Source organism: Macrosteles quadrilineatus, unplaced genomic scaffold (assembly GCF_028750875.1).
Source record: "Macrosteles quadrilineatus isolate MER2022 unplaced genomic scaffold, UCM_ALF_1.0 Scaffold_4__1_contigs__length_99947679, whole genome shotgun sequence".
Taxonomy (NCBI): domain Eukaryota; kingdom Metazoa; phylum Arthropoda; class Insecta; order Hemiptera; family Cicadellidae; genus Macrosteles; species Macrosteles quadrilineatus.
In genome coordinates this window covers 48,726,105-48,867,043 of record NW_026542597.1, presented here as the reverse complement: position 1 = coordinate 48,867,043, position 140,939 = coordinate 48,726,105, and the positions used below count along the sequence as shown (strand labels likewise).

The 140,939-nt window shown below is 35.0% G+C and overlaps 2 protein-coding genes and 1 non-coding gene across 5 annotated transcripts in view; all 3 read right to left on the bottom strand.

Moving 5' to 3' along the window:
• Positions 1 to 17,051, bottom strand: part of LOC128992391 (inactive ubiquitin carboxyl-terminal hydrolase MINDY-4B-like) — an 18,600-nt gene extending 1,549 nt beyond the window's left edge. The window contains exons 1-9 of the mRNA XM_054415947.1: positions 16,974 to 17,051; positions 8,927 to 9,015; positions 7,760 to 7,974; positions 7,072 to 7,237; positions 6,144 to 6,209; positions 5,390 to 5,460; positions 4,884 to 5,031; positions 2,369 to 2,565; positions 1,413 to 1,562 (exon numbers count right to left, since the gene is read on the bottom strand). Of these exons, the coding sequence (XP_054271922.1) occupies positions 1,413 to 1,562; positions 2,369 to 2,565; positions 4,884 to 5,031; positions 5,390 to 5,460; positions 6,144 to 6,209; positions 7,072 to 7,237; positions 7,760 to 7,974; positions 8,927 to 9,015; positions 16,974 to 17,046 (1,175 nt within the window). The 5' untranslated portion in view covers positions 17,047 to 17,051. The remainder of the gene's footprint in view (positions 1 to 1,412; positions 1,563 to 2,368; positions 2,566 to 4,883; positions 5,032 to 5,389; positions 5,461 to 6,143; positions 6,210 to 7,071; positions 7,238 to 7,759; positions 7,975 to 8,926; positions 9,016 to 16,973) is intronic.
• On the bottom strand, positions 10,496 to 10,636 carry LOC128993668 (U4 spliceosomal RNA). The gene has a single exon (XR_008490797.1). It is a non-coding gene; the product is annotated as a U4 spliceosomal RNA (small nuclear RNA).
• A 38,777-nt stretch (positions 17,052 to 55,828) lies between the features above and the next one.
• LOC128991810 (bromodomain-containing protein 3-like) lies at positions 55,829 to 140,439 on the bottom strand. 3 transcript variants are annotated; one of them, XM_054415002.1, is made up of 24 exons: positions 140,384 to 140,439; positions 137,746 to 137,794; positions 131,649 to 131,954; positions 128,440 to 128,634; positions 127,202 to 127,495; positions 126,169 to 126,459; positions 123,423 to 123,491; positions 122,932 to 123,015; positions 122,243 to 122,344; positions 121,740 to 121,885; positions 119,001 to 119,160; positions 118,145 to 118,652; positions 116,308 to 116,478; positions 98,153 to 98,272; positions 93,894 to 94,031; positions 75,885 to 75,934; positions 74,531 to 74,669; positions 74,028 to 74,189; positions 73,720 to 73,917; positions 65,607 to 65,758; positions 64,695 to 64,853; positions 63,869 to 63,996; positions 63,245 to 63,392; positions 55,829 to 57,744 (listed from the first exon to the last, which is right to left on the bottom strand). In XM_054415002.1, the coding sequence occupies exons 2-24, from the start codon at positions 137,779 to 137,781 to the stop codon at positions 57,679 to 57,681; spliced, it is 3,822 nt and encodes a 1,273-aa protein (XP_054270977.1). In that variant the 5' UTR covers positions 137,782 to 137,794; positions 140,384 to 140,439; the 3' UTR covers positions 55,829 to 57,678. The 3 variants fall into 3 exon arrangements, with proteins under 3 accessions (XP_054270977.1, XP_054270979.1, XP_054270980.1); XM_054415004.1 differs by having other exon boundaries at positions 116,320 to 116,478; XM_054415005.1 differs by having other exon boundaries at positions 122,932 to 122,994.
• Positions 140,440 to 140,939: the final 500 nt, after the last annotated feature.

Genomic DNA, 140,939 nt, shown 5'->3' with positions numbered 1-140,939 from the left:
GAAATTCCCCGGAATTGGTGTTTACTGACTTTTTTAGTATTAATTAATAAAATAATTTAAAATGCCATATTTTATTGTATTTTTTTTTAAACTTATATTTTTTATACTTTTGCAGTTTCATTACAATGATTCAATTCATTTCATTTCATTTCAAGTTTTTCTTTGTTAATCCATAATTTTAGGAAGTGGTTTATTGGAAGGTTTTGTTTTATATTTGCAAGGTCAAAAACTAATTAACCAGGGTGTCTAGTATGCGGGGAAAACGGGAAAGTCAGGTATTAGTATTGAATTTCAAAATGGTCTTGAAAAGTTGGGATTTAGTCTTTATTTTTATATCAAAGTTGGGAAATTTCATGATTTTATCTCGATCGCACTAGACAACGATCACGTTTCCGTGACGGCGCAAAACGATGATGATGTCTACACGACCGCGGGAGATGTCCTTAAACCGCGACCGTGCTATTTATGCTATAATAGACGTCGTTTTCGAGACCGCGGGAAAAATGATCACGTCTTTTCTGCGATCGCGCAAGACGATAATGTCTACATGGCCGCTGAAGATGTTCACAATTTTGCCGCAATCGTCGACGACGATGACGTTTCGTGACCACGGCATTCAATGATGATGTCTACACAGAAGCGGAAGATGTTCATGATTTTGACGCGATTGCAGAAGACGACGCTAGCGATATAGTAATCATTTCGTTTGCAAGAGTGGTAGTGCTGGTAACAGCTGGCGAGTAGTCGCGGTCGACACCGAATCGAATACCGATAACCGATATCAAACAGCGATAACGCTCTAGCGGCAGATCGCAAAACCTTTCTTTGACAGTCTATATTTACTCTATTGTCTATGGTTCTATGATGTTCAATAGCATTAAAGTTACAAGGATTACCAACAGGGTGCAGCACTATTATTTCTTTTACATTTATGACAACAGCTAATTTGCAACCAAAAGGTGAGTGAGCGTAGCGAACGAACTTCAACCTGGAGGCGAGTTAGCGTAGCGAACGAGCTAACCTGAAGGCAAGTGAGCGCAGCGAACGAGCTCCAACCTAAAGGTGAGTGAGCGTAGCGAACGAGCTCCAACCTAAAGGTGAGTGAGCGTAGCGAACGAGCTCCAACCTAAAGGTGAGTGAGCGTAGCGAACAAACTTCAACCAGGACGTGATTGAGCCATGCGAACGAGATAATCTTGAAAATTAAGAAGTTAAACGGGGCAAAGCCCGCGGGTTACAGCTAGTTAATAATAATTGGTTGCAAATGGACAATTTGCTGTACGGTCCTAGTTGGAAATAGTTAACTGATTCTTCATCAGATGCCCCCAGTGGGAAGGCCTGTTGAGCCGTTAATAGAAATGTTCAGCAATTTTTTAAAGTTTTGACATAAACATCATGCCCCAGGGGACTCACTTGGTGTGGATGAGTTTCTCTATGTTACTGAAGGAGTTGATGGCTGCTTGTTCCTGTTCTGTGTGATGATTGACTTGAGGCTCTTCTTGACGAGTGTCCACAGTCATCTGACATTGACTGCCTCCACAGGTGTAGTAGTGCAGCTCAAACCTGCCACAGAAAATATATATGTTTATGCGTATGTCAGTCTGTGATCAAGAGAGATTACTCAAGTTGCGGCCTGGTGCACTGATCACAATATTATATCGAGACTGGGTGTGGTAACTGCCTATTCCTGAGGGTGGGAAAGGGGTGTCGTCAATTAATAGGTAGTCAGATTTTCCACATGCTATGAAAGTATGTTGTAGCTGAAGGCTTTGATGAGTAAATACTGTGTAGTAGTGTCAAAAAAACAATATGGCTGGCATATCTACCAGGCACACATATTCAGATCATGTTATGAAGTAAAGGATTGACTCTGTCAATCTAGAATCAGGATTTTATGAAAGTTATCTACAAGATTCAGGGATTTAAATTGTCTTAAAGGATACAAATAACAACCACTCCTGCTAGCTAGCATTTTACAATTTTATATACCTTAACCATCTTACAAAACTATTATATTTATAATTGTAGAACACTTATTAAAAAGTTAAATTTTTTTAATTGACACTCCTAGCTAGAATATGATTTTGGGATAACCCAAAACTAAGAGATTAGGAATTTGTAGGCTGTAAATTGTTTTAAGGCCCTGCGCAGATGGTTAATAGATGAACTTCAGAATATGCTATTATAGACAACTTGTTAGACTTTTTTAAAGTTTAAAGGAAAATCAAAGGCTTTCTTGAAGTTAAATATTATATTTAATTTAATACAATTCTGAAATATTGGCTGAACTCAAAAACCTGCTCTTTGCTATGCCACTGATCATAGACTAATTACAAGAGCTACAATCTCCTACATTGCTCATAACATACCTCCTCTCTGCATGGTAGTTCCTTAGTAGTTCTCTATTGGTGTTAAACATGACCCCGAAATGACCTTGACTACAAACCACCCAGATTGGTAGAGAAGGAGTCTTCAGTCGAGATCCTGGCATCCTCTCCTCTACTCCTTCTTCGTAGAACAGGAACCCGATCTCGCTTCGGGACAGTATACCGTACTGAGGGACTGCCTTGAAAGAAAAAAATTATGCAGATAATATTTAAAGAATATTCCAAAAGCTAGTCATAGAACTAATAATCATAGTACAGTACGGTACTGTAAGGATATTTTGCTACGTAAACATTCCTAAGCATTATCTCAATATTGGGGTTGTCAACCCAAAAACTATAACCTTATCATTGAATTTGAATTCTAATCGACGTCCCAAGGGTCCAAAGGGACCAGATGAAGGAAGACGTTTTATTTTCTCCTCAACAAGATCATAGTTGAATGACTCCTTAAAGCAGTGCTCGATTTGTAAAAAATAAGGCGTCGGAGCTGTCAAGAATCAAGAATCAAGAAACAAGAAGTTTATTGGCCATTAAATACAATGTACAAGAATACATTAGCGTACAATAGGCTTCGTCAAATAGTTTTAGTACAAAGAATCTTAATTTTCTAGTCTAAGTCTGAAATGTACATTTAAGGTATTCTTCAATGCTATAAAATGCTTTTTGTTTTAGCCAGTTTGAGATAGTTTCTTTGAATTTTACAAGAGGTAGATTTCTTACAACTAATGGTAACTTGTTAAATAACAGAAATTGCTGGTAACTGTGACTTCTAAATGATTTGTGAAGGCGAATGTAAGGTGTTACAAGATTATGTTTGTTTCTTGTGCTGTGTTCATGTTGATTACATTGTTCACTAAAATTAACTATATTTTCTTTATGTTACCTGTTTAATGTGATTAGTTCTTATTTTTGTACCTAATATTTATGCCAATATTTTCATCTTTCCAAAAGGGAGGTACCGTAACCCTGTTTTGCTGCGAATGGAGCACTGCCTAAAAGTATGTTAGTTTTAAAGCTCTATTCACTCTTTTTTGTTCAATGGGAGTTTATGGGAGGATAAAGATTCTATATATAGTTTACAATAAGCAGCCCTTTCAGTTGGTATACTGTACAAGAAATGAAACATTATTTCACAACAGCATAATCTGTCACTGTTATTAATTTAGTTATGTTTTTTACACTAAACCTGAGTGAAATAAACTTTAACATGAAATTGAGTTGTGACATCCAGGTGGGTATTAGAGTATAGTAGAGTTTTGATTATCTGATCTTTCTCTCACGACCCTCTCCTTGGGTAATCAGATTCTGTGAAATCGAAAGCTATTACGTGTGGTTTTACTAAACCTTAGGTTACGCCCATACAACACCTTTTGCGACTCCAGAAGATACACACCTAGTACCATTGACTATATAACACTACTATATAGTAGTGTTATATAGTCAATGCTAGTACTATGCTTCATACAATTGTCATACTACTCTACCCCCTCTCAATTTAGCAGTAGTGTGAACGGATACATACGTAGCTGAGAGAATGAATATTGCTTTATACTATATTGCTGAAGCAATGTAAACAAAAATATTTTTCATGTGATCCAACCTCGCCGTAGCAGGTGTAGAGGTGTAGGCTGGATACAAATCTCTAGAGTAGACAAAGTCTCTATGTGTCCTTTAATTATTGACCCGTATGGCATTATCATTCAATTATCAAAAGATGGAGACTTCATTAGATCAGACTTCTCTAGTACCTGGGGACTGTGACTCGGTATATTTTATTTATTTCCATTGTACCCCTATATCGAGTAATCTTCAGTGTAATCTTTGCTCAATAGTAACAACTGATGTTTTTCCTTTAGTACTGGATTTTTTAATTTACTAGTATACTGAGGATGACTTGTTATAAACACATCTAAGTCTTTTGTTTACCTTTTCCTTGTTTATTTCTTTCAACCAACATGGTTACTTGGTAACCCATAAGGCCAATGTTAAAAAAAGTTAACTTTAAATTTAATTTTGCACGTTAACGTACGATGATTAATCATTGTTAAAGAAAACGCCTCAAAAGATCTTTCTTATTTGTTTGGTAAAAGACTGTTTCCTGATATATGTAAATAAACAGTCACATGTTTTTCAATTGTTTTTGTTAAAAACAAATAATAGTTTTAGTGTGTTGTTGTGTGGAATGAAATAAAGAAGATGGTTTTTGTTCACATTTATTTTTGTCATTTCTGATATTTTATATTAACTGATCGTCCGTGATATCGAGTTGATCGAATCACGCATATTGAGGATGACAACGTATAAATAATTCAATTTTTGCTGACAGTTTTAACTGCATTAAACACGTTTTTAGGCCAGAAATAAATTATTTACAACATTTTTAGGAAATTGTCGAAGCCATTTTCGAGATCTTTGTGCAAGCATACAAGCATACATGCATATACGTACAAGTAAACATTGCTCATATAAGAGTATAGGATACCATCATTAAACTTACATAGTGCTCCTCATCACCAACGTAGACAACACCGTTGTGTAGGTAGGGAGTGGCTCGTCCAGTCAACAGTAAAGTCACAATACACATGGATCCTTCCTCCGCTCCTGTCACCAAATATGCCTTCTCCACCTCCATGTCCTTCTGACAACTGGCAACATTATTGAACGCCTTTTATTGATGACATATTTAACAAATTAAACACATTTCAATTTACATAGTCGTCACATAGTAAGTGTTGTATAGTATTGTATTGGGGGTATATTTGGTAGTGTTTTACCAATGAGCAGGTGAGCATGTGATTAGATCAAGAGTGTAAACTACTGAATTTATAATGTTAAATCTGAATCTGAGAAAGAGTGTGGACCAGGGCCAAGATAGACGAAATGTAAGAAAAGTCTGAAATAAGTTAGGGGTAACCTATCTGCTGATTTTAATTTTATTTCGTTAAGACAGCGACACAATTGTAGGAAATGGCTATTAATTCTATCAAGGTAATATCAACTTACTTGCTAGTTCCTCGAGTTGCCACTGCGCTGTACAGAAGCAGCAAGGCTCCTGGACCAGTCTCTTCTAGGAACTAAACAGAATGTCTACTGTATTTAAAATGAGAGACTAAACTAATATTGTTGGAAACATGATTAAAAGCACGACTTTGCATGGCATGTTCCACTTGGCCATACATAACTTGTCATTCCTGAAATTCGTGTACGGTATGTATTTTTACTAGTTAGTTGAACTTTATCTTTGTTGTTGTGTACGGTACCTATATATTTTTTCAGTCACCAAAAACTTACATTTTATAGTTTTAAGATACGGTAAGTTTAAAGATACACCACAATGCAATTAATTATATCTGTCCTGAATTTTTAGATAGGTTTAATTGTATACGATTTTACATAAATCATTTGTTTCTTTAAACATTTTCAATAAAACAATGTGTTACCCAGTTTTAAGGACTTTTTAATTAAGTTACCTTATGTGTTGTTATTTGAGTTGAGTTCTTACAATTCAATAAACACTCTGATATGTTGACACTGATACATATCTCGTCTTAGGGTATGGTACATTTGGAGTTGCACTTAAAATATAGTTTGTCTACTATAATTTTAGTGAAACTCCGAAGATGCCACACCCTCTGGCAAAATACGTATCAGTGTAATAAGAGTAATTGAACTTTAAAAACACAATACATAAACAACAATACATAAGGTAACTTAAAGTTTTTAATTTCATATTAATTAAATTAAAATACATACTTACAAAATGAATGTAGCGTTTAAGGAAAATCTGAAGATCTTCCAGATTAGTAATTTCAAACAGATGAAGCTGAAACATACATTAAGTAATTTTAGTTTACTGAAACCAGGCTCATCTTCTTGCAAAACAAGAACCCTTTTCATGTTGCAAGGGGAAGGGGCATTCATTTGTCCCCTGGCAGTATGAGGAATAATATGGCGTTGTTTTATAGTCTTAGAGTAAAAAATGCCAAATATATATCAATTATTAAGAGCTGCTCTGGGCTAGGAGTGTGTAAAGGCACCAAGAACTTTCCTATACCATCTATCTCGGAGAAGAAAGGATCAGAGGATACATTCCATGGTACTTAACTGGTGTGCCATCATGTACTACAACACTCTTGGTGGAGGAAGACCCTGTGCCTTGTGAGATAGGAATTTCCACACAGTGCTCGCCGTTTTGGCTCTTCCACAAGTATATTTCCGTCCCAACATACAGTTCGGCCAAAACTTCTGTGCGCGCGGATGTGTTGCTACTAGCCGAACTAAAACATACGGGTACGGTTATTGGCATACTGTGGGTAGGACAAGTGAGTAGCAAGATACAAAATGTTTTCACAAAAGCACTCCCGCCAGCCCCCTCACCTAGACCCGACCAGATCTGGTCGTGCACACAGAAACTTTGGTCGAACTGTACCAGAGCTGAAAGCACAAGGTTTTCCCACACTGCCCCCAACTTTTATATCAAGGGGTTAATGATACGTCATTTTAATCAAAAGAATAGCGAATCACCACTTGCTTTGCTTCATATATGCTCTAGCTAGACATTTGAGGCCCATGTTGATGGGCAAATGCAAAGGCAATATACAGTCCACCAAACTTCTTAAAGGATAAAGACAATTTATTTTAGTTTTCAACAGTTATTTATATATTTGTTGTGGGAATATATAAACCTTCTCTGTGAGTGTGTCCTGGAAGAAGTTGACAGAGTGAGGCACGAGTGCTGTGTCCTGGGGCAGACATATTATAGCCTTAGTCTTCTCTCCCACTCTCCATAGAATGTCGCTCATTGCCTTGATTAAAGCCTCCAGCTGTCTCGACCTGTTGGGCTTGAGAAACCTGCAATGCAGCGACAAACATATTTATAAAAATGATTGAAATGTTGTGTTTTGTTTTAGATCATTGTAATTTAGGATCAAAATTAAATACGGTCACTTAAAGCCTTGACTATATAGATACAGCTTCAGTTTCCAGTAGTCAATGCTTAAACAGTTGATGTACCGGTACCCTAAGTACTTTTGTACCACCACCAATCTATGATCATGACTTAAATTTGTCATTAATTTATGTTGCTAATCCCCCAGCCATGTTCAGGGTCATATACATACTACATACGTACATATATTTCATTTTAAAGAATAGTGTTTTTGGCTTTTAGGGACATCAAAATGAAAAAAGTAAAATGGTCCTGGGTCTAGGTCTTACCATGCCACTTAGGGTAATAACTTATCTACAAGGAAATTCACTAATTAAAGTTGCTATTAAAGAGTAAAAAACAGGGTTTAAACTGATTCCTAAAAATACTTTAAAATGGAATTGAAAAACACAGTTCATTTAAACTTTTTTGACATTTCAACATACATCTCAACAGAGTTTGCGTTCTCAATCCGCTTCTCAAAGAGTAGAATTTTGATTATCTCAGCTTGCACGGCGGACAGTAAGCCTCTGGTGCTGTTTCGAGATCCCTTTAGTCCGTAGGCCAGCTCCTTGTCAGGCTCCCTGAAGGAGAACCCAGTCCGAAGCCATTCTCCTCGTGGTGGAGCCACTGCTGTGCCAAACACCACGGTGCGTAGTGCCTGTGAGTATGTGAGATGATTAGAAATACAGACTACCATGTACTCATAGGGTCGGCAGTATCATTGTATAAAAAGGAAAAAGTCAAACACGTACTAAACTTTAACATTATCTCAACTTAAAACTTGTTAACACACAACTAAACCAAAATGCATGTCATACAAATAAAGTAAAAGTTAATTTAAAATTCCTTTGGTGTCATTTTATTATTATTATTTTTTTTAGTTCTTGATCAGTTCTAACACATTTCAAACACTGCTCGACAGACATCTGTTTAATACTCTTTATGACAAGATATGGTACAAAATTTCAAGTTTGGAACATTATGGGGACTGCATATCTGATCTGATTCTTTCTCTCAGATGAACTAAAGGTCGAGCCTATCTGAACAAACTATGGTTTTCGCCTCAGAAAGGAAAGTTACCGTACAGCAAAAGGTGAACCCTGCGATTCTGAAAGTCCACAGAGTTATCTCTGTCATTCCATTTTTTTTAATCTTGTTTAACATTAAGGAATGTAAACAAAACTCTTACTACCAGATGCAGTGATAGTAGTAAGAAATGGTTGACATTTTTCCTTTCATATTCTGAGTTCATTTATTTTATGAAGACAACCTCGACCCCTATACCTGTGATTTTGGCGCTGTGTCACTAGCACTAGATGCGAGGCATGGGGTAGTAGGGACAAGGAACATACTTTCTGTACCAGACTGTATTTTAAACTGCGCCCTCGTGTCAGAGTTCCAAACCCTCGCTCACATCGCTAATGAGGATCAACCCCTTGGAAAAACCCGTTGGACTGGAAATTAAAATCTGACCGTGTCAGATAACCAATGCGGCCCATTAAATCCTCTATATGATGAAAACTCTGTGTTTTACTTTTAACCCATGAAGTTGGCTGAATATTCTACAGTGTAAGGTCCATTCTACTGCCCAACTGATCTACTCAACTCACCACTGCCATCTCCTCATTTATAGGCTCTCCCCCCACCACCGCCACACGGCCGGACGACCTCTGCTGATTTCGGGCATACATAACCCGATCTGTAACAGACAGGTACAAATTAAAACAGTTTATTGCATTGAAAATTATTATTGTATTATTTTACATTCATTGGTGTCAGCTAGTAGTTTTTTTTCCAGAGGGGGGAGGGCAAACTGGTATCTTGTTCCATAGGTTAGAGGAAAGGCCCACTGGCTCCCAGAAACTACTGTAGTTAGATATAAGCTAAAGCATAATTTATGGCTGAAAAATGTTTACAACCTAGATACTACAACATAGGGTTTTTCAACGAATATCGCACGAAACAGTTCTTGAAGGTTCGTTATTTTATTTAAATATAAGTCTAGACATGTTTGAGTAGCCAACGACACTCACCAATTTAGTGAATTCTAGGATAAGGTTTTAATTTTGGTCGGTGCTCTGGTTTAATTTTATCCAACATACAACACGGACAGATATGTATTTATAGGGTTAGTTAGTGAAACAGGTTATTTTCTTAGAACGTAGGTGAGTATGGAGTATGTCCCTTTATCTGTGGTATAGGGGACGGTATGGTGGTCGAGTACAGGTGTAAGTAAACCCTGCGTTCCCAACCTCTGGAACGGAAGTTTAGTTGCCATGCAGCGTTGGACCGGACCACAGTGTGGTTTCGCCGTCAAGGCATTTTATCAAAGCACAAATAATTTAGTATATCAAAGTGTTTTTGTACGGCGATTGGCTACGGAGAAAATTCAAAATATTGTTAATTTGAAATTCCCATGTTATTATTATGAAGAATATTGTAAAATGTTGTAGTTGGCTATTTTATGGATATGTTTTGATCAAACTTGGCGCATTTATTGATATGTTAATAAAAAAAACTCACTTTATTAGTTTCCCTGTAGCAGCTAACCTAGGTACTCGTTAAATGTTAATTAATGTTTTTATGTTAATGTTTATTTATATATATATATATATATTTATTTTATATATATATATATATTTACGTTAATTAATAAATGTTAATAGATAATTTGAAAATCAATTCAGGCTAATGGAAATTTGCTTAGTCGGCTGATTTGCTGCAGCGGGGGTATTTATTTTCTCATCAAGATTGAAATATTCTAGTACCCTATTGTAAATCAATAAACTTTTAAAATTGAAAGTATTCGATTCCCTACTTCTTAACCATTAATCCAATTTGCATACCATCTGACTTAACACCATTTAACTTGAGAACACTGTGCATAATGTAAATCCAAACGTTAACAAAACATATTGTCTATTGTCTATAGTATAAAATCTTTCTTAATCGCATGGCAAGATAATAGAATTTTTTATTGAAACATAATAATATAGGAACTAAGAAAGCAATGTTGACATTGTAGCCATGTCACTATTATTATGTCATTATAGTGAGAGGACCACTTGATTTCTTTACTCAAAGGTCCTGTGGTAGAAGCTGTGTAACTTTAACCCTTGCCGACAGACCGCCACCGCCCGTAAGTAACTCACTTAACATTAGATTCAGAGTGTTATGAGCCCCCGTAAGGGCTGCCAAAAATTGCCGATGCGGGCGGTATTTCACGCCCCCATGGCGGGGTATTGGTAAAAGTTTTCAATTAGCAATAATCGCACCTCAGCTGAACTTCATTGGTTACGATATTGCCACTGCGCAAAGTTGAAAAGAAGGTGGATGCAAGAGAGACCCGACCAAATTTAGACCCCTATTACCTAGCGAGTGCTAAATGGTAAACTATAACTTTTTTCATAACCACCATGTGCAATCAACCAGTAGTTATTTTTAATTAATGAACATTTTATTTAATCTTGTTAATAAACTTTCTATAACAGTCTGTTACAGATCAAACTAATTAATAAATGCGAATAATATTGCTATCAAAGTACAATTGTATTAGGGAAATAGCTAGCGCTTCCCTGCGGACTGATTCTGCACTACATGAGTTTGGCACGTAGCTCTAGTTAACGCTGCCAGGAGCGCTAGCGCTCCTCTTTCATGAACATGAACAGCTGAACAGCTTGCTCTGTGAGGTGAGCGCCGAGCGGACACATTGCAGTGATTGCAACACGGAGTACGGACAATCAGCTACTTTTACCGTTTTACCTGGTTTGTTTTACAAACAACCTTCAACCTAACTTTTCACACACACAAATAAGCTTGGTCAATAATCGGTCCCGAGTATACAAGAGAATAAAATACCGCCCGATTATTATATACAGAGAATAGAAGGGTCCGGAAGTCTAAATTATTTAGTCTTCTTAAATTATCCAACCGCCCGGGAGGGAATAATTTATAATTTTTAAAACTACAACCCTCACAATTAGTCCAGTCAATGAATGATCCAAAAGTGGGTGTAGAGTGCGTGATCAGGTAACTAAGTGATTCCTTCAGAAACTTGTTCAGGGGGCTTAGGGTGTTAACATACCAAAAGTCCTGACTCCTAGGTGGTGAGCCAGGGGGGTGGAGGGCGTAAAGGGGGGTTGGTAAAGGTACGCATTTTTATATATATATTATATCTCGAAAATTATCAACTTTTTGTATTACTATACTAAATTATAAAATTGAAGAAGATTACATTTTCCACAAGAAAAGTATATAATGTGTTTATTTTGGTTAAGCAGGTTACGAGTTATTACTTATTTAATTAATATCTTATTAAAATACTCCTTCCATAAGAAATACATGCAAATTAGTATGCGAAATGGGGCGAATCCTATCCTATCCTATTCTAAAGGAAATATAACCGATATTCTGGAAATCTTGACAAAATTTCCAGTAGGCCTAATTTGACACTTTAATCATAAAAATTGATCCAAAATTAAGGCGAGTGCGAGGTAACAAAAATGTCGTGTTTTGGTGTTTTTTATTTAGAATTATAAAAAAAAAACCTCAAATCATCCCGTTTTTAAACGCGCACCTTCGCTTTAATTTTTGACCAAATTTTATGATTAAAGTGTCAAAATGCTGGAAATTTTACCAAGATTTCCAGAATATCGGTTATATTTCCTGTGGGCGGATAGGATTCGCCCCATTTCGCATACTAATTTACATGTATTTCTTGTACACGCGGTTGGTACCAAATGAAAGATATTTTCCTGTAGATGTACAGAATCCATTTAAAAATTAAAACAGGCTCAAACATAATGAATTTGAAATTTAAAAAAATTAACGTTTAACGTTTGCAATACTTATGACAGCTAGCCTGACCGTACTTCCGAACCGAATTGCACGCGGTTGGTACCAAATGAAAGATATTTTCAGGTAGATGTGCAGAACCCCATTATAAATATGGGCCTTATGGGTTGTCATGCTGGTGACAAAATAGAAACAAATTCCAATCACATGTTTTATTTACAGTGTGGGGTAAAAACAGAGAAGTTTGTACATTACATATTTTTTGTTGAGTTTTTGACCACTGGGCGATCTCTAGGAACCAATATCAAAATTAACTTTTCTTATGGATATTTTAACATGGGCCATAATTGAAAGCTTATGACAGCTAGCCTGACCATACTACTGGACCGAATTACACGCGGGTAGTACCTAAAGAAAGGTTATCGGTCCTATATGTGCAGGTTTTATTTGTATTTGGAAAATATTTATGTTAATTAGGTCAAAAATGGAAATTAAACATTTCTTAAGGAGATTTAACATGAGGCTAATTTTTAAGCTTACGGCAGCCACCCTGACCATACTACTGGACCGATTTGCACGCGGTTATTACCAAATGGAAGATAATTGTCTGTTTATTTGCCCATTTTGCTCCTATTTCAGATATTACTTGACTAAATGTTACAAAAACAGAAATTAAACTCTATTGACAATTCAACATGGGGTAAAATTTGTAGTCTATTAAAAGTGAGATCTGGAGTTCTATTGGACCGATTTACAAGCAGGTTGTGTTAAATGAAGAGTAATCTTGTATATTAAAAAAACTGTTGCAAAACTTATCACAGCTAGACTACCAAAAGAAAGGTTAACGCGGTCCTATATGTGCAGGTTTTATTTGTATTTTGAAAATATACATATATTCAAAATACAAATAAAATCATTTATAAAATAAACATAAATTTATGTTAATTGGGTCAAAAATTGAAATTAAACTTTTTTATGAATATTTAACATGGGGCCAATTTTTTAGCTTACGACAGCCAACCTGACTACTTATGGGTTGCTATGTTGTTGACGAAATAACAACAAAATATAGCCATAAAATCCAAACAAATGGAAGAAATTCCATTTACAGTTTTATTTACAGCGTGGGTGAAAAAAGAAAAGTTTGCACAATGGATACTTTTGGTCGAGCTCTAGTTAAACCAATCTTCTTAACTTAAACACTACACCATTATATGTTAAACTTCTAACCCTATCTGCATGGTAGTGCCAAGACGTAAAAAAACCAAAACATATAGATTGAGACAATTTTCCCCGGAGCCAACGAAACCCCAAAGTAGCACCTTACCTGTCGATGGAAGCGGAGCTTCTGGTGCTGTATTTCAGCAGCACAATTACAAAGTTTAAACTAGTTTTTTTGTCATATTCTACTTTTAACATATCGGAAGTGAAGCATCTTAGCACGCTACTTTGGTTGAGCACTTCGAGCAAAAACACGATATGCGCTCTTCCCCCCACAACACCATTCCTAAGTATGTGAAACTAAGGAGAGGCTTATAACTAAAGAATCACGTACTTAAAATTATGTGCTAAAACTTCGCAGTTTAATGACTTTTCCAACGAAATCACTGAGGGACGTTTTCGTTTTGTTAAAGTACTTCAAATTAACTTAATACCTTAATACCATACCTTAATACCATCTCTTCGTTTTTGACCAGGTTTACTGGATTAACTGCGTCAGTTTTCTTAATTTTAAATTAAAATAGCAAAATAAAATGTTCTTGTCAAATTTCAAATAATATTATGTACAAATAACTCACAAACTTGGCGGGTGGAATAGGGGTTTGAGTCAGTTACTCACTAGTTTATCCTCAAGAAAATCCTTGATGGAGAAATAGGCCGACTGAGTAAGTTGGTCTTTCATTTTTCCCTCAAACTTCTTGGTCTCAAGGTTTCTCAAGTCCTCCGGCAGCTTGTTAAACCTCTTGTAAATCCATTCAATAAGGGGTTTCTCTTCAACATTAATTTTTTCCGTCCTACTTAACCGATTGTCACGATTAAGGTGACATTTTAAAGGCTATGAAATAGGGTTATCTTTTGCCACCTATTTTGATTTGCACACGCTCAAAGGTCCAGCTGCTGCTGAACAGCTTGCTTTAAAAGGTTTTAATATTTAATATTTTGTAATTAATTTAACTAGGGTTAAATTTGTAACAGACAGTTTGTAAACAAGAGACAAAACTGTTTATGAATGTGGATTTAAAAATAGGTTTTTTTAATAATTGTAGCTTAATTCAGCTAGGCAAATCACTCCTTTAATATAGATTTGCAATATACTTTTTGGGTGTTGTTTTTTTTTCTTTTTTTTAAGAAAGGCTGGTGGTGTAACAATTGTCTTCAACAAACACTAATACTATATTATGCTTTTTTCTTGGATCTTAATTTTTAACTTCAAAGTATTCAAAGATTAAATGGTATTGCATTAATCTTGGAGACGAGTTTTGAGCCCAAATAAACGCAATTTGCGCACGTGGCCAGTTAAAAATACAGGCGTAATGAACATTTAGAATTGTTACACAATGCCATTGCAGGATTTAGTTATGCGTATTAACTTGTTGGTGAATATCGTTCATACTTTGAAACCATTAACTACCTATTCGGTCTTTTTTCGGCGGAGAAAGCAAAAAGTACTTAGGCCGTCTGACCTTACTACAACTTATTTCCACCCTAAACTCTATGTGCTAAAAGTATTAATGTCCTTATCATCTATATCTGTTTTTAAAAGAATACTAGCTGTTGACCCGTCCTACGTACGGGAATCAAGTAATTAGTCGATTAAAACTTAACTAAAAGTTGCCCAGTGGTCGAAAATTTGACCAAAAATATGTAATGTGTAGACTTCTCTATTTTCACCGCACACTGCAAATAAAACATGTGATTGGAATTTCTTGCATTTGTTTTGATTTTCTGTTTATATTTGGTTGTTGTTTTGTTACCAACATGGCAACCCATAAGACCCATGTTAAATTTTTCAAATTTTAAATTCATTTTTTGTGTTTATTTTTGAGCCTATTTTAATTTATAAAGGGATTCTGCACATCTACGGGAAAATATCTTTCCAACAGTATGCGTAGATTTTCTCTGCGATGCCTACGAGCTAAGAAAAAAGGTTTTAAAGAAACATGCTTGCTTATTAATATATTAAAATATTTAGTTGAGTAGCATACCAAGAAATAAACCACACTCATTGTATACATAAATAATCGTATTTTCAAGATTCTCTCTAAATAAATTGCATTGGAATTTGACTTAAAAGCGTTTAGCTTACTGATAGTTTTGACGTTTTGATGAAGTAAAACGCTACTTTTAGAGTATGTTACTGATTATCCCCACCCCACCAAAGAGCTAAATCTCATGTTTGCAATATCATATTTGATCGTTTGTGGATGTTCTAACGAAATGTATTTACAACTAGGGGAACTGGGGAAGAATAATATGGTTGTGATTTTAGAAATAGATAATTTTGGAGCTAACCCGGCCACACGAGGCGAATTTAAGCCGCGCGAAGTGCCTGGCCACACGGGGCGGATGCACCGCTACCTGTTGGGGTTTCCCAGTATCAGTACTCTATTAAAACATAGTTCAGTTCACTCTTTTTAGTCATGGACGAAACACTTATGTTAGTTTGTGCATTAGAAGCGTGTGGTGATCTGGAATGTCAACAGAAATCATTGGGTCCATCCCTTCATTTTAACCCACGCCTTTTCCCGGCACCTTCTGTCTGAGTGGTCATCACAGATAATATAAGGGGTTATATTATCCATAGTGGTCATTCAGTTTCTTGACTCAAAACATGGCTTATCTTTGACCAGTTCTATAAGCTTGTCTGTATCAAACATTGTTTGAACACCACACAACCGGTAACAAACACACAAAACAAACTAAAAAACCACTGGAAATGTCCAAAGAATAAATCCAATAAGCGCGGCTGCCGCGCGGTCGAACCGTATCGTGTGGCCTCTCTCATAAGACTGCGCGTGTCATTCCCTCCAACGCGGCTTAACTTCGCGCGGTCGAGGGACGACATGGCGCGGCTCAACCGTACATGCGGCTAAACTTCGCCTCGTGTGCCCACTCTCATTTGATTCAATGTGTTGTCGAACCCCTTAACTTCGCGCGGTTAAACCGCCTCGTGTGGCCGGGGCCTCAAATTTATTGGCGGACCAGTATCACAGCGAACGTTGAATGTAGTTGAATAAACTAATTTGGTCACTAAAAGTCCACTGGACTTATGGAGTTTTAGATTGGAGAATTACAGGAACAGGAATAGATTTCATTAACTTAAGCAATATCATAAAAGTGTATCTGTTTTTTGTTTACTTGCATAATTTTACATTAAAAAATTGTAATTATTTCAGCAATCAAATGTCTATGGATTGTATACATTTTTTTCTCGTAAATTATATAATGTGTTTACGATATTGTTTTAACGATTAAACCAAATGAACCAAAACCGAGTAAGGTTCGGTCCCCCGGTACTTGTAAATAATGTAACACGTTTAACACGTATTGTAACACAATAATGTGTAATGTAACACTATCAAAATATTATATCACTTAATTTACTGGTTTGGAATTATTGTAACCTAATCTTCCATGACTAAACTAAATAAATGTTAGCTACTTTACCACTAAGGCACCTTCCTATATATTATTGTACGATGTGTTTAAAAATTTGTTCAAACATCATTTGAACCATGTTTCGGTATGTAGAATCATTGCGAGGAGCAGCCTAGGGATAATTTAAAACCAGGCCACATTAGGCAACTAAAGATATTTAATTCCTTAATAAAATACACTTGATACAGTACTTACGTTCCTTACACGTATATCCATCATAGGATGAAAGATAACTGGTTTTTAGCAGGTTGAAGCTCTCTGCGGAACATGAGAGCATCACTGAGCAACTGTTATGGTTACTGGACTGTTATGATGAAGAGGTGTAAGATATAGATCGTGCGTGCAGCTGATCGGTGCAGAGTTTCACGTGGCACGCGTCACCGCGAGACAAGACATGTCTGAACATGTCTGGCGTTGACGGGAGCACGTGCGGAAGAAACTTGAGTTAGTTGAAGAGTTATCCTGCTCCTCAAGGTCAATAGACAAAGTAACTGATTAGTTATATCAAGATGAGTTGATGTTAAGGGTGGTTAGTAGGGTGTTGAGTTGACATTTGATGTTTTTAATTGATCCTTCGAATAAGACGCTGAATAGAAACCACTGTAATCGTGACACGTTTCTACACTAACATAATAATTAAATAAAACTGTATTTAACTTTTCAAAGGTATAGAGATTTTTGAGGTTGGTATAGACATTCGGAATGAACTGAAAGCTATACGTTGTTTAAAAAAATTACATCGCAGAGGCCAATTACTTACTATGGACCAATTAATTAGTTTATTGATTTTTATTTACAAGGCCCATGTACATGTGGCTAGTTTATTAGCAGCTAATGTTCGCCATTAGCACAAGCTGGGCACACTAGCGCAAACATTTCCATTTACGCGTGGCTAGTTATTTGAGCTGATTTTAGCGCTAGTCAGTTGTAGAATTGAAGTGTTCAGTTGTCATTTCAGTTTTTACAAAATGTCTTCTGCTCATTTAAATCGCAATGTTTTGAGACCAATTTTAATAATCGGTGTAAAGGAGTTGTGTGAAAGGAACACTGTAGGTGTTCTACATTACAGATCCCTCTTCTCAATTCAAAGATCTGCACATTTTCATTTTCTTATTTGGTGGACTTACAGCTTATTGAGAAAAGTTTTATACCACTCAACCAAGATAAGGCCAAGATACGAAGCCCTAAAAATGTCAATAGGGGAGGACCAGTCAAGATGAAAAAACGGTCAAGTATAAAACAGGAAAACCTTAAGACTCAGAGTAGAGCACCTAAAAATCTTAGAGTTGGAGTGTAAAACCCGAAACCGTTAAGAGACAGTGTGAGGGAGAAAAGGGCGGACCAGAGAAACACACAAAATGAAACCGGGACTTTTGGAAAGAAGTATATTACAAACACAGAGGACTTTGAAAGACGTGAAAGAGGGAAACATCCAAGTATTAGGCCGAGGAGCTGAACTATATATGAACTAAATATTTTGAGAAGTGCACTTCAAGAATGTATCTGGTGTAATTATTATACTATTATTTATTGAATTCTGATCAGTGTTACAAACCATTACTAACATAAAGTGTTTTTTTAGTTCAAAAGATTTTATTTTAGAATCACGTATAAACACTTATATAATATTGATCAGATTTTAATAAATACAGAGATAATATACTAAATTTATGGTTTAATGAACATCGTTGAGAACGAACTGACAAAATGTAAACAAAGAAATGAAAACAAATTACAACAATTATCTTTATTATTGTATTATATTATTATTGTAACATGTGATCCGGGGCTGTGGATTAGCAGGCGGTAGATGGTAGATGATAGCCATAGTACAGTACTTCTAACATTATAGCTTAAAACTCAAAATCCCCCATAACAGTTGTATCACTCGACTCCTCTATCACTGAGACGGAGACGTTTTCGTGCATAAAGACATTTGATTGAAGGATGATTAGAATTTTAAGAGCAATCAAGTCCAGTGTTTAAAGATTAAAGAGCAGCAGCTCAAGTAATTAAAGTCTGATTAGAGATATTTACACCGTCAGGGGAAGAAAATAAGCAACGCAAGTGCCAGTGTGTTAAAGCGCTGATAGTAGAGAGCAGTTATCCAAGTTTCACAAGAAGTCCGGATAACATGGCGCAGTTATCCGAAGTGGATAATTGCTTGGGTAACAATGATTGTAGTATGATGCATTGTTGGCGTGTGGTGAGCTCATCATATTGCACGCCACCCCCCTTAGATTAGCACCGATACATTTTTCCTGGTCATGTTCAGAATATAAAGTGCACTTTTTCAAGGATCAAATTATATATAGTTTCGTAGTGCATTCTTTAGACACATTTTTTTCCGACACTAGTTTCTCTATTAGTTGAGTTGTGAAAGTTGATGTGTTTATTCATTTCTTACTTTATCGACATTCAAGAGTGTCATAAACAAACATTAGTCAGGTCTTTATTTTACTAGAACTGCTTACTCTCGTGCAAAGCTATGTATTCAGAAATCTGTTTTGTCATTTTTTTAGTATCTACGCCGGTGGAAATTCGTATAGATGACTCTTTGAGCATCTAGAGCCGAAGAATAACCAACATATTAAACCAGGGTAAAAAATATTTTGATCACACAATTTTTTCACGTTCCTTCTTCTGACGAAGACGTACGTACTGAAAAATGCTGTACAGAATCGTTTTGAAAGAAATAATGATAACAATTTAACGAAAGTCAATAAGCTTGATTATAATATGATTCCACTAACGAACAGAGTACCTATACTAAGTTTTTGTTTTGTTTTTATAACTGAATAGTCCTTAAAAGCAAATAGAACACAAACAAAACAAATCCCATAATTTTAATAACCATTGTATTTACAGTCAAAGGATTCCTTCATCCGCTAAATATTATCACTACATATAATACCTCTACAGTATATAGGGTAGAAGTAGAACGTCATGCAGCAAGCCACACTAGAACACACGAGACACAATGCACACATCACACTCCGCAATAGTGACTCAAAATAGAGGGTAGTTGTATTCATGTAGGGAGTAAGTGTAGGTGTAAGCTAGTAAGTTATGTAAGTAGCTCACCATCATGGTGTTTCCCTAGCTTGCTGAGCCCCATGCTGTAGTGTGTGACACTGCATGTATGGGACCCCCTGCACAGTGAGTTATGACCTGTGCGCGCTCAGGTTTCCTCCCCAACAAAAACCACAGTAGCGTCTAGATTTCGCAGGTGAATTGTAAATTTATATCATTTACTTAAAATCAAAGTTATGTTCATGGTAGTTTTTTCCAAACAATTATTTTTAGCGGAGAGAGTTCTGTATTTTTTTTGTAAATACAAAGTAATTTCATTTTCAGTATCTCTGTGGGCCTAAAGCTTAACAGTGACTTTAAACCATGGGGACGGGGTCATAGATTTTACCTAACCCGCCATGTTAAACTTCCCTATCCCAAGCGTGATGTATACAACTTCTTTACTTCTCGAGTGATGTAAATTTGAAAAAAAAACTCACTCGGTGAGGTAATGAAACCCATTTAAATAACATTGAGTGCTTAACTTAAAAAATATACCTCTATGGAGCCAACGACGTTCAACACTAGAAATCAGCTGTGCACTTGAATTTTATTGTTATGTTTTGAAGAATTTTCCTAACCTAGCTTTTGTTTGTAAATGAACGTTACTGTTAGAAGATGAGTGAAATGAATAATGAAAAATATTGTTCGTAACCTCCTGTATATTGTCGGGTCAGGTAAAATCTTGTACGTTACACGTTACGCAAGAGCGTGTTTACATCACTTAGGTAAATTATGCAACTCGCTTCCACTCGTTGCACAACATTCACCTGCGTGATGTAAAAACGCTCTTACTACACTTAAAAGGTAAATAGCTATTACACTCCCTGTAACCATAGTTAAAAGGTGACATTCCTGCCCGAGTCACGAGGATTAAATGCCCGCGCTCTAATTACTTGAAGGGCCACACCCCTATATTGAAGGTAAAATACAGTTTATTTATATTTTACCACCGTTGCTCTAACGGCCACACGCGTTTGATCTGTCATAACATGGAGAGTTTGGTAATAGGGATCAAAGTTAGGTTAGTTTGTTTACTTGACTTTTTACGGGGCGTTAAGTCTTGTTACACTGAGCGTCAACTTAATAACTTGAAAATAAAATAACTGAGTTATCAATTCGTACACATTACACTGATTGTATGTGCATATTCCTCAATAAAAAAAAAGTTTTCACAAACAATTTTGGTGGAAATGCTGTTGGATATTCTTAGTTTTCTTTAGATTAGTATTCTTTCAAAATTTCACTGCTACAGAGCCCTACTGGATAACATTAGCAACAATTTGAGGCTAAAAATAAGCATTATAAAAACTGCTTTCATATAGCTCTTTAATATGATATAGCTTGCAGCGGAAGGTTAAAGCACTAAACTTATGTTCACGGTATGCACGAAATACCTGTGCATAAGTAATGTTCATGAAATTATAACGAACAATGAACCAATGAACACGCTAACCCAAAGTAAATAAATAAATTGTAGATCACGCATTTTTCCAACTGTTATACAATTCTATCAATTATGCATTTAGTACATGAGAACCTGGCCATAATCAAGATCTTTTAACTCATGCAACATGACTACGTTTTTGTATGTATTTGTCAAAGTCTACAGTCAGTTTGGTTCTCTGTGTAGTATGTCATAGTCACACTTTTCAGTTTCACCGCTTTAGAAGGTTAGAGTTTTTAAACCATTTATGCCATTCACTGTTTTTTAAAGAATATTATGTACAGTATGGAGAATCGTTATAACTATTGGAAAAACTAACAACTCACGGCCCAGGATTGTTGTGTGAACTTTTGTGAACGAACCAAAATGAATAAGCCATAGCAATATGCATGTATAATGACACTTTCTTCAATTGGGTTTGATATATAAAACTCTTTATAACTGCACTAAATAAAATTCTCTTAGCTACAACTAATTTATAATGACTGACTCAGATCTGCATATGCTAATTACTAGAGTAAATACTTTAGAGGTAAATGTAAGAGAGATAAAAGATTTAATTAAAACTAAACATTTAAATGGATGGGGGCAAGCAGATATTCAACTCAGGGTTCAAAATTCGCTCAAATCGGAATCCAAAACTAAAAAAAGTGTTGACAATCATACAAGATCACGTGTTCATGAAAATCGTTGCACGTGTGAAACCAACTCAATGTTAGCACGATTTCCAACAAAACAAAACAGTGTCAAGCCGTTGTTTAAGGTGTTGTCTCACAGTATCGCGAAAATCAAGGAAAACATTCTGTACAACATCCTTTGGATATTAGTGCACATACTAGCTATAATCGCTAGTTGTTATTACATAAGAACAGCTTTCGAAAGTTGGCAGTCTTCGCCAGTCGTACAAGCCACTACTAACAACCAAGTTCACGTGGAAAACATCTCTTTCCCAGCAGTTACAGTATGTCGTCCCTTCTACTTTAATGGAGAATACGATTTTCTCAACATGATTGACGATTGCATTGAATGCGAAAAGAATGTTTGCAGAGTAAAGAACGAAACCTGCAATGACACAGAAATGACAACTCTTGCCCTCGCTTACAGATTGTGTGATAGATATAAAACTAAACCGGAGCCACTGTATCTGTGGAGGAATGGATACATACGTAAATCAATAAATGGAGAAGAGTTCAAAACTATCATGAAAAGACTGATGCCCTTATGTGAACAGGACTCGGTGATCACCAGAAAATCAATTGGATACGAACCTTTCAGAAATTTTTCAAGATGTGACGGGGACGTGTTTCAACAGTTCTATTCTCATCCAAACAGAATATGCATTACCTTCAACAGTTTGCGACACAAAGACATTTTTGAGGACAATGTTGTTTCAACCATGCCCATGGCTGAAACAGTTCCAAGTGATAATCCCATATGGTCTTTTGATAACATGATGAGTTTCAGAGGCGGTTTGAACACCACACCCATATACGGCCTCACCGAATACATAGCACTAATGACTCAACCCGAGGAAAAAAATATGTGTAGCATCGTGAAAGAAGAACTATTTTCTATAATCGTTCACAGTCCAAACGAAGTACCAGTGGATACAACTTCCAACAGAGAAATAACTATTCCGAAGAACATCGGCGTTGAAATTTCCCTAGTTCCCAAGATAACTTTGGCGAGAGACTTGGAGGAACTTCCGCCGCAACAGCGCGGCTGTTATTTTTCTCACGAGAACAAACTGGTGATGTTTAAACACTACACGAAGAACAACTGCGATCTCGAGTGCCTTTTGAACGGTTACCTGAGCTCTTGCGGATGTGTCCCTCACCATTACCCGAGACAAAACAGTTCGGTGGAAGTTTGTCTCGTGTTCTGTCTGAAGCCCGTGGTAAAGTGTGAATGCCTCCCTGATTGTAATTCTTTTGACTACGACGTGAGAACGCAGGATTCGCCGATCACAGGGTTGAAGGTCTTCAACATAGACATCGTGAGGTCGTTAGAGGTCAGGTTCAAGGGGAACAAGTATTACACCAATGTTCGCTACAGCATCACCAGCAACGCCGAGTTCCTGGCCTACACCCTCGGCGTGCTGGGGGCGTTCCTAGGGGTTAGTGTCACTTGTGCATGGAACCTGGTGTACTTGGGCATCGCAAGACTGTGCAAATACGTCACAGGACCGTGGAAAAGAACTGTATCTCCCATTTGAGTTGCCAGAATAAAATAACAAGTTTATTTATTTTACATGTTTAAAATACTCTCTTTTCCTCTGTATTTCTTAATTATATATGAGGTTTAAAAAAAGATTTGATTTGAATATATTCTTATTATTTACAATGACCTGTAACTGAACCATTTAAACGCCGGCATCATCTATTTGACGAGAAAATATTTACAGAAATGGATTGGATGTCAGTTTTGGCGATGAAAAAGATTGTTTTGATCCCACGAGCAGTAAATGTTAACATTCGAAAAATACGTCCTTATAAAATGGAGTAAACCAGCATTGCAGGTATTGCTAGATGATATTCCTATTCTTTGAATTAAATGAGTGCTTTGAGTCAATACCTCATCATAGCGATTTTATTAGTTTCATAATATTAGTAGGCTAGTTGTTCATGTGTCAGTTTCGTAAGTCTTCAGTTGTTTGAATAAATATGTTTGTAGTAATCAAAAACCACGAAAGAAACAATTCACTATGAATGCATTTTGTTAAGCCTTTTATGGCAACTCTTCAACTAACTATTCTTTGTTTTAAAAATTTAACCCCACATGTTATATACCAAAATGTTCGTCTAGGTGTGTAGATGTGCAAACTGTCTTTAGATTTATTAAATATATCTTTTTAAGGGCGTTGGCTGCCCTCAAAGTTCCTTCCATAAGGATAACATTGTGATTGATTTGAATGTTATTATATTCTGAAACAGATGTCAGTACATTAGCTAGAAAATAAATAAATCCCAGCTGATTTATTTGGTTTCAAAATGTAAACAGTTTGCATGTTTTTAAAAATAATTAGAAACCCAGTAAAGAATAATGTTACCTATAGGACACGACGGGAGAAGATTTACATTTTATTTTTGTTGAAACATGCTAAAGACCCGACGACAAAGAAATTATTGCCGGTCGGACACGGCGAGTCAACATACGGCAAGCAATGCAAAACGTAAGGAGCCCAGACGAGGAGTTGGAATAGTTAATGGTAACGTGTACTTACAAAATTACACTGACAAATACAAGAACTCATCAGCATTCACTTGGCGAGATGGTATTAAAATGTCAGAAATGTGGTGCGCTACATTTTAAAGAAGAACAAATAGCACGAGGCGAAGGATTTTCATCCTGCTGCCATAAAGGAATAAAGTGAACTCATGCACATTTTGACTCAACATTTGGTTGATATTAATTCATACGCGCAAGTTTTTAGTATGATGAGCTCCGTCCTGCAAAATACTCCTACTGAACAGCAAAAAGAGCTTAGAATGCATATAGCCAACGATCGAGCTCAAGACCAACGCCGATACAACGACGTTGCAATAATATCCTAATTTATTATTCGTGCGAATTCGCACCGGTTCACCTAGTTCTAATTTATTTTGCATCCAAAAGTTAAATTTCTAGCAGCAACACTCTGTGAAATGTACAAAACCGACTCCACTTAAAAAACCCCTAACTTATGTGTGTAGCCAGCCTATCGGTTACCAAAGAGGTGCAGACAAACTTCATATGGTTTTAGCCCATGATTTTAAGTCGTATATATCCGTGTTTTCTAATACAACTAATTAATATTTCGTGCAGCATTCTATGTTAAACAATCTTATTACTTACGCCCTTTCAACAATTGGACATTCATCTTCTGACGATAGTTAAAATAGGATCCGCGCATAAGGTTTTGTCTCAAACAAAAATAACACAGGCCGTACACATTTGTCAGAGGCAAGTCCGCGGCTTTGCTCATAAGGAGCAACATAAACACTCAAGCACTCAAACACTGAAATACCGAAACACCTACACTCAAGTGTCGTGATAGTTGTACACTGTTTCCACAATTATCACCGAATGTTCGCACACTATAAAATCGTACAACGTAACCAAACACATTTTACTTCATTGCAAATTTAGTTTTTTACTTTCTTAAATCAGCAACCAACGGAAAACGGCACACGTGCAACTAGGAAGTGAACGCCCCAAAGTCGTTTAGCGATCTAATCAAATCACCGATATATCGAACTGGCGATCGATAGTGTTCACGCTGATTATCGCATACAAAGCTTCACATCAATCGTCCAGACACATCAGTTGGTAATGGTGTGAGTCACTTTTGTGATGGATGTATCACCGTGCATCACCGCCATCGCTGTCAGGGTATCCAAAGCTTGTTCACAACAATCACTCTGAGAGTTATGCACTTGAGTTGGTGGTTTGAAAACTTTTGGTCAGAAAATAGTAGCTTTACATGTGTTTCGTAAGGTTTTTGACATCTTATTTACCGCAAAATAGAAACAGACCTATACTGTTGAAATTTTTTAGAATCAACAAAATGTGTAAGTAGTCTCCTATTATAGTGGGCATTTTTTCTAATATTGCATACTTTCTATAATAAATTATGCATAAAATAATAAAACGTATGCTTAGTTTTACAAACAATTTTTTAATAACTATTGTAATCAGGCATACAGAAGGCTTAACTATTCATTCATCTTAGAATCGCAAAAACGAAGTGTAAACATCATGTAGTTTTCGTTTTGTGAACGGAGACCAATCGCTATTTACTTTAAAAATCAATGTATCAAAATCATAGTTTTATCCCCCACGACGATCTTTTATGGGTTGTTTCTTTGTTAGATTTAAACTAAGTTGGTACAATGGCTACTGTGTTATGGAAATATAGATAGACACATATATACATAATACAATAAGGGGTTTCTTCGTTACATCCCTTTTCCAGCCGTTCTACGTAACCGATTTTCACGATTGAGGTGTCCTTAAAAGCTTTTGATCCTGCGCACCTGCGAATGGTATTAAAAAGGTAATTTACTCTAGGGCTTCGTATCCCTCAGAGAGTCATTGTAAAATTATTGTAAAGCTCTATTCAACTAATAACTAAAAAATATAATCATAGAAAACTTTAATGGGCGTTGAACTGAATTTATTTGCCTTGGAAACAAGCTTTGGTCTGTATGAAACTGCGCAATCTGCGCACGGGTCCGCTTGTCTATTCTTAATGCAATAAGGGTTTTCGCTGTTACATCCCTATTGCGGCCGTCCTATCACACAGACTTTTACGTTTGAGGTATCATTTAACGCTTACGATCCAATGGAGTGACGAATGAGAAATACAGATGTCCTTTAGAACTCCCCCCCCCCCCCCTAAAGTTTGATTTATTCTAGAGTTCACTTTCAAAGATTCGATGATGCTTACCAACCTTCTTTATAACGGGTTAAGTGAATTTTAATTTAACAGCTGATTTCTCAGATGAATGTTTAGCTACAGTCAGATTTTAGAAAAGAGGCAAACCAGATTATGAAAACGGATATCAAATAGGTAACTTTTTCACCTAAATGAGTTTGCTAAATAACTATTATAAAAAATGTTAATGGGTTTGAACAAGGCCCCACTAGAAAAACGTTTTCATCACTCTTCGCCGAAAGTAACTATTTTCGATAACAGCTGTCTCCAATGAAAGTAGCTGTTTCCCAAGCTCTAATTTAGGGCGAGGGAAAATCGATTAGCTGATTTTCCCTCGCTCTAAATTTACTTTCCCTCGATCTCGATTAGTTATCTATTAACTCACTACGCGCGCTAGTGTTTTTTTACGGTTTAATTTAATAATTTGAAACAGCTGTTTCTATTGCTGAACAATCTAAATCTATACAGAAACGGGCATTAGTTTGATTTGCTGTGTTTTTAACATAGTGCATGTTTGAAATTGCTCAAAGTATGTCTAACATTATTGATGACTAGTGGCCTGTAGGGGCCATAGCCCCTAATTTAGACTACAATAAAAAAACATATATAAAAACAAAAAGACAAATATTCTAAATATGTTTTTAAAATTATTAATTTTATGTTACTTAAAATTAACAGTGTTTCTTGTTTTATATCTTGGTTTTCCTTCTGTTGGAGTCGTATATTAGTTGCTTCTGATGTGTCAATGAAATACAATTGTAAAATAATTATTAAATCAATAACACAACATATTAACAAATGGAAACGTGCACACGGTTTGGCCTGAGTCCGGAGAACGACGAATCAGAGCTGAAATCATATACAGCCAAACATTGCACATCTTTTTTAGTTTAAAATTGAAGAAATCTTACGAATTCTGTTATAGTTTCCATTTTGAGAACCAAACGTAAAGGTTAAAATTATTATCAATTATTATGAAGGCAACTCCCCATTTCGCGGTAGAAAGTCAAAAATATATATCTATGAATTTGTCCCTGAATTTTAAGACAGTAAGGCCCATTTCCCGGAATCTCTTTTTGTGTAGCGCAAAGCGACGCAAAAACCATTGTACTGTTGTATTGCCTTACGTTTTTTATGAAGTTCGAATCATGTAAAAACAGTTCTTTTTGTTCGTCATTTACTTGTGGTTGTGGCATGTCCATTGTGGCAACATGCATTGAAATGTCCATTCGTGGCCTCCTCTGCGAAGTGAAATGCGCCACAATGCATGCAAGTGCTGTTAAGAGGACCTAGATTGTGGGGAACAACACTCAGCTCATTTTCCAGCGTTCTTCTGAAGACAGGTTGTAAACCAGCTTCTGGATTTCTTTCACAGTTAGGCCCTACATGACGTTCTCTTTCAGCATTTCTTAAGTCTGTTGAATTCCTGGACACTCTTCCACGTCTTGCAGGTCTAATGTTTCGAATGACCCCCCCTGTCGAATGAATTCCCCTACCCTGTCTAGTTACTTCACTCATTATAAAAACGGAAAACAAAACTATTAAACAAATAAAATTCATTTCGAAACATTATTTACCAACATTGACTTTCGGAATAAATGTAAACATTGCAAATAAATAAGTAACAGCTGATAGAATGCAGACGTTTTTCAGTCCCCATGCATTTCTTATGGTGGATATTTTACGTTTTATCTCGTTTTTTTGGTAACTTTATGGGAATTCTGCTATTTTTCCCGAGTCCCTGGGGTCAAGACCTTTAATTTAAGACCGCTCCCACTTTTCTGCGACTTACCAGACGTCCACAATTTTCTGGTAAAGATTTGGTCTTACAGAATTATATATATAGATAGATATAGTTATTTAGACTAGCTGACCCGGCGAACTTCGTATCGCCTAAGTTATATGTTTCCCCTAAGACAGACCGATGGAAAGAAAGTAGCGTTACGTTTAATTTTCAAGATGATCTCGTTCGCATCGCTCAATCACGTCCTGGTTGAAGTTCGTTCGCTACGCTCACTCACCTTTTGGTTGCAAATTAGCTGTTGTCATAAATGTAAAAGAAATAATAGTGCTGCACCCTGTTGGTAATCCTTGTAACTTGAATGCTATTGAACATCATAGAACAGAACCAACTTGTTTAATTGAAACAGCTGTTAAGATTCATTAATTCCATTTCTCATAAGGTTAACATGGGAAACTCCAGAGCCACTGGGGCGGAGCCCTTTTAAGAATTTCGAAACGGGAAATAGTTTACGTCCGATTCGCATACCTACAGAATTTACACACCAAATTTCATAACGATCGGTGAAGTCGTTCCGGAGGAGTTTGCAGACAAACACTGTGACACGAGAATTTTATATATTAGAGATTTGATGAAAACAACTTAACTTATCACATTTCACCGGATAAATCACCGGAAGGATAAGAAGAGGAATACAGAAAGCTTGGACACTGGTACAAATTACAAAATGTTAAGTTAATTAACGTGACGAAAGAAGTGACGAAGTATTTATTAATACATTTATCTAAATAATTAAAATTATGAAGCCATACATTTAAGTTGTGAAGTGCATTTTCAATGAAAAAGAGTTGTCTAATAATGCTACTGAGATAGGTTATTCTGCATCTGTGTATTTTTGCGTCGTGATGAAAAGTATCGTTCATAACTCGCACCAAAAGCATTTTTCCGACACTTGCTCCAATATTCCCGTCCTCGGCTTCGCCTCGACGTGAAAATAACTCTCACCTGCTCGGCTTTGCCTCACACGTGAAATTTTGGTTTCCTGTGTTCGGCTTTGCCTCACACATGAAACTTGAGCCCGTGTCGGAAAATGCCGCTTTCGGTCCTAGTAATGAAATATACTATTTTTCTAGTGGGGCCTTGGTTTGAACTGAGTTCATTTGCCTTGGAAACAAGCTTTGGACTGTATTAAACTGCGCTATCCCTTTAAGTGTGGGTGTAAAATTTAACTATTTTATTTTGTTGCGAGTTATTAGTTGTATTCACACAATAATTGTCTTAAGCAAACATAATCTTTGAAATATAAAATTGGCCCCTCGAATTACCTATTATTAGTCCGAAGAAATGAGTATTTACCGGTCCCATAGTTCCAACGCGAGACGCTCTGAATCATACCAAATGAATTTTGTCCTTAGTCGCAAGTTACACTGACCGTTAGGTACTTGTCGTGTCTCGTTGGTCCTTTTAGACACGGACACCTGCAGAGCCCTGGCGAGGATCTCGAACTTCTGCTTGTGATGGGGCGGAGTCCCTTCGCCATCCGGGGACTCTGGGCTGGACCCCTCGTCCTGGGAGAAGTCCATCTTCTTAGTCTTCTGGGAACATAATAGCAAAGGGTGAACAAATAACAAAGATATTGATTTCAGTAGTTTCGTTTGAAAGGAAAACTATCGCAGATGTAATTTCTTTCAATCCAATGTGTTTTGTGAAATCCAGCCTGAAAAATATAGTTGATTTGTTATAAGCAATTTTAAGTAGTACAGGAACTTGTAATATTATTAGATAACAATTGGTAATGCTATAAGATATTTTAAGACAATTTGCGTATTATAATTATTTGAGGGATGAGAATGTCCCAACTATGAATAGTAAGCTTGAAATTAATTCATTTCTGGAATGAGGTTTATGTCTGTTTTAGGCTGAAGTCCGGGATTTTTCTTCACAAAACCTCTGGCTAGACCTTGAGGCTACAGCATTACAACTTGTACACTATAGCCAGAATCACTTTAATACAGGCTATAACACAACTGTCTACAATTTTACCATAGACAAACACGAACAAAATTGTAATACAGTAGGTTAATAACATGATTTATCCGGCAACGACATACAGAGTGCGCATATGAGGCTAAGATGAAGAAGGAATGAGCGTTGAATGAATGGATTATAACTTCATTAATGACTAAGATAAACGGTTTCATTAGCCAAGAACGTGTATTTAAAGCCCAATGAGCAAGGGGGGGGGGTTGATCCAGTTTTAAATCACTAATCATCAATCTTATGACTTTTCTCAGGATTGAACCACCAACATTCTGATTATTTAGAGCACTATAACAGGAAGTGTTTAGTATCTACTGTTCACTTCGTTATCTTGCAAGATATTTAGGCCTAAATGTTGTTATTTGAATTAATGGATTGGTCGTAAGAATTGATCAATAAATCGCATCAAGGTTACAAGAATAATACAATTGCAATTTCAAGGTGATTTAATGTTTTAAACATATTAAACTAGCTGTACCTGCGGGCGTTGCCCCGTTTAACTTCATGAGTGAGCTCGTTTCGCATAGCCCAATCACGTCCTGGTTGAAGTTCGTTTCGCATAGCTCAATCACGTCCTGGTTGAAGTTCGTTCGCTACGCTCACTCACTTTTAGGTTGGAGCTCGTTCGCTGCGCTCACTTGCCTTCGGTTAGCTCGTTCGCTACGCTAACTCACCTCCAGGTTGAAGTTTGTTCGCTACGCTCACTGACCTTTTGGTTGCAAATTAGCTGTTGTCATAAATGTAAAAGAAATAATAGTGCTGCACCCTGTTGGTAATCCTTGTAACTTTAATGCCATTGAACATCATAGAACAGAACCAACATGTTTAATTGAAACAGCTGTTAAGATTCATTAATCCTATACTCTAATACGAGCAAAGTTTGCTTGTATGTATGCATGTATGTATGTATGTATGTGTGCTTGCACCAAGATCTCGAAAACGGCTCCGACGATTTTCTTCAAATGTTGTATATAGTTTATTTCTGGCCTAAAAACGAGTTTACTGCAATTAGAACTGCCAACAAAAATCTAACTACGTAGAAAAATGAAACTGAAAATCACATTTTTTTAACATTAGTCTTATGGGTTGCTAGGTAACCATGTTGGCTGAATTAAATAGCAAGGAAAAAGTAAACAAAAGACTTGTAATTTGTCTATCCACAGTATACTAGCAAAACAAAATACAGTACAAAAGGAAAAACATCAGTTGTTACTATTGAGCAAAGATTATACTAAACATTACTTGATTCTATAATCGGGTAGCAGTGTGGAGTGTGGGATCTGTTTATGACGATTAGATTACGGTATCTGCAATCCTTAAATGCTATGGAAAGGGAAGAAAACAGGTCCTTACATAGGAAGTGGTGAAGGAAGTAGTAAAGGCGAGCAGTCTGGAGTGTGGGATCTGTTTATGACGATTAAATTAAGGTATCTGCAATCCTAAAATGTAATGGGAAGGGAGGAAAACAGGTCCATGACGTAGGAAATGGGGAAGGAAGTAGTAAAGGCGAGCAGTCTGGAGTGTGGAAACTGTTTATGACGATTAGATTGAGGAATCTGCAATCCTAAAATCCTATGGTAAGGGATGGAAAGAGGTCTATGACGTAGGAAGTGGTGAAGGAAGTAGTAAAGGCAAGCAGTCTGGAGTGTGAAAACTGTTTATGACAATTAGATTAAGGAATCTGCAATCCTAAAATGCTATGGGAAGGGAGGGAAACAGGTTCACAACGAAGGAAGTGGTGAAGGAAGTAGTAAAGGTGAGCAGTCCGGAGTGTGGGAACTGTTAATATTGATTAGATCAAGTTATCTACAATCCTAAAATGCTATGGAAAGGAAGGGAATCAGGCCCGCGACGTAGGAAGTGGTGAAGGAAGTAGTAAAGGCGAGCAGTCTGGAGTGTGGAAACTGTTTATGACGATTAGAATAAGGAATCTGCAATCCTAAAATCCTATGGGAAGGGATGGAAAGAGGTTTGCGACGTAGGAAGTGGTGAAGGAAGTAGTAAAGGCGAGCAGTCTGGAGTGTGAAAACTGTTTATGACGATTAGATTAAGGAATCTACAATCCTAAAATGCTATGGGAATGGAGGGAAACAGGTCCGCGACGTAGGAAGTGGTGAAGGAAGTAGTAAAGGCGAGCAGTCTGGAGTGTGAAAACTGTTTATGACAATTAGATTAAGGAATCTGCAATCCTAAATGCTATGGGTAGGGAGGGAAACAGGTTCACAACGAAGGAAGTGGTGAAGGAAGTAGTAAAGGTGAGCAGTCCGGAGTGTGGGAACTGTTAATAACGATTAGATCAAGTTATCTACAATCGTAAAATGCTATGGAAAGGAAGGGAATCAGGCCCGCGACGTAGGAAGTGGTGAAGGAAGTAGTAAAGGCGAGCAGTCTGGAGTGTGGAAACTGTTTATGACGATTAGAATAAGGAATCTGCAATCCTAAAATCCTATGGGAAGGGATGGAAAGAGGTTTGCGACGTAGGAAGTGGTGAAGGAAGTAGTAAAGGCGAGCAGTCTGGAGTGTGAAAACTGTTTATGACGATTAGATTAAGGAATCTACAATCCTAAAATGCTATGGGAATGGAGAGAAACAGGTCCGCGACGTAGGAAGTGGTGAAGGAAGTAGTAAAGGCGAGCAGTCTGGAGTGTGAAAACTGTTTATGACGATTAGATTAAGGAATCTGCAATCCTAAAATGCTATGGGAAGGGAGGGAAACAGGTTCACAGCGTAGGAAGTGGTGAAGGAAGTAGTAAAGGTGAGCAGTCCGGAGTGTGGGAAATGTTTATGACGATTAGATTAAGGTATCTAATATCCTAAAATGCTATGGGAATGGAGGGAAACAGGTCCGCGACGTAGGAAGTGGTGAAGGAAGTAGTAAAGGTGAGCAGTCTGGAGTCTGGGAACTGTTTATGGGAATTACATTAATGTATCTACAATCCTAAAATGCTACAAAGGAAAACAGGTCCATGACGTAGGAAATGGTGTAGGAAGTAGTAATGCTAGCAGTGCAGAGTGTGGGAACTGTCTGTGGCATTTATGTATCTGCAATACTAAAATGGTATAGGGAAGGAGGGCAAACAGGTCCACGACGTAGGGAGTGGTGAAGTAAGTAGTGAAGGTGAGAAGTGTGGAGATTGGGAGTGGATTAATGTATCTGCAATACTTTTCAGAGTAAACTAATAATATTCCCCGAGCAAAGCTCGGTCCCCAGGTACTTCCATTTAAATATCAGTACTCGTAAGGTTAACATGGGAAACTCCAGAGCCACTGGGGCGGAGCCCAAGAGTCCGATTAGTATAAAAACAGCTTAGTTTTCTTATTTAATGCCTAAAGAATCTGTGAACCAAATTTCAGCCTCCTAGGTAAATGGGAAAAGAGAATTAGTGATGAGTGAGTGAGTCAGTGAGTCAGTGAGGGCTTTGCCTTTTATATATATAGATTCCCTTTATTCACTGAAGATGACAGAAAGTTAAGTGTCATACTGTTCACAAGTGTAAACAGATTGACTCGTGTTACAGTGATCGCAATGCTCCATTATCCCATTACAATAGTTTAACCACTAGAGCGCCTTCACTACCCAGTCTGGGACGATCAACAGATGTTTTGTCACGAGTTCATGTCACGCAGGTCTGCGATCACGTCAGAACCTTCCCTGAAACACTTTGTCACCAGTGTCTGTTCTCTTGAAATTGTACCGTCAACCTCTTCACTCATTTATGTCGATTGTCGAGAGTTAAATCTATATAGTGTAGTTTGTATTAGATCAGTTTTACATGGAGAGTATCTTAGTCAATAAATCGCTTTTTATTTAGAAATTAAATGCACAATTACTAAACACTGTGGTGTTTTAAATCTGCTTTGCTTGTCACGAAACTTTAAGCGCTCTAAAACAAGGTGGTTGTTTTCAGAAAATATTATCTTATTTTTTAACCATAAGTTTTAAATTTCTTGAAAATTTTTCTTAGCTGAATATGATTCCAGCAGAACAAAACAGTGATCTTCCTGAAACTGAAACCAATCTTAAAACACAACAATAAGAGTTGCAAAACGTACGGTCATCTCAGTTTAGACACCTTTACAAGACTTTTCTTGTTTTAGTAGAAAACAATTCAGCTTTGCTGTACGCCAATTACCAATTACAATTGCCTGTAGTTACCAATTCACGTGTTTAAATCGTCATTCCTGGACCAAACAAAAACTCAAACATTACGTTACGACTTTCCACAACTCAAAAGTTTACCCACACTGGTTCCATTTTTTCACAACACTTTGTTAATTAATACTATATACTATATCAAATACGAAATAGTATTGTGAAGCATCAAAATGGCGGCTGTTCGAGTAACTCTTAAGTTTTGGAAATATTTATCGTTACATTTTATAGTTTTATGGTTTGTCTGTGGCTCAGGAATGATACATTTAATATCGGTTGGGTTCGGGAATACCATTTATACCTTCACCAAAATCCATACTAAGTCAAATGTATAACCCAAAATGTTGTTGATGAACATAATTTATTCTACAAATACCAATTTATTCTTAAACACAACTCCCAAGGACACAGACTGGCGGTGCTGGGTGTAAGTAGGTGACGGATCAATCTGTAGAGCTAAAGCCATCAACCCTATCCAGCCCTACTCCACCCTCGTTGTCTCAGTACGCCATTCAAGAATAGTACATATTTAAACCAGAAGGTTTTTCCATAAAAATGTTGTCGTTAATTAGTTTTGCTTCCAGTGAGGGAACAGAGAATAACCTGACAACCTCCGATCGTTACTGGTAGATTCTATGAGCCATTGGTCTTATAAAATTAATTAGTCGTCCCAGCTAAAAAGTCAGTAACAAACATAAGAAAAATTATATCACCGATCCCACACTCATAAATAATTTTATATTCTGGTTAAACTATATCACTTAAAAGACTACTATTTAAGTTAACATTATAACAAAGATTATATTAAATAACGTAAAACAGTAAAAACCATGTCCCTTCTATCATATTATATCCTATACATGTTCCTTTTAGGAATCTCGAATAGACTACTCTGGATCCAAAAATCCGATTTCGATTGAATTTCAGGAACATATTATGGAGTATGTTTTATCTATGATATTATGCAATCCAATAACTCCTCCTTCAATCGGTTCGAAACCCCCGTATGAGATCAGGCTTTTTGTTACAACTAGTGTTTAACAAAATGACCGTCAACCGGAGTTCAAAATATACAATTCAGTACAATATTACATTGCTGTCTCACCCTTATTGTTTGGGGTTAGGAAACAACCATCCTCCCTATACAAGACAAAATAGTAAACAAATTAAAAATGTAAAATAATAGGTTGGTAATGAAATAATAAATAGTGTATAAAATAATAATTTGCACACGTTACATAATCAAATCATAACATTTCCCGAAAATTAAAGACTACTGTTATGAAAACATTGCACTGATTTTAGCACGAAAAATAGCTATGCCTAATTGTTGCATTTACTTACTTTTGTGCACTCATTTTTTGTCGCACTCCAGCATTCCAACCAAACAACACAAAACAGTGTGCTTTTATAAGGCACGTAAGTGAGACGTGAATACGTGAACACTTGAAAATAAGTTGGCAACACATACTACGACTACGATCAGCTGGCGCAACGTTTCCCGTTACGTTCAACGTTAACGTAAGGATTTAACCTAACCTAAAAACGCGTTGTATAGTGTTTGAAAGGCTTTATATGCTTTATTTATATGATTTTTAGTAACATTTAGGAAAAATATAATGTGTAACACGAGTGCAAAGTGCCTTTTCTACACACTAGTTACAAAAAATAAATGTAGCCAAAGGCAGATTTCAGGAAGTGTTTAGTAAATCCGTTTGAATTTGCTACCCGTATTCTAGTTTACTAAATAAATCGTTACTAGACCTATAGTTTGTTGTAAAAGTGTGACGGCACTGGGTAGGCAATCGAGGTACAAAAGGTAGGCAGCCCAGCCGGTCTGGCACAGAACTTGCTACGCTTTAGCAAGTTAACGCTTTAGGCGCAGATAGAAACGATGTAAAGAAGTAACTTAAAATGGTTTAAAATACCTGCATATAGTAATCCTTGTTGGTGATTTAGGCAACTAGTTTCGGTTCTTGTTTTGAACCATCTTCAGGCCTCAAGGTGTCAAGTGATCACTTCATTCGAAGGTCGTTAACAGAGTTCAATAAATAAAACATATACAAAACACGATACACGGGACGGACACACATTACAAAAAACACGAAGGGACATTGACAATCGATCGTGACCGGGCTGAGGTAAAGTCTAGACTGGTGGTCAAAGTGGTCTATGACGTTGTCTCTGTCTTCTTATCACCGGTGCGTGTTCATTCATTCATTGTTCCCTCCAGTATCCTTATAGCTGTGTTGTAAATATAGTTGGATTGGAAGGAGAGTTTATCGTTCAAAACATTTTGATGGTCAGCTTTAACTGCTCTGTATATTTCAAACTCTTCCAATGTGTTTCTGGTTAGACGGTCCTGCGAGAAATGTAAAACTTCCATATTACTATTGATGTCTGAATAATTGTGGTTGTGTAATACTAGATGTTCTGCAAAATTTGATGTTTGGGGAGCTGTTGTTTTTCTGGGCATATGTTCCTTAAATCTCTTCTTAAACGAGCGTGAAGTCTGGCCAATGTAGTAGTTCGTGCAGTCATTACAATTTATTTTGTAGACTCCAGACTTATCGTAGATGGATGAATTAATTTCTGTTTTATCTTTCAATAGAGATCCAAGTTTATTGTTAGTCTTGAACGATACAGTGAATTTATTTTTGTCCATGATATTTTTAAATGTGTTACTGATATGTGAACCATAAATTGCTGAAATATACGTTTTCTTTTCTGTGGATTTAATTTGAGGTTTATTTAAATGTTTAAAAATCAGTTTGTCCACTAGACTGGAGTGAAAGCCATTTGCGACTGCTATGTGTTTTATCGTGTTTATTTCTTCATTATAATCAGTCTGATTCATTGGTATTGATAGCAATCTATGGATAAAACTGTTGTAGGCGGCGATTTTTTGAGAGTGTGGGTGGTGTGAATCGGCATTTATGGTCTGGTCGGTGCAAGTAGGCTTCCTGTAAATTTTAAATTCGAAATGATCATTTTGTTTTTTAATTGTAAGGTCCAGAAAATTTAACGTTTTGTTTTTTTCCTCTTCTAATGTGAAATCAATATTCTTGTGCATTTTGTACAAATAACTGTTTAATAGAGAAAGTTGTCTGCTATTCCCGTTGAAGAGCATAATGGTGTCATCAACATATCTATAATAGAATAAAATTTTATCCCTGTAACGGTTTGCATCTGTAAATAGATTGTTGTTCTCTATATGGTTCAAGAATATTTCAGCTAGGATACTGGAGAGTGGGGATCCCATTGCCAAGCCTTCTTTTTGTATGTAAAAATTATTTTCAAATCTAAAATAATTTTGTTTTAATACAATTTTTGTCAATTTGATAACTTCTTCTATTGCTTCTGGGGAAAGTTTGGAGTTTTTTTGTAAATTCTTATGTAGGATGGATATAGTTTCCTGCACAGGTACATTAGTATACAAATTTACAATATCGAATGATACTAATTTAGGGTTGCCTTTTATAACTTTGGTTTTCAATTTTTCGACAAGCTCTAAGCTATTTTTAATACTATGATTGTTTTCCAGTACGGTTTCATTTCTGATTATTCTGTCTAACTTTTTTGCGATTTTGTATGCTGGAGATGGCATAAAATTGACTAAGGGCCTGATTGGCACATCAGGTTTATGTATTTTTGGTAGACCTCTCAGAATAGGTGCTTGTGGGTTTGTCACTTTTAAATACGTGATTTCATTTTTAGTTAGTAAATGATTGCTCGTTGAGATCGCTTTATTTATTTCTTTTGAATTATCTAGAGTTGGATCTTTATTTAAGAGTACGATGTTATTTTTAGTAAAAAATTGTGACACTTTGTTGACATAATCATCTTTGTACAATATAACTATTGAGCTGCCCTTATCTGCTTTCGTTATCAGCGCGTTGTGTTCTGCAAGTTTACTCCTGACACTTTTCAATGCATGTCTCAAAGAGCTAAATTTCCCGTTGTTTCTGTTAATTCCTGAAAAGTTTTTCCACACTTTCTTTGCTTTATTCCCTATCAAAACTCTGACATTTTCACGTATTTCATCCGTTTTTATACCTTTTACTGACGCCTCTGTGTTTAAAAGCTCTGTAAAAATACTTGATTTTTTGTTGCTGGGGAAATTAAAATTTAAACCTCTGTTCAGAAGATTAATTTCTTCATCAGTAAATTCAATCTTTGTGTTGTTAACAACTCGTTTGTAGAAAACATGGTTGCACTTTACAATATCTTGTTTATGTTGTTTTTCCATTAGGTTATTTATTTTCTGACTTTGAATGATTTTTTTCCTTAAGATTTTTCTACTCACCTGTTGCTCAATTTCTAGCATAACGTTATCTAATTGTGTAGCATGTAAGTTATTTAAAAGTTCCAAATGTTTTTTGAACATTAATTTATTCAATCTACTTTTTTTAGAATATAATCCCTTTATTTCGTTTTTAATCCATTGACATTCTGCTGTTTTTTTAGCTTTCAAGGCTGATCTTGTTTTTGTATTTACTTTGACTCTAACGTAGTTAGGGATGAGGTTGTTGTTCAAACATGTTTTGTTAAATTTAATGTTCTCTGTGGTTTTATAAAGTTTTATTTTGACATCCTTGTATTGATAGGCTAATTTTGTTTGCTCAACTTCCAACTTCATTTTAAAAAATAGTTGTTTAGCCTCCGGATTACTGTATTATACTTAAAATGGTTTAAAATACCTGCATATAGTAATCCTTTGTTGCTGATTTAGGCAACTAGTTTCGGTTCTTGTTTTGAACCATCTTCAGGCCTCAAGGTGTCAAGTGATCACTTCATTCGAAGGTCGTTAACAGAGTTCAATAAATAAAACATATACAAAACACGATACACGGGACGGACACACATTACAAAAAACACGAAGGGACATTGACAATCGATCGTGACCGGGCTGAGGTAAAGTCTAGACTGGTGGTCAAAGTGGTCTATGACGTTGTCTCTGTCTTCTTATCACCGGTGCGTGTTCATTCATTCATTGTTCCCTCCAGTATCCTTATAGCTGTGTTGTAAATATAGTTGGATTGGAAGGAGAGTTTATCGTTCAAAACATTTTGATGGTCAGCTTTAACTGCTCTGTATATTTCAAACTCTTCCAATGTGTTTCTGGTTAGACGGTCCTGCGAGAAATGTAAAACTTCCATATTACTATTGATGTCTGAATAATTGTGGTTGTGTAATACTAGATGTTCTGCAAAATTTGATGTTTGGGGAGCTGTTGTTTTTCTGGGCATATGTTCCTTAAATCTCTTCTTAAACGAGCGTGAAGTCTGGCCAATGTAGTAGTTCGTGCAGTCATTACAATTTATTTTGTAGACTCCAGACTTATCGTAGATGGATGAATTAATTTCTGTTTTATCTTTCAATAGAGATCCAAGTTTATTGTTAGTCTTGAACGATACAGTGAATTTATTTTTGTCCATGATATTTTTAAATGTGTTACTGATATGTGAACCATAAATTGCTGAAATATACGTTTTCTTTTCTGTGGATTTAATTTGAGGTTTATTTAAATGTTTAAAAATCAGTTTGTCCACTAGACTGGAGTGAAAGCCATTTGCGACTGCTATGTGTTTTATCGTGTTTATTTCTTCATTATAATCAGTCTGATTCATTGGTATTGATAGCAATCTATGGATAAAACTGTTGTAGGCGGCGATTTTTTGAGAGTGTGGGTGGTGTGAATCGGCATTTATGGTCTGGTCGGTGCAAGTAGGCTTCCTGTAAATTTTAAATTCGAAATGATCATTTTGTTTTTTAATTGTAAGGTCCAGAAAATTTAACGTTTTGTTTTTTTCCTCTTCTAATGTGAAATCAATATTCTTGTGCATTTTGTACAAATAACTGTTTAATAGAGAAAGTTGTCTGCTATTCCCGTTGAAGAGCATAATGGTGTCATCAACATATCTATAATAGAATAAAATTTTATCCCTGTAACGGTTTGCATCTGTAAATAGATTGTTGTTCTCTATATGGTTCAAGAATATTTCAGCTAGGATACTGGAGAGTGGGGATCCCATTGCCAAGCCTTCTTTTTGTATGTAAAAATTATTTTCAAATCTAAAATAATTTTGTTTTAATACAATTTTTGTCAATTTGATAACTTCTTCTATTGCTTCTGGGGAAAGTTTGGAGTTTTTTTGTAAATTCTTATGTAGGATGGATCAACAATCATAGTATTAAAAATAGCTTAGAGCTTGTCGAAAAATTGAAAACCAAAGTTATAAAAGGCAACCCTAAATTAGTATCATTCGATATTGTAAATTTGTATACTAATGTACCTGTGCAGGAAACTATATCCATCCTACATAAGAATTTACAAAAAAACTCCAAACTTTCCCCAGAAGCAATAGAAGAAGTTATCAAATTGACAAAAATTGTATTAAAACAAAATTATTTTAGATTTGAAAATAATTTTTACATACAAAAAGAAGGCTTGGCAATGGGATCCCCACTCTCCAGTATCCTAGCTGAAATATTCTTGAACCATATAGAGAACAACAATCTATTTACAGATGCAAACCGTTACAGGGATAAAATTTTATTCTATTATAGATATGTTGATGACACCATTATGCTCTTCAACGGGAATAGCAGACAACTTTCTCTATTAAACAGTTATTTGTACAAAATGCACAAGAATATTGATTTCACATTAGAAGAGGAAAAAAACAAAACGTTAAATTTTCTGGACCTTACAATTAAAAAACAAAATGATCATTTCGAATTTAAAATTTACAGGAAGCCTACTTGCACCGACCAGACCATAAATGCCGATTCACACCACCCACACTCTCAAAAAATCGCCGCCTACAACAGTTTTATCCATAGATTGCTATCAATACCAATGAATCAGACTGATTATAATGAAGAAATAAACACGATAAAACACATAGCAGTCGCAAATGGCTTTCACTCCAGTCTAGTGGACAAACTGATTTTTAAACATTTAAATAAACCTCAAATTAAATCCACAGAAAAGAAAACGTATATTTCAGCAATTTATGGTTCACATATCAGTAACACATTTAAAAATATCATGGACAAAAATAAATTCACTGTATCGTTCAAGACTAACAATAAACTTGGATCTCTATTGAAAGATAAAACAGAAATTAATTCATCCATCTACGATAAGTCTGGAGTCTACAAAATAAATTGTAATGACTGCACGAACTACTACATTGGCCAGACTTCACGCTCGTTTAAGAAGAGATTTAAGGAACATATGCCCAGAAAAACAACAGCTCCCCAAACATCAAATTTTGCAGAACATCTAGTATTACACAACCACAATTATTCAGACATCAATAGTAATATGGAAGTTTTACATTTCTCGCAGGACCGTCTAACCAGAAACACATTGGAAGAGTTTGAAATATACAGAGCAGTTAAAGCTGACCATCAAAATGTTTTGAACGATAAACTCTCCTTCCAATCCAACTATATTTACAACACAGCTATAAGGATACTGGAGGGAACAATGAATGAATGAACACGCACCGGTGATAAGAAGACAGAGACAACGTCATAGACCACTTTGACCACCAGTCTAGACTTTACCTCAGCCCGGTCACGATCGATTGTCAATGTCCCTTCGTGTTTTTTGTAATGTGTGTCCGTCCCGTGTATCGTGTTTTGTATATGTTTTATTTATTGAACTCTGTTAACGACCTTCGAATGAAGTGATCACTTGACACCTTGAGGCCTGAAGATGGTTCAAAACAAGAACCGAAACTAGTTGCCTAAATCAGCAACAAAGGATTACTATATGCAGGTATTTTAAACCATTTTAAGTATAATACAGTAATCCGGAGGCTAAACAACTATTTTTTTAAATAAAGAAGTAAAGAAATACGTCGTTCTGTCAAGAAGTTAAATAATTATTTTTTGTTAACTTCAATTCCCCCCCTTTAAAAACCTGTCTTAATATTTATGATGAATTTTCACCATAAATAGAAAGGGGTATGTTTAGCAAACAACCTCCAACAATCAGCCAATGTTCAGTCCATGGTTCGTATCTTAGTGTATTTTACACAATATTATGCAGGCACAATATTAAAGTGCCAACAGTCATGTGTGAAAATATTTGTGCCATTGTACAGTTGTAATAAAATAGAATACCAAGAACCTGTATCAGTTTGGTCGTGGGAACTACAGTCCCATTATCAGAGGGTTCCGTCAGGGGCGCACGAAACATGCATAGAGGCCACTCCTGATACTGGCTGAGTTTATATGGAATGTTGAACAAAATATACTAGTTCAGTGCTTATTTTATTACCCTTATAAACATTTCTGAATATTAAAAAAGTATTGACTGTATTCTAGTATCATAACCACAGAGTAGCCTAAAGCACAAGTTATAACCTCTTCCATAAAATAAATAGAGAAACATTCAGTCGACTAGTGCACGACGACTAGTACAAATCTTCTGACTATTGTCAGGATCGAACCGGCAACTTTTGATTACTAGATGAGCATCATAACCACTCAGATACCAAGGCCACACTAAAAACGGGGTTTTAGTGTGGCCTTGCAGATACCCATCTACAGAGAGGAAAACGTCAATATTTACTTTACAAAGTCACACATGTTTGAAAGCCCTTAGCCACTGAATACAGCAAAATCTAGAAATAAACCTGACATAATCCTGGGTCTAGATTGTCTTTGTGCGAAATTTCAGTCATCTAATCCTATGACCTTTCGAGATGAAAATGGGCAAATACGGCCTATTCTTATAGAGTTATAACAGCAAAGAGTGCATTGATAGATTCACTGCAGTTACCAGAAGTAGTGTAACAAGGGCGAAACTTGCCTATGAGTGATGACTAATTTGTGACGCCTCAAGATGGCGTCTTGTTTGGTCAATATTCAATAGAGGGTGCAATTACGGTAGACACGGAACACAAACACGTGAGGGTGACAGGGGGAACACAACACAATGTTGTACTTGCTTACAACTCTAAGAGCCACTTGGATCTATATTTGCTTTAGAATAATCTGGAGACTAAGTCATGTTTATATAGCTCTTTACTTTGCTTCAGAAGTGATTTAACACGATAGATACATTTGTTTATAACCGTTTGCTATATAGAAAACATTCTGTAAATTAACTAAGTTCCTATGTTAGAAAATGGCCTTTAAATTCAAAGCAGATAGACAAAAACGTTTTCTTGTTTTGACCTTTGTACGAAATATAAGTTTAAACAGGACTTCTACATTAGTTTAAGAACGTTAATGTCCCTTTACTCTTGTCACATATTTCAGATCCGCCCATTGATAAAATCTTGTAATGCCTACGTAGCTTGTCTGCACCTAACAGCTATGAATTACTTTGATGTATATCCTCCCCCAGTCCATTAAAAACCAAACTTTCTTGTTAATGTATGTTTAATCCTAATTTAATCTTAAGAGTATTTAAATTATATTTCCACGCAAGTAATTTGAAGTTAAAATTTTAAATATTTCAATTAAATTTGATACATTGGAAAAATTTGTATTTGTATTTGTTCCAATGGAAATAAACCCATTAAAATTTGCCGATTTATAGTAAATTTGTGTAAAATACTGATGACACTAAAGATTTACACAAACCTACTCGTATTATGTTTAATGCACTTAATTTTTGTCAGTATTTCAAAAAATTACTAAGTAATACCTTTAGTAAGCATAAAATGAGATCTCGATCTACTCCATGCCGACTTTTAACTGCCTACTTCCTCAGCCGCACAAAGCTTATATCCTGACGAGGGGCGGAGGGGGTATTTTGCATGTTTCAACTGTCAGTTACAAAAGATAACATCAATGCTTGTGTCAGACGTGCCATTCTAGTGTCAGCTGACATCTGTTGCCGACATAACAATATGAAACGCAACAAAAACCTTTCCCAACACGAGATACTCTGCAGAAACTCTCATGTCTGGAATATCATACTGCATGCAACTATCATGAGGAAATGTCTCAATTTATACGCTGTTGATCTCTGAAAAATTTGGAGCCTTTTACGAAGAGATCACACTTACTTAAGTCGTGTTGTGTCAAAGCTAGAGCTTGTAAAATCAACTGTATTATTTACCTGTATTAGGACGTTCCGGGCTCGCACGGTCGTGCGAGTTTAACTTCGTAGAACAGTTTTCAAATGTAGCTGTTTCAACATACTGAAAGACGGCATTGCCTGTGACCGATATGCCTAAGAACGTTATTAGTCTCCATTTCCTACAATTCACAGTGAACGTCAATGCATTTATTTTATAACGTACCTGGAACGAACTCAAGCACTCAATGGTGTAACATCACATTTTATATTCTTGAACAGTGAATTTGTAATTTCAAATCAGTTCACGATATACAATGTTTTTAGTGTAAACCCGATGATCATTTCATAAGCGGGCGTAGAGCTGGCCGTGTCCAAACACAGGTTTCGGAAGATACACTATAAACTTTGCCAATTGACTGTCCTTGCGCCTTAATTGTTGATGGCCATTGCGAATTCCGGAATAATAGGGAACTGTGTACTGTGTCCGTTCCAAAGCGAAAGGGACACAGTGTCAGAAGGTAGCAAGTTAATTCTTGGAATCAGTACACGGAGAGATGGAACTCCAGCTAAATACTGCTACGATTACCAATATTTGCGATTTTTTATAATATTTTGCGACGCTGTGTCATGTCTTTAAAAAAACAGAGAAGAGAACTAAAGAAGTGCGCATTAAAAAGCAAGCAATAGTGGAGTAATAGCTATTTACATTATAAGTGTAGTAAGAGCGTTTTTACATCACGCAGGTGAATGTTGTGCAACGAGCGGAAGCGAGTTGCATAATTCACCTAAGAGATGTAAACACGCTCTTGCGCAACGTGTAACAATGGTGTAACGTACAAGATTTTACCTGACCCGACAATATACATGGGTTTACGTACAATATTTTTCATTATCCATTTCACTCATCGTTTTTCAGTACCGTAACGTTCATTTACAAACAAAAGCTAGGTTAGGAAAATACTTTAAAGCATAACAATAACATTCAAGCGCACAGCTGATTTCTAGCGTTGATCGTCGATGCCTCCATAGAGGTATATTTTTTTTAAGTTAAGCACTCAATGTTATTTAAATGGGTTTCATTACATCACCGAGTGAGTTTTTTTTTTCAACTTTACATCACTCGAGAAATAAGGAAGTTGTATACATCACGCTTGGGATAGGGAAGTTTAACATGGCGGGTTAGGTAAATAAAAACTAACTTAAGTCATGTAATCACCCACACATTATTTGTTTTCATTACAACATAAACATATACAAATATTACCAGTTGTTAAAAGAAATAGCTCGAACCTATGTAAACAAAAAAGGTAAACATTGGAACTTCAAAAGCCAATGGGGCAGAGCCCAATGGACGTTTTAAACATGTCAGTCAGACCTTATATGACATCTTCACAATGAAGTATATCAAATGAGCAGTAAACTAACAAAATCTGTTGAGAAATGTAGACAGTTTTTGATACACTAGATGCTCCCTGGTGAGGATTAACGTGTCCACTCTAGTGAGTACTACGACTATCCGCAGTACTATCCTGATAATTACTTATTGTCGGGACCACGTAAGTTTGCAGTTGGTGGCAGCCAATCACAAGACAAGGCTAGTGATGTTGCCACATCGCCCATTGACGACACTAATTAAAATATACTAAGCACTATTTTCAAATCAGCTGGTATTATTCGATGTGGCAACACCACTCAGTTCTCATTGGTTCATTCAAAACCATATGGTAAATAGGCTCCTTAATTAGACCAATTCGTTAATTACAAGGAAAAATGTGGTTCGGTTAGTGGAAACCGAACCACATTTTTCCAAGTGACTATTTTCAGATAGCCAAACTCAAACTCCATGGTTAGCCTGATTTGAACTTGGGCCTTCGAGTACAGAAGGATTCTTAAACAGATCGCACTCAGACCCAGTTTCCTATTAATAACTTCTTTAAAAATTCATAGAACCTTTTTAAAACACGTCAAGTAAATCTCTCTCGAAGTACTTGACCTAGTGTTGCCGTCAGAAGTGAGATTGTGATATTGGAAGCATTTTAAATTTTCAGGCTGATAGACAAGTTCTCGTGTCTGATGGCTGGTGGCTCGTGTCTAGAACTACATGGGAAGGTGGTGGAGGCCCAAGGTCACGACCATCAGCCTTCGATCCGGCGAATCGCCGACAACTTCTGGGAAAATGTCGTGTGTTGTGCGGAATCAAATCTCACTTTGTATCAATTACATCCCTATATTGTAGTTATTGTAATCAAGTTTTGGTAAGCTGTTGATTTGTTAAACAAATGTGGACGTATTACTAGAGACGGCTATGACGTAGCTCATTATGTTAAATTACTATAGTACTCTTGCGGTCACCCTCATCGTAATAATTTCCGAAAATACAGTATCAAGACAAATGCATAGGAAATAGTTTTTGTTCTAATCGGTATACAAACTATTTCGTCTGCCCGTGCTCCACAACGTGATGAGAATGTGGATAGGAATACTGTTGTTTTTAAAATCTAGTATAAAAAACAGTTACACTCTTACTGTAGATTATAATTACACGCAAAGCGTTCGTTATCGCTTATTTTAAAATCTGTATCTGCACTATGATTTCAAAAACGGCTCCTATGATTTCCTCCAAATTGTTAGAAATATCTTAGTTTTAGGCTAAAAACAATATCTATGCTAGGCTCAGTTCTGGGAAAGTTTGTTTTTCGTTAAAAACTTAAAATTAAATTTAATATTTTTACCTGTATTCTTAATGGATTGTTAAGTAACTATGGCAGTTTTAAGAAAATGTAAATAAATGAATCGTAAATGCTTGTAACAAATCATCTACAGCACAGAAGCAAATTACTAAATACAGTACAAAAGAAAAGGATAATATACAAATTCTATTTAGCATTGATTATAAAATGCACTTGGGATTACGACTATTCACGTAGGGTCTTTTACAGCAAAACAATATACACTAGGCTAATATTGAACTAACTCTCAAGGAAAAGAAAAGGACGGTTTGTAGTTTTCAACGATGTTAAATGAACGATGCGGAATGGGCGCGTTGTTTGATGATTCCACATAAAATAAAATTGGTGAACATACATATAGAAAAAAAACATTGCCACAAACAAATTGAGAACCTCCTCCTTTTGTTGGTGGTGGGGGAGTTGGTTAAAAATAGAAACGGAATGGGCCATAAACATAAACACAGATGACCCGAAAATATAAATGTTTGTATTATTATTTCAAGCAACTGTCAAAAAACGCCCAAACCCCGTGTAGAGATTATTTGTATAGATTCTATCCAGTGACGTCATTATTTTATGATTTTGATCCATATAGTTTCATAGTTTCAGTTCTAATATCCGTTCCGCGATGCTAATGACTAAAATAATCAACCAACCACATTATAAGCAACCAGAGAACACATAATATTCTAAACTCGCAACAATGCTAGTCAACAGCTGATGTTAAATATTATCACAACTCATGAGTTTGTTATTAAATTATATCTATCTATCGTATACAGGGTGAGTTTTAATTGTCCCCCCCCCCAACTTTTTTCTACATTTTTTCAAATATCAATCCCAGACCACTTCCAAACATTGTTGGGTAGTAAGTACTTCATTTTGACAAGGTGGTCATTTCCGGCCGCCATCTTGGATCCGCCATATTGGATGCAAAATTTTTTTTTCAAATGTAAAGGTGGGGTTGTGACCCATTATTTCGAACTACATTTTTACCCTGATTACAAGGCCGCAAACCGTTTTTAAAAATCTTGATTCATTCTAAAGTTATGAGGGCTTTTTAAAACTTTATTTTTAGCCCATTTTAACATTGTGCATTTACAAACTAAGACCATAATCTCAAAATAGTGCTAGATAAAGATAAGTATACACTACCAGTAATTGTCGACCTATTTTCACTTGGTTATGACTGATGTACTTTTTTCGGCCGCCATCTTGGATCCGCCATTTTGAAATGTGATAAATTATTTTAAATATGAAGGGGGTCTAGTGACCCATCATTTCGAACTACTTTTTTGAGCTGAACTTAATTCCATGATCCGTTTTTCATTTTCATTTTTTGATTTTGAAATATTGACATTTTTAACAAAAAAAAAATCATTATTTCATAAATAAAACTTGATAACAAAAAATGGATTGCGGCATTGAATTTAGCTTAAAAAAGTAGTTCAAAATGATGGGTCACAAGACCCCCTTCATATTTAAAATAATTTATCACATTTCAAAATGGCGGATCCAAGATGGCGGCCGAAAAAAGTACATCAGTCATAACCAAGTGAAAATAGGTCGACAATTACTGGTAGTGTATACTTATCTTTATCTAGCACTATTTTGAGATTATGGTCTTAGTTTGTAAATGCACAATGTTGAAATGGGCTAAAAATAAAGTTTTAAAAAGCCCTCATAACTTTAGAATGAATCAAGATTTTTAAAAACGGTTTGCGGCCTTGTAATCAGGGTAAAAATTTAGTTCGAAATAATGAATCACAACCCCACCTTTACATTTGAAAAAAAAAATTTGCATCCAATATGGCGGATCCAAGATGGCGGCCGGAAATGACCACCTTGTCAAAATGAAGTACTTACTACCCAACAATCTTTAGAAGTGGTCTGGGATTGATATTTGAAAAAATGTAGAAAAAAGTTGGGGGGGGGGGACAATTAAAACTCACCCTGTATATACTGTATAATTAATACGCTACATGAAATTTTGTTGGTTGAACTCCTCCGCCATTTCTTAACCGATTTTATCCATTGACGTCTCATTGGAAAGACCATGTCGCGTAGATTTGCAAACTGGCCTTACATTTTTGAAAAAGTCCCTTGGGCTCTGCCCCAGTGGCTTTGAAAGTTCCCATGTTATCCTTATGAAGAACATAATTGTTTACATTTTGATCAGCTGTATAATTTAATTGCTGTTACTGTATTTATTTTTCAATTCAATGGAACGCATTGAGTACATTTATTTACTATTTGAGTTTGTGTAAACATATCCCCCAAGACGGATCGTGTTAGTATGGTTGTATCTTAAATTTGTGTATTTATCGTTGTTTTGTGTCGCTATAATTTGTTGATTTGTTGTTTTTTTCAAATGCCTCCGACGCCCGACGCAACGAAAACGAAAAATAGACAGGAGGCGAAATCGTGATAACAGTGGCGCGTAATAGGCTTAACTCATCACAGTCAGCACCTGACCCTGGTAAATCTCAACTAAGTTACAAATGCGCCCTATCACTACCCCAAATCGACTTTTCGTTCTCAATTGGCCCTGACCTGTGTTGCCTTTACAGTGAGACATTTTGAGGAGAAGAAAACCGGCCGGAATGCTTTGAAGAGGACTAAGTCCTAAAACAGCCTCAGTCCAGTAGGGTTTCAGATGGTTTCAGCCGTCTGGATTGGAACGTCACGAAGAACGAACGAACGAAATAAACATGATCTGAGTTACACACCTCTAATCTTTGAGTTGACTCTTTTAAACTCATTGTAAATATGACTGTTATTCGTTTTGAAAACACCTGTAATACTTTGCAATTGCTCGAATTCGAGCAACATGTACACTAGTTGTAAATCATTTTATTAGACTGTTTGTCTGTATAAAAATAACAATGAAGAGGGAACGTCTACTACTTCTACGAGGGTACTTCTTGTCCATGATGAAGTTATTTCTTTACAATTTATATGAGTTCCCTGAAGTTATCTTATTCGTCTTTAGTGAGCTGTTAAAACTTGATTATTAATACAAGACTAAATGACTAAAGTTATTTACACATAAAGCTGTAAAGATAATCTTATTTCTTAATTTATAAAAATACTCAGATTTCTGTTTAGTTTTAACTTACAAAATTTATGTTATTTGTATAAATTGTAGCCTACGAGTCCGCTCTTCAAAGAAGGTGACTGGTGGGTGGAGTATTGTTTACCATCTCAGTGCAATAAGAAGACGCAGCAACATACTCCAAATATTTGTGTAATGGCTGCATTTAAAATCCATCGGGCTTGAGCTTGATGTCAAATAGTTTTCAATAATTTAAGAGCGTGTTTTTGAACTGTTTATTAATTTTAATTGCATTATGATATCATGCTAATATAATACCTTTCCATGGACATGGATTTGCTAAATAAAATTGTTAATATGTTATTAGTTCGACATATAATGTGTTCTTTTTATTTGGAATATTTTATAAATTGTCTTTAAAGGCTTTTGATTTAAATCTCTTACTTGCTACACTATATTTTTTTACATGTCATAAAAATTCGTCTTATTTGTGAGTTAGTACATGAATTAAAAGAGGCAGTCACAAATCAGTCTATGGAGATAATTGTTAGTTATAATTTCCTATTTACGAGTTTAGTTAAATTTGTATTTGAGAATAGTTTACGGGACAACGTTTATTACAAATTAAATAGTATTCTACCAGTGAGGTGTGGCCATGAAATAGGTCTAATTCTTTCCATAATTATTGTCCATAATTTAAATTGTTATACGAGAGTAGGCTAATTCACTGTTTTACCGAGAAGTCAAATCAAAATCTTTCTATTTATTCAATTAAAAACAACTAACAATAGCGTCGGTACTATAGTGAACCATGCTAATTTCAACAACTTTCTCATAGATTGTGAGTTTTTTCATATTTCCTCGAGCAAGTAAACCATTTTGCTTCCTTTCCATTATTTGCCATTTTTACGTAGGTTAGGTTTGGTTCTTATCTTAAATTAGTATATGTATTGCTTGATCACACTACACAACTATTTGCAAGTGAATAAACTTTTAGAATTTAAACGCGGAATCCTCTGATTTTCATGAATGTAGATCTAAGGTTACCTTGAGGGCGGCATGGGCTATGCGGGATAGAGCGGCGGCTGCGGTTTCGTTCATAGCAGGAAAGAGCGAAGTGATTGTTGTGAGTGGAGAGACAAATAAGCGGATCTCGGATAGAGCGCTACTGTCGGCGGAACTCCTAGACACCACAAACTATTAACTTCTCGACGGGCTACTGTAACTTTTCTCAAGTTTTTACAGTTTTCGGATCACTTAACTTCAACGAAATTTAATTAAGGGATTTGCCATGCAACCCTATTTTCGCCCGGTTTAATGGCGAGCTTTGAAGGATTGTTAGGAAGGTAACAATTATATTTAATGCAGAAAATTAATCATATGGTCGGTCGTGTGTGTACATTGACGCCAGAGGAATTCCTTTTACGCGTCGGGTCAAAATCATATCACGTAAACTTTAGTAAATGCAGCAATTAGCTACTTTGCGTGCTATAATCAGTGCAAGAAGAAGAAAAAGCCCACTTTGTCACCCGACTGTATGAAAATTGGAATTTTCTCTCTAATAACACTTTTTGGAGCGTTTTCTGTAACCTTTAATTTTACAACGTTTCAATATACCAAATAAATTGTTTATGTTCTTTTAAGCTCTAGACCTTAGTTTTAATGAAAATTGAGTATTTTAATATTTTAAGGGTAAATATTTGAACACACCAAGTTAACAAAATTTTAAACATTACATAATACCATACATAAAAACATTACGTAAATTTGTCATCCTTAAGCCCCGTTTCCATTAAAAATTGTCTGCTCAAAACAAGTCAAATAATTCTTTGTTTGAAGTTCATTGTTGGTGATGGTGAGTTAATGTTGTTCAAAGGTTTATTGCGGACATTTTCCATCACGAATGTAAAAAACAATACACAACTAAACAGAACTAAACTCCCTGTTAACGTCATAATGGAACTTTTGGAGTTGTGTACTCAGTGTAACTATTTCCAATTAGAGGGTAAATTATACCGTCAAGATGAGGGTATGGCCATGGGGTCACCATTGTCACCTATCTTTGCCAACATCTTTATGGAGGAGTTTGAGCAAAAAGCTTTGGCTTCAGCTCGGCTCAAACCGAGCCAAAATTCCACACATGTACGGGTTACCTAAGATCCACAAACCTAACGTTCCTCTGAGACCAATAGTTAGCTCCCGTGATTCTGCTTGTAGGGAATTGTCTAAAGTCCTTCTGGACATTTTAAAGCCTTTAGTAGGAAACACTGATTCGTTTATCAAAAACTCCAAAGATTTTGTAGAAAAGTCTAAATCTATCGTACTGGCTGATACTGACAAGCTGGTCAGCTTCGATGTTGAAAGTCTGTTTACGAATGTCCCCGTTTCGGAAACCCTAAAAATAATTGAGACTCGTCTCACAAACGACGATACTTTAGCTAACAGAACTAAACTCCCTGTTAACGTCATAATGGAACTTTTGGAGTTGTGTACTCAGTGTAACTATTTCCAATTAGAGGGTAAATTATACCGTCAAGATGAGGGTATGGCCATGGGGTCACCATTGTCACCTATCTTTGCCAACATCTTTATGGAGGAGTTTGAGCAAAAAGCTTTGGCTTCAGCTCGGCTCAAACCGAGGATATGGTGGAGATATGTCGATGACACTTTCGTGGTTTTCCCTCATGGAGATGATAAATTGAATGAGTTTTTAGAGCATCTTAATAGCGTTTCATCCTCCATAAAACTAACCATGGAGGTGGAATCACAAAACAAACTCCCCTTTTTGGACGTGTGCGTAGAACACATCCAACATCAAAATGCACATCTGGCATTTGAACAGTCTTAGAACATCTGTTTATAGAAAAAAAGACACACACAGGACAGTATCTAAACTTTCAATCAAACCACCAAATTTCTGTCAAGGAGGGGGTTGCTTACTCTCTGTTTGACAGGGCTAAGAGCATTTGCTCCAATCATTTAGTAAAATAACTTCTAATCTACCATCCCTGTCACTTTGCAAGTTTTAAATTAATGAATTGGTGATATGCACCACACTAGTCATTACAACAAAAGCAGCAGTGGCCTCTTCACTCTTCATTGATGCAGGGTGCACTGATGGGACTGATGCGGATACACTGTAGAGGGCAAAGACGATGCTCGCAGTGAGGAGGGGTGGCTGGATACTGTGCAAACTGCTTGGAATGGAAACGGCGTGCCAACATTGTTGGGACAAAATGTTTAAAGGAAACGGGGCTTTATGGAACAGCTGAAGCCAATTTTATTGTTAGTTCTGTACGTCCAACTATAGAGGTCGTGTTTTGTTTACAGTTTGTTTCTTGTTATATCGGTAATTTAAAACCTCATTTAACCAAATAAAATGATATAATCATAAATAATTACTGGTCTCCAAGTTATATAACCAAATAGTATAACACAAATCATGAAAATAACCCTAAAGTAATAGACACAAAATTTCGTCTACTCCAATGATCAGTGTGGACGTACATGAACTAGACACGAAAACAAGCTTCAAAATTTACAATGGGATGAGGAGTCTACTTGTATAATACAGTACCCTGTTCCCAAGACCTGATCTTGCTGGTTTCACGAACTTATTCAATTTTATCCAGACCTAAACATTTATGCCCAATTTCATCAAATCTGACCAAAACTGTTTGGTTATCTTGTTGACGGATACACACACACACATATACGTATAAAGACATACAGGGTGAGTTTTAATTGTCCCCCCCCAACTTTTTTCTACATTTTTTCAAATATCAATCCCAGACCACTTCCAAACATTGTTGGGTAAGAAGTACTTCATTTTGACAAGGTGGTCATTTCCGGCCGCCATCTTGGATTCGCCATATTGGATGCAAAATATTTTTTTCAAATGTAAAGGTGGGGCTGTGACCCATTTTTTAGAACTAGATTTTTACCCTGATTACAATGCCACAAACCGTTTTTAAAAATCTCGATCCATTCCAAAGTTATGAGGGTTTTTTATAACTTTTATACTTTTTTATTTATTTGCATGTTGAGTATGACCATATGATCTGCATGAACAATTGTTGACCTTTTACTGTCTTGTTTCTGATAGGCTCGATGCTTGCATAGCTACATTTTTATTTTTTGATCTATTATGACTGCCCAGACAAATGTTTTGTCTATTCATGTTTTACCGGATCTAGTTTTATTTTCTTGGTTGAACTTGAACCTCATTTGTTGTTGACTTTGTCATATGCATGTACCTTGCAAATTACGGCAATAAAAAGTTTCTGATTTCTTTATTTTTAGCCCAGTTTAACATTGTGCATTTACAAACTAAGACCATAATCTCAAAATAGTGCTAGATAAAGATAAATATACACCACCAGTCATTTTTGACCTATTTTTACTTGGTTATGACGGATGTAATTTTTTCAGCCGCCATCTTGGATCCGCCATTTTGAAATGTGATAAATTATTTTAAATATGAAGGGGGTGTTGTGACCCATCATTTCGAATTACTTTTTTAAACTGAACTCAATTCCACAATCTGTTTTTCATATTCATATTTTGATTTTGAAATATTGACATTTTTACAAAAAAAAATAGCATTATTTCATAAAGAAAACTTGATGACAAAAAAATGGATTGCGGCATTGAGTTCAGCTTAAAAAATTAATTCGAAATGATGGGTCAAAACACCCCCTTAAAATAATGTATCAGATTTCAAAATGGCGGATACAAGATGGCGGCCAAAAAAATTACATCCGTCATAACCAAGTGAAAATAGGTCAACAATCACTGGTGGCGTATACTTATCTTTATCTAGCATTATTTTGAGATTATGGTCTTAGTTTGTAAATGCACAATGTTAAACTGGGCTAAAAATAAAGTTATAAAAAACCCTCATAACTTTGGAATGGATCGAGATTTTTAAAAACGGTTTGTGGCATTGTAATCAGGGTAAAAATCTAGTTCAAAATAATGGGTCACAGCCCCACACAAAAAAAATATTTTGCATCCAATATGGCGAATCCAAGATGGCGACCGGAAATGACCACCTTGTCAAAATAAAGTACATCCTACCCAACAATGTTTGGAAGTGGTCTGGTATTGATATTTGAAAAAATGTAGAAAAAAGTTAGGGGGGGGGGACAATTAAAACTCACCCTGTATAAAACCTAATGAATAGTGTTTTTATCCTCGGGGAAATTTTAATGGTAAAGTGAATTGGTCCTGGGTCTAATTTCTGTCTTACCGTGCCACCCTCCTACAGTATTAGCTTCTTCCCTAAAGAGGAAACTCGCTAAAAACCACCAATATTCTAACAATTTTGAAGGCCAACTGAATAAAACAACATGATTTACTTTTCAAATAAATGAATTTTATTAGTGCTGAAATCAGTCAGAAAAGACATGGCTGAAATTCGAGGTATTATTGAGGTAACGCAACATAGGGAATGCTACAGTAGAAGGAAGTTGGGTGGAGGGGGAGGATGATAACAACTTTTTGGACTAGCGAGTACGCTCTCAAAGACCTTATTTTAAAAGTAAACTTTACATTTAATGTTTGACAACACAAATACCTATTCAATGTAAAAACAATTTTTGAAATTGTAAATAAAAAATTAGCCATATATGAAACATTAACTTTTTAGATTGGATTCCCTCATTCTAATTTCACAACGTATGTGAATCAATGTAGGGAATGTAAGTTTACAAAGAAACTTGGTTGGTTAAAAGGATGTATAAAACCTCTAATAATTAAATTTTGTCACAAATTGTTTCTAAATATTTGATAATTTATGACTAACTCCATTAAAATAACTATATGTCATTAATATTATGAGAGATTTACATGAACACTAGAAGAATAATATAGAGGACCAAAGTGTAAAAATATGGGAATGGTTCATAAAAAATCAAGAGTCAAAATTCACTTGTTATTTTTTGAAAACATGAATCCATATTTTATATCATAATACAACCTCTTACAGTGATTTATAAATCAATAAACAAATAAAAACTTCTGTATTGCAAGTGTACATTTTAAGTACACCAATCAATGGCACTTACCACTGAAAATAGCAACATAAAATTTATACAAAAATAAAATAAATACTTAAATAAACACTCTACAAGAATTTGACTTACTTTCGCTAAATGACAATTGTAAATGTTAAATTATGTATCAACAAAATTGTGTTTACAATAGCAACTAATTTTAGTCAAAACTCTATATAATTATTAACAATTTGTATTGTATTAAAATTTACAGCCCCTATCGATACAAACAAATTAAAAGTTCTAAGTCTTATAATACAGATATTTATTATTTATACACAGTTGTAATGGACACCCATTAAATATTACTATGATACATTATTTATGATTTGTCCGTACCACGCAAAATAATCCATTGGCCATTGACAATGATATTTTTAACACTGATTTTATTTGAAACGAAAATGATCAATGTTAGTCTAAATGTATATTTACATCCATAAACAAACTTACCATTAATAGCAATATTGTGCATAAAAATATGTCAAAAAAGTGAAATTAACTCGAGTGAAACACACAATTTGTGAAACTAAAGCAATAATTTGTCCCGAGAATTTCTCTTTAGTCTAAATCAAAACACAGTACTATAAAAGTTCATAGTTTTAGTGAGCAGTATATAATATTACAACTTATTTATTATTGCACAAGTCCTACTTAAGCGATAACATTTAATTTTTGTTTATCCATTTTAATAGGAAATGCCGCTATTGATTTTAATCTGAATTCAACATGATCTATGTAACAATTTTTACAAAATTGTAAAGTAATTTTATTAGAACAATATGTTACATTATAAATCACAAAAAATATCAACAAATAAAAACCGATACGTATGAAATATACACATGATGTATAAAATGAAAGTTTCACTTGCTTCTGCATGGTAGGGATCTCCGCACCTCGGTGTCTTGACTTGAGCACTTTAACACTACTGTTAGGCCTCATTTGAAAACTACCAGCATTGTTGAATGACCAAACACGAGTTTTTATAACTATTATAATTGATACATAATAGATTTTAAGTGTTCCACAGTTAAAACAAAATATAAATTCGATTCCATCACAAATGTCGATCATTATATTTACAGAAAAATACAAAGGCAAAAGTTCTCTAAATACAAACAACACTATGTCCACTTAAGCTCCATATTACAGGGACTCCTCAAACGCAGCCATTAAGTCACTCTGCATGTTCATGTCTATTTGGCTCGCCATCTGAAATAAGAGGATGACATTACTAGCTAATTCTACTCGCTCTCTGGTTATTGGGTGGATACATTAACACACAAAAATTATAGGGAAAAAAATTTAAGGAAAATCACCACATGGGCTATGTACTTGAACACCATTTTCTTACACTAACAAGTCTCTTTGAGATATTATTGCAGGCCATTTTCCATTACGATTTATACAAGTATTCTCATAGTTTCTACAAGATTAGCACACAAGCCCAGCCAACACTAGACAATCACCTATGAAAATCACACAGATAATTTGTATAGTTAGAGTTGTCATAACGAGAAAAGAAGAAAACAAAAAAAAATATCAATTAGGACAACTTGAGGGTAGCTAAATACAGGGCGATTCAAAAAAGACTTTACAACTTTGAAAATTCATATAAATCTTATTAAACAAGGTACAGAGCTGGGTTTGGTGTTGTTTTAAAGGAAAACACTTCAAGTTTTTTTACCGTAAACTAAAGAAGTTCTATGTGACTTCCGTTGGATTTGGGGAAAATAATTATTTAGGTATGAAAAATAGTGAAAACCGTTAAAAATTTGAGAGAAATTTACAAAATTTTGAAAGTAGGGCGTTTTTTAACGGTGAAGGAGTGCGATTTTCGAAAAACGCGTGTGTACTGTCTTGTGGGAAATTCAATTCCGAACCTACGTTTTTTCCTCAAATCTTATCTAGCTCTTACCGTTTTCAACTATAGCCGTTTGAAAAAAACGTGTTTTTTGTTTTCAGAGATCCGTTATTTTGGATTTTTGGGGGGGTTAAAAATTTTAAAATGCGACTTTTTGGAATTTTATGGGTAGTTTGGGACCAAGAACTACAAGTGTGCGAAATTTCAACTCCCTAGCACATCTAGAAGAGAGTGTATTGCACTCCTTCACCGTCAAAAAACGCCCTACTTCCAAAATTTTGTAAATTTCACTCAAATTTTTAACGGCTTTCACTATTTTTTCATACTTAAATAATTATTTTCCCCAAATCCAACGGAAGTAACATAGAACGTCTTTAGTTTAAGGTAAAAAAACTTGAAGTGTTTTCCTTTAAAACAACACCAAAACCAGCTCTGCACCTTGTTTAATAAGATTTATATGAATTTTCAAAGTTGTAAAATCCTTTTTGAATCACCCTGTACAGTGCACTGAACATGCCTGCACAAGATGGGGGCTCAATAAGATGGTACTTTTTCACCTGAGGGCAGGATTAGATTCCAGATCCCAAATGTCGTGAAAACTTTCACTAATCAAGAAACCTTCTGAGATAAAAAAATCTCTGGTCGTACTTTTCATACTAAAATTTATACCTCTACAATATATTTCTAGTTATTAATGCAACATAAATAGTTAAATACAAAACTTGTCTTTTTCCCTCTAGTTCATTAACAGGGTGACCACCAGGTCAACCAGAAAAAATTCATGAGTAAAAAAAAATCTCTGGTCGTACTTTTCATACTAAAATTTCCAATGTGTTTTGTGCCAAATCCCGCAATGCTGTTTTAGCGCTCTAACACGGCTCGCTATTTTAGTTATTGGAAAGAGCATACTCAGTTAAGGGGGAAAAATATGATTGCTGTAATATTGCCTGACACAAGTATTCAATTTTTATAAAACTTATTACTGATTAAATAATCCAAAAATTAAAAACTAATCCTTAAACCTGCAATTTATTAATAACTTCCTAAAAATAGTGATATGTCGATGCCAAAATTTATTGAACCTCTGTACAGACACCTGAAAAATAGATTCTTAATACTGATAATTTCTATTTTACCAAATTTTCTTAAGGATTACTACACCAACCCCTGGCTTTATGTACTTTCATCCTTATATATAATACGTGAAGGCGATTTCTACAAAACACTACTCCTCCGTTAATAATAGACCGATTTTTACAAACGACGTGTCAAAATAAAGTATTTATTGTGTAGACGCCCCCTTTCAACAATTCCTGTAATAAAAATCCTTGGGCTTTGTCCCACAGGCCATCAAAGTTGGAGTTTCTCCCATAAGGTTAACATCAGGGAATCTAAATATTTAACTGGAAACTTTGTCCCCACTAATTTGAGAGAACGGCTGGACGTAGAAACTTGGTAGATGTGTCCAAAGAAAGGTCTTGGTCTGTAGATGAGTTATCAAAAGAAAAACTAAGCAAAATCCATTAGGACTCAGCCCCAGAAGCCTTTAAAGATCCCTCCACAGAGTTGTTTACATTTTGGCCATGTGTATAATACTTTTTAATGAAACAGCTGTTCATTTTTAAATTGTATTTCAAACAACACACATTTATTGGGAGTTACTGAATTCTACCAAATAAGTATTTGCAATGTTATTTTCTTATTTTAAAATAGATTTTCTTCTTTATCATGTCATGTTTTGCAATATAACGTTCCATTACGAAATCAGTGGAAAATCCTTTTATCAAAGCAATTCTTAAATCATTTCTTATTGAACTATCTTATATCTATTGTACGGGTTGGTGTCTGCCTCTTTCACCACGTTTGCCTACATTTTATCATATTATTCTACACATATAAAATATTTATGTAGAAATATCTGCTCTTATCGTGTCTAATAAAATTCAAACATAGAAACCTTGCCTAAAATGGTACCCATCTTGACAAATTATTTGCACCTGCCTATATTACGGACTTTGTCGGGGTTTTGGAGTCAGGTTGGTAGCGTTATTAAAAATAACACAACATTTTGGCTGTAAAATATGATACAAAGAGAAAATACTATTTAAGCAGCTACTATCATGACAGAAAGGCCATATTCCTTTTAAACTAGATCACATAATCCTTTATAAGATACGGTGATTAACAATATGTATAATATGTATACATACGTATATATGTATATATACGTAACAGCCAATTTACAGTATTTTTGCTTTTTGGAAATGTCCCATTGCTATGTCATTTGCATTATTTGTTGCCAATGAAGCCGCCAAGACCATATGAACTAGGAGGCCCCTAACAGTTCAAGAATAAAAGCCGACTTCACTTCAAGTATTCCACTACACCTAACATTCCGTAGAGAGATTATATTGACAACTTTATGTTATTGATAAGGCTGAGACAACTAACTGACATCCCCCATGTCAAGGAATTCCACCTTCAACAGTAACCCCACAATCAATTTCTCAAAACTATGCTAGAGCACAGAAGTACATTCATCGTGAAGTTAGAATATGTCTTCCCAAAAAATATTTTCTTTTCAAATAAAATCATATTACACTGATGAAATCACGGAAGTGTTTAACTACAAAAGATCCACCAATACGATTTTAATACTATTTAAAGGTTCTTCCAAAGGAAGAGTACCATATAACATACTAATAATAACTCCGATGACGTACAGTATAGAAAATATTTTAATCATTGAATGATCAACCAAATTTGGCAACTAACGCAATTAATACAATTATCGTTTTTACACTTATTACTCTTTAAACAATGCTCAAAATATGTATAGGGGAGAGTGGGGCACATTTGAACATGGGGCACATTTGAACGGTTTAAATTTGCCGTCATTTTTATACTCGCAGGCCATTAGACGAGCTGTAAAATGTAGCCCTCAAGTAGGACAACAGGTTGCATTCATCTCCTTCCATTTCTGATCAGTTCTTAGTTTGTTGTTGGGAAAAGAAGTTTTAGAGCACCACAAGAAAACTTTTTTAGCAGTAGGGATTTGTACATTTTCCACAGAAAAACTACATCACAGATAAATTTGATCCATTTACCTTATGGCAGTGTTTCCCAACCAGTGTGCCGGGGGTGTGCCGGGAGGCCTCTGTAGGTGTGCCGTGAAATTTTAAGTAGTTAAAAAATTTTTGATCAAGAAAGAAACTTTTAATGAGCAAGCGTCGAGCACAAATTTCCCACTAGAACTCAAACCAGGGTTTATTAAATATTTCTCACTCATTATTGGTAAATTCATACAAAATTTTAATCAAGCTCAATGTTTTATTATTATTTAAAACTTCCCACTTAATAAACACTGAATAATGTAAGCATGTTAGATAACAAATGTGAGTTTTATATTTTTTTACCTTATATATACTGTATATATATATATATATATATATATTCACTAGTAAAAACTAGGTTTTACGGAGTAAGATTTAATTGAAAAAAAGAGTTTTTTATGCACTTACTAAATGTAATTTTAACCAACGATATTTTGTAGACAAGTGTGCCGTGACTACAAACTTGTTCTAGTTAGTGTGCCCTGAACGGAAAAAGGTTGGAAAACACTGCCTTATGGCTTATACATATTTAGATACAATTATGCATTTAACATTGATAAATTACAATTCAAGAAAACATAATTTAACTTTTTGTAAGATGGTGCCTAGTGGGGTAGATTTGAACAGGAGTCTGAGGGGTACATTTGAACACCATGTTTTCCTCTGGTAAGCATGTTGTTCAAATGTACCCCCAACTGATTATATTTATTTCCTATACAAGACAGTAATGAATAATAATAATTTAAGACTATAAGCTTCCTCAACCAACAATGAGTGTGAAAACTGCACTTGCAGCGAACGAATATAATTTTGCTATTAACTTTGCAACATTAAGCTACAAATAATGTGAATCTAAAACATTAAATGAAGAATTAGTTCCAATAGAAATAAGAACTGCTTTTATCAACTCATATGCATAACAATTTCTGCAAAATAAAAATTTTCATTTTACTTAATTAGTGTGTTCAATTGTACCCCACTTCTTGTTCAAAAGTACCCCACCAGTGGGGTACTTTTGAACGATTTGCATACCTTTGTAAAATCAGATATTGCCCACTAAGATGTTAGCTTGGAGGGTTTAAAAAATAACTAAATTAAAGCTAACATTATGTTACAACTAAATGTAATAATGTTTTTATTAAAAACACGTAAATTCACCTATTAAAAAATTAAAGTTTAAAAAGTGTTCAAATGTACCCCACTCTCCCCTATGTCACCCAATTTATCGCAGTTAGACGAATTAACGTAAGCCTTGAAAGTAACCGTCGATTTCGACGGGTTTCACCTAGTATTGTATAATTTTGGAGTAATGGGTTGTTTTCCAAGTGGCCTAGAGAAATAATAATGCAGAAATTACAAAAATTGCAAGTAGCCAATTTATGTTTTAAACCCTTCTAAACACATTTTCATTAAATAAATATCACGTTAAAGGTAAATGAAGATATTACAAAAAAATATAAAAAATCCTTCTAGAAAAGTGCCATTTTGAAATTTTTGGTGAAGCCAAACTCGAGGTTATATTGTAATCATCTAACACAGTCGTAGAGACACCATCATCGTTTTCTGCGATAACTGAAAAATCCTGAATATCTCACTCAATAACAGAAACATCACCACTGTCTTCCATGGTCGTGAAAAAATCCTGATTAAATACAAATATCACGCATAATTCCCGGTTTTCCCGGTCAGTAGACACCCTGATTAAATAAGTAATTGATAAATGTTCTATACTCACAGCCTCGCGTCGCCGCCGCTCCTGCTCTCGTAGTCGCTGTCTCTCTCTCTCCGCCGCAGATTTGTCCACAGCCCCGCCTGGACTGCCAGTCTTCTCCGGCACCACAACCTTCACCTCCTCTACTCTAGCCGCTTCTGCCGCAGTTTTCCTGCAACACCAATCGCTTTACTATCACTTAGGCCCCATGAATAAGACAATTGGGAAATTACATTTGTTATTAAGTCAATCTTACATTTGTGTTTGAACAGGAAAAGACTGTTAATCGTTATTTTTATCGTTCTTGTGAGAAATTAGGTCAAACGGGGCAATTCTCATAGCAATAAAGAAGTCAAATCGCACATCAACAAGCAGTTCAGGTCTTGTGGGAGATAGACATTCATTACTGATTGAGCCCATCGTCCTCTCGACCCTCCTTTGTGTAATTGTATGCTTTTTATAGGTAGATTCATATTTTGACTGAATGATTCGGTTTTTACTTTATGGGTGTGGCAATTCATGAAGTTAAATTGTATAATGAGTGCTTAATAGACATTAAGCAAAACATTAATGCATTATCTGGATACAAACATTCTGAACTCAGGTAAAATTATAGTATAGTAGAAGTAAGTTCCAAAGTCCACTTACCTCGCTTTTTCCAGAGCCTCCTCTTCTTCTTTCTCCCTCCGTCTCTCGTTCTCCAGCCTGAGCCGTTCCCTCTCCGCTTGTTCTTTCTGTTGCCTCCTCATCTCCTGCTGTTCTATCAAGGCTCTTTGCTGTAAAATACAATCACAACATAAAAGTAGAGTTAAAGTTCCCTCAGATTATCCTCCATAAATGTATAAATTAACATACTGTCTTGTAACAAAATTATTGCTAGTATCTTTAATTTAAAGCTCAGTACTGTATTACGATAGATTTGGAAAGCATCAATTAATATTACAGTACCAAAGTTATTAAAATAAGAATTATTATTAAATTTTGCCTACAACTATAATTTATTTCACTACAAGTATTTGACTTAGGCCTAAGCATGTTTTGGGTTTATTTGTGACTTTTCGATCAATACGAAAAAAAAAGGAAATGTGTAGTTTATTTTATAAATAATGCAGGTACGACTTCAAAATAATGTTTATATAATTCCAACCAAATGACTTCATTTTGTTATGTTTTTAGGGATTGCCCGTTTCAACCGAGACCTTTTGAGTTACCCGACCTAGGTTCGACCCATTAGGGTCGGTTAAGAGAGGGCCTACTGTAAAATTTTTTTGTTAGAATCATTGTGGTTACATTGATTTTGAATCAATCAAGTTCGACTTTATTTCCATTATAAGTTAGTTGTTGTGCTTTTATTTGTCCTGTTATTCTAAAAAAAAAACTCAAATGTTTCATTTTTATTGTGTTGCTTTAGCTATCCACAAAATTATTATGACGGTTTTATTAGTTATGCACAATTAAGACATCACTACAATACCTTTAGCATTTTTTCCTTAGCCTGTTTTTTAAATGCTTGAAACTGGTCAGCTAAGGCCTTGGGTCCAACAGCAGCAGCTGGTGCGCCTGGTACTGCATTGGTGGTCGGAGACTGCGCCAGTGACGACCATGAACTGGCGTTCTTGACGTTAGGCTCCGTCTGAAACGATCATTACACTAAATCAGTGTCTCAGCTCTCAAGTATTTTTTATAAAATAAATTACTCTTAAATCTAAGGTTAAATTATACTAATGTTAGATACTTAATTATTACTGATCGTTAATGCTGTAAAATAAAAAGTGTTTTTTTTTAGATTGCTATATTTCTACATCCAAAATTTTTAATTTTAGTAATACACACTCAGTTAACTGATTATGACAACTTAACATTTCAAATTTGAAATTAACTGATACAGTAAATCAAGTAGCATTTAAAAATTAATTAAATGGGCCATTCAATTACTGTGAATTATATCTTGGCGTTTATCTATGCCATTGGCATATTTTAGCGGTTTTTGTAAGGAAACGGTCCAGCCCCTGGTTTTGTTACTAACTTTGACCTGTTGTTAGGTAGTATAATTATTAATCTAATCAGTTTAAACAACCAAATCGGTGACAAATAAAACTAACACAGGTGAATAATAAACAAACTAATTTATTTGGCAACTAAAACTACATTTTTAAATCTTTGTAAAAATTCATTCCATTAAACTAAAGTAAAATTTGAGACACTATTTTACAATAATTTTAATGATTTTCCAAACGTACAGATGCTTGTAAGTTTTAAAAACATGAAAAAACATACCTTAACAAAAATTACTCTTCACCTAGTGCTTGAATTTCTCAATCACTTAAGGATTGTCAAAAGGCAAGACTGAACAAGAGAATTTATCAATTTCATATTCAGTTCACACCTTTGGATTGAAAGCAGCAGCGAAGTTGTTGGTGGTAGGAGTAGAGTTTTTGTTCATGTCAGTGACTGGCATCGGTGCGGGTACAAGTACTGGCACTGGCGCTGGCACCGGCAATGAGTTGTTAGTCACTGGCACGGAATTGTTTACCATGCCTGTCACATACATGGCCATTAAACTCTCACAATCAGTCACAACTGACTATCGACAGGAATGTAACACCATAAACAACAAAATACAAAGACTAAGAAAAGAGAGCACATTTACACAGTAGGCCTACACTGTATATAAGATCTTTTCTAACCTAGTTAGCGTATTAGTCATATCATCAAATGCAGATTTAGAAATCCCCTATTCATCAATTGTTTAATTTAGTTTAATAATTATGTGTACTGAGATATTGTTATCTTATCGTTGATATGGTATAACAGTAGGTAGCCAGTTTTATAATCAAAGGAAATAAAGATGAATGGGTCTCTCACAGTGTCTCATATTAAAAGTCTACTTGGTAGTAAATAATTCTGTATCATTCTGTAGCCCCTTCATTCAGGTTATACAGAGTCTGTATAAAATATAAAACATTCCGTGGTACATTACATTACATGGGATGGCTATTTTGTTTTTATTTGTTTTATAAGAAATAGGAGTAATTTTTAAGATAACATTCCTAGTGGCCACTCAAAAACTACTTTACCAGAAATTTTGGAATACTGTATTATTATAAATGTAGCATAGGTACTTCGGGTCAGGCTCAAACTGAACAATATCCTGCCTATATCTAGTATTTACAGCGGATAATTAAAGAATCTGTCATGAGAGCTAACACTTTCTTCATGAACTCTTTGTGAACAAATACTTAAATTGTAATGTCACAAACCCCTTATAAATAAAATATTGTCAAAAGTGTTAAATAGGAGGTTAATTGTTAACAATTTAATCAAGCCTCTCTGTTAATTTAACTACAAAAACCCAAGTTTTTTAAGGTTTAAACACATTCTCGCCGACTCACTTGCTGGTTACGTTATCTATATTTGACAACGTTCTGGTTCTGTTTTCTTAGTTCCGAAAACATCTGACAGATAGTGTTAAGTGTTAGCGGGACTTCTCAGGTCTTATTCACAACACAACCACATATTTTTTCAGTTTTAGATGTTGGCTAACCTGATTGTATCCAAGCTGTGGTTTGTTTTCAGCCTTAGATTTGTGATTGTTTTGCTCGCCAGCTGTATAACCTTATAGTTAACTTTGTTGTTTTTATTGTGTGAAGTAATTATAGATGATTATGAGTAGAAAATTTGCGTACTTCTGAATTTGATTGTTTCCTTCAACAGTGATGATGAACTTGATAGTGTAGTGATGTCAGGGAGGATGGCAAAATCATTAAAACAGTACATCGATTTACTGAAAAGTTAAGTAAAAAGTTAGGTAATGAAGCAAATTTTGATTTTAAAATTAGTGATGATTGGATTGAGTATGTTGGTTTTATCTTCAGACATTGAGGGAAATTCTAGGCCTACTCTAACTGCTAAGCTGCTTGGTGCTCTAAAAGTACCCAAAATGAGCTGCAGTAAGGTAAGAAAAAAATGTATTTTCTATGTCATTACTTAAAACAACTTTATTCTACGTAGGGAATCAATTGAACTTTATGATATTAGTGTCATTTTGGTGTCTGGATTAATCTTAGAATTTGTAAATAAAGTTTATTTTAAAAAATTGTTTTTAACATTTTATTTTTTATACTTTTATACTATGACTATCCAATTAGGCCTACCACTTTTTTTGTAGATAATTTTATTGTGAACAAAATAGTAACAGAATTATTATTTTATTACTTAAGGTTTTCTTTCTATAAAAATTAGAGTAACAAATTTGGTAAAATTAATTGCTGACTGAGGGTACTGCAGGCAGCACATTAATTCCTTCCTTAATGGGTTAAGAACCTACACATTGCAGGCGATTGAACTACTGGTAATTATAAAAGCAATGAGATAAGATTCTAAGATTTTATCTGTATTTATACAATGAATACATACCCTATACGAAGCTAAATTCTAATGTAGAATAGTTAGATTGAAATTTTACTGCCCAAATGAGCTGCCACTAGGTACGCTCGTGTGGCGGCTATGCTACTCTATCTCTCTCTCTCACTAAGCCGATTCTTTGTCTCACTCTCTCTCACTCAGTCAGCTGATTTGGCCGTGCGCTCGGGATAGTATACCTTACAACTGCCGCGGGAACTATCCAAAATTCAAATATTCCCAGACTGAATTTTAACAAAGGCATTGCGCTTCTTATAAGTTTTGTATTCATTGATTTATATGACTGAGAATTTGAGCCTCACACGACACAGGAATTTGACCGAGACTTGACTTTAATTGTGTGGAAATTGTAATATAGCATAGCCTCCTCTAGTACAAGATTGATGTGTAATACTGAGAGGTGCGTGGAAACGTCCGCCTATTGCGTAAACATAAACATTGCCCGGATGTTTGATTATGAATTAGTACAACACCTGTTCCAGTATGCTAGAAATTTTACCACTTTACTAGTTTTGCTGCGGCCTTGCATTAGAGGCCATGAATATCGCCAATTTTGCTTGTGTAATGGTATCTTCTTAATTTGTTTCTAACTTCAAACAGAAATTCCCGAATAAAAATGTAATGATTCATTTTGAATGCATGAAAATTAAACAGTGTGCACTTCTACTAAATGAGTGATGTAAATAAAAATTAGTTTCAACTTACCTTGATGATTTAATAATGAACAAAATCATTGATGAATCCGTAAGAGGTTTATTTACACTGTTAATTTGTTTTCCCAATCGTAAATCTTAATAATGCATCAAAAACTGAAATTATTATGTATTTTTCCTTATATTTATGATTTTAAGATCTATAATTGTTTACCATTTTTTGTATTGCAACTGGGATACAAATTTCTCTGGTGCAATGATTTCCACTTCCACGAAGGAATGAAAAAGACAAACTGAGGTGGATTCACATCATTGAAGGAAAAAAGCATGAGATGAAGTTTGCCTACTTCCAAGAGTTTTGGCTTATCTACAAAACTGATCTTGTCAACATCCCCTGAGGGGTTTCATGAGACCAGAGTAGAGACAATATAGCCAGTAACATTTATAATTTTATTTCCAGTAGTTATTTCAACTCTGATGATCTGATTCAAAACCTTAACCAGTCTAGAAGTAAGAAATTGAAGATCACAAATTAGACCTGCATCGGTCTAAAAATATTCAAGTTCCTCTTTGGAAACCCTCTGCTAGAAAGATTGTGCTAACACAGCCAACAGCCAGTGGCACAATAATTCAGACATTGTGGGTTGAGAACTAATAGACAAATGTGTGATCTACCAGCTGATCTAAAGAAAGGCAAGAGGCATAATTTGAAGTGTCTAGAGGTTTCATAGAGGCACTGGAAGCTGCAATCAAGGCTCTGTCAGAAGGGAAAGCAGCCAGGTAAGATGACATCTTTCTTGGGCTTTACAAACACACTTTCCTCAAAATGAAATCTAGGGGTTCAACTTTAAAAACAATACATTAATAAGCTGTCAACTGTCATATGCTTACAGGAGATCAAAAGTAATTGTGGTCTTGAAGCTAGGAAAAGAGCCAGACCTTGACATTTAATACAGATCAAGGTATCATATGGCCACTTGATATTGCTTCTTAAGTTATACTTGAGCGTAACTCAGTTTTTCTTAGCGTTTTCTATTGATTTTAGTGTTGTTTGACTCATTATAAAGTTTACCAATTTACTTTTACTGCATCATACAATCTAGTCACTTTTTTATTATTTTATGACAATTTCTTTTTAGCTGCATTTTGATCCCACCGAGGCAACATTAATGATCTATCTCCGACCCATTTTGAATCATTCACAGACATTTTAGCAAAATAATAACCACATACCAATCAACAGACTTAAAACTGTTTGAGTTAGAACTTATTTTGCACAGCAATTTAGTTTAACAATCTATTCTAAAACATGTTCTCTATTATTAAATTACGTCCACACAACCAACAATTATTTTATTTATGATTTTTCATTTTTAAATTTAAACATGCCTGTAACAAAATGTCAGTGAATCTTTGAAAAGTTACAGCAAAAAGCTTATTTTTAGGGTTCGTTGCCAAATAAATATCAAAATGGTATTTAAGTAAGAAAATATCATCCTTAAACTTTTTTTTAAATTGTTTATACTTTATAATTTGTTTAAATAGACGGAAAAAACTTAGTTGATATACCGTAATTGGATAATAGAATGTACATTATTATAAAAAAATGAGCTTGTGGTAGAAACTCCATGGTAAATGTGTACAAAAAACCTTGTATTTATTGAGTTTTAATTAACCTAAGTCAATGTAATATGTGTAGCTCAATATAATAATCCCTTGACAACTTTATATGTGTAGCTCATTCTACTACTAGTTACATTTTTTACCAGTAGAAACGAAATAAAAAGCACACCTAGTTATTTACTTTTATAAATCATGTCATATAATGAAAATTCATCCCTGAATATAGTCAATCAATATTTCTCGGTTAATATCAATGTATTTTTATTTTTATTTTCTTTATTTGCACAAAGTTAAATGCTAATTTTATATTAATTAAATTATGCTACAAAAGATTTAACTAGTAGGAAGTTCTCCCTTAAACATAATGATAAACTTACTTTTTAAAGTATTGAATAATTCATAATAAATAAAAACATTTGTTGTAAAAAGCAATGGCGATAAATTTAAGGTTTTTTATAAAGCCCAACTAATATTCCAACTAATTAAAGTAATTGAGATGTTTGAACTGTTTTATTATTGCAAATATCCGATAAAAACAACACTTTAAATACAAATGAATATTATATTTTATTAACATTGTTTTTTGGAAGTGTCTCAATTAGCTACAGTAAATGAGCAAGAATTACAATTTTGACTCAAGGACTACAGTTTATGTCTTAAAAAGCTAGGATAATAAATACTACAATGATATTATAAAAACAATTTATTATTAAATTATTAAAACAATATTGTACTCTGAAAAAAGAAAAAAGCTAAACATGATGTAGTTTTGCTTAATCTAAAGTTTAGTTTTCTGACGTATACATAAGTATGGAATTTGATTAGTAAAAAAATTATATTAGTACTCCATTCTTCATCCATACGAAAAAAAACATAATAGAATTATTTACTGATTTACACAGAAACAAGGTGCATACAATATTGTGATGTAACATAAATCATACAACTCCTTTCGTTAACAATTTTCAAAATATACACCAATTACTTATTTTGAAAAAAAAAGGTCAAGAGTAAAAATTTTGGTCTTTATTTGTTTCATGTTTGGTATTTTTCCTAGCAATATATAAATTATAAATAGTGAAGGTGGGGTTTTTTAAATTGTATTGAATGGATTTATCACATTACTGCTTGACAATTACATCTCGCCTTTTCAGAAAATTGTTGATGGAACGTGATGATTGTAAATAAATTGTAACTATAAAATAGGTTTAGTCTTAGTCTTAGAACCATTGCTTTTGAATGACTAAAAGTACTAATATTGCTAATATTTAATTTTGATTTGATTTTTAGCGATTTCCCACATAGGGAATAAGCTAATAACGTAGTACTCATGGTAAGACCTGGACCCGGGACAGATTTACTTTTTCATTTTGAGGTCCATAGAGCCCAAAAACACCATCTGTTCAAATTCAAATATATGTGGCCGTTAGCACGATAACTCAAACAAAAATTATCCGATTTTGATGAAATTGTGTAGGCCTAAACCTACATTTATTCAAACGAGTTCGCAAACCAGCATGATCGGACTATGGGAACAGGGGTTTATGGGGGTTTTATGGGGTAAAAATGTAGTTTTCCCATTTTTTACCCTAAAAGCATAAAATGTTACAATTTATTTCCAAACCATTTTCTAGAGATTAAAAAAAAATAATTTAGTATATTGAAGCGTTTTTATGCGCCTAATGGTTACAGAGAAAATTCCAACAAATTTTAAATTATAAATTCCTATGTTATTCTTATGGAGAATAAGTAAACTGTTGCAGTTTGCTTGTTTATGAATATATTTTTATCAATTTTGGAAAATTTATCTAAACTACATATTAACATTTCACACACACAAAAACATTTTTACCCTCCCTGTTGCAGCAAACTTAAGTACTTATTAAACCAATGCTATTTAAATAGGGAATAAATGTAATATTTTTAAGGAGATATTTTAGAGTAGGCCTAAATGCAATTAGGTTGATGGAAATTCGCATAGTCTGTAGGTTTGCTGTGGCGGGGGTATTAAAATTCAATTTGTTATATAAAAAACTGATTGATAGAAGTATGAGAGAGCCCCTAGTGTCATAGCAAGAATTCAAATGTGAAAAAAATGAAATTGACCACCGTTTTTGAATAACCTATTTTCAAATTAAGGGCTTAGTTTTTGTTTTAAAAATTGTTACTAATCATTTGATATTTTTAATGGCAACCTTTCCTAATTCTCATAACATACAAACTTAAATACCGGTAAGAAATTCTACAAAAGTGTAAAGTATATAATTCAATCCGTAGATATAACTTTTTAATGGTTTTTTTATTTTTTCATCGACGAAATATCAATTTATTCTCTATAAATAATATATCGTTTGCAGCAAATAAATAAATTCTTGAACTATATTGTTGCTAATTCTGAGCTTCGTCCACCAAGACTAAGTTTTCCCAATGTAAACAAAACACAATACATCTCTTAACAAACTTGTAATAGTGAGTTTAACACAGCTTACTTCAACAAGCCACATTATAATGTTTGTGAGATCATGCACATTTTCTATAGAGTTCAAAGACAATTTTAGCCTGTTTAAGCAAATTTCCCATATAGGGAATAAGCTATTTTATTTTATTGATGATTTACTCACACTTTGTAAACAATAAGTGATGTAAGTCTTATACTGTAGGCTACTGTTCATAACCTAGGGAAACATTGAACTTTTATGCACAGCATAATTTAACAAACAATAATTTATAAATGATTAGCAAGTTGAACAGGAACTTCATAAATTGTCAATCAATAATATTCTTTAACTACATGACAAAGAGAAAAAAAAACAAATGAGAACATTTTTTTACAATGGCACAGTTATAAATTTGAGATACACATTTTTTAGATAGCCTAAATACATATTCCTATAAAACCATTGTACATGCAGAGACATTTTTTGTCCTTAAACAGTGAACAATACTTTGACTGGTATGGAAAATATGCTTAAAAAGGTTACGTTGCATGTTTTAGTAACAAAATGGCATTTAACAGTTTATGGACCCAATACAAAGTTTAAGTAAAATAATCTTAAGAAATGGAAAAGAGATTATGTTGAATTGGGAAACAATAAGTTACAAATTATTCTGCATACAATAATATTTTTCCTCAACACTATGTGCATAAAGGTGCATTGTTCTACCTACACTTGAGTGACAATAAATTTCTTTTGTACATACATTATCCAACCAAAAACTCCCCCACAGTAAAGATACAATTATTATTACTTCCTAAAACTTTATAAATTTCTAATAACACAAACAAAATATTACAGTAATGTTAAAGCTTTAGGAAAGCTTAAGATATTGCATTTAAAATTTAGCTCATATTTTCTTTCCAAACTTTTAAATAATAAATCTTAAAGCTTCATTGATTGCATTTTCTCATATTGCACGACGTATAGTTAAGAGCGAATTTATAACCTTGAAGTAAGTAGATTATACTCCAAAGAAATAACTCGTAATACTGCTTTCATATAACAAACAAACCTCGACTAAAATTATGGATTCACTCAATTGTGGAGTTCTCCACATATAAAATCTTTCCATCGTATTATTTACACATTATTATCTAGCACCTAGACTATCACAAAATATAAAACAGTATACAAGAAAGCTATGTACATTATGTACAATGATCTTGAAGATCCTCAAATCTCAATTTTTGTATGTTTGTTAAACTTTTATAAAATGTGCTCCCTTTGTTTCCTCTAAAAGTAGGACTAGATGAATTGTAAAACTAATAGAAAAATCAGTTTGTAGGAAGGATAAAAAACTAACCATCGTTTGGATGAGGAAGAACCTGCATGGGCAGGATGGGCTTTTCTTCCTTAGGACTTTCTGGCAAGGGGTCGAACACAGAAGGTAGAACAGCCAGTGTCGATTCAAGTGGCTCTTTCTTGACCATCTCAACAGGCTCTGGCACGACAGTAGTGGCGGGCTGCTCTACCAACTCCGACTTAACATCTAATATTGCACCTGCACATGACAACAAATTTGTGCTACACTTCCAGTTGATACATCCGATCTGGCTTCTTCTCCCAATAAAAAAAACAAACGCCACAGACTGGTAAAAGAAGGGGCCTTACCTTGAAGATCCAGTGTGGGCGGGTTGGCCGGCATGGTGGTCGGTGTTATCACCTGATTGGTTGACGGCCTCTTGGCTGCGATGGGAGCAGCTGTGGCCAGGGGCGTCGGTCGCGCAGGCTGTGCCGGCAACGAGTGACTCGCTACCACGGGCGGCTTCTTGGCTGCAACATTAGTAATGCAGTACGAGGTTCATGCGAGTTAAAGCAATGAATAGCTGGCAATACTAATTTTAGCCTTTTAAAAGATGTTGCATAGCTGAGTCGAGGGCAAATATGATGTTATTTTGTTTCAGCCTCATAATAAAGTAAGCCAATGGTGTATCCAAGGACAATTATCGTTATTAAAAAAAAAAAAAATCAATTTATTTTATTTCTGAGCTACAATGTCTAAAACTCATGACGCAACATATCTGAATGGACATCAAATTAAATACTTGACCACAATCATAATACAATACTCATTACATAAATCTCCTTGTTATGTTGTTGAATAACATACTCACCAGAGTCAGGCTGGGGCGTGACAGGGACCACCGGAGCTGGAGTTGTCGTTTTCCGAGCCGTAGGAGGAGGTTGAGATCTGTTAACTATTTGGCCCGAGGCAGTGCTCATAGTCAGGTTTGGAACTGGACCAGTTTGTTCCTATAAACCATTTATAGTATTTGGAATAATTTTTGCAACTGAAACTACTGACTAGAACTGTTTACCCAAACCTGATTTTATAAAGCTTGCTTTAATTTTAAATACAGATCTAACATTCTATCACTTGTCTAACTATTCCAAAGAGGGGTTGTTGATGATGGTGAGTGACTTTCAACCATGTCCAGCTCAAAAAATAGTTATTTGTGCAACTAGTGAGAAAAGTGAGCAATTGACTCACTCGAGAGAAATCCTTACTCCCGAGCCGTAGGCGAGTGAGGAATGGTTTCTCGAGTGAGGCAATTGTACTTTGCACTCGAGTTGCACATTATACTTTTCCTACAGTTACCATAAAACAAATAAATTGGTGAAGAAACATAACCTATTTTTACACAGAAGTGAACTTTTAATATAACATTTAATGTGAAGTGACAAATACAACAGTACAACAGCTGACCAGCTGATTTACAGCCAGTGCTGCCAACGTATTTCGCGCGCATACGATGCTGCCTGCATGTTACGCGCTCACTATTTCGTGCCTTCACGTTGCAAATCTGGAGTGAGACAAAGTAATTAGAGTGAGACAATGTAACATTGTCTCACTGATGAGCGAATTGGCCACTTTGCTTTCTCAAATCAGTGAGAGAACATGTACATTGTTGGGTAACTGTAGGAAAAATAATTTTTCTAGCTTTGAGGAAGCAGTACCTTGAATCTAATACGTTGCGGGTCTGTGATTTGTAATATTTAATATCTAGGACAGTAGTGTGTTTGTCATCCTACTTGCCAAGTCTTTGATATAACACGTGGTGAGTGTGGTCTACGAAAAATTATGATACCTCACCAAAAAGTTAGACATTTTAAAACTGGATTATTTGAATAGACAGTCAAAATATAGCATTAGCTAATTTTCAACTATCAAAATCATTCAAGGTAAGCTTGTCCATAATTATTTTTCGTTACAATAGGTTTTACTAAATTTACTGGCTTTGATTGCTCGTAAAGATTGAAAAAAAAAAAAAAAACTAGACAAATTCTAACAAAATAAATTTAACATGCTTTCTACAGTGAATGTCACTGTAGAATGTAAATGTATAATGTAAATTGTTACCAGTAAGTTATATATTTACTGCAGACCAGTTCTCAGCATTCCCAGCTATTATAAAACTCTCAGCTCATGCTCAAAGTTATAATAAATACTATACATCTAATGATTACCGTTTGATGATTTTTCTTGTTTTTCTTCCTTGGTGGTCTACCATTGCGTCCTGAAAACATATTTTTGATAAAACATAAACCACATCTTACAAATGAAGAATATCTGAGGAAAACTGACTGATCTTGGGTTCACGTGAGTTCTTTTCATTGAACAAAATAGATTATTGTATTTGCTCTTCTTTGGCTATAACCAACAATCTAAAAATTATTTTTATAACAGTATTCCAATCAATACCAATAAAATTGAATCTAATAAATCTTCCCCAATAGTTTTGTTTATATAAGAGAACTTTAAGGGATATGATTCATTATTGGTTATTTATGGTTGATGTTAGTAGACTTGTTAATTTGAAATTCGTTGATCGATAGAGTACTGTGTTCATAAAATGACAATGTCACAGTACTGTATATTACGACGTCAATAACATCTATGGTTAGTCAATGTCACAGTACTGTATATAAAGACATCAATAACCTCTATGGTTAGGCAATGTCACAGTACTGTATATTGAAATGAATGAAATGAAAATAATATTAAGACGTCAATAACCTCTATGGTTAGGCAATGTCACAGTACTGTATAATAAGACGTCAATAACCTCTATGGTTAGTCAATGTCACACTACTGTATATTATGTATGACGTAAATAACCGCTATGGTTAGGCAATGTCACAGTACTGTATATTAAGACGTCAATAACCTCTATGGTTAGTCAATGTCACACTACTGTATATTATGTATGACGTAAATAACCGCTATGGTTAGGCAATGTCACAGTACTGTATATTAAGACGTCAATAACCTCTATGGTTAGTCAATGTCACAGTACTGTATATTACGACGTCAATAACCTCTATGGCTTGGCAATGTCACAGTATAGTGTATGCCTTATAATTCTATTCTAAAAGAAAAAATCTTTTCTTAGGATTCGTTGGATTCAAGATTTGGATTCGACACATCCCTATACAGGGTGTCCAAAAAAACGTTTCAGGACTTAAGGAAATGAATCCTCATACTAAAATGAAGAAAAGGGTTTATGTGAAGGAATGTCCGAAAATGCATATTTACTCAGTTATCCGCCATTTTGTTTTTTATAAAAAAATATTTTTAAATGTGAAGTTTTTCATTTGATGATTATGAAATTTGGTTAACATGTTAACATGGTTACCAAATTTCATAGTCATTGAATGAAAAACTTCACAGATCAAAATATTTTTGTATAAAAAACAAAATGGCGGATAACTGGGTAAATATTCATTTTCGGACATACCTTCGCGTAAACGTTTTTCTTCCTTTTAGTATGAGGATTCATTTCCCAAAATCCTGAAACGTTTTCTATGGACACCCTGTATACAACTTAACTAAAGTAATACCCAGTAACAAATCATGGCAACCAAGTTTAAAATCATATTGATCGATCCTCAGATTTAAAAACAAGAAGCATTTTTGCCAATCAGTCTTTTGATTGAAAGCAATTAAACTTGGAAGAGTTGCATGTGTAAATATTATTATACTAAGTATAGGGGAGTGAACTGATCTAGTGGTCGAATCCCACCAGTTACCAATAGATTTTATCCATGTGATAGTGCCGCAACCCTGTAGTAGAGTGTAAAACAGTTCTGGTCTAGGGCCTAGCGTCCTATGATGTGGTGCGGAGAAATAATACTAAATAGTTGCAGTACGGTAGTAGATGAACTATCAATGATATTGGAGCTCAAAACTCTAATCAAGAGGTAGTTGTGGCCCCCCCCTCGCTGCCGACATTGATTTGAATCATAATATTATTCATAGGTGTTTTACGAGTTGCACGAGCATATGCAATATAACAACAATAAGGCCGTTATATTGTGTTTACTTTTGTTTGTTAACATTAATAACTATGTGGGTGCATATTGAAGTAAAAACATAAACCATCAATTAAAAATACAATAACAAGTTTAACTTTGACTTACATACACATTTATATTTTTTAAGGTACGTTTTTAAAAGTAAAACTAGTGGCTTGTAGGGACATAAGTCCCTAAAAAGCTCGAATGGAAAAGAAATTATTGTAATATTTAAACAAAATCGGAATATCTCTGTGTCAGGATATATATCTCATTACAACATTATCTTTTGTGTAAAAAAACCCAATAGCCTAGTGTAAGTGTATGTCGTGGTAATCCTCCTAAAGGTGTGATTGATTTACATATTCTACCAAAAAAGGGCCTAATCAACGTCTAATTACTAACTATTTTGCGACTGGTTAGGGTTCCATTACCCACTTATGTAAACTAATCACGACATAAATATTTTTGGTTAGTTTTAAGAAACGGAAATTACCTTTATGTTCTACTGTTATATATAGGTGCTCCCTTTACTACCGTGCATGCTAGGCTATATTATTTGAACCTTTTTTGATTGGAGCAACAAAGTACTTAAGTACTTAACGAACAAATACCTGTACGAACCTACTTCATCATCTTTATTCCCAAATTGTTTTCTAAGAGTAACCGTTGAGGCTATTCCACTTCATACAAAATATTGATTAAGCACTACTACACTAAATCTATATAAATAAAATTAGAGTTTTGTCTGTACATTGCTCAGAATCATAAACTTTTAGGTTATTTTTACGTTTTATACATTAGAGAAACCGAAACAAGTCTCATCTAAATTTCTGTCTGTCTTCATGTCTGTTACGACCCAAGAGCCATTTTACGCGGCCTACTCCTGAAAAACGAGAGTACCTATCAAGTTCCAAATCATTTTAATGTATTCACTGGATTGGCGAAATTGTCTTTAGCCATTAAAATATGGCGTCACCACTTTGTAAATAAAATAACGGACGTTTAAAAACCCAATTTTGATGTTTAGCACATATTTTTCTATGAAATAACGAACAGCTGTTCAAATCAAGATTATTTCTTCTAGCTGTCACTGATATGTTTACATTGAATGTTGTTTACAAATACCGCAACCATTTCCGATCACGTCTTGAAAGCAAATCCAAACCAATTAAGATTAAAAACGTTTTTCCTTACATAACAGATTTAATTAATCGCAAGTGCAATAATATGTAGGGTAACAGTAAATGAAAATAGAGATTCTTTGTGTATAAAATTGTTCTTGAGTTTTGATAACCGGGAAATAGACCTTGAATCAGTGTTGTATATTGCTGGGAAACTTACATTTTTTAAATGAGCGTTTTCAGTCGAGACTCGGCACACGACCGACGCGCGTCTACTTGTCTATAGTAAAAATAAAAGTAGGCCTACTGTGTATTTATGTTTTATTCGTCATGTGTATAAGTGTACAGTTCGTGTATGTGTTTCAAAAACTCCAAGACGCACCTAATGGGGAAGCTCAAGACCTTTAGGACTGATGATGGCGATTTAATTTCGCCGAAATGCATCTCCTGTAATAGGATACATTAGGATCGACCAGCGGACACAGGTAATTTAGCCTTTTATTGATTGTCATACCGGAATGACAACAAACGACATAAAATGAAGTTATGTATAATAAATAGTTTGGCCAGCATATCTGAAAATATGCAAACCAACTGCTGTTCTTTATATAAGAAGGTTTCAACTGATTACTATAAGATCCCCGTGCGTAGAACACCCACACAGCTAGTCTCAAATATAAATGTTAGCAAATTTACAAAAAAGTGTGGAATAAATCTTTAACATATGTTTTGAAATCAAAACAAAGAAAATTTAATCTTGAATCGTTTCTTTAATCTTGAAAATAATTCATTTCAACTTTGACATAACTAAAAAGTCTTGATTATTATGGGTAACGTTATCCCCTTATATAGTTGGTTAATATAGTATACATTACATTGCAGAATTGACTGGCAAATGAGTATTCCAAATGTAATATTGCTCACTTGCTTAGTGATAAATCACTATCAGCTGTATTGAAGAAAACAAAAATCAGCAGTAAAATGCCTTCTAATGCTATTCTTATGGAGAACATTTTACGTTATATCTAATTTTGTGTTAAGATTCGGGGAATTTCACTATTTTTCCCGCCGTCACGGGGCCGAGACCTTTAATTTGAGCCCTATCCCGTCGTTCTACGACTTCCCAGTCGCCCACAATTTTGACGAATCGGCTTACGTAATTAATATATATAGATAGGTTTAGTTGTAAAAACGTTTGAAAAGAAAAATGTTTTTACTTATAAAATGTAATTGTAAACATTTCAAACTCTAAACAGTCAACACCTTAAATGACTGGTTTTCCTACATTTTTTAGCAAACTCGTCAATAATGTCAACAAAGTTCATTTTTAGGGTTACATCACTTTCTGTACACATAAATCATTAGGCCTCAATTATTTTTAATGATGCTGTTTTAAGGGAGTCTACTTATTTTAGGAACTTTTTGTAACGCTTTTTCACTGTCAAAAAGGTTTATTGCCCTCTTTCAAAACCATAAACCTTGTCCTAAACTTTTTCTCACCACCACCTTTTTGCTTATTTTAAATTCAAAGGAAAAGGGTGTGATATTACTCGTCGAGCAGAGCAGCAGTCAGAGTCAGAGCAGCTCTGAGCGTAAATAAAATCATAAGAAAAAACACAGCAGTAACTTTATTTGCTAACTAATATATGTTTTTCACCAAATTTGATAAAAGCAAGGCCTTAGCCAGGACAAACTTTCGGAGGGGGGGGGGGTCAGGTTAGTGGCAGATCTAGGACCTTGTCAAGGGGGGCTTGGGGGTCCATCCCCGGAATTTTTTTTAACATTTTTAAAGTTAGTTTAGTGACTTTCTAAAGCAAAATTTAACGCCTAAAACTGTCTTCAATCATAAAAAAACTCCCATTTAACTTATATTGTCATAAGCAAGTCGACATTTACAAATATAAACACAATTGCATTCACAAATTTCTTACCATACTGTAGGCTATGACTATATCATCCTAAAAACAGTTTGGTACTTTCTTTAGCCCCTATAGCCTCCCTTGGAACCGCCACTGGGTCAGGTCATGACTGTGGTTAAGAGATTTAAGCACTTTCAAACACCAATTTCCATGCTATTTCTAAAATGTTGATATAGTTACATATGGAAAATATTAGAGGATGATAAATCTGTTTTATTTGAGTAAATTATTTTTGTTGAACCTTCATATTTTCATTACCTTAAGATCATATTCATTAATAGAATCATTATATGAAATATGAATAGTTACTGCAAACATAATAAAACATAAAATATAATAATCCTCTGTTGTGGTTTCAATTTTATAATTTAACTTGCACTTTTTAAACCTAGTGTTAATTTTACTACTAAATTTCGGGATTTCGGGGGGGGGGGGGGGTTTGGCCCCCTAACCCCCCCTGGCTACGGCCTTGGATAAAAGGAACTGACATTGGTGAGTAATGGAAAAATGATATAAAAAATTAATTAGCCTACAAAGAAGAAATATAAGGCGGAACAAGTAGCAGCATTGCAAGCATTGGCAGTGACGAGTCATGAGTAGGAACCTAAGTGAGGAGGATTGTGGGAGACAAAATGTGGGTTTTATAAGCACCCCTGAATCCAAGCAACAATTCATGGAATGACGACACTCAACCTCCCCTGTTAATTTCAAAGCCAAAACACTGTCAAGGTCAGCCCGAGCGTTCTTCATCGTAGACAGTTTCCAAATCCCTAAGGGCCGGTACACACACACCGACTTGGACGCATGTGAGTACGACTGTTCGTGTCGTGCTGGCATACGACAAAGTCGTATTACCTCACAACAAAGTCGTATTACCTCACGACAGTTGTCGTATCGGTATACGACTCAGCAAACACAACAGCGAACTCTACTGGCTTTAGGACAACTCATTTGTGAGGATGTCGCCGGAGGAAGAGGTTCTCCTTCGCCTTCGTTAAGGAGAAAACTTCGACGTAGAAGAAGAAGTATCCAAACAGATCCTTTTTTACTTGAGAGAAGGATGAAAGGACTGTTTAGTGTATCGTTTGACGAATTGAAAAGTGATAGGAAAAAGTTTTTTGGATATTTCAGAATGTCGTCAATGTTATTTGACATCCTGTTGGATACTATTAGGGACAAAAAAACAAACACGAAAAACACGTTATTTTCCAGCGTGGCACTCTGCAGTCGTGTCCCGAGATGCACTAGTGTGTATACACCGACGCGACAGCTACGACTCAAAACAGTCGTGAGCCTATACAACACGAAGTCGTACAGGGGCACGACAAAAGTCGGTGTGTGTGTACCGGCCCTAAGCCATTTCAGCACTTTACCCTCACTGGTGATGAATGTTTGGCATATGTTTCTTGTATTCATAAAAGTATCACTGATGCCATCTCGCAAGCGTAGGGTGATTCATCCATTTTAAACAATCTTTTCTTGACACAGCAAAACATACATGTCAGCTACAGGCTGTAAATGGCGTAGTTCACAAACAAATTATGCCTGTGAGTAGCAAGCTGTCTTGTTGCATGAGCTAAGGAGCTAAACGGCCCTTACATAGAAAACACTCATTTAAAAACGTGACATGTATGTAAGTACAAACTTAAGTGAAATTTTACAATAAAAATGTCATGTTAAATTATTGTTCCATACTTAGGATTAATTTGCATATTACATCGAAACAAAAAGTTAAATAATTACATTTTCCAATATTTGAGCCAGTCTTCAACTGGGACAAGAATGTGTAAGTGATGTGTCCATTCCAAATGTACTGGCTTATACTATAATTGTTAATTTACATCTGATCTGTTCATTTGTTATTGTTTAATGATGATTCAGTTATACAGGGTGGTAAAAAAGTCCCTGGACAGTTAAATATTTTAAAAAATAATGCAGATAGAGCTACAATACTTGGTACAAAGTTACAGGGCATAAAACTCTATTTTAACACATATTCAGTGATCCAATAACTCTTCAGGGGGACGGCCCACAAGGAGTCGGAAAAAATCTTAAATGGAAGCATAGGTCAATATGCACATCAAATTAAAGGTCTTTTTTAGTAGAATACAATGCCACAAACCGCACTTCAAAAGGTTGACCCTGCACAAAATGACAGTTGTTCAAAGATTCATTTAATTTACATTGCTATTATACGCTTTATCCTCAGGGGGCACAGCCCTAGGAATCGGAAGAAAATTGTTAACGTAAGCATAGGTCGATATGCACATCAAATTAAAGGTCTTCACTAGTAGATTACGATGCCGTAAATTCAAGCTCAAAAGAATGCCTGAGTAAAAAATGGCAGTCGTTCAAAGATTCAAAATGTCGGATTCAAGAAATCTTTGAACATCTGCCATTTTGCGCAGGATCAACCTTTTGAAGTGCGGTTTGCGGCATTGTATTCTACTAAAGAAGACCTTTAATTTGATGTGCATATTGACCTATGCTTCCATTTAAGATTTTCTTCCGACTCCTTGTGGGCTGTCCCCCTGAAGAGTTATTGGATCACTGAATATGTGTTAAAATATAGTTTTATGCCCTGTAACTTTGTACCAAGTATTGTAGCTCTATCTGCATTATTTCTTTTAATATTTAACTGCCCAGGGACTTTTTTACCACCCTATATAATAGAATTGTGATTGAATAAAGTAAAATTGACTTACTCCATTTAAATGTTACATTATTAAAATATCTAACAAATGGCGACGAGCAGAATAATGGATGATTTAGAAAAAATAGCAGAAGATGTAAATAAATTTAAGAAATTGAAATCATTGCGAAGAACAGTCCAGGTTCAGCTTGGAAATGTAATGAAGTATGTGGACATAGGGACATTTTCTATCAATGAAATCAAAACTAGACTTGGTTTGTTAGCTGAGATTAAACCAAAGTATGACCTAATTCAAGACAAGAACGACTTCTATACAGAAGATTTAGAAAATGAGCTGACTTACAGAGAAAGTATTGAAAACATGCTGATTGATACAAAAGCGAGATTAATGGATGCCCAAATGCTTCATATCGCAAGTATGCAACATAGCTGTTCCAATCAAATTGATTGCATTAATACACTGATTCCAGTCCTTCCTACTTCAAATTTGAGCTTTACTCCTTACGATGAAAGGGAAAGCTTTTATAATTTTGCCAGAAGACTGGAGGTTTTTATGACTTTAAAAGGTATAAATGATCCTAAGTTAAAAACTTACATGCCTTGACACCTCTTCTACGTCAGAAACTATATGACCTATGTACACCAGACAATCCTATTAATAAAGAGTATGGGGAGCTTGTGACCTTGCTTGAAAACTTTCTAGCTCATAAAAAAATATTTTGACTTTACAACACACATTCATTAGTTGAATACGGAGAATCTATTTCAAACTTTGCTACAGAACTAAAAAAGGTTGTCAACGAATTGTAAATTTAATTGCGAAGCTTGTGGAAAATCTGTGTTAGACATGCTTTTACAACTTATACGTAGACTTTGATATGTCAAAAGAGTGGAAACTTAGACATAAATCAAGTAAAATTTAATGCTAGAAATAATATTACATCCAATGAACAAATTCACAGATCTAGAACAAAATCATACAACACAGGGGTCTTAAGTACCGGTAGGAAATTTCGTACAATAGATTATGAGTCACTGAAAGGGAAATGCTACCGATGTGGGAATATATACCATAGAGCGAATGTTTGACCAATGATTGATGAAACCTGTTACACCTGTGGAAAGATCGGACATATTTCAAGAGTATGCCTTAGTAAACATAAAAACAGTAAAGGACAAGTTCATTACACTGGAAATAATGTCATTTCTGAAGACAATATCCATGAAATTAATTTACTGTCTGACAAAAAGAGAGATGACAAATTTCACATTGATATAAAATTGGAAGGTAAAAACGTTACTTTTGAGTTGGATACTGGAGCATCACTTACATAGATTTCTTATGAAGACTACAAAAGACTAATTCCTTCCAAACAACTTTACAAGACTGGTGTAGAGCTGCACACCTGCACAGGGGAGATCATAAAACCTAAGGGGGTAACATATGTACAATGCGACTATAAGGGACAGTGTCTCATGGGAGAAATCTTTGTCATCAATCAACATGTCGACAGGATTTTTGGGCATGAATGGACGAGAAAAATAAACCTAGACTGGGGAGAAATAAAATCTATAAACATGAATGAAACAAGGAAGCCCTGAGCTGGATTCATTACTTACAAAATATGAAGGTTTATTTGACAACAAATACTATTCCAAACTTTGAAGCAAAACTAAACTTGAAGGACAACTCAAGCCCTATATACATAAGGGCCAGACAGGTTCCATGAAAATGGATGAAGAGAGTATCAAAATTCAAACACTAAGTACTCATAAGGGGTTGTTCAAAGTAAATAGACTGATGTTTGGGGTTAAGGTTGCTCCATACCTGTGGCAACAATTCATGGATTCTTTACTACAAGGTATGGATGGCGTACAATGTGTTTTTGATGACATTTTAGTCCAAGGGTCAACTTACGAAGAAACTCTTCTGAGATTAGAGAAAGTATTAGAAGTTTTACAGAAGCACAACTTACTGGAGACAAATGTAAGTTTTTTGAAAAAAGTATCAAATACCTTGGGCTAAACTACTTCAATGACAGTCAAGCTTAGATTTTTAAATCACCTCGAGCTTCAAAATTATAAATTGGTTAATTTTCAATAGTACATGGGGACCGAGCTTTGCTCGGGGAACTTTATTAGTATACTCTGAGAGTGTTCTTTGGTCCATGTCATCTGACCCGAAAATATTGTTTTGCAGTCTATTAACTTCTTTTAAAATAGTATCGTTGACTGAAATAATGAGAAAAAAGTTTTTTTTTGTAATTTGTTTGAAGCCCGCAAACTGCCTAAACATAAACTATAAAAAATACCCAGTATTTTAACGCTGAATTAGAAAAAGGCTATCAGTAGAAAGAAAATCTTCATACCTCCCTTCCCTTGAACAGGGTGTCTACCAGATTTCTCAAATGGAATTCCCGACTTTTTCCCGACTTTTCATTACCATTTTTATTTAAATCCCGACCAAAAACTCGGTCCATTCTACATGTTACTACACCTTTTTCTCGCGGTCACGGTACATTCGTCAAAATATGTTGTCACTCGCGACGCAGCAAATTCACTGACGATCGAAACAAATCATATGCCGAGAAAATCCCATATCAAATGTAGGGGTGTGTCAAGCAGCAAAACATTTCAATTCAAAGCAACGATTCGATTAAAAAAAAATGTTTATGTAACTCAATTCGAAGCAACACGGAATTTTTCTATTCATACTTGTCAGTGGAGTGAAATATCTGTTTGCAATCACAGAAGAACCAGTATTTCTGGAAATATCAGTGAGCTTCTTGCCTATTTCATAATTTTTACTTGCAGCATCATGTTGTTAAGCATGTTACCTATTTTATTTTATTGATTTTATAAATAAAGATATGTTTGGGTTTAAACAAATAAAAACCATTGTAAGATTTAAATAATGAATCTTTCAATTGGTTTACATTGATAAAATAAGAGGATAGAATCAGAACTACAAGGTATACTTAACTTCTTGTATGGCGGAGCAATGTCTCAGTGTATGCAATGTACTTGGATGGTAATAACTTGTATGGCTAAGCAATGTCTCAGTGTATACCATGTACTTGGATGGTAATAACCTGTATGGCTAAGCAATGTCTCAGTGTATGCCATGTACTTGGATGGTAATAACTTGTATGGCTAAGCAATGTCTCAGTGTATGCCATGTACTTGGATGGTAATAACTTGTATGGCTAAGCAATGTCTCAGTGTATGCCATGTACTTGGATGGTAATAACTTGTATGGCTAAGCAATGTCTCAGTGTATGCCATGTACTTGGATGGTAATAACTTGTATGGCTAAGCAATGTCTCAGTGTATACCATGTACTTGGATGGTAATAACTTGTATGGCTAAGCAATGTCTCAGTGATTAACTTATATAATTAATGTCAATCGATTTGAATAATGTCAATAAGTTATATGGATACTGATAGTCAAAGTAACAGTATCGATGTAACAGTCAACTATGTATTTGGATACTGATTCAATAACGTATGGATACTGATTCAAAAACGTATATGGATACTGATTCAATAACTTATATAGCCTAGATACTGGCTCAATAACGTATGGATACCGATTCAAAAACGTATTTGGATACTGATTCAATAACGTATTTGGACACTGATTCAATAACGTATGGATACTGATTCAAAAACGTATATGGATACTGATTCAATAACTTATATAGCCTAGATACTGGCTCAATAACGTATGGATACCGATTCAAAAACGTATTTGGATACTGATTCAATAACGTATTTGGACACTGATTCAATAACGTATGGATACTGATTCAAAAACGTATTTGGATACTGATTCAATACCTTATATAGATACTAATTCAATAACATATGGATACTGATTCAAAAACGTATTAATGGATACTGATTCAATACTGTATGTAGATACTGATTCCATAACGTATTGATGCTGATTCTAAAACGTTTTTGGATACTGATTCAATAACGTATGGATACTGATTCAATAACGTATATAGATACTGATTTCAATAACGTATGGATACTAATTCTAAAACGTATATGAATACTGATTCATACCTATTTACACACCCATCATTGTGACCCATCAAATATTATCACCCATTTAATTGTTTCATTGTGTGATTAACAGTAATGTAATACCATACCGTATATAGATACTGATTCCATAACGTATGGATGCTGAATCAAAAACGTTTTTGGATACTAATTCAATAACGTAGGGATACTGATTTCAATAAGGTAAGGATACTAATTCTAAAACGTATATGAAGACTGATTCAATACCGCATATAGATATTGATTCAATAACGCATGGATACTGATTTAAAACCTATATGGATGCTGATTCAATACCGTATGTAGATACTGATTCAATAACGTATGGATACTGATTCAAAAACGTATTTGGATACTGATTCAAAAACATATGGATACTGATTCAATAGCGTATAAATACGGATCAATTATCAATTATCAATCATTAAGATGGGGACGACCCAATAATGTATATAGATACTGATTCAATAACGTATATGGATACTGAATGCCCATGATTCAAATCGTTATTTTGATCATCACTGAATCGAATTGGAATTCCGATGCATTTTCATTTCATCCCACACCCCTCAAATGTAATCCCGTCCCAATGATCAGGAATATAAGATCCAGAACATTTTTTAAAAGTTTTGGGACCCGTTCATCCCTAATTTTGAAAGGTTAGATTATTCCCGACTTTCGGCCGAAATTCATTACTTTTTCACGACTTTTCCCGACCTTTCCAAATTCCCGACTTTTTCCCGAATTTCCCGGAATTCCCGACTGGTAGACACCCTGTTAAAGTATTAGTCACTGCAAGAACTTGGGTTTGCTCTCGCTCCCCAGAACCTTTCCTTTAATCTTAATTTTCCTAAAATGTAACAACATTTTCCGGAAACTCAAGACTTTTTCAGACCAAAATTAATCTCTTGAGACTTAATAAATCTCCTTATGTTACCTTCTGCATGGCTAATAGTATCCTTCCTCACCTTCACATTCCTGCCAGATAGTGTGTGACTCGCACAACTAGTTGTAGTGTCAGTTGGTAAACAATTTATAATGTAAACTAAAGAATATTTAAGCTAAAATTTTGATTTAAAAAGATTAGTTTGAAGATTAAATCTTAAACAAAACAACATCCAGCTTTCATTTTTATATGTAGGGACAATTGGCCTTTGGACAACCCTTTAGTGATGGTCAAGTAGTAAATGGTGCACCAAATTTTGGTTATAAATATTAGGAAATGTGCCACAAGATACAAAAAATAAATTATTGTTTTACAATGATTAAACTGTTTGACATGAAAAATTAGAACACAACTTTGTGTGTTAAGTAAACTATTAAGGTTTGTGAACACTCAAAAATAAAACCAATCTGTTACTTGCATGAAAATAAATACAAAAGATGAAGTCTTCCTCAGGAAAAGCAATACAATAATGCAACGTCAAGCCAAAATTAGACAAATTACTTATTCCAAGCAGTTTCTATGCATTGATGATTTCTACAAAACTAAGTGTTCCGATCTTGTAGATAAATTAAGCTGAAAATACAGGCCATTGAGTGACCAACAATTCTGCACTATCAAGGCCACACCAACATACAAATAAAAAATAATGGTTTAAAACTATGAAATAATTTAAAATCATTCTCTTGAAACCACTACCTCTTAACTCTTTTCTCAATGATGTAAATTGTATAAAATACTAACAAAGCAAATAAATAACTTCAGTACATTAAATAAGTAGGAATTAAAATAATTCAGGTTGTACAAAGTGCTAGGGATTTTGAAACACAATAAACATCACATAAAACAAATTCTGGCCTACTTCAAGAGCATCAGTAATACAACAAAATATTGTACTAGACTTACAACTTGAAAAATAGGTTGAGTTGATATAGAAATGACCACAACATTCACAAAAAGCACATCTTGAGTGTTTAAAACTTCCTTTCAACAAAGACACAAAGTCATTAAAAAATTATTTAATGATTTAAACTGGCGTTTTTTTCATTAAAAACTTTAGAAACCTTTATGACACATTGATGCAATGGTATTGGTTTATGATTTCCTAAACCAACTTAAAAGTTAGTCCCACTACAATTTATAAACATCCCACATCTAAAATTATAAAATCTTTACAAATATGTGAACACAAAATCTGCACAACTCTTGAGCAGCTAAACAACCATACATGCAACAATTTACATTGATTGGTCCTACCTTCCTCAGATGGTTGACATGTATTTTTACTTAACAATAATTAGCAATATATATTCTAAATAAAATGCTATTTATGTCAATGACAAGGTCTTAAGTACAATTAATACACACAATTACAAATCCAAGAGAAAGAGTTAAGAGTTTACTGTCGGACCGGTGATATTAAATTTGAGTTGAACAGTTTGACATGGCCCAAGTGCAGAATGTGTGATGGGTACAGAAAGGAAATTGTCAGCAGACAAAACAACCAGATTGAAAACACCTTCATGGTCTTTTATTGTTAATGTATCTTATTTGTTTACAGAAAGTCGTTTCCTTATTAAAGATCAACTATAATATAAAATTTACATGGATTGTTTATGCTTTAAAAAAGGAAGGATATTAAATTAATTTAAAATAGACAATGCAGCAAAACAATGACTGTTCTATTAATTACAGGCACGCACACTGACAACACTACAACTCTGCTTACACTCAACCTTCCTTTGTATCAACAGTTTAAAGATATTTACATTGTGTGGTAAGTTGAAAAATGCTGGAGTTAAAATAAAGTACGCCATAACATATAAGTTAATATACAAGTTAAATATAAAAATGTAAATATAAAATTATACATTACTCTATATACAATATAAATTATGGTAAACAAAACATCGATATAAAATATAATACACGATTTGACTATTTACCAAATTCTGTTGGTGGGTTTATAAAGATCTTTAAACACAATGAATTGTCTTTCTAAACAAACGAATAATTGTCATATGCACGATAAACGATCGGGCTTGAAATTTATGACTAGTCCGGTTTGAGAAGAGAGAAGTTAAATTTACACGAATGTAATACTGATGAATTCTAACTATCTCAAGCCGGTAGTTTCATATGCTAGTATCAACTATTTTTAAAATTTATAAAATTTTTTTAAGTCCTTTGCGGTAAATTTTAAATCACAGAAATAATTAAAACATTTAGAGTGCCACAACAACTATGGCACAAACAAAACATATAAATTTAAAAAGTTTAAAAAATGTACTTTATAAACAACATAATTAAATAATTTATTTTCAATTTCACACAGTATCACGAAGAATCCAGCTTACAATGGTACACAAATAGTTGCGAAATCATAACACAGACTTATAAAAACTATAAAAAGTTTACAAATGAGATTTGTACATCAGAATATATAAATCGGACAATACCGGTAAGAGTCTTCAAAACAAACCAAATGCTAAATTGATTATTTGCAAACCGCAATCGCTACGGTAATATCTTTACAAATACACAAAGTGGAGATCACCTGAATAGAAAAACTATACTTCCTATTTTGGATACCAAAAGAGGAATTATTAAACTCGAGAACTAAAATTAGCAAAATTAAGTCGTAAGTTAAAATCTGAAATTAAAATAGGAAATAAAAATGTGTATATTAAAAAATATAACATTAAAACAGCTTCATGAAAGCTAACTTTAAGAACCATTTTGATTATATCAACATGAGTGCAAACAATGTGCTTGGAGGCCAGCGAGCAAGCCAACGAGGGAACAAAGCCACCACTCACATTGTCTGCCTGTCCGCCCTAGGCCCTAGCATTTCCAGCATTTTTCAACACTTACAACTATTAAGTCGAAAGATAAATAAGTATCTAAATTTATTTATAAATATATACACCTGAATGCTGGCTGACCCCCAACACACACATTCTGCACTCTTGGCTTTAATTAAATACTAACTGTAGCCTGAAAATAAATAAGATCACCGGCGACAGTCTTTGTAGTGGTCGGCAAAGAGAATAACTTAACTACGGCATCTTGTGATTATTCAGACCTGGACAGAAACAAGCCACTATTAGTAAGGTTCACTCACATAGAGCAGCATCAATATTACACACAATTAGGCCTACTGTCAGTAACATTCAGATTTATCTGCATCTTCCCCGACCTGTGTTTACACTTTACAGTTAAAGTTGTTCAACACTGCAATTTGCACTCAAACCATTGGCACTATGGCAAATTTGTTTATCTGAGATTAAAATATATAATCTCTTCAAAGCTTTTCTTCAAGAGCTTAAATTACAACTATACCCAACTTTTCTTTTGCATAGATCCAAGGGGGCCATTAACAAAAAGCGCTTAAAAAGTTGGCTACACAAATATTAGGATGTCAAACAAAATGCACCAAACCACAAACATACTAGGTGTACAAATGCAGTTGTCTGCTTGCAATATTGAGCGGAGCTAGCTTTTTAATCCTGCAAAAAGCTTAATTGTCTACTTGCAGTATCCTAAGTCAACGGTTCATTTGATTCACATAAATGGAGTGCCTATTTGCAGTATCCAAAGTAAATGGTACGTCTGGTTCACTTAAATGGAAAGTCTACTTGCAGTGTCCCAGTATCCAAACTCAATTGTATGCCTTTATTTGGTTCACATAAATGGAATGGCTATTTGGAGTATTTAAAGTCCAAGGTGCATCAGCCTAATTCCGGTGACTCTATAATTATTGGTTATTCATTTTGTAGTAAATTATGCTCAATGATATTCATCCAATTGTTCATCCTTTTCTCTGTACGGTATTTGTAATGTGCTATTTTAGATGATTCATTGACTTAACATATGTTGGAACCCTTGTTTACCTTTCTATTGTTACCTCGCAAATAATGTCATGGCGACCAATTAACTCATAAGGCCCATAATAAAAGTTTGAATTCATATAGGGAAAAGCCCTGTGGTCCGATTTGTACCATTTAGATTTATACCTTCCTATGGTTGGTTACTATGACTGTGCTGAATTTCGTGCAGCTATCGCTTCAGCTGTTCAGGAGTATTTGTAAAAGAAAAGCAGGAGTGTAGTATAAGAGCTTCGCTTTGCTCCGCTCAAAAACATTGTTTACGCATATTTAGATGACCTGACTGTTTGTGGAAAGGACCAATCGGATCATTATACAAATTTAAAGAAATTCTTAGAAGTATTAAACAAGTATGTTCAATCAAACGTCAATTACATTGTTGGGGCATTTAATTTCCTATAAGTCTATCTGCTCCGATCCAGATAGACTGCAACCACTCATAGAACTTCCAGTACAAAAGGAAATTTGGGATTTTTTGCCCATTATACAAAATGGATCCACCGATTTTCAGACAGAATAAGGAATTTGACTCAAGTTTAGGTCCTTCCCATTGTCAAATGAAGCGGTTAAACACTAAGAAATCTGAAATTTGACATAGCCAATGTACTTATTACTCCTTAAGATGGTCAAGAACCGCTGGTAGTGTAGATGGACGCTTAAGATGTTTTTTTCAGATAGCTTTTTTCTCCAGGACTTTAGAGAAATTGTATATGGTAGTTGAAAAGGAAGCCGCTGCAATTGTTGAAGCCCTAAGAAAATATGAGCCCTCATTGGAAGGGAATTCAAACTGTATATCGATCAGCAAACTCTTTCGTTTGTGATAGGAGGCATACAAGTCCAATAAAAAATGACAAAGTAATGAGATGGCGCCTTGAACTTGCACCTTACCAGTACGGCATTGTTTATCGCCCTGGAAAAGATAATAGAAATGCAGATGTATTGTTGCGAGTGTGTTCGGTACACTCAGATAGTGCAAAACTTCTTGAACTCCACTAATCACTGTGTCATTCTGGGATTACTAGAATGTTTCATTGGATAAAGAGTAAAATCTTAAACTACACTCTCGACCATAACAAAATAATGACATCGGCGTGCCAAACGTGCGCTGAAATAAAGCCAAGATTCCACCATTTTCAAGGGAAACTGATAATGCTACGACTCCTATTGAACAGCAGAACATTGATTTCAAAGGTCCTCTGCCATCAAAGACCAGGAATCGGTACCTTTTAATAATGGTGGATGAGTACTCCCGAATTTGTTTTCGCTTATCCTTGAAATTATCATACGTTTAATTTTGTATTTTAATGTTTACAAGTGCTTGTGCTTGTAAACAACAACTGTATGGCTGATTTATATAATAAATAAAAGCCACATTTTGGTTAATCTTGTCTTTATTTACAAGTGCTTATTTTAACCCAAATATGAGTGTAGGATGAGTGTAGAATGGAGTGATGTATGATCTATGTAGCTTTGTCACTAAGACCAGCTGTTTCATTAGTCAGGGTCTAGAGATGTACAAGCAATTAATGAGTCAATGAAATAGTTCCATTTTGATTAACAAAAATGAAAAATGTAGCTTACCTCCTTCCGAATCGCTAGATTCAGAAGAACTACTGGATAAACTGGAACTGCTGGAATCTGAGTCCGAACTGCTCGAACTTGACGCAGAGAGCCTCGACGGTCCACCAACCACATCAACACTCTTGTTGTTACTGGACTCTGCAAATTTAAATGACATTGTCTTAACATGGACTTTGTTTACTGACTTCTTGGTTTTAGTAAATAGTAGGGGTCTGCGGTGCACCGAAAAAGTCGGTACGGTACGGTACAAGCTTAATTACCGTCATCGGTTCGGTACAGCATTCAACGGCAGTTGGTTCCGAGCACATAAAAGTCTTATCAGATGTTTGTTTACGATTTTCATAATTTATTACTAGCGTGATGATGCAATAAAAAACCCATTAGCAGTCCCAAATCCATTAACATTTTATCACGACAATAATTGTTGTATTGAAGTACTTCCAAGAACTGTTGAGTTTGATCACTTTTATTTCTTTACGACTTTCCCCAATTCTGTTTTATCATAAAAATAATAGTTTTATGATGACTGTTAAATGTTATCTCTAACTTAATCAGTATTTTCGTGAATATTGAATTTGCCGCTGGCCATTGCCTACTGCCATAAAACTGTTTATGGCTACATATTAAACTTGTAACTAATCTACAATCTTATTTTATAAATTAAAATATTTGTTATGGATATTTTATCTTTCTATTTACGAAACCACAAGCATAGTTGTTGTTGTTCGCATATTTTTTTTCGTTATGCAAGCCTACTCGGTCTCAAATTACCGTCATTGTACTCAAATTGTATGTCATTGCATGTTCTGTATCTTGTCCTATATTGGTAGATGTGGCTGTTTAAGGCTTAAATGTTTTTTAGTTTCCTGTATTTTTTATTGTGTTGAAGGTACTTTATACAATCTAAATCTTATGAACTAGATACTAATGTTTCCCGAAAAAAAAGTCGGAATAGAAACAATAGAAAGGCAACACAATAGAAGGGTGGGAGGGGTTGGGCAATGACCTTGAAAGGAGCGCGGGTAGTGAGTCAAGTAGGACCGGAGGGGGAAGGGGTAGGTAAGACCTTGAAGCTAGACTTGCACTACTTCCCTAAACCTAAAGGACTGGCCGGCGAGTGGTATTCCAATCACAGGACAAGATACGTTGTTTTCTGGGTATTCATTGCCCGGTTTGACTTTGGATTGTCTTACTGTGTAAAAACTTTGAATAATAAAAAATTAAGTTAGAACTAACCAGGATTATTTAGCATTGATTGTGTACATATTAAATGATTAACGATAGGGACCATGGATATATACAAACTTTTGTCGTGATTTTAATTTCAACATCAAAATACAATATATTGCACAATCGTGATATTTTAGGCCATTGACCTTTATTATGCATCCGGTATTGCTGTTTCAGAAGAGAAGCACGTTGATAAATTATAAATTGATATTCCCGTGGTTAAAAAGAATTATTTTATAAACCTATAAAACAAAATCATAAAATCTTACATAAAGATAACAACGTCGTTATTCTTTCTCTTTGTTCTTCTATTTCTTGGGTTTCCCTTCATCACGCATTCAACAAGTTGCCATGGTTACTAATCACCCATGTCGTTATCAGCTTTTGTGACATAGCGCACAGCAGGGGGTAAAACTTGACGAAAATCGGTAAATTTTTACCTATTATTTAATTACCAATGAATGTACTACTTTTTTGGTATTTGGTATTGTATTAATAATCGGTCCAAATGGCAGTTTTTTTTCAAATTTTACACCAAATTTATTGAAATTTCAAGGTGAATATTAATAAAACAATTATTACCAAATATTTGTATTCATTTAAAAGATTGATTTGTGGTATTGGGTTCCCCACTGAGTGCAGCCGAGCGTCACTAATGAGGGTCGGACCTTCTTGGGGGTGAACAATAGACGGCTTATCAGACCCTCCCCTCCCCCGTGGTCTGGAGAAAGCGTGTAAACAAACTATTGCACAAGCGTGCCTTGACATTGAGCTGCTTCAACTATAATTTTGTCAAATGAACTGTGATGTTTCAAAATCAAAAACAATAATTTTGGACCATACTGCTTAACAATAATGGACTGCAATTATTGTTGAACATACAATCCATTTTTAACAAACTAAGATTATACGATTCAAATACAATTATAAAAATTATCTTGGTATTTTACTTGGGGTAATGAAGTTATGTAGGCTAGTGTAATTCTCGGTTCATCAAGGTTCTACTGAATTATGTTTGGCAGTGAATAAGTGTAGAAAGCAATTTATAAATTCAGGGATACACACCTTTTACACAGTTATAAAGTCTAATTGCCCAACATCAAATCTTACTCTATGATAATCCAAATTTTAGTTTCAGAAAAAAACTTTGCAAGAATTGTATCCATCTTATAACTTAACTAGTTTTGAAGCTGATAAAAAAATGGTCTTTGCCATTACTTCATCATAACCTCCAGTTTTTCATTGTCATCTGCTGTGAACAGCTGGCAAAACTACACCGTCTTATACTGAATGCTTTTATGTGTTTTTAAAATTTAAAAAAAACAACTAGACATTGTGTTGGTTGGAAATAATTTACCAGTTTTGTGAAATTATCTTGTCAATAAATGTTTCAAAGATGTTTATTCATAAAAACTCTTATCCTATTTTTAAACTATGCACTATATGCACTATTTTCAAAGTATCTCAGAGTAAAATAGGTAAAGCCTTTATCTCAACTGTGATTTTTCTTGACACAATCTTCGTAGTAGTAAAAGGTTTTGTTTTAATAATATGTGGTACAGTAATTAATGTTAGAAAACCATGAATGTAGGATACTATCCATTTTCATAGTAATGTCTATGTATTAAAGTTAAAAATAATGGTTTAGATACAGTTCTGAGAAGAAAACCGCAAAAATACGGGTAGCCGCGTACCGTACCGATTTTGTACCGAGAACCGAGGTACAAAATATTGTACCGTACCGAACCGTACCGACCTTAAATTTTCTGTACCGCAGACCCCTAGTAAATAGTATTCAGATTGAAGGGCTAACAAAATTTATAATTTTTATGCGTCAGAAAAGGGCCTGGTAATTCTTGGGCGAGTATTGGACAAAGCTTTCAGCTATGTATATAAAGGAAGTCAAACATTAACAAGGTGTCAAGTTTATTTCCATTTTTTAGACTAATTCCAGATTTTTTAAACTAGTCTTTCAACAATTAGTGATGTGTTGATACAAAAATGTACCGATTCTCAATTCTTGATACCGATACCAATTTTTATAGTTTAACAAACATTTTCAAAATAATTTGGTTATACTACACCAACCCCTTGTCTTAATGTCATAAAGTATTATTAAGATAATGGGGCGTTTAAAAAAAAATTCAGTAATGAAAAATTCTAACTTGCCAAATTAAATTTTTTTGGATCATCTCCCTCGAACATCTTCCGGGACCGTGTAGACACAAAATCATGAACATTTTCTGTGGCCGTGTGGTACATCATCGTCGTCTCCCACGGTCACAGAATTGTCATCGACGTCTCCTGCGGTCTTGGAAACGTCATAGTCGTCGTCCGCGTTTGTGGCAAAATTATGAACATTTCCCGCGGCTGTGAGCAGGTGTAGACATCATCCTTGACTCCCGCGGTCACAGAAATGCCATCGTCTTCGTCCGCGATCCTGACAAAACCATGAACATCTCCCGCGGCCATGTATACATCATCATTGAATGCCAAGGTAACGGAAACATAACTTTCAATTCGTACAATTTCTGTAGTAAGCTTTAAAGATTTTATACCTTATTTTTTGTTGCTGACCAGGTTGATGGGTCATAACAGTTGCTATAACTTATCATAAGTCATTCCCTATGTTTGACTTGGTTAAAAAGATTTTGTATTCGGCAGAATTTAGTTATTTAGATCAGTGCAATCTGTAGGTGGCTCACACCAACTACGACAATTTTGATCAAAAAGCTGGCTACAAATTTAACATGGGGATGGAATGTCTAGTTGTATTGATAGTCAAAGCTTTAACTCTGTAGATTACTCACTTTTAAAACCCTGAAAATTTTACATTTAATTCAATCCTCAGAATACGGTACATTTAATTTCATGCATGTGGTTTTTTAGCCGGGAGGTAGAAAAACCATTAAGGAAATATCATGTCACGTTGGGTTGTCATATTACGAGAGCTAATTGGAAACTTTTATTCACAGACAAGATGAACCACTTTACTTTATATTAAGTACATTTAAAAATTTCATAATTACCTTTCTTGGCCTGTTTTTTGGCAGTGCCAAGTTGTCCAGTAACGTCTTGTAGTCTTTTTTCTAGTTCCTGTTTCTTTTCCGCCATCTGTTCGTCTTTGGATTTACCAGATAGTTTTTTATCTGCAAATAAAGAAATGTTTGAAATGATTGAATGTATACACGTACCTTTTTAGCGTAAAAGCTTAAATCTAAGATCCCATGTTTGGATCTGTTTGAATTGCATAGGTTATTGCAATTAAAATCTATGGTCGAACTATTGCAATAAGTATGACAGTTAACTATAATTTAAATCAGTTCCTGCTTACTGCCAAACTAAAATATATTGCAAAAAATCGATGGTGGTAGCAAGAACTGATTTCATGGGTACCATTAAACCTATACATTTTTGTAAATATTCGTCCTCATTTTCTGTGCTATCATGGGTACTTTCCTGTTAAAGGGGACATTCATTATTATCGATGATTTTCAATCGATATATCGATACAGTCCAACCTCAGTATAACGAATCTGAAGGGACCGAACTGAATATTCGTTATATCAAGGAGTTCGTTAAAACGAGGTTCGTTATATAGAGGTTATGTTTGCAGGAATTTCGCTAAGTCGAGGTTCAGAACCAGCGTCGGTCAATATAGGTCGGGATTAGACATCATTAAAACACAATTAAAGTAGCATATGCTACAATACTTTACAGTACAGTGTTTACATTGTACAGTAGAACCTAAATTATCCGGCATAAAAAAGGGGAGGGATCTTGAATATTGCGCAATCATGAAAATGGCATTGACCTTGGTACAGGTTAAAAACTGTAAGTTTAAAATCACAGCTTGTTCTAACCCTCCTAAAACCTAGCCAAACACTGTATTGCGTAGTCATAAACCATGTAAAGAACAAAAAAAAAACAGTAGTAGAAAGTTTTGTAAGCTACTGATCGTGATAGGCCGGTAGGCTACTTACAGTACAGTACTGATTTATCACAACAGAGGAATGTCAATAATAATCATTAACTTTAGCATTGGTGTTGCTAGTTGAAAAAAATCGTATTGAAAACAATAAATTATTAGATAAGTAATTATAAAAGTGTATAATCATAGCCAACTTAAAGATAACAAAATCACTCGAAAAAGGAATGTTAAAATAACGATCTTGTTATTCTTTCTCTTTGGTTTTGTTTTTATATTCTTTCTTAGGTTTCTCTTTATCCAAAAATTGTACAATTCACCATTGTTACTTATCGCCTAATGAAATGAAATGAAATGAAATGAAAAATCATTTATTTATACAGGCAAAGTTAGGGCCACATGGCCCTTTCTTACACTTAACCTGTACTTTAAAACATAATATAAATATTTTAACATAATCAGCTTATACAATAAAACAAAACAGAAATCTACAGAAACTCAGATACAGAAACTTTTATCAAAAATCAGTAAATTTTAAAAATACTTACACACACACACTCACTCACACATACATACAAGTCAGCGACCGCCATGCGCACAGGCCCCTACGACAAACCTACCATGGCCATACGTTCAAAATAGAGATTTTTTAGCGCTGCCACAAACCGGGAACGACTATCGAGGGATTTAATAGCTAAAGGAAGATCGTTCCAAAGACGGCAAGCAGTTACAATAAACGCTCTGTCGTAAACTGCGGTCCTATGGTGAGGCATACGCAAAGTTAATGATGCATGGCGTGAGTATCTGACACTTTCTTCAGCTACAAACCTAAAATCATATACAAAATATTTTGGAAAATTGTTTTTTAATATTGAGTAGGTTAGCGAAAGAATTTTGATTGATCTCAGGTCACATAGCTTTAATAACTTAGAATGAATATAGAAAGGTGTGATGCGCTCACTGCGTCTTAGATCATAAATGAATCTTAGGCAGTAGTTCTGAGCGCGTTGGAGAGCATCAGCGAGGTTTACAGTCATGTCATTGATCACAGAGCTGCAGTAAGTGAAGTCACAGCTTACTAAACATTACGTCGTCATCAGTCCTCAGTGAATGAAATCAGTTCTCAGTTGCAACATAGCGCGCGCAGCGACAGCAGACAGAGATGTGTAAAACGGAGCAGACGAATGTTAGCGCAAGCGATGACTTCACCTTTCCATTTCATTTGATAAAGAAACAGATTTTTCAAAAACAATAATGGGGTGGGGGATTTGTTATATCGAGGGCAAGACGTAGACAATTCGTTATGTAGAGGTTAAATTCGCAATGTAGAGGTTCTGACAATGACGAATTCGCTAAATTGAGGTGTCTTATTTTAGCCGAAATCACGAAAAATTCGTTAAATCAAGGTCGTTGTTATGGTTTGTTCGTTATGTAGAGGTAAAATATGCATTGTGTCTTATGGAGAGTTCTAGGGGATTTAAAAAAATTCGTTATATCAAGGAATTCGTTGTATCGAGGTTCGTTATATCAAGGTTAGACTGTATAAATGAATTGAAACTTATCAGCTGACAACTACGATAAATAAATATTGTTCAGTATAAAAAAATTTAAATGAAACTGTTCCAAACCAACCTAACAAAACTAATCAAACTTGCTGTAACATTTAAAAATTCCGTTTAATATTCCCCACATGCCTTTTTTGTAATCAATCGGAAATTTTAAAATGGTACAGCAAGTTTGGTTGGTTATGTTAGGTTAGCTTACAACAGTTTTAATCCATAATTGACTAAGACTAGATTTTAGCCTGAACAAGATCAGTTGTCAATTTGTAATGGATCGTAAAGGGGAATAAAAGTATCGATATATTGAATAAAAATCATTGATAATAATGAATGTTCCCTTTAACAGGAAAGTACCCTATGATGATTGTTATACATTTCTCAAAAGTTATAACTAAAAGATGGTTTGAAATTGGAAATATATATAGCTTCAACAGAAATTGAACTAATAATAATTCCATTATCTGAGGTAACGATTGCACAAGTTAATATTCCATGTCATAAGACCCCTTAACAGCCAGCAGTCAACACTAACATATTGGAAACAGACACAGCTTGTCTTGAATGTAAGGGGATGGATTAAGATACAACTGTTGAGAGAAAAAAATTGTTCTGGAGTTTGGACTTAAGTATCTCAGAGATGGATCATCCAATTGTGTTGAAATAAAACTTGTATTGAAGCTAGTTTAACATTTGAAATTATGCAGGGTGAGGCAGACCGTGTACACACCATGTATAGCAGCCAAACCAATCGACAACAACTAAATCGTATGTAACAACTTACACACCTCTATTTTTACCCTGTAGAATTTGGGGAAATAATTTTAAAATCCCCAAAAGCAATAAAAGGGTAGTTTTGGGGGGAGAGGGTAGTTTTTGGAAAATGTTTAAAGGTAAAGGTAGGTTAAGTGATGCCTCATGTTCACTGAGTATTTTGATGAATAAGTTTTAAATTAATCCCAATAATGCTCATGTACAGGATGGTGTTCAAAAATGTCTAAAATTCAGGGTCTTACAGTTAATTTTATTGCAACCGCCTACATTAACACGATTGCTACATTGTATATTTAAAAGCATTATTCCAATGGTGCGTTATGAGATCCATAGGTCTCGTCGGCTTTGATTACCCAGGTGCGATACGAGACCCCAAGATTACATTACACAGTAATCGTTTGCGCATCATAACCTCACAAAGAAAAGAGAGAGAGAGAGCGCTCAAATTTTTTTTGTATATAAACCAGTACAGTTTTGACAACCTTAAGTCAGCCCAGGAATGAAATATGACGTAATTGTACGAGAACCTGAGATTTTGTATCGCACAGTAATCCTATAATCTAAAACAAGCGCATGTACGGGCAAACTTTTTTTGTCCGTGGATGTTCGATTTATGGGGTATTTCTTTACTATGGGGTATTTGGCCACGAGAAATCGATTGGAGTTGGTCACAAGGCTGAGAAAAATCTAATTTCCACCCTAAATCCCTTGAAAGTGCCCATGTTATCGTGAATACCATTTTGTAGCTTAAATTAATAAAAACAGCTGATGCAGATTATTTTTACTGTCATCATTTTGATTAACGTGTAAACAAAAATAACTGTATTGGTTAGTTTGGACTAAAAGTTTTGTTTTAAAGAAAATGCAGTTTAGTTTACATACAAATTACTGTTAAATGTTTTCAAGGTTAATTTATAAGATTAAGAATGAAACACGGAAGACTTCCGAAGCATATATAAATAATCCGAAAGGGAGAAAAGCTACAATCAATCCTCAGGAAACAAATTACACCTCCTCGTCTATAACTGAGCCAGTTCCAACCAGCTCATTCATCTCACCAAATGCCTCTAAACCTCGGCAAGTTGCTCATCAAAGAAAAAAAGGTGAGAAATAATTTAAGATCTTATGGCCGTGCAAAATAATGAACAGTCCGATCATCTTGAGCAGGAGTGTCGACAAATCGCTTCTCGACGTATGGAATAACGTCAGCGCACTGCAATTCCTCAAACCTCCAAAGTTGCCATGTCAGCAGATTTGGGATATTCACGATTGGAATCGTTTGACGTGTCATGAATGCACACGACGTGTGTCCGAAATGATCCTCGGACAGAGGGTAGTTCATTAACATCCAAACTGATCCAGAAATCTGGAAGGTAGAAAATGGGGTCGCTTAAAACAACCAGTTTGATCCGCGAGGCGTGGGGGATGGCCTCTACTCCCTGTAGCCTAACTAAAAGTAGCCTTAAACCACAGAGAAGTAATATAAACAGAGTTAAGAAGGGTACGGGAAGGCTGTTGCACGGGTGCCCTAGTTTACATTTTTCCCGCAGTGTAGCGCGCGCATGTCAATTGCTCTTCCTGTTCGTCAAATTCCACTATTTACTCAACTCCAAACTGAAAGAGAACGTAACGTATCGCTTTGGTGTTTATAGGCCAAGACTATGGGTGGCCGGTCGGCGTTTAAATTGTACCATTTGTGCGAATACCTAGGTCTTTTAACTTTTCGTTATTTTCATGACATAATCAACGTTACAATTATTTAGGTAGTTAATAATATATTAATAATCAAAAGATGGTTAAGCAAGACGTTCTTTTATAGTTGAAACTACCCTCTACAAAGAATTCCTTTTTGAATATTACCTACCACTGTTTTAGAAATACAGAGTTATTGTCACAAAAAAGCTACTTGTGTATTACATTAGTAGCCTTATATGAGTAAAAATTTTAATTAATTGGTCAGAAAATGAATTTACATTATCACAAACATTGAGTAATTTACTTTTAATTTAGAAAAAAAATTAGTATTACGGCTGTTTTATATAGGATTGTTGTCATTTCTATTTCTTTTTGTAAACTTTGACACCATTGTACAAATGTATAAACAAAGAATGTTTGAATTGAATTGAAAATTAAAAAAAAGACAATAAATTATTGTATTATTCTTTTACCGGCAAAAATTGGAGTAGTAGCTGTAAAGACGAGGGATAAATATTTATTTCATCCTGAGAAATTATCCGATCTACTCGCTGAATATCGATTTTTTAACATTTTCATAGCCCCTAATATGTTGTCCATGGCCAAATTTAAAGTACGTAAGCAACTTATAGTCAATTGTAGCAAGGTGCAACAGCTGTAGTTGCATACAGAATATAAATAATTAATTTCTTCATCACACTATGAGGTTTTTAGCTGTTTTACAAACGTTAATTGACGGCTGAAAGCTACATTTTGCTGCCCATGCCAGCTCTGTCGTCGTCACTTTTTGGCCGAGCAGGTTTTACATCCATATAGGGCCAAAAGTCAGTTGTTCCTTTCAACAGACGACCAACAATCATCGCTTCAAGGTGCAAGTGCTTCGGTTGAAGAAGACTCGTTGATCAGGGCAAACGCGGTAACATACTTAAGCGGAGTTATTTTATATCACTTAGAAAAGAAATACTCCTGTCTTAAATGCTCAGAGTCGTGTTCAAAACAAAATAAATTCCTGGAAAACAACGATGAGTTATTTGTACACTTCAAAGCGTACAGCACCAAAATACCCTCAGATTTTGGAAACTTAAAAGTGCCGTCTAGTGAGTTTCGCAATGTGATGGTCATCTGCATGAGTGCCTTTGAAAGAAATGTAAATAGTTTAATTACAAGCATTGGCGTCAAGAAAAGTTTAGTTTCTGTTTGTATAAATTAAGTTAATGAAGTCTTTCCTGGGTGGCTTGAAAAATGCTACATTCACCGAACATTTTGCATTGACAAACTCGTGTTCATCAAATTAAGGTACGAAATTAAAAGACGTTCGTGCGTATTATCTCTTCCAATTGCGCGTAAGAAACAAAGATCATCAAAGGATGTACAAAAATGTGTCAGGAGAAAATTGTTTTACTAGGTAGTTGTTAAGTAGATTCTACCTCTCTCAGTGATAAAGGAAGCTTATTATACAGTTTGAGACCCATATAAAAAGTACTCTTTTCATAAGCAGCAGATTTATGTATGGGGTACTGCAACACAGAGCTCAAGGGCCTAAAGCTGTATTGGGAGTTAGTTCTTTTTTCTTCATAAATAGAAAAATGTTCTTTGACAAAGATTAAAGTGTTGAATATATACAAAGAGGGCACAAGTAAAATCTTCATTCTTTTAAACAGATTTCTACAAGATGTTCTTGGATTAACTTGTGCAATAACTCTTATAATTCTCTTTTGTATTTTAAATATTTTTTTACTATCAGTGGCATTTCCCCAGAACTCAATACCATAGCCAATTTTAGAGTGCACATATGCAAAGTATACCATTATCTGAGTTTTTTCATCTATTAATTTTGAAAGCACTAAAGTAACGTGAAATGCTGCATTAAGCTTTGATTCCAATTGATTTATATGATCAGACCATGTTAGGGTTGAATCTAATTTTATTCCTAAAAGGTTGCAAGATTGAATTTTACTTAATGTGTCTTCTAACGGGTTATAGTCAATCTGTCTACTTTTTATGCTATTAGAATGGAAGTTTGCACAATATGTTTTATTTCTGTTAAGTTTAAGATTATTGGCCAGAAACCATTCAGTCATAAGATCAAGATCATTTTTAATTTCAATTTTTAAAATATCAGGGTTTTTATATTTTAATACTGCAGTAGTATCATCAGCATACATTACCAATTTTGACTTAAGATTTTGTTTCAAGAGGTCATCAACATAAATAAGAAACAACAACGGACCCATTATTGAACCCTGGGGCACACCTTCAGTGACATTTTTCAAGCTTGAATAGTTAGATGACTACTACATCTAGTGAGTTGGAGTTGGTTAGTGAGTTGGATTACTGATTAAATAATCTAAAAATTAAAAACTAATCCTTAAACCTGCAATTTATTAATAACTTCCTAAAAATAGTGATATGTCGATACCAAAATTTATCAAATTTCTGTACAGACACCTGAAAAATAGATTCTTAATATTGATAATTTATATTTTACCAAATTTTCTTAAGGATTACTACACCAACCCCTGGCTTTAAGTAGGCTACTTTAATATTGTATAATTTTGGAGTAATGGGTTGTTTTCCAAGTGGCCAAGAGAAAAAATAATGCAGAAATTACAAAAATTGCTTTAATAAATACCACGTTAAAGGTAAATGAAGATACTACAAAAAAATATAAAAAATCTTTCAAAGAAAAGTGCCATTTTGAAATTTTTGGTCAAGCCAAACTCGAGGTTATATTGTAATCATCTAACACAGTCGTAGAGACATCATCGTTTTCTGCAATAGCTGAAAAATCCTGAATATCTCACTCAATAACAGAAACATCACCACTGTCTTCCGTGGTCGTGAAAAATCCTGATATTGTTCAGTGGTAACGGAAACATTATAATTGTCTCCCACGATCACAGTAAAGGGGGTGGCGGAATTGTAACCCCCTGGAATTGTACCCCCTGCTGGTTTGTGACGTCACGATGACGTCTCATTTTCTCGACCAAAACGGCATGTACGGGCTGGAATTGTACCCCCCTCATAAAACTTTGATATTGTTATGCACGAGTGGTTTGATTAAATCCACTGGCATTTAAAAAAACTGTACGGACCGGAATTGTACCCCCCTGGAATTGTACCCCCTCAGTTAGAACTCACTTTTACTTGACCAGTGTACGGGGTGGAATTGTACCCCCCTGGAATTGTACCCCCTGGTCACGGCAGAAGAAGATGTACGGCCCGGAATTGTACCCCCCCCCCCCATTTAACCGAGGAGCTTGTCAATTATGATTACCAACTAAAATTAAAACAATAGTTATGTTGGATATTAGAGGGGATTCACACGAATGTGAAATGAAGCAAGTTATAACCCGACACCTAATGAATTGCTTGTTGTAAAAGGATATTCTAAGAAACTACAAATTAAGGCCCATTCAGAGTAACGTGCGAGATGCCTAACAGACTTCTTTGTACGTTATTCATTAATATTTTCTTAACCTTCCCAAGTACTAACTGTTCATGGGTTAGCTTAAATTCACAAAGGTTAAAACTTTGACAAACTGTGAACTATTTTGTACCAGATGCCTACATTCGGAACCACGTAAGTTTGCAGTTGAGGCAGGAGCCTATTTACCATATGGTTTTGAATGGACCAATGAGTACCGTGCGGTGTTGCCAAATCTAATAATACCAGCTGATTTGATAATATTGCTTGGTATATTTTAATTAGTGTTGTCAACGGGCGATGTGGCAAAGTCGCTCTAGCCTTGTCTTGTGATTGGCTTGCACCATCTGCAAACTTACGTGGTCCAAGGCCCCACTAGAGTGGGGCCTTGCGTGGTCCCGAATTAAATTTTACTACAACAGGTATTTTGTTCTACCTTTGCCAGTAATAACTGTTCATAATTTTTACCGAATGAACAATAATGCACATTATGTTTGAATAAACAAAAATGAAATACATCAACTTCTTTTCACGGTCATATTAAATTACGTTGAAAAAGAACGAAGAAAAGTGACGTGAACAAATAACCATTCCATTCTTATAGCGTAGTTATTGTATACAAACTAGTTTAGCTTAGTTATTAGGCCTATGTGCAGTAATCATAAGGTAAGTATTTCAAATCTATACAACCAAGCCGAAATTCGCTGCTTGCGACTCCTCAAAAAAACAAAGTTTCTTAGGATTTGCACTGCTTGTATCGTTTTAAAAAAATCAATCAGCTTGAGTTATAAAATGATTTAGAAGCTTTGTCCATGAGGGAATCAAGCTCAGCGTTAATTCGTAAACGTTTATTCCTTATTGCTTGGCCTTTTATTAAGTCACTACGGAAGGCAACAGGTATATCCAGCGATGACAAGAACATTGCAGTTATCCCAAACGATCACAGCAAATTTGTCGTCATTTCCCACGATTACGGCAACGCTGTTTGTTATCATCTCTTGCGATCTCTGATACAATGTGGTAATTTACCGAAAACGCGATTTAAGAGACACAAAAACAAGACGTGATAAGGTAACTAACGGCGATTCGTTACAGATTGCTTTGGTGGATATTATAAAATGTAAATTTATATTTTCGCACAAAGTATTCATTTTGTATGGGCACAAAAGTCCCAGGTATTTCTCTAGTCATTAAAATTCAATTTTAGTACTTATTTTTTTCGATCACCCTGGTCGCAAAAAAATCCTCATTTTATTTGGAAAATTAATTATTGTTTGATTTTCATTTGAATATCCCTAGTCCTTCCGTTAAATGTAATCGGTTTAGAGTTAGTGTTGAGCAGAATTTATATTGCAAAAATGTTGTAAATAACTGCTTTAAGGTAATCATTGAATATTACAATAATTAAGGTTTATCATAAAAAAAGTACCTACTGATGACCTAATGTTCATCAGTAAACAGCAGGCTTCAAAGCGAACTTAGAGCTTTTAGGAAAATGGTATAGTCAAAGTTGATAAATTAAATATATTCATGAATAATCAAATACAAATAGGTTCAGGAATTGATGGAGTAGAGGGCTTCATCAGTTACCCATTTCATAATCAATGTTCCAATTAAAATTAATTCGTATTACACCAAAACTTAACAAATAAAGGAACAAATAGTATGAACTATAGTAATAGTATGTCTTGGATATTTCAAAAACTGTTTATAGGCCAATATGAATTGTGTAGCAAATGTGATATAAAATAAACCATCCATTTATTCAACTAAAATAATTTCAGTTTTATATTTAGTGAAATAATTCCAAAAGAGTAAAAGAGTGTAATTTAGTAATTCAAAACATCATACGTCTCTATAATAAACAACTAGGATATGCCTGTTGTAGAAAGAAAATAACACAATAAGAATCCGAAATTATGTATTTACAAAAATGTTCTCTAATAATTAGGGACTGATGTCCTGCACACCGGGCATTTGATCAAGGCAGGTTGCCCACTGAAGGTTGCTCCCTCTCTGTGGATCTTGCAACATCTGCCACAAAGAGAAAAGTGGTTACATGGCTCCACGGTGTAGGTCCTAGTGTTTGTGTAGCACGTAAGGCAGCGGGTTGAGTCATGGTTAGGGGTCTTAATCCCGGGCCTTCAATCCAATCCCGGGGATTCGGGATTCGTCTCAGCTGATCCCGGGATCCCGGGATCAATCCCGGGATTATATAATATTATGATTTTTAACTTTATAGCCATTTTAAATGAGCGAGAAGTCTCCTCGTTGAGTACTTTAATGCTTACCAGTGTTACTCTGCGCAATGTTTCCGTTTTCCAAGTAAATAAATACTACCACGCCGAACTTTCATCGCCCGTATTTCTTATTTACAGTGTATAAATGTTTATATGTCACTATAGAATATAATAAATACTTAAAAAAAATCACGAGCAACCGCACTCGCACGTAGCCTAGATACGTCACGCTAATAGATAGATTAAAGATAGCTAAGAGAAAAAGATAAAATGGGAAGAAACACGAGTAGCAGCGTTAAAATGTTACAGTATTTTGACTGACAGAAATAAAACATTATAAGATACTGAAAAACAATAAACCATCTGCTTATGTAGTAGCGTGTGTATGAAAAACGTAATTTTAGATTGTAAGAAATTTAATCACCACACTAATAACTAAATACGAAGATAAAGCTATAGACCCTAAATATTAGCAACCTTAATACTGTAATGAGATTATAATCGTGTGTTAATAGTTATATTTTATGGCATCAATGAAAATCTATAATATTAAAACGAAACATGGTTTTTTATTTCACGATTCTGAATCAACCACTTGACCGATTTTCACGATTTTTGTGTTGAAAGAAAGATAATTTTGAGAACTAGGGAATGTCGAAGCTATAATTTTAATTTAGGGTTTCAGTTTGTTAGAAAATAAGTTTCAATTTTTAAAAGTCTAGCAGCCGACGCTAGCAATTTTAAGTATTTTCAGTGCTGGTTAAACTAACAGCTGGTTATAAACTGTCATTGAAATGTTTATGTTACAAGTTGTTTGTATAAAAAAATATTGTTCTTCGGTGTTGGCCTGCATTTTCACTTTAAAATTTAGTTTTTTTTTCTACCGTGAAGGATCTGTGTTATCAGGAAATGTGTTAATTTGATCTGTACATCTCAAACAGTTTAATCAAGTTTTGTCGTAAATGCAAACTGCGTGAGTAAGTTATTTAGTTTATACCATGGAAATTTCATCTCATATTTGGGAAATGTTTTTTCAGAAATGTATTGCTTAATCGTTTAAGATATAAGTGGCTTACGTGTTGATACTTCTTTTTCTGTATGTCCGAATGTATGTGAGTCATACTATAATTTTGGTTAGTAATGAAAGAGTCAATTGGTGTAGTAGGTCTCTATAAAACTGTCCAATGAGCTGCAAGGTGCAGTAGAAACCAAAGTCGACTCATACCATACCATAACTCTCCCCATAGTATTGGAAGTGCAGACAAAATATACAGACCAGTTCAAGATAACGGAGGTCGAGATAAAAACAAACAGAGAGCTAAGAGAAATGTGTAAACACCCAGATATAGGGGTGCTTTCCAGAATTAAAAGGCTTGGATGGGCAGGCTATGCGTGGTGGATAGGAGATAAATCAACTTTTAAAAGTATATTCCATAGTACCACAAGATAAAAGACCACTTGGAAGACCAAGAATTAAGTGGAAAGACCAAGTTATGAAATACATCCTCAGACCGGGATCTAAATTAGAAGAGACAGGGGATGGAAGAGAATGGGTGACCAGAATCCTCATAAGGTGTCAGTCTGTGGTCACGGAGGTAAAGGTGCGGTAAGTACATACACTGTATAAGTGGTATATGCAATTGTAGCAACTCTATGTGAAAATCGGTCTCCAATCTCCCTTCAAGTATTTTCAAATCGACGCAACTGCTTTTTTATGGTAAAATTATCAAATTTAAAATGCATATCGCTATATTTTAGGTCTATATAATCGGATGGAAGAAATAGGTAGTCACGTGACATTTGTTAATAAGGTCAACAAATAAAAAATAACAATTAATTGTTAATTAGGTTATACTTTAATACTTTCTTATGAAAGGTTGTTTTGGGGGCAGGTGGCCCCCATTAAAACTGCCAGAATTTGTCACTGTGCGTGTAAACTAGATATTCTGAACTATTTCGTTTTAATTGACTACTCGATTCCCGTACGTAGGACGGGCCAACAGCTCGTAATACTTAAATTTCCGATTGCAATGTTATGTTTGGTACACGAATTCCGTGGTAAATTTGAATTTGTTGAAATTCAATATTTACTATTTACATTTACATTCGTTAATATTACAATGTAAAACAATATAGAAAGCTTGGACAATTTGATGTTTTTTTTTACCAAATAAGAAAAATGAATTGATATAGTAGGCCTACTTCTGTATTTCTTGAATCATTGTAATCATTGAAAGAACCGGGTGTTAAAAATGGAAACATAGGAAAGTCATAGAACGAAACCAAGTAAGTCGAAGAAATAGAGATTTCTTTTTTTAAATTACTATCGTTATCAACCTATACATATAATGAAATATAATACATGTAATGTATAATGAAGAACACCTATTATAGGAAGATTCCCACAAATAATGAACAAGTATGTTAGCCAAAGTACTACTATTTTGTAGGAAACATAGACTTGACTTTACGATGATTGGCAAAGGAAAACCCCCTAAGGCTGAATTAATTTGGCACGGCAAGGCCATTAATAGGTGTTCATAAAAGTCAAGTCATTTCAAAAGAATATGTTTCTTTTCTTTAAAACAAAATTATTTCTTTTTACCCAAGTTGTTTGTGGCTTTGCTGGGTGCAATTTTTCAGTGAAAACTATGTCTGTATAATAGCAAAGCCATTAGAACAACATATATGACCACATTGTTTATAACACAGTCTTCAAAGAAGCTCTGTAAACATGTAAAGACGTAGATTAACATTATATTTTGAATAAGTTAATTATCCAAAATGTAAACCCACGTCTATCCCTGAAGTAAGGATGCATACTTAAATCAACGATGCGTTTACTACCTAGTACTAACTGTATTTATTTATTTATTTATTTTATTCATTTTGCTTCCAACGGTCCAAACAAATTAATTTACAATTATGTTTACGATAAATATTCAATGTTACTAATATCTGTATGATGTGTACTTGGACGAAAGCCAGGATAATAAATCAAAAACTCCTAAACAAACTTGAAGAAGACATTCTGTACAATAACGGCTACGTTAACTATATTATTCAGAGAAATTCTATGCATTTATCCATCCACCCATCTAACTATCTATTTATCCTTCTATCTATCCCTCTATCGATCTATCTATCTATCGCGATGGAATAAATTTATTAAACCGATTTAATACAAAATAATAACAATGTAAATAAACTACTTATAACGTTAACAATATAGGTAAAAAATGTAATGTTCCACTATCACTCTTAAACACATTACAGCGATTGTTTATATAATAAATAAACAGAGTAGCCTACAAGACTTAGTATGGGGTTGGATAATATGTGTAACATAATTATTGTGTTGTGATACAAGCTAACCTCAAATTAATATGTACCATAATACGTACACTTAAGCAATAATTAATAAAATAGCATACACATTTAACACAATGACACACACTTACATTTTACTCACATTTAATGTATGTATGTATGTAGACATTAATTTTCATTGTATATAGTTGAGCGCTTTTTGCCTGTGTTTGTGTCACAACCATGTCACCAATGGCTGAATGCTTGTGTAATGAGTACGCAGTGCGGGAATTCAGTGCATTTTTGAGACCAAATCGGTTCTGAGATGACCGGAAACCCTTTCACTCACTTGTGAGCGATTTGTTGCTTACGAAGAATCATTCCCGAAGGTCATGGCTCTTACAATAATCCCTATATCTTCGGGCTTGCATTGCTGTTTGCTTAATAGCCTTTTAGAAAAAGCGTTGACCTATGATGTGATTGTGGCTTCGTCTTGTGTATTTTCAAAGTTTGAAGGAGACTTCATAAAATAAGTAAAATTTTATGATCAGGTTTTATGTTATTAGATAATAGTGTATAAAAAGTATTACAGTAAAACAGACTAAGCAATAATGTGTTCAAGTTGTTCATGGTTTAAGGAAAATAAAACAATATATAGCCCGAGGCGAAGTAAAGTGGCGAAGCCAGATTTTTTCATAATCTCTTCGCAATTATAGTTCCTTGGTACAATCACTATATTCTGTACAGGTTTGAAAATCCAACATATGTCACTGTAGAAGGCATTCTCTACTACTTCATTTTCATAATACCAATTACAGTAGGTTTATTATAGAGTGGGGGGGGGGGGGGGGGTACAATTCCACCCCGTACACATTTGGCTTTCTGATGGGGGGTACAATTCCAGGGGGGTACAATTCCACCCCGTACATAAATATTTTGATGTTGGCAGGGGGTACAATTCCGGGGGGTACAATTCCAGGGGGTACAATTCCGGGCCGTACATCTCCTGCTCTTTTTTATATCTAATATAACTATCCGGTTCACTGATCACTTACCCACATTAAATAGATTAGATTTCGTTAAAATCAAAGTGTACGGGGTGGAATTGTACCCCCTCTAGGCGTGACGTCAAAATGACGTCAACGATCGCCGGGGGGTACAATTCCAGGGGGGTACAATTCCGGCGACCCCAGTAAAGTTATCATAATCTTCCTCGATCGTAGCTTAATTCAAATAATTTCCCGCAGTCATCATTTCAAGCAATATTTTTGGACATTATCATTTCCTGCGGTCACGAAAACGTCATCGTCGTCTCCCGTGGTCACGGAGATATCATCGTCGTCTTCAGCGATCACGGATACGCCATCGTCGTCTCTCACGGTCACAGAAACGTCATCGTCGTCTTCCGCGATTACAGATACGTCATCGTCGTCTTCCGCGATTACGGATACGTCATCGTCGTCTCCCACGGTCACGGAAAAGTCATTGTCGTCTCCCGCGGTCACGGGAACGTCAAACGTCGTCTCCCGCGGTCTCGGAAACGTCATCGTCGTTTCCCGCGGTCGCGGCAAAAAATTCCCGGTTAAATACAAAATTCACGCATAATACCCGGTTTTTTCCCGGTTAAAAAAAATCACGCATAATGAAATTAATAATTCCCGGTTTTCCCAGATTTCCCGTTCGGTGGACACCCTGAGTAGCTATACTGGATGGCAATGTTCTGCAATAAAACTGGCTTTGGACATAGTACTAAGTGATTCTGATAGATAGCAGCACTACCCAGGTTGCAGTAGGTAAAGTAGTGTCGCTATCTAGCAGGAAATAGGTGGGACAAAGCCCTGTTCCAAACGACCCTGGTGGTGATTTTGGGAAACAATATTTTTTATTGTCAGAAAAGTACGTCCCCTTGAGCTGCAAAGAAATAATATTACGCTCGTGACGAGCTGGCTGATCCATGGTAACGTTAAACAACAATGAACGGCGATGTTCCGGAACGTTCCTAGCTCCTGGCGCCGTGGCCCGTTTGACGTTCCGGAACGTCCGTAGCAGCGAAAGTGTTAAAGATAATAATAATGATGCAAAAAATGTCTGTAGACTCTAAAATAAAACTGCCAAAATCTTCAATTTCAAAACTTTTGAATCTCGAAACTCGGTGATCGAATCTCGGAACCGAAACTTTTCCAAAGTTTTGATGGTTTTGAGATTTGGTTTTGACTCATCACTATCCTGTACATTAGGTGGGTAGATAAGAAATATGTTAAGACCAAGTTTTAGCTTACAACATTTTTTGTTGTGGTGTTTCCAGAGCAATTGATTGACAATAAATAAAGAGGTTAAAATACCTGACTGTCGCCTTGTGGTCCAAGGTTCGACCTTCTCGATTAGGCGCATTTCGGCGCGAGCGCCATCATCAGATTGGCATAAGAACTATAACTAATCTTCCCTGAAGAGGAGCGTTGAAGGTTCAAAACACAAAAAACACTATTCAACCATTATCAGCAAAACAATATATTATTACCATTTGATGCATTCTTGGTAAAGGGTCCACACCAGAATAGGTTTGATTTTTTAACAAAAATTTGTCCAGACAACAGCTCTGAACTCTCTGTTTCTGATCCTCTTTTTGGAGGGCTGCTTCTTAGGTTAACTCCTTCCTTTAAGGAGGTTGTTAAGCTTATATAATGTCACAAAATTGTTTAAAAGTTGATGTTAACATTATTATTTTATCTCTTGAAAGTCTCGATAAAATCCTCAAGAAGATGGTAGACAGAGGCTGTTTCTTTTATGCACACAAAATGTATTCCTTTGAATTTAAAGTCTGTTTTCAAGAAAGCCAATGTAGGGCTATAGGTTGTGACTTGAAACATTCGAGCGACCACACTTGGTAAGATATTATAACTGTCTTTTCCCCGCTCTTTTGATAAATATGGTTCTACAATCTGACTAGCAGGGGGTGGAAGAGTTACTTATACGATATTGTGTTAATCTGATGGTCTGAATAGTTTTCAAACATTTTACTAACAGAAATTAGGAATACCTTAAAAAAATCTACTTGAAAAAATACACCCTTAGCACTTAACCTGAAAAATCAACACATTTTTTCAACTTTATATTTCATATAAACAATCAAATGATGACAGATACTACACACTAACAACTACTAGGGCAACATGCACATGTAACTAAAGCTTACAATAACCATGCGATAGTTAGATAAAGTTATATGCGGTGAAGAAATAAAGGGAAACGTGAGGTTCATAGGTCAACTACGAGACGCAATCAGATCAAAGTCGTAAGTTGGAACTGTGCTGGCTAGCTAATGTTAATAGTGTGTTAAAAGATTGGTGGATTTTAGTGCAAAGACAGAGGAGACAAGAGTCTTGTCATGCTAAAGTTTAACAAGCAGCTTCTAATTTTTGGAAAGAGGCAAAAGATCAGGGTTGGACAGGCTTTGAAGAATGGCCATGCTCAGGTACATCAACACACGAGTCTCCTAACCACTTTGGTATTTAAAAATTACTGTTTTTGTAAGATGGATTTTTTTCTATTTGGCAATTGAGATAACATATTCAAATCCAGGCCCTTTAAGATATTTTCCTGCTTTCAGAATAGAAGAGATTTAAGACATGGGAAAAATTATGAAGAACAGAGATTTTTTATTCAAATGTAAAGGGGGAAACTAAACACAAAATATACCTGCATAAATTGTAAAAGAGCAGCATTTTTCTAAGAAATATATAATTTATTACAAACTATAGAAACTTTAACAGTGTTGTTACAACGTATGGCATTCTTTCAAAATACCAGTACAGTATTAATTGATATAGGTCTATGGTTCAAATGGAGTAACACATTTAAATTTATATTTTTTGCAAAAAGAGTTCAAAAACAAACCTTCTTTCATATGCTAAGTTTGAAGGGGTAACGCACACTAAACAAAAGGAGCTAGACATTATTTCCAAGATATTGATTAGTTACCTTATTGTTCTGAAGTTTACATAATGTGCATTCCTACTATCAACAGTTTTTCAACCGATAAAATCTATAGTCATTTAACAAAAATGTAAGTTTTGTTAACCTTAGCAATAAAAAAAAAAACATGTTTAGACAACTTAAAATGTTCAAAACTAAATTATTTTAATTTAGGCTATTGCATGTAGTGTTTATAATAAATAGGCTATATTTAAAATAAGTTTAATTAAAAACGTGTGCCGATGCACCCTTTCCACCAGCAGGCAGCATAACAACTTACAGTAAGGCTTACGTGGCTTTTTCCTAAGACAGGTGGCGACGTATGACTCTAGTTCCCTCAGTGTGGAAGGCTTCAATGTCTCAAAGTCAATCTCAATCTCGTCTGGATTCGAGTCTCTAAGCGATGGTTCTCGAGATTGGATAATGTGAACAACTCTACCCAATTTATCACCTAAAAACAACCAAGTTATATAAAATGCAACACTCCCAACTACCAACACAACTTACAGAAATGCTCTTAGTTAGATATTAATGGTGGAATGGTAATCCAACATTTTAAGGGTGTAATATATTTTAAGGCTTTAAAGATATAAATCCAACTTGAAACAAAAGGAAGACTTAAATTTTAAAATTCAGGAATAGGCTATTACTGATAATTAATTCATCCTTGAGTATTCATTTGTAGAAAAATGGCAAAACCCAATAGTTCAAAAATGATTTTTACAAATATTAGATTCAAAAGATTTAAAATAAATCAACAAAAAGTATCTGAGAAGGAATGATCCACTTATTATTTGTTGTAAGAGACGAAACTAGGTTCATCCACCCGAAATATGTGAAAAATTTGCCAAATCCTTCAATTACGGTTTAACACCTTGGTTAATAGATAAACAAATCCCAACATTTGAAATGTCATATGATTTGTTCCAAGTTCAGTCAATGAACTGCCCCTAAAGAAGAGTAGCAATGAATAGTTATAATTAACAAATAGGGAATAACAGAAAATTAAGATTTTTTCAAAATATTTGTATTTTCTTACATAAAATGGCCATAAGTGCACTAAAAATTGTTTTTATTTAAAATTTAATGTCATTTTCAAAATAAGCCAGTCATTTAATATAATAAATTATATAATAAACAAGTAAGTGTATAAAATGTGTAAAAATCAACTGTTTTTTGTATTTTTTTACCGAAAGTACATTTAGTTTGTGAGTGTCGCAAAGAAGTAATATCAAATATCTTTGCTGATAGTTATAATACGGACTGTGTGGTGATAAAAAATACGCATGTCGCCTACTTTTCAGGTGGTCGAGATCTTGGGGGGAGGGGGACAAGATACAAAACGCTCTATGCATTGAAACGACTATATCTCGATAACGGTACGAATGTGACACCGGTAAAAACGTCATTTTAATCAAAAGAATATGGCCAATATAAAAGGTTATTAGGTAAAAAGTTGTATCTTAAGTAATAAAAAAGTTATAACAAAAATATGTGTCACATAACATAACGATGTACAAGAAATCCACAGTTTGATTATAAAGGAAAACGTCCTAGCTCTAATAACATTTAAAGGTCAAAAACTATGGCATAAATATAGAGTACAGTAGACTCCCTCTTATACAGACATCTTTTAACCGGACAATTTTTATCAGCACATTGGTTCAACCGGACTGGATCGACAGAAAGTGGGCGGTACTGAAACGACGTTTCTCGTGAGAAAGATTTGGGATCATACAGAGACTACTTGTATTGTTTTACTATTTTTACTTAGTAAAATTATTGGAGCGCCCCAGCAGTAAGTAAAATTATTGGCTTAAAATATAGTATTCATTAGAAATTTATAACTAGCCTAAATGAGTTTTAGGGACGTCCGTTTAACAACAAAAAAACTGTTATCCGGAATAGTCTACGTAACAGGGCTGGATAAGCGGGGTCTACTGTAACATAGCCTAAAATAACCATATTACTGATATTATTCCAAGAAAAAATACATCCACACAATCCATTTAACTTTTGTCTAAATTTTTTTGTAACACTTTACCCCAAGTTTTATTATTTTATAAAAGAATATTAGTTATTATTCAGTATTTAAGTTCTTGTTACTAATTTCTCACCAGGTAGTTTGTTGATATCCAGGCTAAGCTGTCTCTTCTCATCGTAAGACATAGGTTTGGCGTTGTCTTCATCCTCAGAATCAAACGTAGATAATGATACAGCATTCTTTTTCTTAGAATTTGTCGACCTGGAGTTGGCTTTGGGCCGTTTACTTTGTGCGTTTGCTCCTTTCCCACTACCTCTGGCACCCCCTTTGCTCTTAGGTCCTTTGCTTGGCGGGGGCGCGACAGGAGGAGCCCTAGCCCCCACAAGCGTACTACCCTTGTCCAGCACGGGCTTCATGTCCGTTCCCAGCGGAACATTTGTGATATTAGCACCCACAGTATCGTTCACAAGCACACCCCCAACACTTTTCACTGACGATCTATCAGCACTACTCGGTTTTTTACTCTTTTTACTCGAGTTTGTCCCGACACTGCTACTAGATCCTTCCTTGTGTTTCTTCTTTTTCTTTTTATGACTGCTTTCTTCTAACAACTTTCTCATTTGCTCCTGCATCGCTTTAAGCTGTAATAGGTATAGAAAACAAATTAATGTAATAATATGTACCTATGTATTTGTTGTAGGCTATGATGTAAACCAAAAGTAATTAACATTAGTAAAAACTGCAATTTAAGGGCAGTGATTTACTTCCACTGACATAAAATCTTTTTCATTACGATAAACAGATTCATAAAACTGTTGTACAAAACATTATAACAGTTTGAATACAAATAAGACATTAATATTTCTAATACCAAATATTTAATCAAAAAGGTTGTTCAGCTTTTAAATAGCAAAGTATAATTGCTATGCAAAATACAAAGACAACAAGAGAAATATAAAACAATATAAAAGACATGGAAGGTTAATCACCTGTTCTTGAAGAAGCAGAAGTTTCCTTGCTCGTTCATCTTCAGAATCATCTGACTCTGAATCCGAACCAGAGGAAGACCCAGAGGAACTGGTTGAGTTAGGTTCAACAGCAACTAGAGCCCCGGCGGCCAGTGCTGGCTCGTCAGGGATCTTGGCAAACCTATAACATCAAACATGCTAAACTGACACCTAGTGGTACAACCCAATACCATTGAAAGAGAAAAAATTTTTAAATGCATTAAATACAAGGATAGGGATCAGCTAGCTTACCTGGTAGATAGAGTCCAGATTAGCCTTGAATACACATAAAACACACACATAATATTTTTTTACACATAATATTTCGTCCCAGTTAGGGACTTCATCAGAAGGGAGAAGAAAGAAAACCAAGGTCTCTTCTCCCTTCTGATGAAGTCCCTAACTGGGACGAAATATTAAGTTTTTCTGTGTTGTGTCATGTGTTTTATGTGTATTCAAGGCTAATCTGGACTCTATCTATCAGGTAAGCTAGCTGATCCCTATCCTCGTACATAATAATCCTAATCAGCCAATTGGACTTTCCTTAACTCCTAAATGTATTAAATGTTGTTTTAAGGATTTTTTCAGAATAGCAGGCCTACCTGAATGGTAAAGAGGTGACTTCTCGGCCACTATTGGACCTGAAGACGTATCTCTTCCCAACTCCCACTTTCTTTGATTGGAAATGCTGTCAGTAAGGATGGACGGGTCCCAAAGTTTAGGGAAATTTTAGGGGAAAAAATCTTTCTGATTTTCGAGACGGGATTACATTTGATTCCGGAATTTTTCTGGACGGGATTTGATCCGATCGTCGGCGATTTTGCCGCTATCGCAAGGGATGTTCACTCGATAGTTCCGCGAATGCAGGTGGCAAAGTAATTTTGACAATCGCGCCGTGAATGCGAGTCATTAAGATGATCGCACCATGACCGCGGAGTCATACCGTGGATCACGCTCTGACCAAGAGTCATTTCGACAATCGCACTGTGACTGTGACTCATACCAACGATCTCGCCGAGACCGAGAGTCATTAAAACGCGCTGTGACCACCACGAGTCATTTCGACGATCACACCAGGACCGTGAGTCATTTCGACCATCGCGCCGTGACCGCAGACATTTCGCAGTCGTGCCGTAACCACGGAGTCATACTGACAATCACGCCGTGCCCGCGAATCATGATCATAAAAATTCAAACCCGTCCATCCCTAGCCGTCAGTGACATTATCATATTCTAATTGTTGTGTTAAGTGTTAAGATTTGTTTGTGTTTTTTCGTTTTTTGTACCATGGTTGACTATATTCTAATCAGATGAGTCTGTTATCCTACTAATATTATGAATGAGAAAGTTTGGATGTATGGATGTATGTATGTTTGTGACAAGTAAACGCGTAAAATACTGGTCGGATTGGGCTGAAATTTGGTGTAATGATAGCTCACATTCCCGATTAACATATAGACATATTTTTTCTCAAAAATCCTTGCGGGCTCCGCCCCAGTGGCTCTAGAGTTTCCCATGTTAACCTTATGAGAATTCATATTCAAAGGGAATTAAGGAATTTTGCCAGCTGTTCCTACTACACAAGTAAATTCTATGATATTCAATAGCATTAAAAGGTTATAAGGTTTACCAACAGGGTGCAGCACTATTAATTCTTTTTACATTTATAACAACAGCTAATTTGAACCAAGCAGCAACAAAGCAACAAAGCTGTGAGAACTTAACTTTTTTTCTTTTTTCTATTGTTTAGATGCAGTGGTACAACATTATGGCTATGGGAGATGTGCTTTTGTTTTTGTTACTATATTTATCATTATTTAAGGTTCAGTTGAGGTAAGTGCCTTATATAAATTTACTTTACCTAACCCGCCATGTTAAACTTCCCTATCCCGAGCGTGATGTATACAACTTCACTCACTCAGTGAAGTAATGAAACCCATTTAAATAACATTGAGTACTCAACTTAAAAAATTACAAGCTGCTATACCCGTGCTTTGCAATGGAAAGAAAATGTGACCTAGAGAGCTATTAAAGTGGTGCTGATGTGTCATGATAGAAATATACTGTAATAGTTTACCGTGAATTATAGTAAACAAACTTTTCTTAAAACGAGTCCTCTCCCATTGCAAACGCAAAGCACGAGTATAACTGCAATAAGCATACTTGTACGTCAACCTCGTTCGAAGGACGGGTACTCTGCTAGTCATCTATAAATCCTCATCCGCTTAGTCTTGATGCTAAAATTCTTAACCTCAACGTGCTTAATTTAATGAAGGTAACCAAAACACATATCTAATAGCATCTTGACCCAAAGAATTGTAGTATATTTAAATATATTAAAAAGAACAAAAAATTATAGATCAGATTTTTTTAAATTTTAAGTTCAATGGTGTTTAGTGGTTTGTTGATTACTCCTCAAAGCTTTTTGTGCGATATCATAAATTTAAAATTAATGGGACAAAAGAAGTATCTTGAAACCATGAAATGTTTTTCACAACTAGACTATGTAAAACACTTTCCAAAGCATCATCTGACTAATGGGTCAATACAGAGATTTGCAAGAGTCCTACAGGCTCGAGAGAGCGGAGCACACAGCCGGAAAATCAAGCCGAGCATTTACCATCGCAATAGTAATATGCGTCTGCAAAGTTCTAGGAAAAGTGATAAAGTACAAGCAGATGTAGTGTATTCATAGCCAAACAATTGTTTGAAGAAATATACCTCATTTCAAAAACATCCTGGAGCTTCTTTCCCATTGCAACTACGTCGTGGTCAGGTGGGTTATACTTGTAACAATTGGTAAATATTAATCTAACGTCAGCAGCAAACTCAGGGGCCGTCCTGTATTCTCGGTTGTCCATCTTCGTCTGAAAATTTAAAAAAATTTGTTTAAGAGCCAAGTTTACTAAGTTCTTTATTTTAATCCACTATATTTTATCAATTGATTTTTTATTTTTAAATGAACTGTCGAGCAAAAACATTTATATAGCCTATCAGAGATTAGACGATTACTCTTTAATAATGAAGAGAATGAATCAAAACAATTCTTTGTGATCACAAGTTTTCATCAATTCCACTGTATCTGTACAGTCCCCATATATCTGAGCTTTTCCTTTTTCGTGAACTTGTTTACCATAATTACGGTTGGTATTTAGGTGTTCTCCAACCTGAGTATTTTTTTACACTGTAGCCTTGTATGGGTATAGAATGAGAGGTTGTCTTACTTTCACTGTGCCAAGATCCATGGGTTTCTTGACAATTTCATGGTAATCATGTAGACCGAGCCACTCAGCATCTACTGGCTTGTAGAAAGGCCAAGCATATCCCTAGATAGAGAAAAAACAATCTAACTTAAACCAGAACATTGATTTGAAACATAAGCTGAAACAAAGTTTCTTTATAATAAATTCTTAACTAAGTTGTTACTTTATTATTGTATAAATAATACTGGTAAGTTGTGCTACATTTTGGGATAGGCAATCTCTGTTTAACTTCACACTAATAGAATTTAAAACATTATTTCATATTGGTTACTCGGCTGGAAAAGAAATGTCTTGGTTGGCCAGTTCTTACTTTGTACCTTAAATTCAATGACAAACATCTTATACTCCATTCACAAAATTAAGGCGGTTTTGGGGGAAGAAATCTATCCCCTCCACTTTAAAAACAGTAATCAGCAGTAGTAATCAGCTCAGTAGCTTAGGTTTGCCAAAACGTCAATCAGTGCAATAAGCAAAAACGATGTAGTGGGGGAACTTCCCCTCAAACCGCCTAGGCTACATTTTGTGAACTGACTATAGTAGGCCTACACACTTGGATTAAGTTGGTAAACTCACAGAGAAAAGGATGAATGCATCAATAAACAGTATGGCTACTACTGGGTTCTGCATGGGTTTGTACTAATCATACTTACTGAGTGCTTTTTTGAAAAGAGCTCTTTGAGGATGTCATTACATGCTTTCAACGCTTCTGAAAGCTTAGGTTTATCATTGGAGGTCTGGAAAAATAAGTATCCATTACATAAATAAAAAAAGCCAATGTACAGCAATATAATACAGGGAAGCAAATCAAATGTATCAAACTAAAAGTGGATTACTATTCAATACCAAAAATTAATGCTATACCTATATGGTATTATTAGTATTTCCTCACATAATTAGGTTAATTTTTAATTTGTATCTTTTTCAAATGTGCAATAAATTTGCAAAAAAATTAAAACAAAATTACAACATATGAAAAATGAATAATATATTTAGGTTAATCATTTACAAACAGCAAAGATTTAAAAATTTACTAATTAAAACTAGCTGTAAAAAATCTTAACAATTAAAAATGTGTGTCAGAGTAGGATTTCTTACATAAAATATAAATAATTTGACATAGTTTATTTCAGAAATAGATTACCTGACTTGATGAATTGGGTGTCATTGACGCTTGTTGAACATATGGCACACTGTCTTCTGCCCTCTGAGGCTGAAAAAGTAATTAAATTATACCACTTAATACAGCAATACTGTTAAAAATATCAAGACAGACAAGACATAAAAAAGGACAATTATTAATTAACAGACTTGATACATATTTGACAAAATGGACAATGTTTACCAAATCATAAATAATGAATAAAACATATGTTAGTTCAATTAAAATAAAGAAAAAAGGCAGGCATGGATTATTACATTTTCTCCCTCCCCCCCCCCCCTCAACCAAGAACTGCGACCTTGGTAAGTGGGCGCTGGAATGTACCTTTGGTTGTTTTTATGTCCACAACTCTTATAACACCATCTTTACTTGGGTAAATGGCTGATATTTGTCCAAGAGGTCATGCATTTTTTTTTGGTTATCTTCTTCTACTAATATAGCCAAGTCCCCTAGTTGAGGTGGTTCTATTCTTTTGTGTCACTTGTAGGGGTTTCAATCCCGGGCTCCCAAATCCCAGTCAGTTTTTGATACCTAGAAATCCCAGGATTGGCGTCTTTTAATCCTGGGATTAACGGGATTGCAAAACCTATGTTTATATTTAATTTTTTGTAAATTTGTGGAATTCTACTTAAAGAAAATGAATAAAAATACGCCCAAAGACACTTGAAGAAACATATTTATTGTTTACTTATGGGACGATACATTTATACAGTAGGCCTATATGAAATATGGTATTAGTTGTGATCTATTTCAATTGGACAATCTATCATGAAACTCAATAGGCGAACATAGTGTAAATATGTTTCATGTGTATTAGAGGTATTTAGATTTACCTTCTGAAAAGGTTATTAGGCCTACATTAGGCCTACATGTTAAAAGTTAGTTAATAACAGTACCGGTATAAATTATTTTGAGTTTTCTTTTGCCATTACACGCAAGCAACACAATTGATGTGGCAAACATTAAACATGGCAATCGGTAAATTGAAGTATTGTTTTCTTAATACAGTAACATTAAAGGCCTGATAATATAAACACACCATTATTATTTTATTATTAAGATTCAGTCTTGTTGTTATTTAACTGAAGTAGTAACAGTTGTAATCATAGGAGTAATAATTTGCTCTTAACACGTTCACTACCAAGCAACGCACATTTGCGTCGGTCCGGTCACTCCTACAGAACAAAAGGAATGATCATGACGTTGCTTACGGACCAAGAGATATAGGAATAACATTGCTGACAGACCAAAAGAGAAATATTGTTTAAATGGACTTATTGACTTCATACTAACCTTAAGTGAATTAGTAAGCAATAAATATTGTTTTTATTTATCGTTTTGAGCAAATTTTTAAACGCCGCATATATGCGTCGGTCTGTCTATTTAATGAAATCCAGTTAAAAAGATAACATTTTTTTCAATAGACCAGGCGACGCACGTAAGCGTTGTGGTAAATTTGGTTGTTTCAAGCTTTTACACAAACAAATAAAGAAACTCCACTAAACACTAGCCAATACTGCAAAGGTTATAACGTTTACATCTGTTCTGTGATGTCGCGGAATACACAATGTTGCCAATTGTTGTGTGGTGTAACCAATCGTCATATCCACAGACCAAGCGACGCACATTTGCGGTAGATATCCCTCTAGACTGATACGATAAAATCAGGGCTTTAAAATAGACCGTTGCTAAGAAATACGCTGATTAATAACATTGAATACCGACGCAACTGTGCGTCGTTAGTCTACTATTTCAATGTGACCAGCTGACGCAAATATGCGTCGGTGGTCTATTGTGAGAAACGAGTCGACACACAATTGCATCGCTGGTCTATGCGAACGTAAATTCCATATAATTATGGCTAGCGAACGTGTTAATCATTGAAATAAGCAAGAACTTTAATATTTTTCAGAAAAAATGTACAGAATGTAATTCAAATGTAATCATTTCTTCACAGAGTGTCATTCACAATAACAATTTATGTAAAGTAATGATATTTGTGTACCAAAGTTCAATTATTGTACAGCTTATTACCACTATACATACTCAACACTTTGGTCTAATAGGGTAGCGGTAAGGACAAAATAATTTTAAAATGATAAAATTTATAGAAAATTAAAAATTAGTTTGTTTCCAAGTTAAATGTTTACTATGTATTCATAACTCTCCCGCAGACGTGTGGACGTTATCATCGCCTCCCGCGGTCGCGGAAACGTCATCGTTGACTTGCACGATCGTGGCAAAATCATTATTATCTACCATGGCCGTACAGACGTTATCATCGCCTCCGGTGGTCACAGAAACGTCATCATGTTAATTAAATTATTTTGTTACCTTACAATATCCTGTTACAAGGTAACAAAATAATTTAATTAATATAAAGCAATATCCAGAAGTAGGACAATGAATTCTGAAGTCATCATGTTGTTTGTTCTCCCAATCACTTGCACTAAAATTCGACCTTTGATTGTAGTAGGGGTGACTAGTCCCAAAGGATCAAAGATAGACATTGCAGCCTTCAAAACATCTTGTTTAGTTGGATAACTTGATTACAATAAGTTTAGTTGTCCTTTCAGTTTGGGTAGGTAAAAAATGTACATATTCAAAATAACTCAGTAATTTACATCATCACTATCTGTAGGTTGCTAAATCCAACTATGTTCAAAGACAGCTTGGTCTATTAAATATAAGCAAGCACTAGCATTAGCACAAAAACACAAATACTTACTTTCTTTATTTGTCTTCCGGATTCTCTTCGTGTGCCAACTTTAGCCGCTTTGGCATCGGCGGGAGCGTATAGGGGGTCGTACGCTGCAGGGGTGACGGGGGTGACTGGTGGTGTTGGCGTTAAACTATCCGCCTTTCTCTTGACGCCTTTTTTTACTTTGGTGGGTGTCGTGGGAGGAATGATGATACCCTTACCCCCTCTGTTAGCCACGGCGTTGTTGCCAGCAACTAGAGCCGGGGCGACGTCGACAGCAGGCTGCGCCGTGTAGCTGCCTACAGCTGGCGCAGCGACCTGCCATACAAACTTGCGTTAAATTACAGTAAGCTCAATATTGTATAAATTTATCTATCAAAACACAACTTGGATTGAAAATGATTAGGTTAATATATTACAGAATAAGGAATTGATGCACAGCTAACTCAACCAAGAAAAGAGTTCCAGACTGTTTCAGAACACAGGAAAGTTCACCATACAATTTAGTTAATCCCTACGAAGGAGGCTTCTTTAGAAAGAAGAGGTGGTTTTTCTTCTGTCAAATCAAATAAAAAGTTCATCATTCTCACTTTAATCATTCATTCTTGTTAATAATTAAAACCTACAAATAAATTTGCCTGTTACTGTATTTACCTGCAGTTACCCAGGTACCTATTTTACTTTTCAATTTACAAGGGACTTTTTTCAGACAAATTTCATTTCATCCTTTGTTTTGAAGACTTGATTAGGACACACAAAACATCATTTTTCTGAACTCAACTTCCGTACAGCACATCTGCTTGCCCTGTCTTGACCAAAATGTGTTTAATGACAATCTCTTTATGATTTCGCATAAATCCAAACCAGTTGACTTTTCAATTTCAGATCATTTATTCATTTGGCAGAAAAGATAATTTAATTTAAGCTAGATTAAGCTAGTTGAGGTCTTTTCTTGGATGTCAGGCTTTTCCAGGAATGGTTAAAAGACCTACTATACAAATCAGACAACAATTTCAAATATCCTAGGGAAACAAAACAAATTCTGTTTGTGTGAAGTTACCTGCTGGGGTAGAGAGTTGTGAGTGGCATGCGTAGTCGGAACGGTGGTGGTAGCAGTGGAGCCGGGTATGGGAGATGGCAGGTGTGGGGCCGCGGCGGGGAGAGATGTGGAGTTGGTGACAGGGATGGTACCAGGAGAGGCACCAGAGGCAGGACGACCCCTCGCAGGCCCCGCACCTCCCACCACCACACCCCCGGCTCCTCTGCCTCTACCAACCGTTTTCTTCTTCGCATTCTTTTGACCCTTTGGAGGTGGCGGGTCCAACTCTATTTCCTCCTTTGGCATGCCAGCAACCTGCAAAAAAATGGGATGGTTATTAGCTGTGTCCTATCAGAAAAGTGTCCGACAATCAATATGATTAGAACACAATAGGCAAAAATATCACTTGAGTTCCCAAATGATTTTATCTCTCCATATTGATTGCTATTAGGCCCAAACACCACTTTCTGGGATAAAAGTTCTACTTTATATTCACAGCAAACTTAAAATAATATCCTGAAAGAGTATAAACAACCTAATTGGGCAAAGTAAACTTCTGTATGACAGCATTCTTTCTCTTTAACATTACAGGCAATATAACACTACTTGTGCACCTGTTGCTCGAATTCGAGCAATTGCAAAGTATTATTTCAAAACGAATAACAGTCATTATTTTTGATTACTTAAAAGAGTCAATTTAAAGATAATGTAATCAATCACTCCAGTCGTCGAAACTGAAAACGAACTCACTCTGAAAACTAACGCTCTTGTGTGTATCATGTGTTTACTATGATCAGCTGTAATTAATATAAATTATTCGTCTGTTTAAGTAAACAAAATCTTTTCTTCATAAAAAAATTTTGATTTCGATGGCATGTGGGGCAAAGCCCCGAGGACTTTTATCACAGGAATTGGTGAAAGGGGAGGTCTACACAAAAACTACTTAATTTTGAAACATCGTTTGTAAAAATCCATCCATTATTAACATAGGAGTAGTGTTTCTTAGAAATCGCCTCCACATATTATATAAGGATTATTTTTGTCCATTGCTTAATCATATTTCAATAAAACCATAGCTTTAAATATTAGTATAGGTAGGAATAAATTTCAAAATCTTTTTCAGTAAATAATTCACTGGCTCATACACACCAACACAGTAATAAATTTTAATATGGAATCATTCTTCGGAAATAACTCGCCAAGTTTAAGTGTTTGTTAGCCAAGATTCATAATTTTATATTCATAGAAAGCAAACTTACCTTTGTAAGGAACAATTTCTCCAGAGTTTGAGCCATCACAACGACATCTTCACCCGGTTTATTGTATACATAGCAATTTGTAAACATTGTATTGAAGTCCTGGATGCACTCTTTGCCACTCCAATAGTAATTATTTTCCAATCGTTTCTTGATTGTCCCCAAATCCATTGGACATTTTATTAATTTGTGGTAGTCCTGCAAAAACATTAGGAATTGTCAAATGTCTAGTCTATTTGTATGTCGACTCAAACTTCAATAGTGAGTTGTCTTTAAAACATCATTAAATTTTCACAAAACTGCTTCAATAAAATGGTTTGGTTCTATATTAAGAGAAAGCCAAGTGGCTGATTAGTAATTAATACTTTTTAGAAACTTCTTAGCCAGCGAGAGCACACATTGCTGTCTAAATTTGTACTTTTTTGCGTAAAAATTATATTTATTGCGTGCTGGTATCGTGAGCCTTTACTGTGCATAAGACACCTTAGTCCAGGAACGGTGACCTACTTTTGGCCATCCTTTAACCTCCTCATTTCAGTCTAGCAACATCTTCTTGTCATGTACTGGTCAATTCCACCCTTTGCGTCTTCTTGTGTTTTGTTGGTTTCAGTTGTTGCAATAGGCTACCTCTTAAACACCGTCACAAATAAGTTGTCCACAAACTGAGATAGGGCAGTATCTGTACAAGGGCTACCATGTTTTCAAGGATAACTTTTTTACTAGCATCCCTTTAGCTTTTAACTAATTTTAATTTTCTCCTATTCTCCTTTTCTCCTACATACATAAGTATGTAAGAGAATCTTACATTCATCATGGGCACTGTACGAAGGAATAGAAAAGGCATTCCATCTACTAAAAGAAAAATTCAACTTTGCCCAAAAAACCTACATGAGAAATGACAATCTTTTATTTTTAGGCTTCAGAGAAAAAAAATCAGAAAAACCCAGTTATTTTATTATCTTTTAAACATACAGCCAAGTCTATTGAAAAAGTAAAAAAAGAACAAATGAAAATATAGTAAAAGAAATTCCTGAAATGATCAGATAATGAATTGTTACTTGGATGAGAGGCACACCCTAAAATATTGGAAAAAAGGGACTTTCAATATTTTTGCAAGAATCCTTCTGAATGCCTATATAATTCATCTTCAGGCCTCAAGGTGTCAAGTGATCACTTCATTCGAAGGTCGTTAACAGAGTTCAATAAATAAAACATATACAAAACACGATACACGGAACGGACACACATTACAAAAAACACGAAAAACACGAAGGGACATTGACAAACGATCGTGACCGGGCTGAGGTAGACTTTACCTCAGCCCGGTCACGATCGTTTGTCAATGTCCCTTCGTGTTTTTCGTGTTTTTTGTAATGTGTGTCCGTTCCGTGTATCGTGTTTTGTATATGTTTTATTTATTGAACTCTGTTAACGACCTTCGAATGAAGTGATCACTTGACACCTTGAGGCCTGAAGATGGTTCAAAACAAGAACCGAAACTAGTTGCCTAAATCAGCAACAAAGGATTACTATATGCAGGTATTGTAAACCATTTTAAGTATAATACAGTAATCCGGAGGCTAAACAACTATTTTTATATAATTCACTCAAGAAAATACCAGCGGAAAAGTAATGTCAAGACCACTTTACCATTTCGATTACTGAGGCACTGTCTTCACAGTGGTATGAAGAAAAGAATTCTAGTAGATCTCAAAAAGAAGATCATGGAAGATCATTGGTCATGGTTATGGACCAAATAACAAGACTCGATTTGGCATAATACCTTTACCTGGTAGACAGGAAAGGAATTGCTGTGTGTACAGTCCTCTTAGCACAAAAATAGGAGGCTAGAGAAAAAAAAGCCGTACTATATGTGTTCGTTGCAGTTGCGGTAAAGGACTACATGGACTTTGCTACGGCGAACATATTGTGTGCCAAATAAATAATAACAATTCCTGTTTGTAAATAGTTTTTTGTTTTGTGTTTGCATGATTGATTGCATAGAAATTTTTTCATGACTTTTGCATGGCATGTTTGAGTGAGTTTTTGTAAAAAATACTAAGGTTGAATAGATTTACGTTTTGAATATTCTGGAAATGTTTATTTCATTTTACGTTTTCAACAAAAGTTAGTGCTAAGCTAAAGGCCTTTACACAGAAATTATTTTGATTTTTTTTTCAGCAACATTACTTTTACAATACCATAATATGATTTTTGGAAGAAATAGTAATAGAATAATGTTATGAATTATGATGGAGTCTTGTGTAAACCCTCATTTCTATAATTTATTATAAGAGTATTTTGGGGTTCGGATACTTCCTAATTTTTTAAGGTAGGTGCATGGAACTAGCTGTGTTTTGTTCAGAACTAAGTAGAGAATTTAAGATATACTCGTTCAAACATAATATTTTCTTAAAAAATATAAAATAAAACCTATTACTATTAATGAAAGAAAAAAAAATTACAGTTGATATGGGTTATTTTTACTTATTTCTATGTAGAATTTCATAGAGAATAAAAGGAAACAAAAAGTATGCCTCTATCTGTTTAGACAAAAAAGATACACAAATTTTACTAAACGCTTCCAAAAATTTGTAAAAATGTCTGGAATTTTTAGCTAGTACTATCTGGCAATCACACCGGTGTACCGGTATTTTTAGGTAGGACCAAAATTTTTTTGCTAGAGTGCAAAGGGTTAAGCATTTTCAGAAGGTTCTAAATTTAATATTTTAGACTCTTTTTTACGATTTTGAGGAATTTAAATATAATGCTTACTGAAATATGGCTTTTTAATTTCACCCAGTCGAAAAGACTGTGTGCGTCTCCTCATGTTATGCAATTCAGTGTGACCTGCCAGGTTAAGAAATTTCAAGTTGAGGGACTAGCAGATGCACAATAAAACAAAATCTTCGATCAACTATCAAGGAAATCCTATTTCATGTAGGACAAAATATCAGTTATGTTTTGTTACCTTTTTTATTGTCTATTAGTCTTGAGACCTTAAATTTTCTTAGGTCAAATAGCCAAATTCTACACATTAAAGCAATCTTCATACATAAAAAGGTAATAAGTTCTTAAATAACTATCAATCACTCAGTACTAACAACTCCTCTAGTTGTGGTATGTGTTACTGTCAGGCAGCCATAAGAATACTATCTTCAAAACAAATTAATTCTTATATCACAATGACTAGCCTAAGTCAAAATACTCACTGGAAGATTAAGTTTATTGGCGTCCACGGGCTGTTGTAGAGGCCAGGCATACTGATGTTTCCACACAGGTTTCAGCACAAACTTGGCGATGTACTGGAGTTGGTTGGTGTTGCGGCCGGGACGGTCAGGCGGGGGGATAAACGGAGGCTGCACCACACCATTGACAGGCTCCAAGCGGGGCTCGTCCCGTGGCGGCGGCTCCTTGCGAGGCAGGGGATCACTGGCACTAGAGTTGGTCCCCCCGGCAGCCGCCGCCACCGCCCCCTCTGATGGTCTCGATGCCACAACTGCGGAGTTTGTTGTGTTCTGTGAAGTAAAATGTCTAAAATGTATTAAGATTGATATATGCTACTAAACAAAAAGTTCATCAAGGTAAGCCATCATTTAATTAAGCCATAATATTAAAATTTAAGGATGATTCCAGGTTTTCACAGGTATACCAAAATTCTATAGGTACCGTAGCCTACTATAACAAAATTTAGATTTCTTTTAAGTACCATACGTGAGACAAGATTTAAGAGACAACTCAAATAGGAATACAGTTTATAATGCATGGGCTATTTGTTGTTTTGTGTCAAGGTATAAAAGTATGTGTTACCGGTACAATGTATAAGACAACTCAAATAGGATTACAGATTAAAATGCATGGGCTATTTGTTGTTTTGTGTCAAAGTATAAAGTATGTGTTACCGGTACAATGTATAAGACAACTCAAATAGGATTACAGATTAAAATGCATGGGCTATTTGTTGTTTTGTGTCAAGGTTTAAAGTATGTGTTACCGGTACAATGTATAAGACAACTCAAATAGGATTACAGATTAAAATGCATGGGCTATTTGTTGTTTTGTGTCAAGGTTTAAAGTATGTGTTACCGGTACAATGTATAAGACAACTCAAATAGGATTACAGATTAAAATGCATGGGCTATTTGTTGTTTTGTGTCAAGGTTTAAAGTATGTGTTACCGGTACAATGTATAAGACAACTCAAATAGGATTACAGATTAAAATGCATGGGCTATTTGTTGTTTTGTGTCAAGGTTTAAAGTATGTGTTACCGGTACAATGTATAAGACAACTCAAATAGGATTACAGATTAAAATGCATGGGCTATTTGTTGTTTTGTGTCAAAGTATAAAGTATGTGTTACCGGTACAATGTATAAGACAACTCAAATAGGATTAAACAGATTAAAATGCATGGGCTATTTGTTGTTTTGTGTCAAGGTTTAAAGTATGTGTTACCGGTACAATGTATAACAGGGTGTCCACCAGGCCAACCAGAAAAAAATCATGAGTAATTCATGAGTAAAAAAAAAAAATCCAGGTAGTTCAGGTCGTACTTTTCATACTAAAATTTCCAACGTGTTTTACGCCAACTCCCGCAATGCTGTTTTAGCGCTTTAAAACAGCTTGCTATTTTAGTTATCGGAAAGAGCATTCTCAGTTAAGGGGGAATAAATATGATTGCTGTAATATTGCCTGACACAAGTATTCAATTTTTGTGTATTACTGATTAGACAATCCAAAAATTAAAAACTAATCCTTAAACCTGCAATTTATTAATAACTTCCTAAAAATAGTGATATGTCGATACCAAAATTTATCAAATCTCTGTACAGACACCTGAAAAATAGATTCTTAATACTGGTAATTTCTATTTTACCAAATTTTCTTAAGGATTACTACACCAACCCCTGGCTTTATGTACTTTCATATTGTACAATTTTGGAGTAATGGGTTGTTTTCCAAGTGGCCTAGAGAAATAATAATGCAGAAATTAAAAAGTTATCATAATCTTTCTCGATTGTAGCTTAATTCAAATAATTTCCCGCAGTCATCATTTCAAGCAATATTTATGGACATCATCGTCGTCTCGCGCGGTCACGAAAACGTCATCGTCGTCTCCCACGGTCACGGAGATATCATCGTTGTCTCCCATGGTTACGGAAAAGCCATCGTCGTCTCCCGCGGTCACGGAAATGTCATCATCGTCTTTCGCGGTCACGGAAACGTCGTCGTCGTCTCCCGCGGTCACGGAAATGTCATCATCGTCTTTCGCGGTCACGGAAACGTCGTCGTCGTCTCCCGCGGTCACGGAAACATCGTCGTCTGCATGCGCGATCGCGGCAAAATCACTAACATATCCCGCGGCAGTTGGACATCATCATCGTTTCACGCGGTCACGGAAACGTCATCGTCAGCATGCACGATCACGGAAGCGTCATCTTCGTCTCCCGAAGTCACGAAAACGTCATCGTCGTCACACGCGGTCACGGAAACGTCATCGTCGTCTTCCGCGGTCACGAAAACATCATCATCGTCTCCCGCGGTCACGGAAATATCATCGTTGTCTCCCGCAGGCACGGAATGTCATCATTGTCTCCCGTGGTCACGGAAACGCCATCGTCTCCCGTGGTCACGGAAACGCCATCGTCTCCCGTGGTCACGGAAACGTCATCGTCGTCTCCCGCGGTCTCGGAAACGTCATCGTCGTCTCCTACGGTCACGGGAACGCCATCGTTGTCTCCCGCGGTCGCGGCAAAAAATTCCCGTTTGAATACAAAATTCACTCATAATTCCCGGTTTTTTTCCGGTTAAAAAAAATCACGCATAATTCCCGGTTTTCCCGGTCGGTGGACACCCTGTATAAGACAACTCAAATAGGATTACAGATTAAAATGCGTTTGGTCAAAAAACACTTTTTACCTTCCCCGTAGCAGCAAACCTAAGCACTCGTTAATTCTAATGTTATTTGAATTGGGAATAAATATCTTTATTTATGGAAATATTTTAGTAAAAATGTAATCAGAGAAGTTGAAATTCGCTTAGTCTGCAGGTTTGCTGCGGCGGGGTTATTATTTATTGTTTTGGATTTTTAAGGAAGGCCTTGTATGTTCTTATTATTTTCTAAAATTTAAACTTTTTAGGACAAGACATATTTTAAGAGTTTTCACATTTTAACGAATTTCCCTTATAGCCCTGGGACATTTTAAACCTATTTTTTATCTTGGCCATTTTTCAAGACAGAAATTTCAAAATTGGTATAAGTTAGTGGTAAAAATAACTTACAAAATTGTGTTCCACTATCTCAAGCCACTTCAATACGGCGTCCATTTAACCCTTTCAGTGCTAGGCCAATAATTCATATTTTGTAAGACTTTTTTGTTTGCCTTTTCATTCCATTACCCGTTGTTGAATTTTAACTGTCATGTTGTCACTATTTTATTAATTAGGCTAATTTTGAATAATAACACAATAAGAAAATATATAAGAAAGATAAATCCCGGTATTTATAGTAAACATCAAATAAAACTTAGTTTTTGTTGTAATTTTCCTGGTTTTCCTATAAATTTTTATGTTCTGATAGCATTATTTGAAACCGAAATCTTACAAAATCAAAAGACATAATATAGTTTACAATGTAATATTGAATTTAACCCTGATTTAGTTGGACGAGGTTATTGTAATATAGCAATTTTAGGGAAACTAATGTTTAGCAGCAAAGTCTCAGGAACACATTTACTACTACTAAAACTAAAAGATTGCATCTAAATAGTCCGTGACTAGCTGGTGCTGCTACCTAGTAACGCATTGAACAACCATCTGCAGCGCCATCTGTTCGCAATCGGTGGCGACAGCTTAAATACCGGGTTTTGACTCCCCAGTCTTCAAGCACAGATAGCCGAGAAGGCTAGAGCGTGTGTCACTATAATTGGTCACTATAAATAATTGGTGACCTGTGTGTTTGTAGCGATATACTACAACCACTGGGGCATAGTGAGGTGTTCATAATCCTTGGTTTAGACATACACCTCGAAATCATCGGATTGGGCGAATCTTTTAGCTAAGTGGTTGGTAGTGTATCCTATGAACATGCAGGTCACCAATGGCCGTTTTGCTATTTTTTTTAAATAACCTTCCTCTCTATATCCCTTAGGGTTTTTTTTTAAAACAACGATATATCGTTTCATAGCACTAAAAGGGTAAAAATCTTAAGATGGCAAATTTCATGAAAACCGTACATATTTCTCTTAATATATTGTTTTAATAATAAATAATATAGAGAATTTAAACCCAAATCAAATGAGACATTGTTTGTTAAAATCGGATGACAAACAACCGAGTTATTAGTTTTTTCCTACAGTCGCCTACCAATGTACATGTTCTCTCAGTGATTTGAGAAAGCAAAGTGGCCAATTCGCTCATCAGTGAGACAATGTTAACATTGTCTCACTCTAATTACTTTGTCTCACTCGCTCCAGCTTTGCAACGTGAAGGCACAAAATATTGAACGCGCAACATGCAGACAAGGTCGTATGTGCACGAAATACGTTGGCAGCACTGGCTGTAAATCAGCAGGTCAGCTGTTGTACTGTTGTATCATTAAATGTAATTTTAAAAGTTCACTTCTGTGTAAAAATATGTCACGTTTCTTTACCAATTTATTTGTTTTATGGTAACTGTAGGAAAAATATAATGTGCAACTCGAGTGCAAAGTGCAATTGCCTCACTCGAGAAACCATTCCTTACTCGCCTACAGCTCGTGCGTATGTATTTCTCTCGAGTGAGTCAGTCAATTGCTCCCTTTGCTCACTAGTTGCACAAATAACCATTTCCTACATTCAGCTACGCAATTTAAACCTTTCAAATTGCGTAACCAAATGTAGAAAAAAACTGATAACTTGGTTGTTTGTCATCCGATTTTAACAAACAAGGTCTCATTTGATTTGGATTTAAATTCTCTATCTTTTTGATTATACAAAATGGCTTTAGATATTGGAACAAAAATTTTAAGCCCTTTTTACCTTCTAAACTACACATTTATACTAATTTTGTAATTTCTATCTTAAAAAATGCCTAAGATATAAAATAATTTAAAAAAAATCACAAACGGACCGACAGACAGTAATCTAGGCATTTTAGACCCATACTTATATGGCATCGTACGTTGGCTTAGCCCAAGGAACATGTCCACAAAATATGTCCAGGCAATTTGGAAATGGAAACATCTATAAATATTTACATATGTGTCCATTAGCACGATAAATCAAGTAAAAATAGTCCAATTTTGATAAAAATTGGTAGAAACGTGTAAACCTACATTTTTTCTTACAAGTTTGCGAACCAGCATGATCTGTTGGAGCGGGGTTTTACATAAACCTTTGCATTGTCCAATAAGCTTTATTACACTCACTCTCATTAACACCCATGGCCATTTATGCCCAAGGGGGGATTTGGCCGCACCAACACCTGATCTCCACTTCTCTCTATCTTCTTCTGCCTCCTCATTAATAATATAATACATTAAGCTATATTGTACTAAATATTATAATCATTATATCCCTAAATATTGTAATAGGCCTACATTGTACCGGTAACACATACTTTAAACCTTGACACAAAACAACAAATAGCCCATGCATTTTAATCTGTAATCCTATTCGAGTTGTCTTATACATTGTACCGGTAACACATACTTTAAACCTTGACACAAAACAACAAATAGCCCATGCAACTGTAATCCTATTTGAGTTGTCTTATATACTGTACCGGTAACACATACTTTAAACCTTGACACAAAACAACAAATAGCCCATGCAACTGTTATCCTATTTGAGTTGTCTTATATACTGTACCGGTAACACATACTTTAAACCTTGACACAAAACAACAAATAGCCCATGCATTTTAATCTGTAATCCTATTTGAGTTGTCTTATACATTGTACCGGTAACACATACTTTATACCTTGACACAAAACAACAAATAGCCCATGCATTTTAATCTGTAATCCTATTTGAGTTGTCTTATACATTGTACCGGTAACACATACTTTATACCTTGACACAAAACAACAAATAGCCCATGCATTAAATCGGTCCCGGGCCTAGGTCTTACCATGAGACCTACAGTAATAGCTACTTCCTTATAGGGAAATTAAAGGATTTTCACAAAAACCATACAATGGCCTCTAACCACAATGGCTTTTTAATTATTTATTTTTAAAAGGTTTAAGTCAAGATTGGCAAGGGGGCAACCATTTATATATTTAAAACTGGTACAAATAAAGCTTACTAACAATATTTATATCTTACTGTGTTATTAGGAGTTGTTGTCTCGACCTGCTGCATTCTGTCCACACTCCTGGAACAACATGGACTCAATTAGCATAAAAATACTGGATTTGTAAAAATAGAGAAAATAAAGGGCAGAATTCGACTAAGAAAGTAATTACTGGTACCGGTACCTATCTTGGTCTTGGTTTAGCAACTCATTTTAAAAGTATTCTACTAGGTGTCCAGCATTCCATTATAATAAAATTGAAGGACATTACCAGGTTTTTAGGTTAAAAAAGAAATTCCATGGTAAAAACTTGCCGCTATAATAAGCAAAACTTACTTGTTTATTTACACCTACAAAAAATTTTAAAAACCTTTCTCGTGATCACATAATTTTTTCTATATATTTCTAGCATGTTTTTCTATCAAGGCAAAATTTGGATGATTTCCCCCAATTGCGGCAACATCTGTAATGATTTTTCACGATCGCAGCAAAATCCATTATGATTCCTGCGATCTTGACAAGATCCCTGATGATTTCCAGTAATCGAAGCATCATCCGTAATGATTTCTGGCAATCACAGCATAAGTGTGGTGAGTTCGGGCAATCACGACAAAATCCGTGATGATTTCCCGCGATCGCGGCAACATACGTTATTTGGGATAGTTTCCCGCCAACACGCTATTTAACTACACAAAACTTATTTATCTTTCAATTAGTTTAGATTGATAAAATAAGATGATAGAATCAAAACTACAAGGTACATACATAACTTGTATGGCTAAGCTATATGTCTCCCTGAATAGCTTATATAAATTAATGCCATTAATTTGAATAATGTCAATAAGTTATATGGATACTGATAGTCAAAGTAACAGTAACAGTATCAATGTAACAGTCAACAATTCAATACCGTATATACAGGGTGATCATAAAGGGGTGTCTCAAACTTCAGGGGCTGATAATACTCATCAATTCTAAACAAAAAAGTTCATATAAACATAGGTCGAAGAGTATTTGTTTAGCCGCTAGCCGCCATTTAGTGTTTTTTGCAAAACCATTTATATCTTGAGAACTATTCAAGCTACGGAAACCAAACTTTGCATAGGCCTATACATTTATTGAGTCTAGAATTAGGAAAAAGTTATGTAATTTTCTTTTAAATTAAAAATAATTTAAAATCTTCAAACTTAAATTACTAAAGAAGGGCTCGTTATACAAAAAAATTACAAGAACACTTTTATTTAGCATTTTTAATTTCCTATCAAACGATACCAAGTTCAAAAAGATTGAATAAATAATAGCTGAAATATCATGATTTTTAGTTGTAAAATGGGGTAGAACAAGGCTAAGCTAGTCTGGTTTGTACGACGGCCCTGAAGGGACATTCAGTTTCTTTTTGTCTTTCATTCTACTTCGACTTTTATCTCGAAGTACTTCGACTTTTATCTCGAAGTACTTCAACTTTTATCTCGAAGTAAAGGTGGCCCTGGTTGTGGTTGCCGTAAAACTATAACGAACTATAATAAGCACATTCGAGAATAAAGTCGAAGTACTTCGAGAATAAAGTCGAAGTACTTCGAGAATAATGTCGAAGTACTTCGAGAATAAAGTCGAAGTACTTCGAGATAAAAGTCGAAGTAGAATGAAAGACAAAAAGAAACTGAATGTCCCTTCAGGGCCGTCGTAGGTTTGCCTCATTCAATTCAATTCAATTCAAATTATCTTTATTCATCAAGTACATTAGAAATATATACATGAATAGTGTCACATTTCTTATAAGTTATAATAAATTCATTGTACAACTTAAAATCATGATATTTTAGCAATTCTGTATTCAATCTTTTTGAACAGGGTATCATTTAGGGAATTCAAAATTCAAAACTAATCAGCTGTTCAGGCCAATTTAATTGTTGAGTGGTGCAATTAGTGTTTGGTACAATGTTTTGTTGCATCACTGTCAGCGGCAATGAGAGGTTATGAACAAAAACATAACCTCTGTTAGCAATTATGAGTAGGCCTACTGGTAGTGATTTTTAGTAGGGTCGTAGGTAGAGTAGTGTCCGCAACTCGCGTAAATAGTGTAAACGACACTAATAGAAGTTTTTAGGGCACTTGCCATGACTCTTACCTTAAATTTTCTACTCGTGTCGTTAACACTATCTTTAGGCAATCGTTGTGTAAAATACTATAACGTTATGCATTACATAAAACAAAGCTGCGTCAATTTTAGGTGCATTGATCGTGAGGAAGAACGCATAGAATAACCCAATTACCAAAGCGATCAAACATTTTAATAGTAGCCTACAGCACTGCTAAAGTCACGAAACGTGCTACGTCAACGATAGTCTATTGTAATACACAATCGGTTAGGGATCTCAAAAGCAATATTTTACAAATCAAACAATGCAAAAACCAAGAATATTAATACCAAGCATGCTGACTACAGATAAAATCCAAATCAATACAGGAGAAGGGAAAATGCTCAAATAGATTTTAGGATTCCAACTTTCATACAACAATTGTGACACAACTAAGAGAGTTTTGGCCCTTTTCTATATTTCTATAGATGTAAAAATCTGATAGTTCACCAACGTAACTGTTAAGGATGTGGTAAGGAAAGGTTGAAACAATTTTTATGATCTACAAAGGACTGGCAATCAATCAGCCTACCTGATGACAGATGTGTCAGAGAACGAGACAACACCATAGATGTAACAACCACTGAATCAAGCCATCTGGAACACATAAAAACCCTGATGACTTCAGCATGGGGTGGGGACCTTCATCTAGTTCTTTAGAAATGATTAAGTTTTGGGGAATTAAATATTCTCTTGACATGAACATTTTGAGATTATCCACCAAAGATCTCAGAACTCATTAGATCACTGTTTTAGAAACACTGCAGAAGAAGCACATCCTTGATAGCCTCAGTGCTGGATGAATAAAAATCCAACACTCCAAGGTAGGTGGTAATGACAAAACAAGTGCCAACAGCAACCATAACAATATCACAAACACCACTGTTCTTTGGAATGACACCATAAATACAATCTGAGTACAAGCTGATCTTAAGTGATTTGTTTTATTTATATATATTAGCCAACAATAGAAAATAGGCTACCAGTATAGAGAAAAATACCAGCAGACCCGTGTGCAAATTGTGCATTTTAATTTAGTTCAGAACCAACTTGTTTCTGAGGCAAAATGAATAATGCAATACCCCTTT

Excerpts from the sequence above, each read along its gene's own strand:
- LOC128991810 (XM_054415002.1), bottom strand. The coding sequence starts at position 137,781 with ATGCAGCAGGTCGAGACAACAACTCCTAATAACACA. Across the intron at positions 123,016-123,422 it reads CACCCAATTCATCAAGTCAG|ACCTCCAATGATAAACCTAA; the intron begins GTAATCTATTTC and ends TTATTTTTCCAG. Across the intron at positions 122,345-122,931 it reads TCTTTTCAAAAAAGCACTCA|GGATATGCTTGGCCTTTCTA; the intron begins GTAAGTATGATT and ends TTCTCTATCTAG.